Source organism: Orussus abietinus, unplaced genomic scaffold (assembly GCF_000612105.2).
Source record: "Orussus abietinus isolate OABI.00-Male unplaced genomic scaffold, Oabi_2.0 scaffold27, whole genome shotgun sequence".
Classification (NCBI taxonomy): Eukaryota; Metazoa; Arthropoda; class Insecta; order Hymenoptera; family Orussidae; genus Orussus; species Orussus abietinus.
This window is the reverse complement of record NW_019394254.1, coordinates 583229-724019: the sequence shown is the minus strand read 5'-3', so window position 1 is coordinate 724019 and position 140791 is coordinate 583229. Positions and strand designations below refer to the sequence as shown.

At 48.7% G+C, this 140791-nt stretch overlaps 8 protein-coding genes and 3 long non-coding RNA genes across 33 annotated transcripts; 5 read left to right on the top strand and 6 right to left on the bottom strand.

The window, feature by feature from the left end:
- Positions 1-11640: 11640 nt before the first annotated feature.
- On the bottom strand, positions 11641-13084 carry LOC105694758 (zinc finger protein 239-like). Its single transcript, XM_012415705.1, has 4 exons — positions 13028-13084; positions 12702-12961; positions 12038-12498; positions 11641-11945 (listed from the first exon to the last, which is right to left on the bottom strand). Exons 1-4 carry the CDS (start codon positions 13082-13084, stop codon positions 11641-11643), a joined length of 1083 nt encoding a protein of 360 aa, XP_012271128.1.
- A 31982-nt stretch (positions 13085-45066) lies between these two features.
- Positions 45067-46341, top strand: LOC105694766 (mitochondrial pyruvate carrier 1). Of its 3 annotated transcripts, none has more exons than XM_012415714.2 (4): positions 45067-45224; positions 45309-45612; positions 45940-46040; positions 46144-46341. In XM_012415714.2, the coding sequence occupies exons 2-4, from the start codon at positions 45551-45553 to the stop codon at positions 46320-46322; spliced, it is 342 nt and encodes a 113-aa protein (XP_012271137.1). In that variant the 5' UTR covers positions 45067-45224; positions 45309-45550; the 3' UTR covers positions 46323-46341. The 3 variants fall into 3 exon arrangements, with proteins under 3 accessions (XP_012271137.1, XP_012271138.1, XP_012271136.1); XM_012415715.2 differs by having other exon boundaries at positions 45067-45246; positions 45413-45612; XM_012415713.2 differs by having other exon boundaries at positions 45067-45612.
- Positions 46342-54109: 7768 nt separating this feature from the next.
- LOC105694776 lies at positions 54110-56905 on the bottom strand. 3 transcript variants are annotated; one of them, XR_001103543.1, is made up of 5 exons: positions 56774-56905; positions 56606-56715; positions 55677-55858; positions 54517-54940; positions 54110-54320 (listed from the first exon to the last, which is right to left on the bottom strand). It is a non-coding gene; the product is annotated as an uncharacterized LOC105694776 (long non-coding RNA). The 3 variants fall into 3 exon arrangements; XR_001103544.1 differs by having other exon boundaries at positions 54770-54940; XR_001103545.1 differs by lacking the exon at positions 54110-54320 and having other exon boundaries at positions 54520-54940; positions 56811-56902.
- A 255-nt stretch (positions 56906-57160) lies between these two features.
- Positions 57161-63250, top strand: LOC105694901 (probable ATP-dependent RNA helicase pitchoune). Its single transcript, XM_012416042.2, has 8 exons — positions 57161-57572; positions 57677-57931; positions 58020-58334; positions 58418-58719; positions 58804-58956; positions 59029-59199; positions 61991-62168; positions 62756-63250. Exons 2-8 carry the CDS (start codon positions 57697-57699, stop codon positions 62920-62922), a joined length of 1521 nt encoding a protein of 506 aa, XP_012271465.1. The 5' UTR covers positions 57161-57572; positions 57677-57696; the 3' UTR covers positions 62923-63250.
- LOC105694904 lies at positions 59005-60972 on the bottom strand. Its single transcript, XR_001103562.1, has 3 exons — positions 60797-60972; positions 59759-60447; positions 59005-59127 (listed from the first exon to the last, which is right to left on the bottom strand). It is a non-coding gene; the product is annotated as an uncharacterized LOC105694904 (long non-coding RNA).
- A 4293-nt stretch (positions 63251-67543) lies between the features above and the next one.
- LOC105694785 (protein held out wings) lies at positions 67544-110032 on the top strand. Of its 6 annotated transcripts, XM_023434221.1 has the most exons (8): positions 67544-68162; positions 91812-91945; positions 95338-95454; positions 97001-97141; positions 97324-97426; positions 98010-98327; positions 102231-102357; positions 106240-110032. In XM_023434221.1, exons 1-7 carry the CDS (start codon positions 68036-68038, stop codon positions 102311-102313), a joined length of 1023 nt encoding a protein of 340 aa, XP_023289989.1. In that variant the 5' UTR covers positions 67544-68035; the 3' UTR covers positions 102314-102357; positions 106240-110032. The 6 variants fall into 6 exon arrangements, with proteins under 6 accessions (XP_023289989.1, XP_012271195.1, XP_012271196.1 ...); XM_012415772.1 differs by having other exon boundaries at positions 97327-97426; positions 99882-110032; XM_012415773.1 differs by having other exon boundaries at positions 98025-98327; positions 102231-110032.
- A 1037-nt stretch (positions 110033-111069) lies between these two features.
- LOC105694783 (phosphatidylcholine:ceramide cholinephosphotransferase 2) lies at positions 111070-124695 on the top strand. Of its 14 annotated transcripts, XM_012415765.2 has the most exons (10): positions 112460-113049; positions 113252-113342; positions 113675-114137; positions 115762-115983; positions 117742-117925; positions 119458-119843; positions 119953-120163; positions 120404-120678; positions 120823-120998; positions 121121-124695. In XM_012415765.2, the coding sequence occupies exons 6-10, from the start codon at positions 119459-119461 to the stop codon at positions 121274-121276; spliced, it is 1203 nt and encodes a 400-aa protein (XP_012271188.1). In that variant the 5' UTR covers positions 112460-113049; positions 113252-113342; positions 113675-114137; positions 115762-115983; positions 117742-117925; position 119458; the 3' UTR covers positions 121277-124695. The 14 variants fall into 14 exon arrangements, with proteins under 14 accessions (XP_012271181.1, XP_023289974.1, XP_012271186.1 ...); XM_012415768.2 differs by lacking the exon at positions 113675-114137; XM_012415766.2 differs by lacking the exon at positions 117742-117925.
- On the bottom strand, positions 111446-112215 carry LOC105694789. The gene is made up of 3 exons (XR_002762369.1): positions 111945-112215; positions 111617-111881; positions 111446-111539 (listed from the first exon to the last, which is right to left on the bottom strand). It is a non-coding gene; the product is annotated as an uncharacterized LOC105694789 (long non-coding RNA).
- A 241-nt stretch (positions 124696-124936) lies between the features above and the next one.
- Positions 124937-131361, top strand: LOC105694788. Its single transcript, XM_012415778.2, has 2 exons — positions 124937-128860; positions 128927-131361. The coding sequence occupies exons 1-2, from the start codon at positions 125878-125880 to the stop codon at positions 131326-131328; spliced, it is 5385 nt and encodes a 1794-aa protein (XP_012271201.1). The 5' UTR covers positions 124937-125877; the 3' UTR covers positions 131329-131361.
- Positions 131362-131365: 4 nt separating this feature from the next.
- LOC105694787 (cysteine-rich protein 1) lies at positions 131366-137332 on the bottom strand. The gene is made up of 3 exons (XM_012415777.2): positions 137175-137332; positions 131977-132129; positions 131366-131673 (listed from the first exon to the last, which is right to left on the bottom strand). Exons 1-3 carry the CDS (start codon positions 137212-137214, stop codon positions 131630-131632), a joined length of 237 nt encoding a protein of 78 aa, XP_012271200.1. The 5' UTR covers positions 137215-137332; the 3' UTR covers positions 131366-131629.
- Positions 137275-139067, bottom strand: LOC105694786. Its single transcript, XM_012415776.2, has 4 exons — positions 138978-139067; positions 137715-137878; positions 137527-137641; positions 137275-137443 (listed from the first exon to the last, which is right to left on the bottom strand). Exons 2-4 carry the CDS (start codon positions 137809-137811, stop codon positions 137275-137277), a joined length of 381 nt encoding a protein of 126 aa, XP_012271199.1. The 5' UTR covers positions 137812-137878; positions 138978-139067.
- Between the last annotated feature and the right edge of the window lie 1724 nt (positions 139068-140791).

Sequence of the window (140791 nt, the reverse complement as noted above, 5' to 3'; positions counted from 1 at the left end):
CCTTTAATAATTAGATGTAGATAAGTGAATCGGCTGGAAATCATAGAATGGGCGTCGGAGAGATCCCAGGACCTCTCTAAAGGATCCATAAATCGTTACGTCACGTTCCAAGAATCAGGCGCGATCGACCGATCGATCGAGAATCGATCGGCCCCGCGGATGAATAAACATTGCGACCGGCGTGCATAAAGTCGTAATTGGTGGCACTATAAATCCGCGGTAAGCGGATCCTTGCCACAAAGGCAAAGGACTTGACAATGGGACCGCGTCGAAGGAGCAACGCACCCGTCCACCCCCTGCCCCCCGCCCCCAAAGAAATTACCCTAATGGGGCAAGTATGGGACCGAGTGCATAAAGAATGCAATTAAGTCAATCGCGCACCGTAATTAACGAGCCCCCCTGTGCTCCCTGGGATCGCAGGATCCTGACGATCCTGTCTTGGACTCAAGGATCTCGCAGAGACGAGAGTCCTTTTCCGAGGCTTCCATTTTAACGAGGACATTTTTATAATCCACTGAGAATTTTTCCATTTCTCCTAATTCTTCAGGATCTTGCGAATTAAGGATCGCCAGGATCCCTAGATCGATTTTATAATTAATGACAAATTTAATTCTTTTCCCCTTTGTCTTTTAGGATTTCCAGATCTAACAATCGCAGGGTCCAAGGATCCCGACTGTCCTTATTTTGCAATTTTACAATTCAACCTTTTTTTTTTTATTTTTTTTTTGGCAACATCTTCCAAGACTCCAGGACGAAAATCCTCGTTCTATCGGCAAACAGTTTTTTTCCTCGGCGTATTATTTCTTGGTTATTAAATTTAAATATTTATATAGTTTTTGGGAAACTCCGGGGGCGAATTTCGAGGGATTTTCTCATCCTGGGGACATCCTGAATGGTGATGCACCTGCATCGTGTCTTAAAGAAAATTGACAAGGGAGCGTTCCTCCCACGTGGGGAGGACCATTCATCATCGCGAGAACGATTGGAGTCCAATCGAGACGATCCGATACAGGCAGCCCGACAGAGGAGGGAAATTCAATTAAAAGTTGGGTTTATTAAGTCGGACAATGAGTCCCTAGAGTCCAGAGGAGTCCCGGGAACTTCCTGGTCGGACTGATTGCGAGTAATACTAATTCAGGACTACCGAGTCCATTCCTGCTACCACTTCCCATTAACTATACCCATACCCCGTTAACTCGTAATTTATTAAGAATTATGGTGCAACATATTAATAAGAAAACATTGCAAAAGTCATCGATGGCCGTTCCAAGATCTTCAGGGAATTTCTTCTCCTACTTTCAAGGAACCCATAGGTAATCATTTTATTTTCGGGTGTCTTTGGTATATTTTTTGTTTTTTTTTTTTTTTTTCATTTCGATACCGATAATTGAAACATCCGTTCATGTTAATCGCGTCGAATCGACTCGAGAACCTCGATGAGGTCGTAAGTTTCTTGCAGTTTCTCTGGCGGATAGGTTCCCGAATTGGCGGTCCCGGGTCCCGGGCAATCTCGAGTCGGGAGCCGGGATTAAGGGAATAAATTTCCCCTGACCGATAATTGTATTGGTAGTTTCGGTAACTAATGATCTAAAAGTCGTTAACAAGACTTGCCGCCTGTTCGGGGCTGTTTACGAGCCTACTTCCTGCAGGACAGCCAGACGAGAAAGGAGCCGAAGGAAACGGGACCGGGACTCCAGGACGCACCCCAGGATCCCTTGGATCCTTACAAGGATCGAGTGCTCCAAGAAATAATTACTTCTCACCCCTGGAAGAAGAAATTCCCCTTAGAGTCTCTCCTCGCCATAAAAGGAGACTCTTCCTAAAAACTAATTCCCAACCACACCCTTCCTCTCTCTTTGCATAAAAATTCAAAAAATCCAGGATTACCTAAAAAATAAAAATATAACAACTTCCGCATCTCCCTGACGAATAAAATCACTTCCCGAAAACTATTCCCCACTTAGTTGTTTAAGAAAAATAGTTAAAAAAAAATCTTGAAAAGTGGAGTTTTATAGCCAGGTGATTTAAAAATATTGTTTTCCGAGATTTTCTTTCACTTCCTGTCTGAGATAGAAGAGGCTGCCAGTTGAAGGATATATCGATCCTCCCAGCGTTTTATATGCACGGTATCCACGATATATGCGTATTACATCGCAGAAGGTACGACCTGCTGAACCCTGAGCAAGAACAACTCGATTCTTGTCGGAGGCTGAATAAGACTCTACAGGGAGTGCATAGAATATGCACTTGCAATCGATGCAGTTCCTAAGATCGGACAATGCCCCACCTCGGAGGTGGAAACACCGATTTCCTTAAGACACCCGGTAGGAAGGATCGCCCTGGAAACGAGGATAATAAATAAAGCCAGGTATGCATACGTATGACGGGCTTTATGCAGTGCGCAGTCAAAACTGGATGCACGTATGGCGAATAATGGGAATGCCAGGAGCGGTGGCTTCCTTTTGCTCGGTGGAATGCCCGCTAAAGGACCGGCTTAACACCGACTTCGGTTTGCCGTTTACACCTCGAGGTGCCTCCAGAATTGATCATTTTCGGTGCCCAAGGGAAGCGGAAGAAGATCCTCCTTCGCCGTCTTAAGGGTGCTTCTTAGAACTTGCACGGATGCAATTTGTTAATTTATTTAATATCAAGGCGGGGACATGGGATCTAAAGGGACCGCCCTTAACGCATACATTGTTATTTCTCGTCAAGTGCAGGACTCGATAGAGGTGCAATTTGTATATTTATTTAATTTCAGGAGGTGAGATGGGGTTGAAAAAAATCGCCCTTACCGCCGAGCAGGACTCGATAGAGATGCAATTTGTATATTTATTTAATTTCAGGTGAGATGAGGTTGAAAAAAATCGCCCTTAACGCCGAGCAGGACTTGATAGAGATGCAATTTGTATATTTATTTAATTTCAAGGAGGTGAGATGAGGTTGAAAAAAAATCGCCCTTAACGCCGAGCAGGACTCGATAGAGATGCAATTTGTATATTTATTTAATTTCAGGAGGTGAGATGAGGTTGGAAAAAATTGCCCTTAACGCCGAGCAGGACTCGATAGAGATGCAATTTGTATATTTATTTAATTTCAGGAGGTGAGATGGGGTTGAAAAAGATCGCCCTTAACGCCTCGCCGACTCGCGCATAGATCACTCCTGTAGGTAGTCGCCGAGCGGACAGTTCGGCGCACGTCCGACAGATTTGATGCATTGGCGGATAAGTAGCCGCGAGTTCTCACTTCATTTATCAAGAAACTAGCCCACCTGTCGACATTTCCCTCTCTCTTTGCCCGGCGCCCTTGCCGCGCCTTCGGGCCTTCCAGCCTTCGCGCCGCCATTGACTGGGACGCGGTGGAGGGACTCCAGATCGGGAAATAATCAAGGAATAATTATTAACGTCAACTAGAAGTCGGTACCATCAACGATACACCTAAAAAAATTCCCTCAATCATTTGGCCCAGCCCCAGGATCGAGCCAATCTTTCCCAGCAAAAGCATCCAACTCCGCGCGGAAAAGGAAGGACTCGGCAGGATAAGCATCTCGACATTTTTCCAGGACTCTCAGGCAATTAATCTGTCGCGCCGCCACTTGTCGCAGTCCGGGCGCGAGATCGCTCGATCTCCGTCGATCGGATCGATCGATCTCTCGGTCGGTTTCGCCTTAGCCGGTTTCTAAACCGGACTTTCGCGCATATCCGTGATTAATCGGTAGCGCCACGGCCGGGGACAAGTGCGCGAGTGGTAGCGAGCCTTCGATCCCGATCTAGGGGCTGGGGATCTCGATCCGAGGGCTGGCGATCGCGAATCGAGTCTTTCGTCGACGTGGCCCAACTAACCCCGTCAACGGCTCGGCGGCTGCGTAAATTATCTCCCCCGGTGTGTATTTACTCGATGATTTACGGCCGGGCCTCGCGCCTTTGATTTACGCACCCAGGCGCGCACCGCGCCGCCGAGTGCAAGGGCTCGGGGTGAAATATGCAACAGGATGCATCGCGATCGCCAATCCCGAAGCCGCACTCATAGTCGAGATTCGAGCAGCTGCACCTGCGCTTACGTGGGACCGGAGATCGATCCCTATCGGCGATCGCCGGATAGAGCGGCGGATACCAGCCTATCGACAACGATAGGCTGGCTGGTATCAGATTTTCCTAATTTTCTACCGTCCCCATCCAGCCATTCAGAAGTTTGCTGGAACCAGGAACAAAGGACCTGGCGACCTGGAAAGATAGACCCCAGGCTGGCAGAACAGCTACGCCGGAGAGACCGGTACCAGGACTAGAAACCCCCCAGCAGTGTTGGGTGTTGGGGTCCGGCCGACTGCATTTCGGCTTGTCCTGGTCAATGGGGAGAATTATCCTTCCCAAGACTGATTTTCCTGGATTTTTTAGAGGTACTCGACCTACGGGAACTGGAAAGATAGACCCCAGGCTGGCAGAACAGCTACGCCGGAGAGACCGGTACCAGGACTAAAAACCCCCCAGCAGTGTTGGGTGTTGGGGTCCGGCCGACTGCATTTCGGCTTGTCCTGGTCAATGGGGAGAATTATCCTTCCCAAGACTGATTTTCCTGGATTTTCTAGAGGTACTCGACCTACGGGAACCCTAGGGCACGGGGTTCGGGAGCTGGACCCCGAGAAACGACCAACACCTAGGATTGGGGACCGAGTCCTGGTCAGCTTGAATCCTGGTACCCTGGACTGTCTGGCGATATTTGGCTGCGGTTCCTTCTCTGAGCCTCGATTCCTGGGGGATCCTGATGCATCGGATCCTTTCTGGGTCCTAGGATCGTCGGTGGAGGGCTGGAACAGGGATAGGACCTTCCTAGGAAGTCGCATGCTGGAAGCTGCGCGTTCCAGGGCGCATCGTGAGAAGATCCTCGTCGTTGGGGAACCTTCTGGGAGGTGCGGGGGAGGAACCTGCAGAGGCCGGTAAACCGCGGTCGTTCATATATCGCCGGGCGTATGAATCGTCGGAGCGTGAGATCGTAAAGTCGAGCTTATCATCGGCCACATCTTAATGTGGGCTACGTACGCGGTTCTGCGGCCGCGTACGTTACGCGTACGATCCTCGTGCGATCGCGTACGAGGCTGCTGCAGGCGGCTCAGCCTGCTGCAGACTGCACAGGGGGAGGAAAGGACCAGGTATGCACTTGGACCTGCACAGGTGTCCGACGCCTCGGACAACGTCTTCATGTTGGTCCTGCAACCCCGGACTATGGTTGCAGTTCCGGATCACCCTGTCGATGCTGGCTTCATCAGTGAATGGTGATTGGCCAGGATGGTGGAGGAGTGGATGCACAATGCAGCTTCCTGGGATCATGGGCCTACCAAAGTTGGAGGTTTTCGTCATTTCATAGAAGGGGAGGACAACTAAATTCTGCATGACCCAGCCTCGAGGTTAGGACCTCGGAATACAGCTTCCGCAGCCTCCAGGACCCCTTGGACCCCCAAAACTGGGACTTTTTCGCCTCCACCTTCAAAACTAGGACGATCCCAGGACACCGATCGGTCCGGCATCATTTCCAGCGCCAAAGTCGGAAGATCGGAATGAAGCCGAGTCGGGTCCTGGCGACGAGGGCCGACGCTACCCCTCGCGTTTGATCTTCGCCGCCGTTGTCGGCATCTGATTAGCATCCCCGCGGCTTCCCTCTTGTCTTCTCCGTCGCTCCGGACTTGGCGAGCGTGGAGGTGCGAGAGAGAGAGAGCCGGACAGAGCGAGAAACGATGGAGAAGGGAGAGGAGGCAGAGCCGCGATGTCACCGTCCGTCGTCCGTCCATCCGTCCGTCCAGCTCCCCTCCGGCCCCCCGCGCCCTCTCTCTTCTTCCCCTCTTCGACCCCTTCGCTCCCTCTCTCTTCCTCCCCTCTCTCTCCCTTTTCCTCCTGCCTCTCCCGGCTGCTGAGTTATTCTTGCCGGCCGGCTCGACGACGAGTCGGCGACGTCATTTAAATGTCCCTTTGCGGAGCTCCGGTTTTTAGCCCTCATCTCCGAGAAGCCAACGGCCCTGGGAGCCAGGCTAAGCCAGGGCAGCTCCGTGGTATGCACCGTCTGCTGGAACTGGCCTCCTGGACAACGGGACCCACCTGAACCGATAACACCCAACGGGACCGATCAACGAATGTCGGGATCCTCCTGATGAGTCCTCATCGATCCTAACCCTGAAACCAAATTTCATGCTGCGTGAAACGTCACATGGGATCAATCGTGCACATCAGATTTCCAGGATCGATGGGTGACTAATTGATCCCCATCAGCACCGTGGATCCTACCTCTAAACGAAAACTGGACGTCATGGGGTGTACAGGGCTAAATCAGAAATATGGAGAGATTGGAGTAAACCAAGACCATCTTCAAACCCGGGGGACCAAACTTAGCTCTTGATCAACCAATCTCGGGAGTGATATTTTGTCTGCAATTAACCGCGCTGCTGATGATGGACCCGGGATTGGAGATGAATGCACCTCGATGCCCTTTCTTCTTCCGTGGCTATCGGAAGAAAAAATGGCCACGGAGGTCCTTCAGCACACGTCGATCGGCCCTTGCGTTCCTGGCGTGCGTGCTGGTTTCGGAACCTCCGTAATTGTCGTCCCGGCTGGACATACCGGGGTATGTCGGACCGACTAATAATATGCCGGGCGGCTGCGACAAGGGGATGGACCGAGGAAGAGCCAATAAAACGATCGCCGATTATCGTGCAATTATGCCGTCTCATTAATCCGCCGGCAATTATGCCTCGGCGGCCCTCTCGTTTCATAAGTTATGAGCGCTGACGCGCGCATGCAGCTATGTCGGGGAGGAACACAAACGAGTCGGCAATACGACGGCATAGCGCCGGCAAAGTCCTGCGGGAATCACCGCCGGCAATTATGTCCTACGGGGAACTTAAAGCCGGTGTCGCGATGCGGCGACTCCATCGAAACGAATCGGTGGTTTGCCCCGCGAAACACCCGATTCGAGGGACGACGAACGCCCTAAACTTCGATTAAATCCTGGTTATTAATAACTAAAGTCAGGATAATGCTTTACGTATCCCATAATTCGAAGTACGGGACCGAAACGTCTATAACTTTGAGTTTAACGAACGACGCGGACTGGAGATAGAATCCAATATGGCGGCCGCCGAAGAAGAAGAGCGTCGCTGCTGTGGGGGCTGAATTTACCGAAGTTACTCATCTCGCGGGGTTATTTCGTTATGTTTCTGGGTATATCTGACTAGATTGTGGAAATTTAGAGATGGTAGGGGCTAGAAGGGCCCGAAACACGGTTTGAAATCGAAATTTAGGAGCGATGTGGCCGGGGCGACCTGCGACGCGGGAACCAAAATGGCGGCGCCGGACGCGGAGGAACGGCCGACTGCTGATTATTCCCGGCATTTCGGAGCCGCGGATCCTACGTAACCATTCCCTGGCATTCCGGGCGAGCCGTCGTCGGATTTTCGGCAGCGTCGTTTCTCAGTTGCGGCTCGGTACGGCCGTCTCGACGGCGGCGAAGGCTGCGGCCCCCGGCCATCGCGGCGTCGGCCCGTTCGTAGGAAGCAAACGACGCAAAAACTGGCGAGCATTGTCCCTGGACCGGAGTCGAGTCGGGAGAGAGAAGGCCTGCGAACCCGTGCATACCGACCGCTTCGCGAGCGGCAGTGCTCGATTTGATTTTTAAATGCAAACAAATCTACATCCCGGCAAAAGCGCCGCCGAGCCGTCAGCGACGCTGCCGATTTTTTCAATCATCGAGCCACGGCTTTTGTTTCCGCCGCCTTGTCGACCATAAAACCGCCATTACGGAGGCCCGATGACTTCGTCTCGAGGGGCTATTCACTCAGAAATCAGTGAAAACGATTTCCTTCTTTACAACCTATTGCCTGAAATCTCGCATGATAATGCGATTCGGTAACGAGATAAAAATTGTGTTCCCATGACTTCCAGCGTTAAAATCCATGATTTCCTGAGTGAACACCCCCTCGCTTCGTGCGAGAGAAGGAATATCAAGAAATATTAAGAAATAGGAGGAAATTTCGGAGAAAACCTCCGCATTTCGCATAACTTCGCCAAGCTACTTCGAAAACCGCTGTCGGACGTTCAGCCTCCTCGGTCGCGGGTTCGAATCCATCGGGGGAATTCTGGTTTTTTTTTTTTTCGTTTTCTTTGTCATTTCTCCTTCCCAGCTCTCGACCTCGTTGATATTTATTTTAATGCCTCCCGCGGTGCTTCGTTTTTGAGAAAAAGAGGTAATGCCCGTCGCGATTAACCGCGGACGGGAACTGGCCGGAGGGGTTGTACATCACCGCGCGAGACGTGCGTACAAGTGCGTCGACTCGGATAGACGGGAATACTCATCGAACGCCGCATTATGCCGTTATACCCGCTCGCCGGCTGAAAAAGATGACGGGGAGGAAATATAAATTTCTAATTCGGCGCGACCGGCCCCGATTTTTCCTGAATTTCGTTGACTTAATGGCGCATCTAGTTGACTCTGCAAAAATGAGACCCCGCGACAGGTGGATGGACTCCTGCTCTTCCCAGCAGGATAACGCGTCCTCCGATATCGAAAGATCCTCTCCGAGGTCTACCAAGATCCCCCCCTAACCTCAAAAACAAGAAACCAAACCTAATCCGACTCGTACCCACTTTGGTCACCACCGAAGTCTAGACTGGAAAATTCTAAAAAAAAAATCCTTAAAATGCCTTGGCAATTATTTTTCAAATTTCTGGTTACACAGTTTCTGTGTACCATGTCCTACGTATCCCACCCGGGACTGTCCATAACTTCCAAAAATTAAAAAACCCGTCCTAATCCATCCTAACCTAGGTTATCATCTTCTCACCCCCTCTTCCATGGCTATCGCCAAACAGTCTGAAAAATTCGAGGAAATTCTTGCGGGTTCTCTAAAAATTTTTCTAAATTCTAGTTAAAGTGGAATTCCCCTAATTTTAATTTTTTTCAGGGGGGAGTCAGGGGGAGGTCGATCGGTACCGAGTTTAGCTGTAATTGCAAGAGCCGAAGTAATCGATGAGGCTAAGAGGGCCGATTTCGGCGTCTCGCTCGATGATCGGGCATTGGTGGAGGTTCGATTAAGGACGCGATGAAAGAGTTCGATGAAATAATGACGGGCAAGGACCAATAAATAGTACGCCTCTGCGCATGTCAGGGGCGTAGAGGGCGAAGGAGCCCCCGAGGGGCCGCTAATGCCAGCCGAAGGAAGACAGCTATTAAAAGCCGCTATTTAAATATTATCAATGAAATTACAGTGCCCACCGAGCTCGGCCATTATCGGCTGGATATTCGTGCTCTTTAATCGCCGTTGTCAATACTAATCGACATCCCGGTGATTTAATTCCTTTGGCCCCTCTCGGTGGTTACGCGCTCGGATTTCTGACTCGTCAAACTTATTTATTTATCCCTCCACCTACAACTATATTTTTTCCCTATTAATTACAATTACTCTCTCATACTTTTCATTCGCACCAATTTCTAATTTCGATTTAACCCCCTTAATCCATCGTCATAATTCCAAAGAGACATTGCATGCAATTAATTCCAATTTATCCGAGTGAAATAATTATTTCTTGAATCAGAGGAATATTTCTTCGTTTCAATGAGATCTTCTCCTGAGTGCGCTATTATAATTCTTCTAAATACAAATCCAGGAGTTTCCTAATTTTCTTTAGTCCGGGGGGGAGGAATAGGCGGGATAAGAAATGGGAAACGCGTGGGAGAAATCCCGGATATTTCCATAATTCCATTAATTAGGTTAATTAAAAGGAGGGGGGAAAGGAGGAAATTAAGCGGCGAAGTAAGTCCTTGGATTTTTTGCCCACTTCCTTGACGGGCTGTCGTTACTCTGCGACTTTGTCAATTGACTTGGTCGATTGACATGGGCTTGGAACGGGGTTCGCATTAGCATACATCCCGGGAGAAATGGTGGAAAAGTAATTAAACCGCAAAGATCGTTGTCTGGGTAACGAGTTGGCGTGACCGTGCATAAACCCGGGCCCGGCGTAACACATTGTGAGATAATAGATTTCAAGAGTCGGCAAGTAATTAGGTGAGAGAGAGAGATTAGCAGCTGCGAATGGCCACGAGCAATTTAACCGTGCAACTCGGCTTTTGTAAGAATCACCGCGACGCGGCGAACACTCGATCGGTATAGAATATGGCAATTTATAGCCCGCGAAACGATCATGCTAATTGTTCCCGTCGAAAAGCGCATTGTTGCGAGCAATTAGCCTAATTACTTTTTAGGAAGACCGGGAGCCGCCGAGGTAATTACGGTGATTACGCCAAGGGAGCGCTGATACTCGCCCGAGGACTGCTAATCTCGCAGGGAAATCGAGAACGATAAAGAAACCCAGATTCCGAGTCCATCTAGACCTGCCATTAAATCCTGCAATTAAATTCCTCTCCCGGTAATTTTTCCTCTTCTTTTTATCTCTCTCGAATTTTCAAGTGCAACACGCCACGTGTAACTTTGCATACTATGGAAAAACGATTTTTTTTTTGTCCGGTTCAATATTCACAAAATGAGAGAATTTTACTCTTAATGGAATTTAAAGTGGAAATGATCACGCCCGAGATGACACACTTTGTGGTGGGGTACTTAAGGGTAATTAATAATATTGGGAATGTCAATCGTTGCAAAAATTCATGAATTAGAGGTATGGTCATTTTATACCTCCTTGCAGTGGTTTGCATCAGGTGGACCCGGAGAAAGCAGGGGAAAAGTGCATCAGGATCCTGCACCTCCCCTTCCGGGGGAGGGGGAAGCGCGTCGGCATTGTCAAAGGACTCGGCCAGGAGGAGTCGGGATCAGAGATGCGATCTGATACACCAGGCCCTCTCAGATTACGGTATACGAGCCCCTGCTGGGCCCTTGCACCTTAAAAACCTCATTCTCACGTGCAACCTTGTAAACGCGCGGGTGAACAACACCCGATGCGTCGTTACGATCTGCCAGGTGGATTTGCATCCGCGTCCCAAGGAGATGTTAACCTCGGCGTACCCTGGACGGGGATCTTAAGACGATACGAAAGTGCAGTCCAAGGGGTCGATCGTTTGTCGGTAACTTTTCTCCGATCTGGGTGCACCGAGTCGGTTGCAACTTCACCAAGTGGACATGGAAACTGCAAGGAAGGTCCATGCACCCACGAGATTTCATGTTTTTATAAAAATGGTTGGATCGAAGAGATTTTTTTTAAATTGAAATTTCATCGGTATCGGGACCCTGCATGCAGTTTTCGTATTCAATTGGCAAAATTGCAGGTGATTCGATGCAGTCGGGTCGGAGAAAAATTGTATATAAGACTGACCCCTTGGATGCCACTTTTTTATCGCCTTCACGTCCAGGTGGAGGAGTCGCTCGACCTGGTGTTCCCCAGACAGGGACCTTAAATCCAGCCGCCCTGCATTTGCGGAAGAGGTCACGGCTCGATGCATCGACGCTTTCGCTGCAAGTCGACCTGCTGCGCCGGTGCATCCTTGGCGGAAGAAGTGCATTTACGGCGGTCCAGCGGATGCTGCGAGAGGGATCGTTACGACCCTCCGGATGGATCTGCATCCGCGAGGTGGAGAACGGATCTGTTTATGTGCATCGCTGCACATGCACCTGCTTACTCAGGTGCATATACGCGCATTCGTTCCCCGGGATCACTCCTTTTGCAGAGTCCTGCAGTGTTGCACCTGACCTTCGGTGCAGGTGAGATGCGCGATGCACCTGTGACTCTTCAGCAAGTACCTCTCGCTGTACTGCCGACCACAGATCTTGCACTTGTACGGTTTTTCCCCCAAATGTGCATAGATGTGCATCGCCAATTTCGACTTGACGCTAAAACGCGATTTACATATGTCGCACTCGAACCTGGTGACCCCGGTGTGCCCGAACATGTGCACTTTAAGACCCCACGACCTGCGGTAACTCTTGTTGCACTCGGAACATTTATAAGGCCTGACACCTGGAATGCAATAATTAAAAATATTACCAAAGCCCTTGGCGAGAGAGGTGAAGAAAAATCCAACCGAGGAAATTTGCGAAACTGCATCCTACCAAAGTGCGACAGAATGTGGTGTTTCAGGGCGCCCTTCAGGTGGAACCGATTTTTGCAGATCTCGCACTCGAATCTCCTCACATTCGAGTGGGTTAATTTATGGGTTTTCAAGACGGAGGCTCTTTTAAATCGCGAATGGCAAATCTCGCACTGAAATGGTGCATCCGCAGTGTGCACTATGGCGTGGGCTCTCAAACTGCTGGGTCTTAAAAATCGCTTTTTACAGACCGAACACTCGAAGGGCCTTGCATTCGAGTGCATCAACACGTGTTCTCTGAGGGACTGCCGATGCACCAGGCGTTTCTTGCAAATCGAACACTCGAATGGACTCTCTGACGAATGCATCGCCACTATGTGGCTCTTCAGGATCTCTTTATCCCGGAAACGAGAACTGCAGTGCCTGCACATGTAGGGCTCGACGCCCGAGTGCATCAGCAGGTGATCCTTCAACGTGGAGTACCTGGACAAAAAAAGGAAATCCTGGGTGAAAGGGTTATCAATTTCCGAGATTAATGCACTTTCGCGCGGGTCTCGTCTTCCGGATTTGACGAGATGCTTGGATGTGAGAAAAATGTGGAATTATAAAATGGAGCCTGGGAAGATGGAGAAGGGTGATGAGATTTCTCCGCCATTTTGGATTTTGCTAAATTAACCCATTGGTACCTTGAAAAATCCCTTTTGCAGAGGACACATTGAAAGCCCTTCGGATTATTATTTAATTCGGGTTTTTCGGATTTTCTGTTATCGCTTGTCGGCAGTACTTGGATCTCATTAATTAATGGCCTAGTTTTGCGGAATAGCTTGTTAAGGTACACCTCAAAGTCGATAAATTCCGGGGCTTCGTTTTCTGCGCCGATGTCGGGGATGTCGTCGTCCATCGAAAAATTCTCGATCTCGTCGAGAATTTCGGTTTTAATTTTCACCTGGAGGGATTGTTGACTTTGAAAATCATAACCTATACTTGGGAGAATTTTAGAAGGAATACCTACGTCTTCACCTCTGCTACCGAATCCAGTTTTGTGCAGAATGAGCTCGACCTCGTACATTTCACTGGGAGGTGAGTGAAATTCAGTGATAAAGTGAATATGCGAGAATAATGGCAAACCTTTTACAATAAACTATCGACGTGACTGGGCGTCAATCTCGGAGATCATCTCACGACGAAACAATTGAACCTAGCGACGGATTCAATTTCTCAAAAAGAGAATCGTTGAACTCCCAATAAAACCACGATCTGCATTCTGTGTAATTTAATAAAATATGTACTTTCTTGATGTATTGTCATACATTTATATTTGTTTTCCTTTCTATGCAAGAGGTTGTTCCCCTCTGAAAAAATCCTTTAACATCTCGCAAGCTCGCACTTTCGTTGATTTTTCAAGTAAAAGGCCGACGACACTCGGCCTAAAAATGAATAAGTTAATGAAAAATAAATTTTCTTCTAAATTATTATATCTTCCTCGGAATAAATTACTGGTATTACTTTACAACACCAGAAGCTAAGTTCCCCTCGGGATAAAATTGAAAATATCTCCCACTTTCTGTCATCTTTTAAATAAAAGACCGACCGAGGCCGACGACGCTCGGCCTAAGCAGAGTCCGGCTCGGCCGCGCACATCAGGCCGGTGTAAAAAAGAGTTTATCCAGTTTCTTTCGAAGCATAGAGAAAGAGAGAGGGCCATCCGGGAAAAGACGAGGCCAGAACGGCCACTAGAAGCAAGCAGATAAATCCGCAGAGGACTCCGCCATAACATCCTCGCGGCGATGCACCGTGATGCACCGTGATGCATGATTTCATGGAACTGGCTCGGGGAGCGCGTGTGGGAAACTCGCCGGATGCATTATGTATTTATTGCTTTTAACGTAGTTGGGAATTACTTTGCCACCGTAATGACTTTCAGGAGAGCGCTATCTTAGGAATGCCATACTCCTGATTTATCGTTCGATACTCGTTCCCAACTATTCGCTATTTTGTGATCGGCCTCGCGAGCGAGGTGGCGCAACTTCGGTGCATTACCGATGCACCAGTAATGCACTCCAGAGATTTGCGCAAAAATTCACAATGAAGTACAATAATAAATTCTGGAATTTTTTTCAACCAATTTCCAAATCATTTTCCCCGGTTCGTCGGTATTTCTTCGGCCAATACGAGGGAAGGCAACTGAACGATACGCAGAATATGCGCTCTTAATGAACTAATTACCAGATAGCGAGTGCTCGCTCCCGGTTTCAACGAAACGCCGGAACGCGATCTGATTTTTCTTTTTTTTTTCTTCTTCTTCTTTTCTGCGATCATCATTTCGCTAATTGCACGCCGAGTTGCACGAGACCGCGCAATGTGTATCAACGATTCATTACGAGGACGAGATATGCGACTAGGGCCACTTCTGACCATTGTTGATGGACGTCGGTTTTGCACGTTACCGGAAATGCCATGAAAAATTAGATTATTATTCGTTTTATGTATTATTTCGGGGACTAGGGAATTTAACTATTACCGGGGAGTTTAAATAGTCACACCCTCTCGTGCCTCGAAGGTACGGACTTGTCTCCGAAACCCCTTAAATCACCTTTGTTGCAGGTTTATGCAACCGGCCGGGCAATTATGGCACTTTTCGCAAGGCAGCCCGCGGGAGTAGGAAAGTGCGGCATCATGGCGTAACGGATCTAGTTTGCCCCCGACAATGAGTGGTACGGAAGAAGAAAAACAATTACGAGGCATCCTCTGTGGCAGCCGGATCATTAAATGATCATGCTTTGTGCAGTCGGATGTGCCGGAACAAAGCCGGCGTTTGGGTTATCGGCGTATCTTGCCCAGGACGCGACATGAAATGGCGGAAAAAATTGCGTTAATACCGAGAAAAAAAAAATGTCAAGGAAAATAATAGAATTTTTCATTAAAATAGTGGCAGATAGGTAAATGATCTCCTATAGTCGAATATACTGGAATATCGGCGTTTTGGTTATCGACGTACTTTTGGCGCGACCCAAAATGGCGGACGTTGCGTTAATACCGAGAAAAAAAAATTTCAAGGTAAATACTAGAATTTTTCATTAAAATAGTGGTAGATGGGTAAATGATCTCCTGTAGTAGAATATACTGGAATATCGGCGTTTTGGTTATCGACGTACTTTTGGCGCGACCCAAAATGGCGGACGTTGCGTTAATACCGAGAAAAAAAAAATTTTCAAGGTAAATACTAGAATTTTTCATTAAAATAGTGGCAGATAGGTAAATGATCTCCCTGTAGTCGAATATACTGGAATATCAGCGTTTTGGTTATCGACGTACCTTTAGCGTGACCCAAAATGGCGGACGAATGTCTGGTCTTAAAAATGGACAAAGAATATAATATAGGAAAATGAGGTTGGGATCTTTCGATTAGAATTGAACCTGGATAACCCTGCCACAGTTGTGCAGGTTTTACATACACATCCGAGGCATTCGTGACACTCTTTCTTGCGCGGAGACGTCCTCCTCCTCTCCAAGAGTTATCGATACTTATCGAGGAACGTCGCGCGGTCGCCGATGGGCAAACAAGAGCGGTAGCAAAAATCGGCCGTCGGGCTCGCGTGGCGGTTTTATCGGCACTCGCCGGCGGAATTTACGGCCGACTAATGGATATTGATTTGTTTATTCGATTCCGCGCCGCGTCGGATAAGACGCGCCGATAACGGTGCGCTTTTTCCACCCGGTGGACTCGATAACCGCAGAAAACCATTCAGGACGTACGACTGTATTCCAGGGGATTAATTAACGTCGCCGAAGTTGGCCGCGAGTGGGTTTTCTCGAATATTCATCACTCGGACTGGGCCCGTTACGCCGCCATCTTGGACGCGGTGGAGACTTCGATGCCCGCGGCGAGGCTTCGACCGCGGGATTTTCTAAAAGAAAGATCAACGAATCGGTTTAAATATCGGATAGATGTAAGTTAAACTTCCTTGTCTAGGGATGGACAAGTTTTCAGAGAGATCTTAGTGATTCGACGGGGATTCGGAGCGGAAAAACCGCGAAAGAAGTGGTCGGGACGACCGGGCGATGCGCCGGGAAATATGGCGGCGCAAGATGGCGCCCGCTTGCGAAAGAAATATTTCCCCGGGTTCGATCGACATTCAGCGTGCATGTTAATGGCCGATTAAGCAGCGGTGCACGCTCTCGAACCTGCGTATATATCCTTGCCGTTTGCTGCCGGTGCTCAACCGCTCCGCGTTCCGCTGAGGTCGCTTTTTCATGCGGTTTCGCAATCGGCCACCTTCATTCGTATGCCGGCCGCGCGCCCGCGAAGGAAGCTTTATAAGTAACACAGTAATGACACAGCCTGTCATGGCGAACGGTTTTCTCGGCTCATTGTCATTAGGTGCGGATTGATTTATCGACGCCGAGAGGGGAAACTCCGGAGGACGCCCGGTCGCCATCTTGGATCTGCAGGGCGAGCCCTGAAAATCAGTCCCCACCAGAAATTAGGAATTTCCCCACGAAACCATTCGATCCAACCCTCGGTAATCATTATTAATCAATAATTTCGATATTAACCCTGAAAAATTATCCGGGTCACGAAAAGTCCCGGAAATAAGACACAAATCGCGAACGTGCAGACTTCCACAAGATGGCTTAAGACACCCTGGATGAAAACCGAATACGCCTTATGGCACCTGAATTTTATACGGTAAATTCAGTAACTGAAATACTCATTTTTATCATTCCTAGGGATTTATCCACCCTGGAAGGCTCCCGTTGCCAAAAACCGTTCCAATCGCGATCCCGCGAGTTAGGGGCGCGTCCTTATCGGCGGCTGACAAACACATCATTTCCCGATAGAAAAGTAAGTGCTGCGCTGACAATCCCATCGGTAATGCCCGAGTTAGGTGGGGGGATGGGTGGAGGCGTCGAGGTTCTTCGGCTTTCAGCCCGAGTGGGTGGCGGGAGGCCGGTGGGTGGCGTCGGGAGGCGGTGGGTGGCGGTGGGTGGGATCCTCCGAGCAACGGGTTAAACGGGATATCGGGCCGATGTTTCCGCCGTCAAACATCCCCGTCCTCGTTGAACATCCCCGACACCCCACAAAGGGGGCGCCCAAGGGAAACACAACGACTTTGGAAATTATGAGCCCACCCCCTCACCCCCGCCATTCGCAATAACTGCGCTTGATATATATTCCGCACCCACGCCGGGACCGAATTTATTGCTGGCTTTTGACGGCCACTATTGGCCGAACTATCAGACGTTTGATCCCCTTTTCGACATTGATAAGATGTTAAGGGGCGATCATTTTACCCGTCTTTCTTTTTTCTATTTTTTTTTTCTTCTTCTTTTCTGCAGTAATTGCGTCCTAACTTTTGCATTTATGCGAGCTCGTATGCGTAATTCCTCTGATTTATGCATAGATCCGAGGTACATAACGCGTACATGCCCGGCTGGGCATGTAGCTCGATCGTCGGCCAGTTGCACTCTTGATGAATGACCGGGCAGGGTATGAGAGATTTCTCGGCGATGATTTCCTTTTTCCATGACGCACTGATATCGCATCTCGCCGAGGAAAATGATTTCCGCGTCTCGCATGAAGAAATCCCCGGCAGGCATCCGGAATCGGAAATTGCGGAGCAAGAGAATCGGAGCGCGTTGTGCACTCTTTCAGGAAACTCTTTGAATCCAAGATGGCGGCCCGGACGCGTTCATTGAATATAAAAATCGACAATTTTCAGCACTTTCTTTCGGATGTCGAATCAATTAACGGCGTGAAATTATTCATTCATGGTAGAATAATTAATGTCGAGCGTTGATTTTGGACAATTAAGGGTCGGGATCATCGTTCATCGGGAAAGTAAAATCTACTCGGATAGTCTTTTCGGCGAATCCTGGCAGAAACGGTTCCCCGAGAAAAGGATGAAGGGTTTATCTTAATCCACGGTTCGCCGAGCAGACGAGCTCTCGGATCCGCCCTAAGTTTACCGGCGCTGCCATAAACGATCACACTTCGATAGGTTCGAGGGAATGATTTTCTTTTTTTTCCTCCATCTTTCCTGCCCGCTCCAGTGCCAACCCGAGAGCGGAAATCGCCGGCGGAAAGATGCGGAAATTAATTGCATTCCTTCCCCCTTCGCCCACGGTTTTCCGCTTCCCGAGTCGAAAAACATTCTCCCCCAAATTGCGGAATTGGAAAATTCATTGCATGGTAAAAGATCCCGTAAAAAATATTTCTCACTCTCATACAAGTTCCCCAAGATGTATTGAAAGTACAAATATCATAAAAAAAAAATTAATTACCGATTAAATCACCCTGTAACAATGATGAAAATTGGAAAATTGTCAATTTAAAAATTAATTCTCCTTGGATTAATTCGGCAAAAATTCGAGACTATTCGAGCCCTAGCAAAAGACAAGGTGGCAGCGTTCCTGCCACCGTTGGCAGCATTAGCATCGCCCAGGGGCCCGACTGGCCTCATGGGGCCCCGTGGTAATCGCTAACAGGTGTCGGGCCACCTAAAGGGCTGCCAACCTTGCAGCAACACCTCCTACTCCCGCCTCATTTCCCCTTGAATCTACTCGCATGAATCTCGCGGGACCATGACCAATTTCGGGAGCGACGAGGCGATTACGGTGACCGCCATCGCTGGTCCTTAACCCTTTCGCTCCTGCACACCAAGAGGATTAAATCTTTCAGGAAAAGAGAAAGAACCGCGAGCCTCTCCTCTCCGTTTTTTACCCCGGCAGCGCAAGAACCCGACGAAAAGTCGAAAGGTCCGAAGTCAACTCCCAATATCGCCTTCCCGGTCGCAAACAAGTTCTTCATCGACTTCTTCCTTGCAAATCCGAAAGGAAGCCATTCCAAAAGGGCCACCGAGGTGGCAATCGTCCCCGAAAACGCGATTCGGAAGTCTTGGCAAGAAGATCAAGCCCGGGGACAGCGTTACACCGTGGACGATGAGAATTCCCGGTGGAGGGCGAAGGTCGAAGAAAATCCAAGCTTCAGGAAAATGAATCTAAGAACGAGGAGATATCGTTACAGATAAAGGATATTGGATATATCCGGAGCTAACTTGACCACTTCAAAGTAACATTAACCGGTATTCACCGTTTGGAACAATTTTTAAGCATTACGGCAGACGCTGACCCGAGTAACCATTTTTCCAAGATGGCGGCGCGTCGGTCGGAGACTCCGCCGCCACTTTAGAGGGGGAAGAAAATGTTTTGGGTATTTTTATCGATCGGAAACGCCTTAGAGTCGTCGGTAATTCCTCACGTGGCCGGGCGTGGCCGTGACCAAATTGATTGGCCGGTTTTGCAGATCGGCCGAAGAAAAGGCCGGCAAGAAGCCCGGAAAAAGGATCCCGGACTGCGGCCGAAAAACGTGGAAGATCCGCTGCAGTTCGTGCGACGATCGTGACGGAGGAGGTGTTAAACCGCAAATCCGTCAACGGTCTAACGGCGACCGAGCCTGGGATCGATCGGCCATCGGCGATCGGCGGACCTTGAAGTCGGGCAGATTTTACGCGACCGGGCCCTCGATACGCTCTGAGACGCGTGCCGGCCCTGTTCAGTTTTGCCCGACATAGAGCGGAAGATCGATTCGCGACCGGAAAATAAATCGATCATGGTTGGCCTTCTTGCCCGCCTCTTGGAAGCGAAGCTCCAACGACGCGCGCGCCGCCATCTTGGTCCCGCCAACGCGCGTCATCTCCCGAAGAATTCTCTCTCTAAAATATAATCACCAAATAAATTCAATTACTTCGAATGAAAGTGAACAATGATCTACAGGGGAATTATAATCCCTTTCCAAATTTTTTTTTTTTATCTGTAACTCGCGCCTGTCATTTTTAATAATTTTCTGGAAATTAAGATTTTCCACAATTTTTCTTGGTTTTCGGATGATGGAGATTAAGCATTTTTAGGACCCTTTGGAGTGGTGCGTTGCTTTTCCTTTTACCGAAAGTTATGCTGCCTGATATTAGATATTAGCATGAGGCGGTCGGTGATGAATCAATCGATCGGTGATTATTCAATCGATCGGCAATAAATGGCCCCGGGCCCGGCATTATTAAAAAGAACGCGTTGCCTTAGGGGGCAGCCCTTAAGTGTTTCGTCGCACGTTATAGAGCCATTTCGTTGCGGGCCGCCCTTAAATTATCGATTCATTACCCCGCGCGCTATTCAAACTCGTTAAACGCAGCTGCGCGTCCGACCCGCCGCCATTTTCCCCGATAAACTCGAATTTCGGGATCTCTCCTCGAATTTATCGCTTTCAATTACCGCGACGATGTTCTAACGACTCGACAGCTGACGGTGATCGGTTAACGGGAGTCGAAAATTAAAATTTACCCGGAACTGCAATTTTCTAACAACGATCTGCCTCGGAGATTTCAATGCCCGAAACAGACGCGTCCATTTAAGCTCTTGGAATTTCCTAGGGATTTTATTCCACATTTTGCCAAGACTTTAATCCGGATTTTTCGGAACTACGACTTCTTGAATATTCTCCCCAATTTTCTCGCTTAACGAAGAAACGGTTCAACGGTACTATAAACTTAATATACTCGGAAGTGCTCTTGGGTTCCTCTTAAATCGTATCGTCATTATCCCGCCGTTAACTTCCGCGAAGTTGAAATCAGCCCAAGCACTTTTGCCCGTCATTTTCGACGATAAACTCGAAATTCCGTAATTTGCCGCTTTTAATTATTATTATAGCAGCACCGTTTTCTGAATCCTCCGAAAGAATTCACGGTCGAAAAGTCGAAATGCCGACGTTTTGATTTATAGAATCGAATCGTTTCACGATAAGACGATCATCGCAGGTGGTAAAGGGTCGGAAATCCTCAAATCATGCTGACGTTTTGAAAAGTTCTATCGGCGAAAATTTTTCCTATGAATCTTATCGTTAATATTTTTCAACAGATCCGAATGTTAAATAAATTCCATTAAATAAATCCTCCAATCATGCTGACGCTTCGAGAAGTTCCTTCGGCGAAAATTTTTCCTATGAATCTTATCGTTAATATTTTTCAACAGATCCGAATGTTAAATAAATTCCATTAAATAAATCCTCCAATCATGCTGACGCTTCGAAAAGTTCCTTCAGCGAAAATATTTCCTATGAATCTTATCGTTAATATTTTTCAACAGATCCGAATGTTAAATAAATTCCATTAAATAAATCCTCCAATCATGCTGACGCTTCGAAAAGTTCCTTCAGCGAAAATTTTTCCTATGAATCTTATCGTTAATATTTTTTAACAGATCCGAATGTTAAATAAATTCCAGACCAGGAATTAATAATAAATTTCGAGAGCGACGAGAGAACTCGAAGCAGGAGTACTTCGCAGCCGCGCTTCAAGGTTCGGGGCACTTCATCAACTTCGCAGACATTTATTACAGGCGTTAATTAATAGCGATCCTTGAGCAACTTAGCTGATTACCCGCTTTCTAAGTAAATCCCGGGCGAGCCGGAATAAATCCATACCCCGGAGAATGATTTCCCGAAGGTTTCCCCGGTTCCTCGATTTATTTTACAAAAGGCGCGAGGAGGGGAGGCAAGATGAAAGGGAGAAACCTGCAAAAGTGGCTCGTAAAAGCAGATTCGCGGGACTAATGGAAATTAGGGTAACGATCGGCAAAGGCGGACCGACCGTAAATAAAAACGATTTACGGCGCCCCTGAGGAATCGTCCTCCACATCGCTGCAAAACGAAAACGCCTGTCAAATTGAATATAAGAATTCTGGAGAGATTCCTAAAAAATCGGCATATTTTTAGAGGATTTTTTAAACATTTCGGCGAAGCCTCTGCGGAACCAAAATGGCGGACAGCGAACATCGGCGGAAGAACTTTGAACTGAACTTTTTGCCCATCGATGATCGACTTCCGGATCTAGTCCAGATCGCGAATACGAAGCATTGATCGAATATCGTCGGGGATAATAGATCGCAACTCGTGCCGATCGCGACATCGATTTGCGTCGGCCATGTCGACGCGATCGTTACGACCGTTTCCCTCGACTTTTTCGCTGCCCCGTTTCTGGAGGGGCGTCTTCTTTCCGCGGGCCTGGCCGCCCGCGTTCCGTAACGAATCCGCAAATAATGCACCGATGCGCTTTTGCCGATCCCTGCGGCGATCAGAGCCCCGACGAGGCTCAATCTGTGCAAATTGCTGGCGAGAAGCGAACAGCGGATTCGTCACGTCTCGTATGCAAAATGGCTCGTTTCGTCTTCCCCGAGCTAGCGAGGTGGCGAGACGGGGTGCCCCGAAAACCCCGAGTTCCACATTGCGCTTTAACCAATTTTCGCCTTTGAACCATAAAAAGTGACAAAATAAATTCCTGGAAGATTTCCCGAGCATTGAATCCGTTGCTTTGGGACGTGGGACAGCTCCACAATTTCTTAAAATAATTATATCAATTTTTATAGCGGTGCACATGGTGAACTCACCTGATTCGAGGCTGAGTTCTCTTCACTTACTAGATGTTCGTTTACTGGACTCTTCCTTGGTCGGCTGAAACTTAATATTCCGAGGGAAAGAGGGAAAAGGGGATTCGTTCTTTATTGAAACGCCGAGGTAACACTTAGGTCTCGAATTACAGAAAAGACTTCCGGGACGGTCGGCAACCTCGAAACCCAAAGCGACCACGGCGACCTGGGCCTGGGCTGATAAAAATGAGACTCCTCGAAGTATTTTAATCGCCGATACCCGATCGATTGGTCACGACCGACTTGTCTAGAGGTCGGGCGACAGCCCACACAGAGAGTCGGAGAGATTCGACTTCTCGATCGGTCGATCGTGCCCGATCACGATTGACCGATCCGAGAAAATCCCCCAACAAACGATAGAAAAATAATCCTAAACTCTTAAATCCACTCCCAACATCCCAAGTGATCCAAATGGGTCTCAACGCGTTACCATAAATCCATTAAAAAAAAAAACATCCTCGATATCGCAGAATTAATTGATGAAAATGGCGGCAAAAAGTCCAGGTAAGGTATTTAAAAGCGCGAGGAGTGAGTTTCGGAACTCCAGTCGAAAATGGATACTAATTTAGCGGCAGTGGAGTAACGGGCAATTTCAGGGACGAATCTGCACCGGCGATGTCTTCACGGTCCGGCAGCTTCTGCCCCTCCCTGAGATCCTCCTCCTCTTCTCTGGAATCTTGAAACGACGCGAAATGGGATCGTTCGGAAGGAACGAGTAATGCAATTAAAGCGAGAAGTCACCAGACGAGGTTTTCCACCCGGCCGATTGGTCATCGCTGATGCACCGTGATCCTTCGGGGCCATCTTGAGCGAGGATCGGTTTTAGTCCAGACGTTGGATGCAGATGAAGAGGCTGCTGAAGACCGAAATCAGGAATTGAATTTTTTTTTTTTAACCCAGGGCCACGTACCTGGTCCTCCTGATTTTCTTACGACAGGAAAAGGTTTTCCTCCCGCGAATACGAAGAATGGGATTTTTTGGTATTGTAGAAAATTCTTGACTAATTAAAGTCCAGACGTTGGGACGAATGGGATTTTTTGGTATTGTAGAAAATTCCTGACTAACTAAAATCTAGACGTTGGATGCAGATGAAGAGGCTGCTGAAGACCGAAATCAGGAATTGAATTTTTTTTTTAACCCAGGGCCACGTACCTGGTCCTCCCGATTTTCTGACGATGGGAAAAGGTTTTCCCCTCGCGAATACGAAGAATGGGATTTTTTTGTATTGTAGAAAATTCCTAGCTAACTAAAGTTCAGACGTTGGATGCAGATGAAGAGACTGCTGAAGACCGAAATCGGGAATTTAATTTTTTTTTTAATACAGGGCCACGTACCTGATCCTCCTGATTTTCTGACGACAGGAAAAGGTTTTCCTCCCGCGAATACGAAGAATGGGATTTTTTTGTATTGTTGAAAATTCCTGGCTAACTAAAGTCCAGAAGTTGGATGCAGATGAAGAGGCTGCTGAAGACCGAAATCGGGAATTGAATTTTTTTTTTAACCCAGGGCCACGTACCTGGTCCTCCTGATTTTCTAACGACAGGAAAAGATTTTCCCCGCGCGAATACGAAGGATAGTGTTTTTTTGGTATTGAAGAAAATTCCTGACTAACTAAAACGTGGCTTCCTTCGGACCCGATACCGTCCTTCTCCCTGAGCCTCCTCCCCAAATCGAGGGAATTAATAGCCGTCTAAGTTCGATCTCCGTCCCGGGATAGAATAGCAGCGGGCGGAGTCCTTTCAGCCATCTTTTTACGGAGTGGGTGCCGAGGCTAATCCTGAACGATGGCCCAGGCTATTTTTCAAGGGTCCTCCCGGCACAATATCGGACGAGCCGCGACTCCAAGGTGTGACCGTCGGATTTCCTATCGCTTCCGAACCGACTCGGAGAATGGCGAGGCGAATTCCGTTAAAGGGAAGTTTAACAGGTTTTCTTTATGTCCTGCTGAGCCTCTGCCAAGAGAGCCTCCCTCCTCCTTGGAACATGATTTCCCTCCCGCTCTTCGATCCCCTGATAACAAACCAATCGAACCCAAAATCATCCCACAAAGCATACAAAGCCATGATTAAAATGACAAGGACCTTAAAAATGTGCCTCACCTCCCCATCAAAATTTCTTCCGATCGACATGAAACATGTAATAAACGTGATCACGATACAAAGAAATTCTAATTTCCCCGTTCTCTTTTTCCGATAGATTTGATAAAAAGCGTATAACGTCTGTTACTAGAAACTGAGGAAATGTTTAAAAGAAACTTTTTCTAGCGTTCGAGGCGGCCTCGTTAGGGGCTCCTGGGGCGGCGCCCTAACCTAAAAAAGTCGGCAAATCGCGGGCGATTGGCAGGGGCGAAACGAGATTACGGGGTCCGAATCGAACCGGTGGTCGCGCGACGGGAATAAAACCTGAAACTGTAAATTGTGCGTGGGAAGAATCGGTCCCTGGGCGGCCATGGGGGGTCGGCCCCGAATACATCCCCCTTATATTCCGGGATTTAAATGCGCAGCCGAGCGAACGAGGGTCGGCGTACGCCTCCGCTAGAAATTTGTTGGGTTATGTCGGACTATCACTCCCCAGCGAGTATAAAGAAAGAATTCGAGGAGCTTTCGAGGTTAGGGCGGTCTCCGGAGGCCCGGGGAGGTGACGCCGGGAATATGGAATGACAAGGCATCCCTAACGCCATTTTTGCCGTCCTCCCTGCAAAAATAAAAATTGGAATGTATTTTAATAAGTATTTACAAGAATGCATACCAATGACGATGATGTCGAGTGATGACCCTGAAGTCATATTAAAATCAAGAGAGAAATATAGTGCGTATTTCTTGGCTTGAAAAAAAAAATTAGAACCAGGGGCCGACGTTTAGATTTTAGGATTAGAGTAACCTATGGTGGTTAACTTATTGTAAATAAAGGTGATGACAACCTTGGACCTTGAAAAGGGGTAAGTCCGGCAGGATTTTTCGGATTTCCGCTGCAAATCGCCGGATGAAGGATACATCTAGGTGCAGCATCCTTCGGAAGAAGAGGATCCCGAAGACCTCTGGCGAGGATAGCCATCTGGGAGGACCACAAAAATTTGAACGAGTGGAATTCGGCTTTTATAGCAAGCCATCTCGGAGAAGGAAAGGCATTCGTGTATCGATAGTTGGATAAAAAAAGGACTCGAATGGGATCATCGTGTAAAGGGATCCAAGAGTCGGTCGCCATGGCAACGGGCACGCGTCCCGGGCTTTATCCAGAGGTATCATCGGATGCTGAAGAGCCGCTTGCGGGCATTCTTAGGACGGACAGGAAAGATCGAGCGAGAAGGAGGTGCTGTCCATGCATGGCACGGCCGTGGACCAATAAATAATCTCCTCCCTCTTCTGCAGCTTCCCCTTTTCCGACGTCGCTCCGCTCTTCGCGCCCCATCGAGGCCGCCCTCCTCCGGGAGGGATTCCTCTTCAAGGTGTCAGACGGAAACCGCAATTTTGAGTTGCAGACCCTTGGGACGTCCCTAAAAAAATTCCGAATGGAAGGAAAACCTCGCGCACCAAATTTAAAAACAGGCACCTAACCTCAATCCTTCGTGATCACGGATAAACTCAAAGAGGGTAACAGAAAATGGATTAAGAAATCGGGTTCACCCTAGTTTACCTTCCCGTTCCCTTTTCCTCCGAGAATTATCGGTCGTTTAGTCGTCAACGGTCACCTGTCAGCCGGAGAAATCGATGGCGACGCGAATGGCGTCTCCATCGGCCTCTGGGATGTGACTCGAACGAGAGAAATGGCCGGGGAGAAGAAAGTTTGACAAGAAGCGGTATTACGGAGGACACATCTATATGCCGGAGAAGTAAAAATGACGGCCCCTAAAAAAGGAAAATCTGAGGTACGAAGTTCCTTACCCTCGGACTCCAGGGACGCCTAAACATGACAGCCATCTTGAAGAAGCCCGTTTTCCCTGTAACATCGAAAAATACCATATAATCACGTGAAAACTTATGAAATTCTGTACCAAGGGCCAAATACAATTATTAGTACGTGTCTACATTTTTAGTTATTTTCCAATTTCTTTATAAGACGGAATCCTGTTTCCAGGAATTTCGTCTTCTTCCAAGGATTTTCCCGCCCTCCGCGGGTCTCCGTCCCGGGGGATCTTGTACGTTGTATTTTATCGGGAATACATATTGATACGGGGGTGGAATATAATGGAGGTCCTCGGAAAAAGCCTGAGAACGTTTGACAGGGCGTCGTTTTTGGGGGCCAGGACGTCCCGCGACGCTGCGGGGGTTTCTGGTGTAGCTAAACGTCGAGCCACCCCCGGGTCCTTCCGTTTCCTCCAGGACGAAAAATCCCTCGCGGCGCTCACTCAATCATACGCTATGTTTGTCGCGGCACGACCACCCTCCGAGGCGTCGCGACGCACCGACAGGGGATGACGCCCTGGCCGCCATTTTCCCCAGGCGAGCCTTCTAATCGCTCGGTAAACGCCGTTTCACTGCCGGAGAAAGGGTTTCGTCATCCCCGTATTAGTTTCACCCCGGAAAACAAATCGACAGCGCCCTAAAAATACCCCAATACTACCCCATCGCGATTCGGTAATTCTTAAACATTTTAATACATTAATAAATATTGTACGGGTGGTGCAGTATTTTTTCCATAATTCAATGTCACGAAATAATTCTTAAATATATTTCAATCGATTCTAGAGGGTGAAGGAATCTTTAATATTTTGATATTTAATTTTCTTTCGCGTCCTGGAAGGAGTAAAGCCTTGAATAAACGTTTCTCTTGGAAGCCGGCCTTTCTTTCTCCGTGCTTTTCCATTCGGGGTAAACGAAATCATCGATAATCGTCGATATAAGGGTGGGTCGAGTGAGCGCGACCCCTGACCCCTCAGCCCGCAACTCCCAGGGGGTGGAGGTCGAGTTTATCCGACTGGCGTTTCCGGCGGCATATCGCGACGTCCTATCGATATGTACGCCCGAGGGTGGCTCCGAGTAAAATCATTAGTAATGCGATCGAGGGATGCCTCCCTCGCCCCTTACAGTCCAACCCGCGAGCAAACCCCCCGCAGAGCCGCTTATCGCGCGTGCAACGACGCGACCGCGACTCGTTATCCTCCGACAAGAAAAACGAGACCGATAAGCCCCCCCCCAACCACCCCCCGAAAAGTAAGCCCGGAATCCTGCGAGGCGAATTTCTAATCTGGGAGATAGCCCAGCTTTCCTCGGGCCTCGTCCCCGTCTCCTCGAAAATCCAAGTCTCTTATCACCACCAAAATAATTGCAACCTGTTTACATCTCCGTAGAAAAAATCCCACCCTGCTCCATATTTCTTCCCTATTTTTTTTTTTTTTTTCTGAAATATGGATGGCACTTCCTGTACAGAGATACAAATAATTAATTGATGTCTTACAAGCTCGCCTGATAAGGTGAGATAAAATCGATAAAAATCATATCTTTGTACCCCAGAGATATTCGATGTTTAGTAAGGGGTTGTAACCCTGGAGACATATGATACCCAAGATCTGCGAGTATCCAAGTACAGGGTCCTCCACGAGGAACATACCCCAGTGCTCTGTACTTGGAATTATCGAGGAAAATCATTCTTTTAAGAAAAGGACGACCTGATAACAGAGGAAGATCCAGAACTCGCCGGGAGCGCCTTGGAAAGATTTTCCTGGAAAGTTATTTCGAAAATCTACAGTCACCGGGTGGAGTGCGACCCTGAAGGAGGGGGTGGAAACGACGATCAATGGGTCCTAGTCGAAGGCCCCTGGCGGATTCCTTCAATCAAATTACGGACATCAAAGTGCCCGGCAGGCCGAAGGAAGTGGGAACAGGACTCTGCGGGGGTGGCCGAGGGGGGCAGGACCTCCATCCGGAATTCCTGCAGGACCCAAGACAGGAATTAGCCTCTATCTCCAGAATCCTGGCTCCCTTCGAGACAAAGAAACGACCCTCTTCTCCCCACCCCTCGCTTCATCCCCTGTGACGGTCGCTCGTCTTCTCCCGACTTCCGGGACACTGGAATTTTTCTACGCGCTGATAACAAATGATTTCCCTTAATTTCCACCTGGCAAAAATAAAGACGTTAGGCAGACAATCGAGATAGGCCGATAAGCGATGCGAGTTCCGATGAACGCCCGCAAAGGAGGAATTACTTTATTCGGAATTAAATTAACAGGATGATCGATGCGAAACTGGAAATTCGAGGTTAGGGCGCGATATGGGGATTTCTTGTTTCCGCGTTATCGGTACATATCTGGGGAGGAAAAATCCTGTTCTTTTTTCTCCAGGTCGGCTCTCTATGGCACTGCACGGCGTGTACGGTGTATAAATTTCACGCAACAAATGGAAAGGGGTCGGTAACAAATGTTCTCCATTTGCAAGTTCCGGCGGTTCTTACCGGCAATTCACCCCTTATTTGCAAATAACGCACAATTCAATGATTAATTAATCACTTACGACGATAAATCGCGTCCTCTTCTAGTAAAAACCCGACGTTAAATTTTCCTTCATTCCTCAGTGACAATTAAAATTAATTCCTCCTTTCCGAAAATTCCGAGTCCGAGGGGTGCGTCTAATCGAAACGAAAAGGGAAACCTACCTCCTGATCTTCTGCGATCTCCTCGCGTTGTAAAAACCGAGGAACCTTCCCGCAAGCCCTCGCGTGAATTATATGGCGCGTGAAGTCGTAATTTATTTATCAATTATCTGCACACACGCCGGGAACCTTGGCTCGCACTTCGCGTGCCCCGACAACCGAGACGCGTCTTCAGGCCGGTGATAATTTCATCCTCTGCAAACAGTCGACCAATTAGAGAGATCATTAGAAAATGCAAGTAAGAAAAAAACATAAAAACATCGAGCTCTTATTGCCAAAAAAAATCATGACTTAAACAATACGCCAGTAATTTATAACTCGAAAAGATTAATTTGATAAGAGCCGAGTGTGGAAAAAAAATCGGCATTACCTGCGAAAATGTCGTCATTTATACGATCCGATTTGTAATCGATAATTCGAGGCGATGAAGAAAAAAAAAGGAAAATTGGGGAGGAATTAGGGGGAAAAATGGGAAAAATGATAAGGACGCCATATTTGATAAGGGAGCGCCAGTCGCGTAAGCAAAGAGCGGGGTAAGGCAGAGGGTGCTGGAGGGGGGAAGGGGGTCGAGATTTGACGCGCAGACAATGGCCGTTGGCTCCTTGGAGGTTGAAGTCGCGAAGAAGCCGCGGGGGGTGCGCACGCGCCCCCGGGACGCGCCTTGGCATAAGCATCATAGGAGAGCGGAAACCCTTGGGGAGGGTCGTCGGAGTGGGGGATGTAAATACCCCCGTGATGTATCGGATCGATGCGGCAGCATCCAGACACCCCCGCTTAATACTACGCGGCCCAAAAACGTTTTCCTGCCGGGGGATGAATGGCCGTTTCTCCTTGTTTGGACCTCGCCAAGAGAATGACACCCCTTCCGATTCCCTTCCAACTCTTGGACTCGTGGTAAATTTGGAAACTATGAGCAGTTACCTAATCATCGTTACCGCTAGACGAAACATGAAAAAAAATATCCATGCAATTTTAATTTTAATGCCGAAATTTGAATTCCGGCGCAAGAGTTTGAATTCTGCACCACCTCGAGACTTGGTCCCTACTTTCCGGGAAAACCGTGGGTCGTACGGAAAATTGTTCGGGAGAAAAAAGTTGCAGGAGAGGGTGCACGACGGGTTTTGTAGGAAGCACTTTTTTATGGGAGGCACGAGTTAGGAGGAAAGGACGAGGCCTCTGGAACCAAAATGGCGGCGCATCGTAGAGGCCGCTTTTCGGTGCCAACTGGGCGGCAACGTCACGGCCCTACTAGCGCCGAGGAACTTTTTAGATAGATACATTTTGGCCACCACCACCCCTGTGTTGGTACCATTACCACCACCGGCGGTTTCGCCACCGCGAAGGCGGAAAAGTTACCCCGGATTGCGGCCGAAGGGGTTGCAGGGGGCTGCGGGGGCGGCGAGTGCGAGTTCGCCAAGTAAGTTTTCTCAAACCGAAAAGATGGCTCAGGGGGGCTGCGGGGGAACAAGGGGGCTCGAATAGGAGGAAAGCCACCATGTTCTATTAATGTACACGTGCGAATTCTCTTCCCGCCATCTTGCTCTTCTGCGCCGTTCCCACCCCCTTCTAGAACTGTACGCGAAAAATTCCATTTCGAGGAGAAAAAAAATCCTGGACCGAAAGTACTGGACCCATTATGCAGCCAAAATTCTCAAGACTTCAAAAGTTTCAAATAATGAAGTTAAAAAATTGAAAATTTCAGTAAACCGCGAAATGACGTCGTGTGCGATTTTCAATCGCAATGGCGGCTTTTTCAAACGGCAGGAACGCTGATTTTTTACGAGGACGTACGTCACGAACGAGAAGCTATTCCTCGGCAAACAGATCCGTATTTATTGATAACGTCGACGTTAAGTGCAATAAACTAGCGTAATTGCACCTGTAATGGCGCCTCCGCCGCCCTCGTTAGTACACCGAAGTGCCTCCTTTTAATTAGTAAGCCAAAACCACCGGGAAGGAGAAGCCTAATAGATGTGTCGGCAAGCGCGATAGCGTTTAGGATATGAAATTTTCATATCGTCGGCGGGTGTAACGTCTTCCACCGCGAAGGAAAGTCCGAAAGCCGGACATGACCCCCGGACGAGGTTTCCATGAGAGGAACAAAGAGAGAGCGATGCTGGGCTGCATTGGATAGACAAGGACAGAAAGAGTCAAAAAGTGAACCAGAGGCGACACGCGACGATCGCTGAGAAATTCCTTTGAATTGCAACCCGTGCCCCAACAATCAGCCTTAACCTGAAATTTCTAACATTTCCTTCCAATTACTCGTACCAAATTTCCCGTAATTAAATAAAAATTGATTGTAAGTCTAATCTTTTAGTTTCGGATGTGGTCAAGTTTGGGTATAAGAATCTGTTCGTATACTTTGGACGGCTTCGGAGATTCTGGATCTATTTTTTAGGGTCGAGGAACTGTCGGCCACGATCTGCGTCATGAATCGCCCTGTAGAGCGGAAAAGAAGAGAGACAGGCAGAAATCGCGAGTCGCCTCCCGAGTAGCTCCAGTTTATGCAAGGGATTCATGGCTATTCATGAGAACGGCCCCGGGGATATTTTATACGAAGCTCACTTTATTACTGTCGGTCTTGTTCAGCAAACCCGGCGAAATATTACTGCTTCGCGGTTAAACTAGACCGACCAACCCCGACATCTTCAGCGAGATCCGGCCGCGATTTTACGGAGGAAAAATGGCCGACCGACTAACGAACGAATGCGGAATTCATTTCGAGGCGAATTAACGCGAACGCAGTCCTCGAATATATCGGCCTGTCTGCAAGAACCGCGAAAGAAAACCGAGAGAAAAAGAAAATAAAGCTAAAGAGCCCCCGAACTAAATTTAGATTACATTTAAACTCCCTAGATTTAATTAATTTACCATGGAAAATTTGTATATCGTAATCGCACGTATAATACATTTCCTGTGTTTAGTATATTTCCTACGGAAAATTCATCGTTCGAGAAGTGTCATTTATTACACTTTGAATTTTTGGATATCGGGGAATACAAAATGGCGAGTGTAGAGGCGGTAGGAAAATTCCTGAAAAAATGGGAAATGCTCCCGCGACATTTATCAGGAGTAAGAGGTTTTTTTTTTCCTCGCAGGGGGAGCACCGGGTGCCTTTGTGCTTTCCCTGGGTAATCCGGGATTCTAGGTACGTATGAGGCACGTGCAGTGCCGAAAAGAGCTACGGTCCCGGCGCGTGATTACGAGCCGTGCCATTACCATTAAAAACACGCGCGGCCAAATCAACCGGCGAATTGCGCTCGCCTTCGAGTTCGGAACTTTTTCCATCGGCGAACTTCACCTCGAAAATGTGCTACGAGTCCGAAGGGAGGAGCAGGGCTAAGGAAATAGAGGAAGAATAATAAAATTCAGGCGAAAAGTTAGGCCGTTCTCGACGAACAACGAAAATCCCGGAGATAAAATCCCAAAATGGCCGTTGCAAGAAAATAGCCACTTTTTCCAGTGCATATATCTCCCCCACGTATTTCCGTGAAAACCAAATCCCGCCCCACATAAATCTTCGATTTGCATATTCTCCATCCTAATTTTTCGAGCTGATCAACATTATCGTCCTGCCAAAGAATTCCAGGAAAAAGAAAAATTTCCAGAAAACTTGAGATTTTCAGCTCGATGTGGATTTAGTAAATTTTCCCCTCTTAGGATTCTATCGATTACTTTTGTTAAATGGGGGTGGATAATGTCCCGAATAAACGTTTCCTCGAGAGATTACTCGGGGGATTGTCGATGCAAACCAACTAACGAACCTTCGGCGAGGTCCTTCCCAAGGCATTCATCGTAAACGGATTTGGCTTCATTAACCACCCCTGCAGTCACCCACGGTTACCAACCCCCTCTGGTTTCTGCGCCGTAGACGTGCCCTCCGTTTCCTTTATTTCTCTCTCTATTCCTCTCGCATGGTAACTATGGCAACTACGGTAAAGGCAATCAGCCGGACGTGGAATTAACGCGAGCCTACGCTGCAGCTACGTATCGGAAATATCCAGCTACCCCTTCGCAGGAAAAATCAATAATTCCCACCCCAACCCCCGTCGACACTCGTCATACCGACGGACGTGCGACGCCCTCGACGAGTTCATTACAATATTTTTTTTTCCGAATTTTTTGCGCCCCGGAAGGATTAAATTAAAAATGAAGGGTAGTTTCAAGGGGTGAGGCTAGAAAAAGGGGTTGGATGTAGAAGTCAAAATTATTTATGACTTTTACATTCAAGGGATGAGAAGGGATGAATATACGACATAGTCTACAAATCAGCCACCCCTTTGAGGATTTTCTACGAGGTGAGTTCCGATTGGGGGTTGAACCGACGAGCCACACCCCTTTACATTTTTACCTCGTCATGCAGGGTGGAGGGGTTGAATTTCCCTAAGTGAAGCATCCCCCTTCTAGAATGCAAATCGGGGTGGGCTCGACCAATCGGCGGTCTTCTCAGGGGTTTTTTTTAGAGAGGAAGGGGTGAAAGGGAAGACATTCGAGGAGGGCTGAAGGGCTGAAAACTCGGGGTTGGTTATTTTAGAGGGAGAATGGCACATGCGCGAAGCCTATGCAAAGCGAAGAATCGCCGACCAATCCCGGAACTTTAAACTCCTCTCAAGGGCCACCCCTAAAAACAGCCCTAAGATGGTCCTGAGGAGGAGGGTAGTCCCGCCCTTATCACCCCCCAACAGCCCTCTGGCTTACTAGAACTCAACGAAATCCCTGGTCACGTCGAAAAGAAATTCTCAAAAAAATCATCCCCTAATAAATCCTGAAAAAAAAAGACACATCTCTGAAAAAAATTCCCACGCCCCCGAAACAACCCCCAAAGACATCCGCACCCCTTTTCTTCGCGTATCAGTCGACGAGCATAACCTCCAATAAATCGATGGCTGTCAGAAAAAAATTATTAAAAATTAACAAGGGCGAGGTATGAAGATAAATAACACAGACCCAAGGTGGGGCTGTAGTTTTAAAGTATCGGGGGTGGCTAGCCACCCCCTCGTGGGCATGTATACCGAGACTTGCCTAAGCAGAGGAAAGGGTAGTAGCGAGCGAGAGAGAGAGCACGATGGGGTGGCCGCGGGCACGACAGAGAGGGAGCGTGAGACCGGGAGGGGCGGCCTCCAGGGGTGGCTCGGAGATCGGGGGTGATTGTACCCCCCCGAGCATGTTGCCGCGAGGTAGTTGGCGTCCATTTCTTCCTTCTTTTAATCTTACTTTCCCGCAAACGGGCAGCCAGGCGTTAATTCAACGGCATTGATTGCCGCGCGAGCCCCCACCAACCCCTAAGCGACCCCTTCCGAGCCACCCCTGCGGTCCCAGTCCGCGCCCGAGTCCAGCCTTTTTCCCGGGATACATTCCTCGCCACTTCTCGACGCCCCCGAGACTCCGCGATTGCACCCTTAAGACTGAATCTCGAGAAACCACCCCTAAGATGATGGAATTTTTCAACATTTTATTCTTCATTTTTTTTTTTTCTATATAAGTCTGAAAGTGAATTTTTTTAAACACTGCTATAAGAAATGCGGGGTTTTAATCCGGGCTTTATTATCGAAGTCATAAAAAAATACGGCGTCAGGTAGGGGATGAAAATGTATAAAAATATGTATAAGCAAGTGAATGTATCCGTCTATGGTGCAAAATATAAAAGGACAACTCGGGACAGAATAGAGTCGAGGGGAATCGGCTTTGCGGAAATTCGAGAAACCCTCCCTTGCGGAAGGCTAGGTCGGGGGAGGGTGTCGGGGGTGACTTTACGACGAGCCGGGGGTCCGACCGATGCAAACGATCGAGATAAATGACTCGGGGGTGCGCGAGAGAAGAGGCCGGGAGGATAGCCGAAAGAGGGGTTGCCGGTCAGGGGTGGGTCCGAGAGGGTAGGTCGAGTGGCGGGGTCAATCTATAATAAAGCCCGGCACTATCTGCAAAGACTGGCGCGAATGGACGGCGAGGCGTCGTAAAAAAACGAGGACGGCGCTTAAGAACGGATTACGGGGGTGCAATCGTTCGACAACCCCCGTCGGATTTTTCTCCGGCGATTCCGCGCTTAGTCAGATCACCCACCCCTAACTCCAAAGACGAACTCGGCTTAACAATCGTACAAAAAAGAAATATCCACGACCCACCCCCGTTTTAGAATTTTCCCGAAATATTTCCACCCCCCCAAAAACGTGTAATTCCGGAAAAATAATACGGGGGGTGTCTTCGAGAAGCGCACCCCCTCCTGTGGACCTCCAGAAAACCCGTCTCGATTTCGCCGCGGAAAGTTCCTCTTCGGGGGAGGTTGTAACCTCGTGCCGTAATTTCGGTTATTGTACCCTCGCCCGTTTTCCACCCCCCGATCTCGTTGTTTGCCCGGAATCCGTAATGGCGGCCGGCCGCTGCGGGCAAACAATACAAAAATTATGTTCACGAGAGTTCGCCCTAGAGTTTCGCAATCTTTCCGTGCACTTTTCCAAGAGTGGCCCAGGGGGTGAGTCCGCCGTTTATTCGGGGCGCATGATGAGCGCACCCCCATAAACCGGTGTTCAGTTTGGAGGTTAGTTTCCCACTTACCGGAACGAAGATCCATTCTCCACGCGTCCGAAATTTTAGAAGGGTGTCCTCTTCTCGGGGGTGGAGTGCCCCCTCGGAGAAGCAATTTCGGAGATCTCGGCGATACCGGGAGTCGACTTAATGGAGACGAGCTTTTAGGCCTATCTCGCGGACGCAGATGTCCTCGCGGGTGGCATGGGGTTGACCCGTCATAAAAGCCACCCCATGGTCCACGAGCCCCGGACTCTGCCCGCCCACATCGCCCCTCTCTCTCTCTCTTTCCCTCCAAATGCGGTTTCTTTTAATTAAACCCTCCTCTCTCACTTCCACCCCCTCAATGGGGGCATCTCAACCCCGGACGCAACACGAGAGAGACGGCCACGCGTTATCGGCGTTCACCAGGAGGCCGCCCTCTATTGGTCGAACCTCTGATCCCAACCCTCCGGACTTGATATCGGCATTGCGACCTCCGACCAGACCGATTCCTTTGTCGCTTTTAAGAGGATCGCAAATTGGACCTGCTGGATCTGCCGCGAATAAAAATGTCCAGGGCACCCGTCTGGTTGTCCCCAATTTTTTCGAGCCACCCCATCTTCTCTGGGGCAATTTAAAAACGTACCCAGTAACGAATGAAAAATCATTCCGCAAAGCGGTTTTACACCCCACGATGAAATGCCGGTCGAAGATGTTTCGCGAAAAAGATCCTATGGTTATGAGTCCGGTGTCACACCTGAGCACCTGCTGATCTGTCGCTAATAAAAATGTCGAGGGCACCGGTCTGGTTGTCCCCAATTTTTTCGAGCCACCCCATCTTCTCCCGGGCAATTTAAAAACGTATCCAGTAACGAATGAAAAATCATTCCGCAAAGCGGTTTTACACCCCACGATGAAATGCCGGTCGAAGATGTTTCGCGAAAAAGGTCCTATGGTTACGAGTCCGGTGTCACACCTGAGCACCTGCTGATCTGTCGCGAATAAAAATGTCGAGGGCACCGGTCTGGTTGTCCCCAATTTTTTCGAGCCACCCCATCTTCACTGGGGCAATTTAAAAAAGTACCCAGTAACGAATGAAAAATCATTCTGCAAAGCGGTTATACACCTCACGATGAAATGTCGGTCGAAGATGTTTCGCGAAAAAGGTCCTATGGTTACGAGTCCGGTGTCACACCGCGCGCTCGTAATGTCGGCCAAGAGCCGTCACCTCCGGCGAAATTACTTATCCGCCGGCAAGGAAGAGACACGCCCGTTGGTGCGGCCATCGTTGCAATCCCGTAGAGAAATGTCCTCTTTATTATCTATCAGAACCAATCTACCGCCACCCAACTCTGCCCCACCCACCGACCGGAAGTGGCCTCGCGATTAATCATCCCGAAAATCAATGAAATATCTAAAATGAACATCCGTTTCAAAAATGAACGTAAAGAGCCCGCGTGTAAAATTGAAACATTGAAAATGTACAGGCATTAAGAATTGATGTAAAAAATCGCTGGTTCCATTACGGAGCGAGGGGAATTTAAAATGGCATAGAAAGAGCTCGCGCATTAATCGTACGGATATCTGGACCCTCTAATTGAAGGTAATTGGGTATCTTTAATTGAACTGGTTTAATCGCAGAGTCAGGGGGTGGTGGAGGGGTGCAGGTCTCGAAAGGGGTGTCGAGCTCGATAGAAATGCCCGATACGTCCTATATAAGCGGCTCGGCTAATTTAGACCGACTGTTCCGTGAAATTACGGGGGTTAACCGGATAATGAGGGGGTGAATGGGGGTAACCCAGGAATCCATCCCAGGGCACAGAGGATCGGCTAATCGCGGCTCCTCGTTAGCGAATTGAATGCCACCCCCGCTGGAATCTCCGCAAGAACTAAAACTCCATTCTACCCTGAAAGGATCACGTATCCTGCCGCTCCCGCGAGTCCTGACGAAACCCGTGAATTTAGATTCACGGCCTCCCCCGTCGCGGGTAAAAAACGAGACCCTTTGCAACCGTGAAAAAAAAAAATAATGAAATTCTCTTTCGGCGCGAGAAAAAAATTCCTGAAAAATCGGAGAAAATCGGGAAAAAAATACCAGAATCGACAGGAAGCTGGAAAGGAGAACAGAGCCGAGAAAACGACGGCCAGTGGCATTGTTAGTCACTTAATGGGCACCGTATATTTGCTCATTAACGAACCCCTCCGTCGCCCTCCGAGTTGGGCTGGGGGGAGGGAGAAACCAGGGGGCGACTCCCCCTTCTCGTTATATCGGTTAAAAGAACAATTCGGGGGACTCAAAGCGACGCGAAATTACGTTTCGAGCTGAAATCTCGATTTTCGGGGGACAACTCGACGGGAAAATGAATGGAAAAAGATACTTGAATTTTCTCCAAAAATATTTCAAATGTTTCGGAGGAATTCTTAAAGGGATGATTTTTTTGTGGTTATCCACGAGATGATTTTTGTCAGAAATTATTAATCTTTTTAGTGGGGCTGGGTAGAGTTGCACTTTTTCCCCCTTGAATTGCGAAATATTAAATAGGATAATTTCTGGTTTTTCACGAGGGCCGTTTTCGCCGAAACGAAGATCCGCTCGTATCGACTCGATCCCGAGGAACGGCGAGAATTCCGCCTAAGAAGCTCCGCACATTTTTCCTCGTACGACTGGCGGGATTCCTCCGATTCTCAAATTAAAATTTACATTCCTCCCGATGGGTCTCGAGTCGCTAATTGCACCCCCGACGGAGTACGTGGTCGGATTTGCGATGTTGGAGGCGCAAAATGAAATATCAATATCGCAAACTGATTAAAAAAAGTGACGTTAAAACTCCTTAATTTGAGAAGGTCACCCGAACATTTAATTACTAATAAAATAATATCCTAAGTAAGGAGAAATTTCAATTGTCCAAAAATTATAGAACATAAAGAATCCTCCGTTTGAAAAGAACGCAGAAATATCTAAAACAGCTGCATGAAAATATTGCGCGAAATATTCAAAAAACAAAGTCGAGAAATTTTATGTCCAAAAATGTCACTAAAGGGTTGCGATGAGATTTAAATCCCATTATTGTTTATTCGGGAGCAATGAGGGAAATTGCAGAAGGGGGACATGTAACGAGCAGGGGGAAGAAATCAAAGAATAGGGATTTCTTCCCGAGGGATGCCACGGTCGATCTCGGTCGCCATGAATATTCATAAGCGCGTTATGCAGAACAATTCCGGACAAGTGAGAGAGGGTCCGGGAAAAAGGGGAGAAATAAAGAAAACGAAGGAAGGGAGAGGAAGAGATCGGTCCCGATCGGCACGCAGGGAGCGCGTTCCCGTCTTTCTTGCGTAGGAGACGATCCAGGACGGGTTCCTGGTATCCCCTTCCTCGAGGTGTGCCCTCCCGGGGGAGGCGAGTCCCTCCTTTAATTAACGAGGAATCAATCAGTGCCGGACGATGAGAATTCCGAAGGAAAGTCCCGGCAACGAGAGTTCAAACCGCACACGACGTCGAGAAAAGCCTCGAGACCCGAATTTCGGGGATTCTGGGCATCGAGGATGAAGAGGGAGGACATCAGGGAGGACAACGAGACGTCAGAGAGAGCTTCTCCACCCCAACCCGAGGTCCTCAAAAAAATTCGGGAGCCTTTACCAAGGCTTATCGGATCCTCCGAGAGGACTCCTCAGGGTCCTCGTTAAGTGTATAAAAGTATTTTTTAAATTACCCAAGATTTCTTAGCAGGAGAAGCAAGTGTCGTTCCCGGGCCGGACCCTCGTCGACCGATTTCCCCCGAAAGCTTTTCCCGAACGAGCGCGCGTCCACCCTTGAGCGAAATTCCACGACGGAAGGTTTCCCGGGATTGCCGTGCAATTCTCAAAAATGCGAGGAAAGCCCCGAGGAAAAGTTGCAGTCGGGAAAAGGGAACGGCACAAAGGAGTTCGCAGTCACCCCCGGGGGGTGGTGGCAGGGGGCAGGTGGAGGGAACATCGAGCACTTCCCTGCTGCAGGGACGAATTCACAAGTTTGTGCATGCAACACATGCAACCCCCTGGACGAACGATAAACATTATAAAAAAAAAATCACCTCACTCTCCAGATCCGTAATTGATGAAAATAAAATAAATTTTCATGGAAACTTCCCCTCTTGGTTCACAAGAAACCTCGGTTTCCCTCGTTTCCCAAAATCGCGGAGAAAGCCAGCGGGGAAAGTTGTATCCATCCACAGGGGGTAAGAAGAAGAGGCGATACAAAGGAACGTAAGCCTCGAGGGGGTGGCCACCCCCCATGGGTGGGGGGTCGTTTAAAGTACTGGGTGGTCCCCCACCGCCCCCGTGGGAGAGTCCGCGAGGACCTCGCCAAATATTTGGTTAGTCTTTGATGGGTTCCGTGGCCGTCGAGGAGAAGGAGGACGAAAACGAGGGGGGCAAGAGGGGGCGGGGGCGAAGGATGCTGGACAAGAAGTTTGAGGTCCTGGGGGTGGGGGCGGACAAACGGATGAGCCGTTAGACTCGGGGAATGTCGGGCATTTTTATTGGTTCCGAGCTCTCTCGATCCTCTCCGGGGGTGGGGGATGGGGGGTAGGGGGAGCTGATCCCGTATGTACCTATTCTCTCCGATCGAAACGGGGGGCTGGGGGGCGGAGGTCCTCCCAGGACGTGGACCGACCTCGGCTCTTTCTCTCTTGGGACGAGACTCCGATTTTTTATTTATTTTAGTTTATTTCTCCCCTCCCTTTTATTCTTAGTCCTTTTAAGTGAAAAGGAAAATAAGGGAGTCGGTCCTCCCTTTCGGAAAATCCCCTCTTCGTCGGCGTGTCCTGTTGGCTCGGGTCCTCGAGTAAACTCCGACTTCGAATCTCGATTTAAGGGAGTCCTGGATTTTTAAGGTCGGCTGGACGCGCGTGGAGGAGGAAATTGAGAGACTCCTGATTAGTCCTGGAAGATGCCAGGGTGAGGGAAGGCTCTGGAGAGGGGAGGTCCTGGATTAAGTCGGAAAGGACGAGGCGATGGCGAATAAGTCGGGAAGTGGCTGCAGGATGAGAGAATGGAGAGCTCTCGTTATCCTGCAGGACCTCCTCGGAGGAGGTGGGGGGCCAGCACTCCCGACGCAAATTATTAGACAGGACCTTCGCAGGACTTCCTGCGGATTATTCTCGGGGACCTCTTTTGTTTTTCTTGGTTTCAGATTTTTGGAAAGAGATTCCTTGTCGAGGAATTAATCCTACGGAATCCCTTTTTATCACCTGGTGAAGGAGGTCCTTCGGGGGGGTTGCCGGAAATATGCCAAGAGTCCTCGTCATTCTGCCGTAAAGAGAAGAGGGTCTCTTCGGCTCTTCGGCATCCTGGCCGAGATTCCCCAGTCAAATTACCACTCGTGTCCTTCCAAAGACTCTTCGATTCCGCTATATTGGATTCCTGAACGCCGATGTGCTTTCTCCTCGTCCGAAATTAGGCCTTTCTTTCCCTCCACCCTCTTCGTCCCTTCAAACTTCAAGGTGTAATCCCCTCTCCAATCAGGATCCAGAAAATACGAATTTTACACAAGATGCAGGTAACAATAATTAAATTACGGTTAATCACGTTCGAAGAAATAATTCATCATCGGTAATTCCGGGGTGTAATACTTTTCATGCGTAATTCTTTCCCCGGGACTCCAACGTCGAGGACAAGACGAGAAGAGGGCAGGGCGCAGGGCGGAATAAAGCCAGGATCCTATTCCGGATCGCAGAATCCACCCCGGAGAATCGATCCCAGGGAATCGTTCTCTCCTGCAGATAGGAAAAATACCTATCTTTACGGGCGTCCCATTCACATCGACGCGCTGTAAAAATACCAGGTTGGAACCTCCGTCCGGGTATATCCGCCCGGACTGATCTCCACTGCACTCCGCAGCCTCCCTTACAATAACATCCCCCGGAGGCGCGCTTTGTATTTTGTGAGTCAATTCGAAACATGAATCGTATAATAATTCAGTAACCGAGGGAAAATACGCAGGATATTATTCGTACCACCTACACCTCCATATTTATAAACCTCCCCTAAACATTCGGGATCTCGGCTCCACCCTCCTCCCGCTGCACCAAGATGCATAATGCACCTCCCACCCCTCGGCACTTCCCCTCATTTTGGAATCATTAACGTGCCCAGATCCTTAATAAATAATTTTTACCGGGACATATACGCGTGTTTTGAATTTTTTTTCTTCACGTTCTAGGGGGTGGACAAAATTATATTCGCCTAGACTTTCGTCCTGGAACCTGAAGATGCGGATCCTGGGAATTTTCTCGGATATATCCGGGTCCTAAAAGTTTCGCCAGGACACCCCTCGAGGTCGCACCCCTCGATAAGGGCTGATGCTAAATAGGAGGGACATAATTTCGTGAGTGCGCCCGAATCGGTTTATCGAGCGGAATAATGGCCGGCGTTCACTCGTAATTCTCTCGGTGCATTCGGCTTTTTCGAAATTGCACTTACGAGGTGAACGAAGAGAGGCTTTTTTCCGCTTCTCAGAGATCGACGGTCGGGATTTATTCCCCTAATGATCCTTCCCGGTCTCGGATTCAGCCTCCCGATTTTTTCGATCACCAAATCGAAACGTCAGAAATGTTTATTTAAAATCATCCAAGCTTTTCCTTGGTACCCCGAAGAGCAGGAAAAATACGAAACGATTTGTCTCCGCGGACAGAGCCGAGGGAGCTCAAGTTATATCGAATCCTCGTTTCGGGCATCGTATATTTCTGGCTGGGGGGGAGAAAAAGCGAAAAGCTCCGAGAAAGGGGAGGGGGCGAAACGCTCTCGAGGTGTTATTTTATTTTACGTATTTTGAAAGGGCGGACACGGAAAGTGCTCGGGAATTGAGTGCGCCTCTGGAAAGACGAATAAAAATTCCGGGAGACCGCTAAATTTCCCTGTCACTGTAGCACCGATCATTTTACACGGAAATATCGAGGCCGAAATCAAAAAACATTACATATTTTTTGTTTATACAATATTTTTTATTTATACAATATTTTTTCTTTATACAATATTTTTCATTTATACGCCAAATGGCGACGTTCATTTTTTCACGAATTCTCCGGGTGGGGTTACTTCGGCATTACGGAACTCGTGGTCTGATTTGGCAGGTGTCAAAATGACAGATCGGGTGACAAGGATGGCCCAACCGGCGGCACATCAAGGGCTGCAACTGCAACGTTATCTGCATCCTCCTGCACCCGACTTGACGAGGACACTTACTCCCCGACAAGTGCATAAATAAGCCTAACAATGCATCGGAGAAGCCGCAGTCCGCGGGTGATTTGCATTTCAGAGAGGCAGGAATGAAAAAGAAAAGGCGAGTATACGGAAGGAGGAGAGAAACTGAAAGAGGAAGAAAAAGAAGCGTCGGCTCGAGACGGTGCGAATCAGGAAGAAATCAGCGGTGTCCTTTCGACTCCTCCTCGAGATCTGATTTTCACAACCGCGCCATTTCCAATTAAATCGCAAAAAAAAAGTGCATCCGGAAAATTAGGAAAATAGCCGAAAGTACTAGAAATGCTAGGGAAAGAAAAAAAAAATTCCGGAAATTGAATATGCCATTTATGGAATCATGGAATAATTCGAGAGGGATGCCTCTATTCCCTGGAAACCCTCTTTCTCCCCCAAAATTGACTTCGCCATACAGGCGCAATTTTTACCCCCCACGAAGTGATCCATCAGCGTTTGTCGGCATCCATATTGCTTGGCCCTGATTTGCATGGTAATTACTATCAAGTATCGAGTAATTGCTCCGCCGTCGTCGGCGCCTCCCCCACACGAGTCGGCCCTTTTTTCATAACAAATGCACGAGTTATTATTTCACGCGTAAAATATTGATGGCGGTATGAATGTTGCATGGGGGTAGGTGGCGTTCTCTCTCGGCTCTTCTCCCGAGGTTGGACCTCGAAGAGGAGGGGACAAGGGGGCAGAAAAGAGCATGCGCCCGAACGGAGGTGGTATTATTGATCGGAAGGGTGAGAACAACCCCTCGAGGTCCAGCGGCGTGCCAATGGCCGCTGGAGCCCTGGACCCGAAAATTCCTCATCGTCACATATTCCCAAAATTCGCCAGTTCTAAATCTCAAAAATTCGCCCACTCACTAAGAAAAAAAATTCCTCGTCGCATCCGGTAAATCCGTCCTTTATAACCTACCCTCAAAATTATCTACTCCACCTTCCGCCCTTATTTCCAATGATCTCAAAAATTCCCCCATACAATTATTTCATATTAATTCCCTAGTCTCCACTCGAGCTCATCCTGCTTGATGGCTCCTGGAAATCAATCTAAAAAATGATGGATTAAATTATTAAAGTATTGTATTGTCATTATTTAGAGACGATAAAGTGTACGGATTTTATCGTTGGTGGTTTTTCTCGGTTTCTCTCGATTTATAGGACATCTTTAATTTATGCAAGCTGGTGAATGTCTGGTGTCTGGGGTACGGGATTTTCCGAGCGCCCGAAAATTTCCGCGACTGCGAGAGCGACCCCCTGAATATGCATTCACGCTTGTACTACCTTCCAGGGTCGTTCCCTGCCGAAAGCAAATCCTTATCCCTGGGGTTTCCAGGACCCCAGCCACCATTCGAGCCACTCTAGGGTATTGCCGCTATTTTCAACCTTCCCATTTCCAACCCCGTCCGGGTCGCCGGGAATGTCGTTTACATGCGCGTTCCCTCTTGACGCGACAATATTTATGCCGGGTCCCGAGGAGTCCTGCAGGAATAATTCCCGCGAAACTCGACACTTGATCGACTAGGTCCAACCGAAAAAATTATACATTCGCGATGAAACAAGGCCGAATAAATATAAGGAATTAATTCAAAAAATAAATCATACCCCCCAAGAAAATTGCACGTTAGTCTAAAATTCTGGAATTTTTTATTGGATCAATTAACGCGCCTCCGAACGATGTTAATGTAATGTTGCCACCATTCGAGGAATTTTCACGTTTAATATCCCGTGCGTAATTCCGAAATGTCGTTTACATGCGCGTTCCCTCTTGACTCGACAATATTTATGCCGGGTCCCGAGGAGTCCTGCAGGAATAATTCCCGCGAAACTCGACACTTGATCGACTAGGCCCAATGGAAAAAATTATACATTCGCGATGAAACAAGGCCAAATAAATATGAGGAATTAATTCAAAGAATAAATTATACCCCCAAGAAAATTGCACGTTAATGTCTAAAATTCTGGAATTTTTTATTGGATCAATTAACGCGCCTCCGAACGATGTTAATATAATGTTGCCACCATTCGAGGAATTTTCACGTTTAATATCCCCTGCGTAATTCCGAAATATCCGATATCGAATTTCTCGAGCGCACTCGCGAGGAAAATAACCTTCCCGGCGACACCAAGTGCGTAATCGCGATTATGCAAACAAGCTCGTAGATTATGCGAGCGGCTCGAGGTCGATTCCCCCCACGACGAATTTCCAGCGAGAATCGATTGCGAAACGCTCGAACGTTTCTTGCCGTTCCGGTTCTTTTTTCGGGACTTCCAGTGTGAATCGAGAATCCTCGGAAAGCGAACCGAAATCATATCAGAAGAAATGTCAAACGGTGACAAAGACGCGTGAAAGACTATTAAAAGTAAAAAAAAAAATAAAGAAAAGATCCTGAATGGAAATTCCAGGTCATAAGTTTATCCGTATTAGGTAATGATCGTTATTATTTATTACACGTGTCTATATGTATTATTGTATGTGTGCCATATTAGATACTGTGTGAGAGGTACTCGAAAAAGAGGCAGGAGGAATAGTGAAAAGTGAGATAACGGCTGATAAGGGAATCGGCCCTCAACGTCGTCAACGCATGTTGCAGCTGCAACTGCAACTGCTGCACTTCCGCGTGCAGACGACGTACGAGGACCAGGATCCCGAGGTGGATGTCGTCACGATACGTGACGAGGAGAGGAACAATTTCACTCTGCTGACTTGAAGAGTCGGCGATCCGGCGATCATGATACCCAGAAACGTGAAAAAGGCATTGCGCGACAAGGAGATGAGAGATTACTTCATGAGGTACTTGGGGTTTATTAAAAATCCCCAAATACTTTCGATGTCAAACATGTATTAACATGTATTTTATGTCGAACAAAATTAACCGTGACGTTTGGGGAAAACATTTAAATTCAGCTTTTAATGTAATTGGCAAAACTCGTTGATTCGTATGAACTAATTATGGAGCAAAAGCAATTCCGACTACTATTGCAATTAATTGAAGAGTTAAATGCGCCTGGCAATGATTTTCCTCACCGAGGGTGATTCACATCGAGTTGGTTAGGGATAAGAAAATTGATAATTTCTCTTGCTATTGTTTATTAATAATTCTTTATCTAATCTTTCCAGCACCCACTTCTGGGGCCCAGTTTTTAACTGGATGATCCCGATCGCCGCGATCGCTGACACCCAGAAACACCCGAAATTCATCAGTGGGAAAATGACTTTGGGTGGGTATATTTAAATTATCAAATGGCAAGAATATTCATGAAATGTTTATCGGCGCAATGATAATGCGTCCAATGCATATTATCACATTTTTCACATTTCCAGCACTGACGTTGTACTCTCTGGTGTTCATGAGGTTCGCGATAAAAGTTAACCCAAGGAATCTTCTGCTTTTCGCGTGCCACGTGGTTAACGTTGGTGCCCAGACAACGCAAGGATGCAGATACATCATATATCGGTATACCCTCCGACCCGAGGAAACTGGAGAAACAACGGAAAAATAAAAAATGAGTCCCTCGTGGAGGCTTTTTTTTTAAAAAAATCCCCGAAGGAAAAATTTCCGATAATTTTCGGTAAAAATGAGGGGATGAGAAAAAAGCTCGACGCGGATGGAAAAGTCTTTCCCTAATTTCTTCTCCGATTTTTTCCCTATATTTCGAATCATGGAGAGTACTGAATTATTCGACCCAGCCGACCCGCTGGACGAATGTATAAGGAGAGCAATAATTTTCTTGCTCGGTGGAAATGGGGTAGTTCGCCGAGAGGGTGAGGACGAGGGGAGATTCCTGAGCGGCTGGGGTCAGTTTATGGGTTCTCTCACGGATCTGGGCAGGAATCTATCTCGCTTTCGGCGTATTCCGCTTTTCCGAAAATCGAGCCGGGTTCGTCGGCCTCCTCCCCCTTGGCAGCCATCTATAAAACCCACCCCACCCGTTGAATAAATATATATGACCTCATTAGGTTCGCTACGCTCGTGAGTCGAGGATCCTTCCCCTCCTTTACATACTCGTCGCATCCCTGGACCAGAAATATAATAAACAAAATCCACGAGCCAAAACCCCCTAGGATCACTATTAGCAGTTTCGGGAGATGCCCTGAGATTTTTCAAACATTTTAAACCCAAACTTGGATCCGAGATTTCCGCAGCATCCCTTAAGGTGTCACCCCATTAAGTCTTCTCTGTACCAGGAGACCGAAACGTCTGAAATTTTGACCCACATAATATACCCCATAATATCCTCTCTTTATCATTTTCTTGCAAACGGGATATCAATTTCAGTAAAATCTCATCAATTCCACCAACACACCGTAATTTACGAGAAAGCGTCGGAAAACGTAATTTTGGGTGGTCCCACTCCTTAAACTCGAATGAAAATAAAAGGATAAAAAATAACACGTCCCTCGTATTTTTTGCAAGTATTGTCATGTTGAAATCAACAAAAATTGAGGACGCTTTCTTTGTTAGATTGAATTTTCCTTCATTTATCTGAAGAATAAAAATGATACCGCGAGTGGTGCAGATGCCGCCCTTTGAGGGGCCGCGTCCGAAAGACGAGTCCTGCGGGACTGATTTCGCAAGCAAATGCCGGCGATTGAATCCTGGCAAGTCGCAAGATGGATCGGTCTCTTTGAATCACAGATCGCCGCCTCCCCTGCACCCCATCCTGCCCCCATGGCCCACCTTGGACCCCATATAAACGGAGGCCGGCAATTTGCCACGCGTCCACCCTGTCCCTCTGCGATACCCATCGATGCTATCGGCAAGGATCGATCCCAGGTCCCGGTAATCGAATCTCGAGCCAGTACGAACTTAAAACCGAAATCGAAATGGGAAAATTGATATGGGTAGGCGGACTTTTCCTCCCATTTTTTGGCCCACATCTGGCGAGTCGGGTGGTACACCCCCATGGCGTTGAAAAGAATATCGAATTCCCCGGGAATTCAATTTCCACCTCGACATGGACAACTTTCTCCGGATTTCTTTAAGCATGGGGTTGGAAATGGCGCAAACCACCGCCAGGCAAATGAACTGTGAACCGGAATGGTGGGATTATAAAAGCCACCCCATTGGCGGCCCCGTACCGAGGGGAGGCTCGTAAACCACCCCTAGGAGCCTCGACGATCTTTAAATGAAGTGAACCGGCTTATAACGCCCGTGTAAAGTCTTCCCGTAGATTTCACCCCCTAGTTCAAGGGGCGTCATGTAAAACGTCGTGAAACGCGTGGCGAATCGGGACCATGGGGGTTGGAGGGATGCAATGGGGAACGCCCTCGCGACGAGAAATGCGCATTAATGGGACTCGTGCTGAGATTTCCTGCAATTTTTTCCCGATTTTTCCACCCCGGAATTCGTCGAGTTAAATGAGTTTTTCACATTTTTTCTGATTTTTCTTTTCTATGAAATTTTGAGAATTATTGGAATATGATGTTACACCGTAACCTCTTCATGGTGTTAGGAAAATATGGGACGAGGGACGGCACTGGGGGTAGCTAAATTATGGCTGTTCGAAAAAAAAAAAATGGATCCATTCGGAAAGCAACCGTCCCATGGGACTTGGGCCATTTATCGCTTTTATGGAAAACGTCATGCCGGTCAAGTCGTGTACTTTTATGAATCACATCCCCCACCTCGGCAGCGAAAACAAAAGTCAGGGGGTGCGTGTCCCTCGGAAATAAATTCTCCATCTCGAAAAACCAATTATCCCTAGTGGACGTCCATCCCCTAACGAGGAGAAATTCTGTATAACGACGCCTCGAGAACTAACGACGTCCGAGAAACTTTTAATACAATATCGAGTATCCCTTATTGGGACAGGGAAAATTATCTCGCGAGGAGAAAAGAGCATTTTCGGACCAGCCCATTACCAGGAGGGCAACTTGTAACACCCCCAGAGTCATCCCCTAACCGACGTTGCGCTTACTCCTGGTGGATTCATAAAAAAGTTCTCGAGTCACCCCTCTAAAATAACACGGCACAGGGCAGGGTGGGCCATAAGGCCGTGAAAGCGAGTCGCGTTAAAAAATCATAAGGGTGCCATCTTGCGCGTCATCCCCCTAACCACCACCGCCAGTATTTTTAAGGGTTGTCCCGGCCGGGTAACGACGTCGCCGGGGGTGAAATACTCCGGGAAGAAAATCTCTATCCCCTGCGAGACAATCGTTAATCATCCCACTTAGATATTTCCCGTCACCCTGGGAAAGAAAGTCGCGACGTCGTCGGGAATTTTTCCACCCCTGACGGAAGGGCGCAAAGGGGTGCGACGTCCCATTTCCACCGCGACTGAGATCAAAGGGAAAATGAATTCTGCCTACGAGGGAGGCATATCAATATCATAAATATCTAAATAGATAAATAATATCGGCGAGGAATTTTTTCACCCCTTTCGGAAGGACGCGGGGGGGTGCGACGTCTCTTTTTTAGCGCGCCCCCGGGATCAAGGGCTGGATCGAGTTTGCCTACGGCGGAGGATAAACATATAAATACATAAATATATAAATAAATAATCTCGAGGGTGCGTCCTTTGGAGGAAGGATACGGGGGGTGGAATATTCCAAGTCGACGTTTTCACCAGGGGGTGCGTCTCCGTGGACGGCAACATAATCCCCGATCGAGGGCTCGGGGGATGCGAGAGACATCTTATCTCCGTGGCACACACCCCCCAGTGGTTCTCAAATTCGGATACAAGGATAAAAAATATACAAAAGTAAGAAGTACGCAAGGGACGTTTCGCAGCCACCCCGAGGAGGGTGGACAAAGGATTTCGGAGCGAAGGTTTTGCATTTTTAAAAGGGTGACATCCTCCGAGACAATAATCTAAGGGATGCACCCGACCAATACGCACCCCCCACGTATTTCCCATAAGGGCGAAAGTCGCAGCGACTCAGAATGGTTTATGACCCGTAACGTTGCGCAGTCACCCCCGCCCAGTTCCACCCCCCGCAAACTGGATCCAATATATTAGGGTTAGCTCCAGGAAATCGCCGGAGATGTCGCTCCAGGATCCGCCGAATTCTCCCTCCGGAATATCGATTTGAATCAACAAATATGGTCAAGATCGATCATCCAAGGGGAGGATGAAAAAGTGCATCGGAATAAAATTATCCAAAAATTGACATTTTTCACTAAATACCAAAAAGGGCACAGAACTCCTCATTTCAAAGGGTAAGAATAATTGAGGCGAGCTGGACCGAAGGGGATGACAAAGATTAATACCCAATAACTAATTTCGTTTCCGACAAAAGTGGAGAAATAAAATCCACCGCTAAAGGGGATCTGAGACTTTTAATTTCTAAGAGGTTTCCCCTTGCCCTTTAACCCCCCATTTTATTCGCCACGCCATGCCGAAACGTCCGTGATGGGATTATCGGGGAACCATGGGAAAATGGCGTCGCCCCGTAATTTTTACGTCCGAGGGATCAGAGGGACTTCCACGGGGGTCATATTCCTGTTTCCAGGACTCGCGGGGGTGGATAAAGTCGAAGGGTCGTCCTGGCGCGACCGTAGACGCTGGGGTTGGCAACTTTGAAGGATATTTTTTATTCATGCGACGTGCTCGAGGGGGTGGAAAAAACACATTCTCCCGATCGGCGCCCCTTCGATCCCACCCCTCGGGGGTGGAGGTCCGTCTCGCAGGGTCGCCAATTTTAAAATGACTTCCACCCCAGGACCGGACATTCCCACCGCCCCGAATAATACATAAACCCAAGCCACCCTGAATTCGTCAACCCCCTTGCAACCTCATTTCCCGAGAAGCCTTAAGAACCTAGATTCCCCATACAAAAAAAATCTCTCCCTCTCGTATAAAATAATAATATCGCCATGAAGTCGTAATAACTGGATAATAGCACTTTGTCAATTAATTCGAAGAAAATTCAGGCCTCCCAGGATCAACAAGGAGAGGCAGGGATTCCCATGGGATTCCCAGGATATCAACTTGACTCTTTCAAATATTTAATCGCGGCATCCAATTTCCCCCTATCGACCGCTTTTCCACCCTTCGATCGAGTGGAACTTTATAATCGTTGATAACGATTAAAGAAGGTAAATTTTCGATTTTTATTTCCCGTCGCATTAATGGACGCGGATTAATTAATGTAAGATATTCCCTCACGGGGTGACTAATCAGGGGGGGTGAGAAAAGACGAGGGGGTTGGTAAGAGAGTTGCAGATCGATATTGTCGTAGGTATTTGTAGATTGCGAAGCGGTGGAGGGGAATTTCGAGGGGGGGGCAAATATCGATGTGTGCGTACCGATACAATTCGAGAAACTCCATATCCGGGTGAAACGACAGGCGGGGGTGAAATCGATAACACGGCGACAATCCTCGACGAAATAGTTCCAAATCTTCCTAGGAATTATGCAAGATGGACTTATCGAGTAACTTAACGATTCCCTAATTGGGGTGAAAGAGGGAAAAAGTTCGGAGACACGTCGATGGCACCGCATGACTCGTCCATCTGGGGTTGACAGATTCGAATGGGGTGGCAAATGGAACTTCTAAATGGATAAGATGGAGTTAACGATCGGCCGAGGCGAAGGAGGAATTAGGTGTCTGATGTATGAGAGAATGTCACCACTCATCCGAGGAAAGTGGAACGAGTGGACGCGAAAGGAGGCGATCCATTACCCTGGCGTTAATTTCACTTGAAAAGCGCCCCTAAAATTCTGCAGATCGCGTAATTAACAATAATCCCGAAAAATCGAAATCGACGAGTCCTCTGAAAGGGTACATTTAACGCGAAAAAAAAATCGAAACCGAACGCAAGGGGTATATCATTTAGCGTAAGGAGTACATCACCAGGATTGAGATGAAAGACGACAGGAAAAAATTGCAAATGAAGACGGTGCATGTCCGCAGGTTGCAGGGGAGTATTTCACGTCATAGAGACGTCGCGAGCGAGAAGGGGTTGTCGGGGTTGACGGGGGTTGATGCATGTCCTGCGTTCCAGGGAGCGGCACGGGAGCCTGATCCTGTGACTGATTCGGGAAAAGCGTGAAAGGGTTTTCACCCCCCAACCCCCTTTATCCACTCCGGGCGCACCGGGGGTGTCGAGTAGGGACGATCAATCACCCCGCCTTGCTCCTGACCCGTGAAAGATCCTCCGCCATCGCGGCATTCGCATAAAGGGTTCCTGCCGACATCGCTAAACGAACCCTTCCACCTCCTCAAGAAAAAAAAATTTCTTATCATACAAACTTCCTACACAAATTAATGAAATATACAGGTTCGGCTACATGGCACCGATGTTCGTCGCCAAGCGAACAGGGGTAGGTTTAACCCCTAGGGGTAGGAGAGAGCAGAAGATCATGGCGAAAGTCGAGCGAAGATCGCAGCAGGATCGACCGGTCTTTCGGGAGGCTTTTACGATGCGCTACTAAAACTAATCTATTCATGAGATAATTATTTCCCGCATCCATTACGGGGCTGTAAAGTTCTTATTGGCCTGGCGGCATCGTTTCGGCTCGGGTGGAGGTTACAAAGTTTCCCGTGCGCTCCCCCGTAACTTTACGAGGTCGCGGGTTACAAGATTTGACGGGACGACCGTCTAAAAGGAAAAGAGGCCCCAACCTGGCTCAAAATCGGAAATATCCCTTGACGAGAAATCGCAATATATTCCCGATCAGAAAATCAATCCGCGGAGGGAAATCACGAGTCGGGGAATAGAAACGAGGCAGCTTGGTCGATTTCTTCGGACGCCTTAGAAATTCCAAGATGGCGGCGGCCGCGAAGAGCGCAAGGGCGCGTCTCCTCCGATAACGAATCACGTATTCGCTTTCCGGGGTGTATGCAAGGGTGGTAGGGGGTTCCGAGGGGTGGTCGGGATTGCCAGGGGTGCAAGAGCAAAGCCTCGGAAGGCGAGGAAGCCACGACGGAATACCAATGGCGAGACGCCGCCCGGGAACAAAGGGCGCCACGGCAAACACCGGGCAGAGGGCGCGCGCGATATATACGCGGGAGATATATCAACTGCTGTGTCATATAAAAATGTGTTTATGCGCCCGTCCCGACGCCCAGGGAATGGAAACATCGCCGGCGACGACGTACCTTGTCGCCGGGGAGACAAACGACCCCCCGCGGGCTCCGAATTTTCCTGGGAACCCCCGCGTACCTCGGAAGAAAGAAGAAGAGTTACGACGCCATCTTGCGGCGATCCGCGCCCGATTTTGCACATTCGAGGGAGGAAAACCTGGATGAAAGAAACGCGCTCCTTCTTCGAGAGGGTGGAACGGAGAAATTCTCCAGCTCTTCAGGACGGCGATCCCCCGATCCGGAGTTTCTGCAAGGACGTCACGACGCGGTATAACGATGAGCTTCGTTTCCGGTTCCGGTCTTCATGATTTTCGCCCCGTCGACTCCATTCTTCCAGCCCCTGGCCTCCCCTTTCACCCTCGACGACGTTCCGGCTCCCCTTTGTCCTCCCCTGCGATCTCGGTGCGTATTCCTCACGTTTTCAATCCGATGCTTTCTCTATTTCGATTACAGGGATCACCGGAATCTCTCAAGACGCCGGGAACTCGCGCGGACCTCCTTCGGAAGTGACCTCTTTGAAAAATCTTCTGTAATTGTTCTGCAACGATCCCAAATTGTATAAATGTCTGTACGTATTGATGGGTATATTTGAAAATAAATTATTACCGCGTATTATAGAAATTATCACTGTGTACGTTTGAAAATAAAAGAAGGGAAAACCTACATTTTGGGGGAACCTTCTCCTTGTTGGAGTCGATAATTCGGAGCCTCTGTCGCGTTTTTTCGACGTCTTTTCCCCCTTAGTCAGCTCTCGAGTAAGCTCCGTTGGAACGTTCCTCGATTTGGGGTGGAATTGAAATCGGCTTTTCGAAATTGCACCCAGATCTGCGTCCCTCGGGAAGAGGAATGCAAACACCCCGTTATCGGGGTCCGGGGGTGGACGCAAGGTAAGGCGCAGAGGGTGCGGAATAAAGCTCCTAAGGGCAGAAGGGGAGCGAGGGGGAGAGTCCGCCGATATATCGTTTCTTTGAGGATTTCCTTCAGAGTCCCGACGCTAAGCAAACGCGATTCCACCGGACGTGGAAACGCCAACAAACGCTTTTTCTCGTCCACAGAGAATCCGGAATCGCGAGGGGTCCCCTTAAGCCATTCAGACGCTTAATTCGAAGCGATCGATTTTAATTCTAATGCAGATATATACTCATACTTCAAGATTCTACAATATGAATTTATCGAATATTGATCGGCACCTAATGTCCTCGTGTAGAATTCTTAAATGGCTAATAGTCTAAAATAATTAATACAGCTAATGGTAGAATTTAATTCTTCTAAATCATCTATTCTAATTGGCCACATTATAAAGTACCAAATGTGGACGATGATTTTCCAGAGTCATGGAAATTTCTATCTTGTGTAATAATTACTATCATGTTACATTCGTGTCGCCATCTAGCGATCGCTCCTTCTGTTCACTGAAGCAGCTCAGGGCGACGTTATGACAGAAACTCAGTTGGTAACATCCATTTCTACTGCAAGTATAAAGAAATCAAATTGTATAAAATACGGAAAATAAAATATATATGAAAGTGCATAAAAATATGAAGGAGTTGTATAATTATATAAAATTAATAGGAAGCCTAAAAAATAATAATATAACTCACTACGAATTAAACCAAGTTGGCTACGCAACTGTTACTTTTTCTGTATACAGAAATGTTATCGTACCTGTATCAAAGATGCAATCCTTGTAATTTCAGTTGAACAACAATTTCACACACACGTCGATTATGTTATTCTTCAAATTAGAATTTAAAAACTTAGGAATTAAGAACACCCGGATTAGAATAAAATTTAGAGTACAAATAAGATGTGTGATATTAACAGATTAAAAATTAGGAACTGTTAATAATTTTCATTCGCAATGTTTCATAGGAGTTAGGATTCCCTTTCCTTCAGCTGTTGCCGAAGGACTGCCTACCCTTTGCCTTCTTAACCAGTGGATGCAAAGTGGTAGGGAACGGAGGCTCCACCCAGTCTCGAAATCCTTTCGAAGCTCAGAAGGGGATTGGGGAAGCATAAGCCAGCACCATATTTTTTCCCTTTACACCAACATATGGGGGGAACGAATCTTGTCCAATTCTACTGAGATCTGTAAAATTATCAAGCAATAAACTTTATCGAGAGATTTTCCTTCTCGGTCGAACAATTTAAAATCTCCTAGCATGCTCCTACCTATTTTAATTACACATTTCAAGCAAACGTTTTCACTACGGAAGGCAAATATTTTATGTTGTATGGGTTTCTACCCCTTTTAAAAGGGGTGAAGTCACCCTAGCGAAGGGATAAAAAAGGGGTGAAAAAGGGGCTGTCCTAGCAAGGGGGACTCAAAATCTTTTTAAAAAAGGGTGGTCCTGCACATATGCAGGACAATATATCTTCTCGGTCGACATAGTTTATGATATAAAATTATGAAAGCAAAGGAATAAAAAATAAACAGAACGCGTCTCTTTCAATCTCTGTACAAATAACAATGTTGTGCCTCTTTAATTTTTTTCAGAGCTAATAAGTTATTTTGTAGCGTTAAGGAAAAAATCATAACGTAATTATAACAAATATTTGTATAACTTGGAAAATATGAAGATATTTAATAATTTTCCATAGGTGGAAAAACGTTTTCTGCTGAACTTCATTATTAAAATGTTATTATTAATTCACTACTTATTTGCATATGGATAGATTTAAATAAATCTACTTTATGCCACTTGCTTAAGTTACACCTTAAGATAAACTCTTTTATAGATACCTGTTTAGAGGAATTATTAAAAAACATGTTTAAAAATACGGATATGGTTTATAATTAAGATTAGAACTGTATAATAACGTACGGTATTGGCACTTGTCACCCACGTTCTCTAACAAAGACTACCCACGAAGCAGAGACGACGGAGAACCCTGCGTGACTGAACCACCCTCCTGACGCAGAACAGAACGGAGATTCCCACAACTCCTCCGACCAATCATGATCGACCATCCACCAATCCCAGGAAGGGTGGCCTCCGTTGGGAATCTAAAGAGAGACGAAGAGTTACAGAGACGTATTCCAGTTGGCTGGGAGACGGAACACTCCCTAGCTAAATATTCTAAACCCAATAGCCAAAGGGTCACAATCGATAGGAGTCAACCAAACAGAAGGAAATGTTTTGACTCCCTTCTTTTTAAATCTAAAGTACAGAATACGGTTTAAACCATAATTTTTAATATCATAAAAATACTTAAATAATTTTCAATCACCTTTAAAATACAAAAATTAAATCATATCATAACTGAACTTAACGATTAAAGCTAAACAAATCAACGGAAGTAACATGGACAATAATTGTTCCATAGCTTTTCTACCCTTTTTTGAAGGGTTACCCTTTTTTATGGGTAAAGGGGTGATGTACCCTTTCTAAAGGGTTTAAGCATAGGGTGGAACCCTCCAATAGAATTACAATACCTCTCTCTCCCTTTTTCCTCCCTTCTACAGATGTTACTGCAATTTAGACAACTGCTCACTCTTAATAAAAAGACTACAGAATTTTTAAACAAATCGTTTGCAACACAGAATGCACAAAAGCTGCTATCAATTTGAGGAATGCGCTTTATGAATCTAGTACCTATAATCATTGAACTGTTGAAGAGTGTATAATGTTACAGTAAATGTTTCTTTAAAAAATATTAATCATTGCAGCTGAGAAATCGACTGACAAAGCTTGGTCCAACATAACCTAACTAGGTCTATACACTTATAATAAAAAAAAAAACAAAACTATACCTCGTAAAATCAATTAACGTAGTTTGAAGAAATAATCATCGTGAATCCCTCCACTTAAAAGCGCTTGAGAAAAGATGAAAAACTTCTGGTTCACAGCTTCCTTACATAACCTAAAATGATAACAATTAATGAATAACTGCATGTTAAGCTCGAAAACAGAAGTTATACCATTAAACAAATGATGCAATTGATATCACAACAATACCATTCATTATGTAACAGAATTTAATTTCAAAATCTCATAATCGGTATAATACCGGTCGCCATTAAATAAAAACAATATGTAATAGCCAACAAAACGTGCAAAACACTCACCATTCTATTAGTGGGCACTAACGGAAACGACCAATCACAGCGTGTGAACCAATCCAAAATGGCGTCGAAACAAGCTCATCCTGTGCTGCCATCTCGGGAAAGTGATTTCTACCAGAGATGAGTTGGGATTGGGAGATAGCTCACGAACTGAGTGGCGCGATCGTATTCTGTGCTGCCCTCTTTGGAGATTGCCCAATTCAGGAATCCTCTTTATCTCTGCTCCCAACTCGTCCGTGTTAATAAGTTTATATCACATTAATAAAGAGCGTTCCCAAGTTAAGTAATAGAATACGTGTTTATACAATACTAAAAGACGTTTATATCCTGTTGAATACCGTTTGTCGCTCCTGGTGAGAATTAGTCCTAAAAATATCACGTCTCCTGTTTCTCGAAAATGAGACGTCTCTCTTTCATTCGTTATTCGGTGGACGTGGTTGTACACGCACGCGGTCGCACGTGTCGGTTTATAAAATTATCAAAGTTTGAACTTCTACATTTAGTGTAAATGTTTGTTTACACGCTTACATTTTATAATCGTGTATAACGTGACATTGTTACTTGGGAATGTTGTAGAGTGATTTTCAATAAATACTTCCACGGTATGGATTTCTAACCTTTCTCGATCTAACCTCTAGAATCATCAATAACTCAAGTATGTATTTATTTATTTAGCTGAGTTTATTTATTGTTTTCAATAGTTTACTTGTTATATTACGTAATAATGGAAGATTTAATTTAGAGACACGTATTTTACAGGTAGTACCGAGCATTTCAGGATGATGGACGATACAGCGTTTTCCTCGTTGGAGGATAAAATTTGCGAAAACACATTGAAGGCAGTGAATGATATGGGTTTCACTGATATGACTGAAATACAGGCACGTGCTATTCCTCCATTACTCGAAGGAAGAGATCTCGTTGGTGCAGCGAAGACAGGTTCTGGAAAAACACTGGCGTTTCTGATCCCAGCTGTAGAATTGATCTACAAGCTAAAATTTATGCCACGTAATGGTAAGTTGTTTGGCGAATAATTTTAATCTGATTAAAATTAGGAAAAGAATTTATTACGTTGAATATAATATTTTTATGATCCTGTCAGGAACTGGTTGTATAATAATATCGCCAACTCGTGAATTGTCTATGCAAACGTTTGGAGTATTAAAAGAATTGATGAAGTATCATCACCATACGTATGGCTTGGTAATGGGTGGTGCTAGTAGACAGGCGGAAGCTCAAAAGCTGTCTAAGGGAATTAATATATTGGTTGCTACCCCTGGAAGATTATTGGATCACCTGCAAAACACCCCGGACTTTCTTTATAAAAATCTTCAATGCCTTGTCATCGACGAGGCTGATAGAATTTTGGATATTGGATTTGAGGAAGAACTAAAACAAATCATCAATATCTTACCAAGTTTGTAAAATACTAAATTTTCAAGCGGTATACAAATTAAAAAATTTCTAGTTTTATATCCAAATTTATATTTTAAATTACAGAAAGAAGGCAAACGATGCTTTTCAGTGCCACGCAGACGAAAAAGACTGAGACTATAACTACACTTGCTTTAAAAAAGGAACCAGTATACGTTGGTGTTGACGACGAGAAGGAGCAAGCAACTGTAGACGGCCTAGAACAAGGTTATGTCGTATGCCCGACAGAAAAACGTTTCCTCCTACTTTTTACATTTTTAAAGAAAAACCGTAAGAAAAAGCTCATGGTGTTCTTTAGTTCCTGTATGTCGGTCAAATATCATCACGAGTTGTTGAATTATATCGACCTGCCAGTTATGTGCATACACGTAAGTGTGAAAGTATTTATTAGAGATAGTTTAATGTTTTTCAAAGTATTGTATTAATTACATCCATGCATGGTAATATAACAGGGGAAACAAAAACAAGTGAAACGAACGACAACATTTTTCCAATTTTGCAACGCCGACTCTGGAATTCTGCTCTGTACCGACGTAGCTGCCAGAGGTCTTGACATTCCCCGTGTCGACTGGATAGTGCAGTACGATCCTCCGGATGATCCAAAGGTACGTACACATAAAGATTAAAATCAATATTCAGAGTGAATCCTAACCCGAAACGTACTTCCTGAATTTTAGGAATACATTCATCGAGTCGGTAGAACAGCTCGAGGTCAAGGAGGTAGTGGCCACGCACTGTTAATTTTGCAGCCAGGGGAATTAGGCTTTCTTCGTTACCTGAAACAAGCCAAAGTACCCGTCAACGAATTTGATTTTTCCTGGAACAAGATCGCAGACATTCAGCTACAGGTACGTGTCTCGTGTACAAGAAAATCCACATGTCGCACATTATTATCAAAAAGAATTATCTTCGGAAGACCCGTTGCAGACTCAGTGGTGTAAACCGTAGTTAAGTAGCGACAGGCCAGCAGTTAGGTTGTTTTTACTGCGCTAACGAGATTATTTTTCTCCGCGTATTCTACGGCTGCGTAACAAAGAGCACTAAAGAATTCCTCCGCACGGAGCTCAATTGCATTTGTCTTGCGCTATAAAGAGGGACAAGTGCCGTTTGGCTCGGAACTTAGATTATGGTCGGCGAGAAGGAAAGTGCGCAGGCGGTAACTCTCCGCGTATAAATTCCGTTTATCGCCACAATGTCACCTGAGTTATACGATTTTGCAAGCCGGCGGAGTCAGACGAGCGCTTTTTAGCGCGCTGTAACGTTTCCCCTTCCGCGCGAGCCGCGATATATTTCCCTACGTCAACCGTTCACCGACCACGCGCGTTACCGAGCCCGGCATTTCGGGGCCATTTTGCGCAGCGTTGAGAGGACCCGGATTTAAAGGGGCGTCACTTGAGCTCTAGCTACCATTATTTTCCTAAGAATGTAGAGATGTCATCTCCACGTTGGGCTTCATCTAAATACCCATCCGAACGAAGGATGTGCTTCCGTGAAGGGTCGTAAACTCTGCCGACAGCCGGTCGATGCATACAAAGTCGGCCGATCATTAGCAGGTTGTTGCCGCAATTGACCCGATTTTCTGAGTAGACCGTAAAACCCATCGCCGAGGAGAACCTTGAGGAGTAGCTTTGTCGGTCAGAAGTTGGCCAATTCCGCCGAGATTGTAATGCATTGTACTAAAATTAAATGCTTACGTGCGCGCGGGTAGTAACGTCGCGTTTGCATCTTAGTAACATTATTTCAACTAAAATTAGCGCCCGGAGATGGTCGAGTTTCGGAGAAAGTCCTCCACTCTCTACGGGACGTCTCGTGCTCGGATCATCGCCGGGGAAAAAAGTTCAGTACTTTTCTTTACTTCTTTCTTACTTTTTCCCTTGATAAAGGAAAGTCATCTCGATCGAGGGTACCCGGTGGTTCGGAGACCTTTGACGAGTATTTTCTACCGAGACTCGCGAGTCATTAGTCGCGGCTGTCTAATTGACAGAAAGCCCTTTATAGGTCTGTCAATTGTGCGGGGGTTTAATGGTAATTGGTGAATCGATCTCCTCATTGGATAAAAGCGTTAAGAGGCCGCGCGTTACGTGGGTCGGCCGCTCCTAAAAAGGCACGGCGCTCGGTAAAGAGTTCGAGGGGGGGAAGAGGGGAAAAAAAAAGAAGAAGAAGCTACGGTCGCCGCGATCGTCCAATTCGTTTTTGTACTCGTAGAATCGTTATAACGGGAACGCACGAGGAGAGGATGCGGGGGAAAAACAAGGAATCGAATCGTCCAGAGGCGCGCGAAGGGGAAATAAGAGGACGCCGGCGACGACGCCGAGAGACGCCGAAATCGGGCTCGCGCGAACTGGGCGACTCGCAAAAACCGATTCCTCGTTCTCGAGTGCGTTACGAGACGAGAGGCTTCTTTTTTCTTTTTTTACTCTATGGAAGAAACTACTCTATGTCTACCCTCTATCGTTGACGTAATACTTCCTGTATTCGTGAGTTCCTCGTTGCCCAGTTTTCTTCCCCCGGGTCCCGAAATACACCCCTGATGCGATCGCGTCGACCGGCGTCGAGCGAATGCGCTGTTTACGTTCTAAGAGCTCGAAAGGATGCCGGAGAGAGAAAGAGATGACGCGAGGACCGAGCAAAGCCGCGGACAGAAGAGCCGCCGCGCTGCGGGAACCGGAGACCGGCCGAGAGAGACCGACGCATCGGAGGGACCGCGGCCCAGAGAGAGACCAAAACACCCGAGGGGTGGCGCCCACGCGAGTGATTCACGCACCACTCCCTTTTCGCGCAGACTCAATCCGATCCAGAATCCCGCGGCTTTGGGTGGATTATATTATAAAAGTACCCACGCGGACCTCGGGTACGCAGGTCGCGGCTCGCCGACTACCGGTTTCTCTTCCCTTTTCTCATTGCGATTTACGAATCGCGGGTATAGTCGGTCGGGCGAAGCTTCGGGATAGGGACAAGAACGGGATCCTTCGGAGCCCTTGGTCCTCGATCGGGTGCGCGCGCAGCTACTCGCCGCCATCTTGGGTCCTGCGCGCGCAACTCGCGGGGACCGAGGTCACCGAGCCTCGATCGAGGAAACGACAATGGGTCATGTGGCCGTGGAATAACAACGATCGGTTTTCGGATGAGACTTCCAGGGGCGTCGAAATCACGGACGCGCGTCCACGGCTTTCAAGGTTAATGCCCAGAATGCTTGAATAAATTAGCGGCCGCCTTCCGAACGCAATGACGGCGGGACCAGCGAAGAGAGGAAGTGCTCGTCGTTTGGACTTGATTTTCGGTCTCGAGGAGTGTCCTCTTCTTCGTTCGGTATCCTTTAACTTAATATTCTACTTATGAGGCATTCTTTGTCACCATTCCTTCATTTGAATTTTTTAAGCTGCTATGACGAGCTAGACTCGTCGTGAGGTTTTAATCGCCAACTGCGCCATTGTGTTATGCAGGTGCTAACCCAAATTAAATGGTGATTTGTTGCAAGATCTGTCAGAATGAAATCCAAGCGCAAGGGGTATCTAATCTAATAGAGACTTGGAGTGAAAATCCATGCGGAAGGATCGCGACGTCCCGAATGATCCGCACGACGCGGTCGAGCTCTCCAGAGCTTTGTACGGGGTATAAAACTGGATCCTCCTGTTTCAGCTGGAGAAGTTGATCTCGAAGAACTACTTTTTGAACATCTCGGCGAAGGAGGCGTTCAAGGCCTACGTGAGAGCCTACGATTCGCACCACCTCAAGAACATCTTCGACGTGGAGAGTCTGGACCTCGCGAAGGTGGCCAAGTCCTTCGGGTTCACCGTACCTCCGGCTGTTGATCTGAGTATCCTTTTTAACGGCGATCGATTCTCATCCAGATGGGATATATCCACAGGCAGGCCAGGAATTGATTTATGCATCCCTCTCGATAGCGGTATCGGACACGCCGAGTTGAAGTACAATATTGTGAGACCGTATCTCATATTCAGGATATTCGTAGTATATTTACCCTCGGTAGCCGGATGAGACGAAACGGCTTCCATATAGCTCTCATTCTCGTATTCAGATGTCTGGAAATTATGGCACGGGCATATTTATCATCCGGGCTTGAAATGAATCTGCGCACTTCGCTTTCGGTATACTTGGCTGCGGTTCAGGACGATCGATGCTTCATCCGGGATTCTCTTTTTATTCGACGAATATTCTTGACGGTCACGTCGGCGCTTTTCGCCAAACGGGGATATAGCCTTATCAATTTCTCATTGATTTCTTTTTTTTTTTTTTTTTTTTTTTTTTTGCCTGTCCTTTCCCACGCGGCTTGGCGGACTCGTTTTGGCCGGGAATAAAGTCGGAGGTGGGTTGGCCGATAAAACGACGCCGGCTCGGTTGGTTCCTTTTTCTATCTTCCTTAACGAGGTTATGAACGCGCAGAAGTGGGAGTCAGCAAGAAGTCACGGCCGAGAAAGAGGCTGGGCGGAGGTGGCTATGGCTACTTCAAGAACATGAACAATACCAACGCCGAGAGGGAGATCAAGCGCAGCAAGACCTACCGTCAGGTGGGCAAGTCCTCCGATGATAAGAGACAATTTAGCAGGTAATCTTTGGACGAGCTGCCCTGATCTGCCCACCTGCTCCGGAGATGGGATGCACTTCCAGAAGAGGACCGTGGAATCGTTTAAAATCAGCTGGACGAGGAGTTCTCTGAAACGGATCGTTAGCGACATTTAAGAACATTTCAAACATCGGAGGATAACTTAATGAATTTCGGCTAGATTAAGTTTAAGCGAAACTAGCATCTAGTTAGGTAATTTCAACGACCCAAGAGGAGTCATCTAGGTAGCGAATGTCCTAGGTAATGCGTTATCGTGATTATATATATATTATGATATATAATTCGGCGTTTCTTGTAAAAAATAAAATTCGAAGTGGGAAAATGGAGTCGGTCCGATGACGTTCTCGGGATTGGGTTCACTCCTGTATCCGAGACGCAGGAACGGATCGGAAATTCCTTGGAAAAGGTGTCTCCGGTAAAAGGCGATAAAGGGAAGAAAAAGTCGATTCGAAGGAGAGACGGGGAAGGGGGGGAAATGATTTCTACGGCTGTTTATTCCGGGTTGACCGAGCGTGGGCCGAGATTGCGAGTCAATTTTACACCGGGGAGTCCATTTACAGAGGCCGACAGTACCGACACTCGTGTCCATCTATGAAAGTAGAAAGTGCGTTGGCGGCCCAACACCGGGAGATTAATATTCCCTCCCGAGAGGAGTACACGGGGCATCCAGGCTGCCTCTCGGGGGACGAGAAAAAGAAAGAGGTATCGAGACACGAAGGTCATAAAAATAACGTTTTACGCCATCCATCGTGCACTCCGGCGCGGTACGCGAGTCGCACGTAAAGACTCATCCTGGCTCCATCGACGGACGACCAGGAGTCAGGATCGGTCTCGGGACTTTTTCCAAGGGACCTGGAACTTGCGTCGAGGAGATTCTAAAAGCGAAATCGAAAGTTTCGGAGCAAACTGCCCGCGGGACTCTGGAGGCGCAAATTGCGGTGCACCGCCTCGAGATGCAACGGATCGGAGGACGAAATGATAAATGGCTTTACGGATAGCCCGCGACAAAGGGCCTCGGCCAGGATAAGAAACCATCGGATTTCCACTCGTAGGCTGACTAGATCCCGAGATGCACCTACGTGCGCCGATTGCTCGGGATCTATTTAGAAATTGGAAGGTCCTTCGCGGCTCGCCGGGGCAGAATAGAATGTCGCTTGTAAAAAAAGGCGCTCGACTCCCACTTGATTCCTCGGCCGGCCATGTATGGACAAGTGACGTCAGTGGTACTTTACATTAACCAATATACGTGTAGGCGCACAACGGCATAGAAGGTAACGCCCGTGGGAGCTCACCAAGGCGGTTCTACGATCGACGTCTTAACCGACTCGCTGCGTTTCGACGGAAAGAAAAATACAAATCCCGCGGGCAACCTTGCGCGGATTCCTCCGTACTTTCGGAAGATCTAAGATAATACCCCGTGGCGATTTTCACGTAGGAAAGGCGACGTGGAAATTCCGAAATTCTCGATTTCCTTCGACATAGCTCGCAGACCCGTTGGGAGTCACCTGCGGGGACTCTGAGTGCAGTCGCGATGCGCCGATGCAACCTGCGGTTCCCTATGCATTTCTTAAGTATTTCTCGAGGTTCCGTTAAGTGCGACTTATTGTCGGCTCTCCATTTTTCCGCTCGGACGGGCTGGGTAGGGAAAATCCGGAATTTTCACGGGGATCTCCTTTAGAAGTAGCTCGCGGATCCATTAGGCGATCCGATGTGCACTACCGTTGTCGCCGGTGCAACCTGCAGTTTCCCCTTTATGGAGCGCCAGTCAAGAGTCGGAGTCGCAGTTGCATGGCGCGTCGCCGTTGCGTTGACTCGACATCATTGGGAAACGACTTTCGCAGAAGTACTTCCCAATGGTGGACTGCTATAAATGGGGGAAACTGCTTTTCACTTGTTCGGCCCACCGATACTCCCGATTTAATTGCCCGTTGGCCAACCCGCTCGCTAGGAATATCGCCTCCCCGGGAATGCCACGAAACATGTAACTTCGATAATTCCAATTCAAATCGCCATTCCCGAATTTGGCTCGGCTTCTTTATCGAGCGACCTACCCGCGTCTCGCGCCAAATGCATTTTTCCCCGTGAGACTAAGTTTCCGCCATAAGCCACGGCCGCTCCTCGGTACTCTTGAATTAAATTTCTTTTGCGCGTAGAACTTGAGATCACGTAACGATTCGGTTTCTTGAATGATTAATTATTAATTATTAATGCCTTGAATTATTAATTATTAATTATTAATGCCTTGAATTATTAATTATTAATTATTAATGCCTTGAATTATTAATTATTAATTATTAATGCCTTGCATTATTAATTATTAATGCCGCGCGCAGAAAATACGCCCACGCGGCGGAAAGCTACCGAAGCCCGCTCCTGGGGATCTATTAAAGGCAAAATTCGACTCCGGCCAGAGCTGGTTGATTCATCTTTCGTAAATCCTCCGGAAAGAAGACAAAGAGGCGGCCCAACTCCGTCTCCGTTAAACGGGACGGTTTTGCGCCATCGCCCTCCCCTTGAATCTTTCTTACCGGGGGAGGCGGCAAACTGCAAAGGTGCGCTCTTACTTGCTTCCTTGCACAACGGTTTATTACGAATGATTTATTCAATGCGTGCGCATGCGCGCGGGTTGCCCAACCACGAGTACCCTCGTAGCTTCCTACTTTACACCTGATCGGCTCGTTATCGAGGTTCGACCACGTAATTGCCGGTCCCCGGGACGTGCATCGATTAACGCAATCGCCAAGCCGACGAGCCCCATTACGCAAAACGGCTGGAAGGAAAAAAAAAAAGTCGAAACAAAGGAACACTGAAAGACACTCGAAACGTTACAATTCGTCCTATGCATTACCGTTAACGATTTCCCTATCGAAGTGGACAAGCGAGTCGCAGCGGCGGTCGTGGGTTTCGTCGAATACGTTGCGAAACGTTGCTTAATGAGATTTTTATTTCTCCCCCCCCCGGGTCCATTATTATGTGCGCACTAAAACTGTCGCCTTGTTCTCTCTTTCTCTCTCGGCCGCCTCCCGGCATTTTCCGTCACGCCTCGCGATGCAATGCGCAGGACGGATTGGAATCGAGTAGGCAGGGTTATTAATTATGCATTCCGAGGCACACCACTTTGCGAGATCGTAACGGACTCGAGCACTGATGTAACGCCCGAGTTACTTAGTACCATGGGCCTAAGGTATGCCCAAGAGGAATTATATTTATTCGTTGTATACTCTGAGCCGTCTCGGAAGGATCATCCGCCATTACGGTCGAATTTCCCGACGTGGACGTAGTTTTCGAGAACCCTGGAAAGGTGAAAGAGGCGATCGGCTGGTTCTCGGGGAGAAATCCCCGAAACTCGGGCTTTCTCCGGCAGTTATGCCCCGTTTCCTAAAAGCGTTTCCGGTGTAAACGTCGTTTCCTTAAATCAAGCAACCGCGTAAGGCCGTCCGGCGTGACCGGAAGCGGGCACCGAGCACGACGTGGGTGCCCGGTCCCCGGGTGGAATAACTTATGAGGCACGTCGTAACCCCGAGGAGGGGGAAAAGGAAAACAAGAGAGAGAGAGAAAAGGGAGAGACGAGAACGGGCCGCAGCTTCCAGGGCGCTTTCTCCTCCGGGCGTTTACGAGGTGACGGGTTGTAACCGATCGGTAACGATCGGGAGGGAACGCGATACCAGATACGAAATTCCCGGCAGCACCCAGGACGGCGCGCCTCCCGCGTCGCGGTCGGAGAGGGCCGAGCGCGGCCGAAGGCGCCCGAAGACGCCCGACCGCGCTCGGCCCCGCTCGTTTTCACGCCACTCGGAGCGCGACGGACCGTTTAACCGAGTCTCGCCTCCCGGCCGCGGACCAACCGAGTCGCTGTCGCCGGACCGAGCTGCGCGCGCAGCCAGATTCGAATCGCGAGGGCGCGGCGACTCGAGAAAGCGGTCCGATTCGGGTCACTCTCGGCGGAAGCTTCGGAGGAGCGGGAGAGAGAGAGCCACCCGAGCAAGGACGGGAGAGATGAGGAAAACTTACGTAAGGGATGCGCGTTTGTATATCTCCCGCTACGCGGACGCCATGCATTATGCAGGACGGGCCATTGGTTCAGGCCCCCCGCTGCGCCGTGGACAGCCCCTTTCGAGCAGGGGAAACGTCCCCTCGTCTTCGCTCCTCCATTCTGGGGTGCGGGGCTTGGCTGCGATTCGCGGAGGACGGGTCCATCCCCGAGGAAAGGGTGGCTCTCTTCCCTCGCGCATGCCCCGTGCACCCTGTCGTTAGGAAGACGAGGGATCGAGCTCATTTTTTATTCCACTCGACGGAGGGTTGTAAAACCCCACGAGGGCCACGGAGCGGTCGGGCGGGTCCGATGACGAGTTCCTCGGCGACGGTGGCTTACGGTCAGGGCGGCAGGCCACGGTTGGCCGCGATCCCTCGGCAGGCAAGACCGTGCAAGTCCGCGGAGTCCGTATATGGTAGTGGGCGGGCGAGCGTGCGTCGTCGCGAGCGGCGCGCGCCGCCGAGGCCGCGCAGGCGCAGGGCCGCGGCGGCGGGGAGCGCATGCGCGCCGCCGCCGCCCGGGCTCGGGGCCGGAGCACGCAGCGCGCGGCGCAGTACGCGGCCAGTAGAGCCGAGAGTCCCGTAGCGCGCGTACTTACACCCCGTTGGCAGTCCGCAGGCCCGTAACCTTAACCCGAGTATATCCACGCGAGAGAGGGGCCGCGCTCTCATCGCTCTCTCGCTCTCTCTCGTCTCTTTCTCTCTTTCTCTCTATCTCTCTCTCGACCACCCTTCCGCTGCCGAATCCTCCGGCCGCGGTCTCGCCCGGCAGGTCAGCTGTGCGCGCGCGCGCCCTCGCAGGTACTCGAGCAGTGACAGGTCGAGCCGAGAGCAGAGCCGCCTAAGCGCCAGTGACGGACGAGCAGCCGTGGACGGCACGTCGCATCCGGCGCTCTCTTCCTCCGAGCCCTACTCGACGCGCCCGCCGCTTCGCCACGCGGCCTCGCCTCCTCCTTCTCGCTCCCTTCCGCGGACCCGCGCCTACTCTCGTCTTCGTCGCCTCGCCGAACGTATCGCGCGACTCCGCGCTCGACTTCGCGGTAGGACCGTCATACCCATCAGCTGCGATGTGCGATAATACCAACACGACGACCCAGAGTATCGCGGACTACCTGTCACAGCTGCTCAAGGACAGGAAGCAGCTCGCCGCCTTCCCCAATGTATTCATACACGTGGAGCGACTACTCGACGAAGGTAAGCTATGCTTTGAGATATTCGTCTCGGGGGGCCGCGAGTGCGAGGATTTCTGGGATAGATGGCGACCGCGGCGACGCGATGACGCTGCGGAGCCGACGCGCGCTAATCGGTCCCTATGTGCGCGCCGCCGACGCGACGCGACGCGCGACCCTGCCGCGGACCTGACCTCGCGGCGCGGCGCGGCGAGCCCGCATCCTATCGCCAGTGGCGCGCGTCGGTACTCCGGAAAATCAACGGGGGGGAAAAAGCACGGCTTCCTCCGGCTTCTCGGTCTCACCCTTCTTTACCGATGATTTAGAAAAAAAAAAAAAAATGAGATGCCGAAAGCGATGTTTATCCGACTGATCGTAGGTTGTAAAGGGTTGGGTCGGGCCTCGCGGAAAGGCGGGGGTTGAGGCACAAGGTAGAGTGACGACTGAATGGAGAGAGAGAGACTGCGCGATTAATCCGACGCTTACGTATATTCTCTCCGGGGAAATAACAGTCCAGGGTAAACGACCTTGCTCGCCGGTAATTACGTTTCGCGCGATGAGTCGGCCTTGACAGAGTTTGCGGCGTTTTGCGCCGGCTTGGGAATAGGACGACTCGCGGATGTGTTTACAGTTTACCATTCGCGGAGAGCTTTCGAGCTTTCGACCGCTGCCGAGACTGGCCTTGCGATATTTTAGATAACAATCGAAATAACTTCCTCGGGTCGGGGACGGTGATAACCTTGCGGGCTTAACGCGACGCTCTTACCGTGGAGTGGACGGGCAACCGACGCGACGCGTCCTCGAGACGAGGGCGGAACGCTGCGAGGGAGGTTAGGCCCCGTGGATAAATCCCGCAGGGAAGAATATATGCACTCGTGATCGGGATTTACGCGGAAAATTAAGGGGTCATCTCGGAGACGACAATTGTGCAGGGACAATGACGAAGGTCTTGGACGTTCCATACCTTACAAGCCGGGATTTATTGCAAAACTGACCGTAAATCGACCCTGGCACGGCTTGCGTCGAGGAGAAAAATCCAAAGGGTCGAGGATATCGGGATTTGAAAAAAAGAAAAATTCGCTCTTAGGGTGGAGTATATAAAAAAAATGACTTCCGAGAGATGAACCTTCGCGTTCTTCCTTGGAGCCTCCATAATGAAATTTGAAATTACTTCGGGTATCCGGATTGGAGAAAAGTTGTATAAGTATTTTGACGTTTCATGTGCACGAAATGATCCTTTTTAAGCACCTTGAGGACCTTTTGACCGATCTCCGGGTGGACGGAGTCGCCGCGACTCGTGGTGACTGGATGGATTAGATTACTGGAGTTCGCCGGATCCGGTCGAGTTCGGGTCGATTCGGGAGCGTCCAAGAGCCCATCTCGAATCGGGGTGGCAAGTTTTCGCGGTGACCTAGTGGCGCGAATAGAATCGCCTCTCTCGCCGCCCGCCCTTTCGAAACTCCTCGGGACCCGGAGAGGGAGAACGACCGTCTCCTCTCTTCCCTTTTTAAAGGGGTTTTGGCACGGCCTAATGAATAGCGAGAGCCATTCAGCCGTGTTCGAGACCTGGACGGGATTTAAACCCCCCGAGCCTGCCCTCTGCCCCCCGGGGGGCATTTAAATCCCCCGCGGGGGTGGAAATATCATAACGAGAGAAAAAGAATTTCCAGGATTTTATCTGGCGGTCGCTCGATTCCCGGAAAACTTTTTATCGTGATGACGTCGTGATGACGATCGATGGCGTTGTTTAGGAATGTTTACTTTTACCGAAATCGGGGTTTTCGACGGTTCTCGATGGCCGCGGTTGTAATCGTAAACACGGCGAGCAGTCCTCGAGGAAGGCGTTTCCATCCGTGGATGAGCTCACCTGGGAATGTCGGCACTCGAGGTGTCCGCCTTTTCGAGGAAAATCGACGAGCGCTACGTCGAAGCCATTTTGCGGCCCTCGTCAGCGAGACTGGGAAAATGTCTCCGGAAAGTCTGCGCCGACTCTCGTCAGATTTTTATATCAGTTTGTGGACCAGGGCTCGTAGAAAAAACAGTGCCGAACAACGCAATAGCACTGTCTTAATTGAGGGCGAAGGGAGCCAAGTGGCGCGATAGCGCTCGCTATTTCAATAGACTCTAAGTATACCGTGAAATGCCGTTCGTACCGTTCAAATGCAATGGTCTTTTTCGACGTGGAATGTAAACCGAGAGTTTGATTTAAGATTTGTAGTATTTATAATATTTATTATATTTATATATCCTCGCGAAAGGAAACCTAATATCGACCGTTATATTACATTCGGAAGGGCATGAGAACGAACGTCGAAGAGAACGTATGGCGTTTCCCTTTTAGGTTATGTCGCCCTCTCTACCTAACCTCTTGGAACGTCCGTTTACATCGGGCCCGTTATACCGGGAAGGAGAGTCGAGGAGAGAAAAAGAAAGAGAGAGCTCTCTCTCTCAATGAAATCGGGCGGCACCTCTTCCCTCCTTAAGAGGACTCTCTGTCTCTCTCTCTCTCTCTTCATTGGAAAGCGGTTTTTCTTCTTTATTATTTTTTTCCCCTCCTCTTTATTTCCTTTCTTTGGGCACCGTTCGGCGCGTCGTGGGTCGGTAATTGTCGTCGCGAACGGATTTTCGAGAAGATTGGACGTTTTCTTTTCCTTTTTTTTTTTTGTTTGTTGGTTATGTTTCCACCTTTTGGAGCGGGGGACGGGGTTGGGGCAGGTCGGGCCTCGGGGAGTTCCTCGGAGGGACGAGATGGGCTTTCGAAAGAATCCCAGAAATCGGCCTCGTAGAGGGCGAGGCCCTAAACCGGAATATAGGTGTCAATAAAAAATGGCCGCCCCGGTCGGGACCCTCTCGAATGATTTTTGGGCCCTCCGAAAATCCCGGACATTCCGGGCCCTCCCCGATGAGGGAAATCCGAGATGTCTAATCTTAACCCCCCATCGGCCATCGTTCGAGAAACGAGAAAAATCGAGTCGCCGGGCCGGAATTTTCTGAGGGCCTTCGAACGATCGGTCAATTAACGGTAATTGCAGTCGTCGTTAGTCACGGCGTTATATCTCGAGTCGAAAATTTCGAACGGTCCCCTGGAAATAACTCGAGTTTCTAATTGCCCGGAGTGACGCGATACGGATTTCTTGCTCGAACTTGGCGATTCGAAACCGACAATTTCGAGCGGTCCCTTATAAACCGTTTTGAGGCATTTTAAAGGACCCCCGAAATTCCCGATGTCTTGTTCGTGCTCGGCGACGGTTCGTACCCCTCGGTCGTTTCGAGGTCTAAAACTTCCCGCCGCTGTTTTAAAAGGGGCGGAGAAAATCCTCGGGTATCCTCCTTAAGTTTCCGGGCGGTACGGGGTCACTTCTTACGCGGAGTCCTTGTTCGGACTCGCGGGTCGGTCGAAGCCCTCGCTACGCGGCAGGAGTCGGTCCTCGACCCCCCACCCCGGGCCGCCCCTCCCGCGCCGTCCTTGCGCCCCCTAACGCGGCCGCATTCCTTCTCGTGAACGGTGAGCCTCTCTACCTCGGAGCCTCGAGAGTTCGGCCGGCGAGCTCTCTCGCTCGCTTTTGCCGAGGCCGAGCAAGAGGCTACCCGGCTTGCCGAGCTTCGAGTTAATGCCGCGATCGAAATCCGAGCGCCGCCGCGATGGGGATCGATCGCGGATCGAGCCGCCTCGATACGTCCCGAAGGGCCACGTGACCCGCGGGTCACGTGGTCCCTCGAGCTCCGACCACGTGACACGACTGGATGCGGGTAGCACCGACGGGAGGAAAAGATTACATCGAACCGAAGAAATGTTTCGTTCATCCAAGGGTTACTCGAATAAATAGGACGCAACGTTTTTCGAATTCACGGCAATTGAGAGTTCGTTACAATTAAGTTGTATTCTTTTAATTAAACGGATATTCTGTAACGATGAATTCTTTCGTGGTGCGCCATCTTGCCGACGGGATGAAAATCGTGGAATGATCTTTTGTCCCCCTTTCGTTTAGCCGGTAATTCAAATCGAAATAACGTGGAAATGAAGAAAAATATACGTATTAATACTCAGGTTTTTGCTTGAGGGTAACATTTGCGGGGATTTTCCGTTAATTCGCATAAGGGACCCGGGGAGTACCTCGCCCTGCCCCCGTAACCGGGTACCCTGTCCTGGCATCTCGGCTCGACTTTGCCCCCGGGAACTCGATCGAGCGTTACCGCGCGGACTGGCCGCGACACCGTTTTAACGTTTCGCGGCTCCGTGACGTGGCTTGCTCCCTTTCTTTCTCTCTCTCTCTTTTTCTTTTTTCTTTCCCGGGTCTCGTCGAGGGGGCGGCCATCTTGCGCCCGACGACAGGTTCTCCTCGCGGCGCCGAGGGAGATTTCGGGGGACGCGGTTTTTTATCCCCGTCGCGTCCGAGCCGCGTTCTCGAAACCGCGACGCGACGCGGCGCGGCGCGGCGCGACCTCGCCGAACGCGCCCGGCCGGTCGGCCGTTGCGGCCATTTTTTAGCTTTCCATTCCGCGCGCTCGCCACTATATTCGCCGTGCTGAAGACATCGGGCGTCCGGCCCAGGGCTGCCCGTTGCACCGGGGATACCCCGTGCAACGACCCCGGGAAGCGGCGCGCCGAATTTCTTCCCCGGATTCTCCCGATATAGAAGTCCGAGGCAATCCAGTGGATCATCCGCAAAGTTCGTGCCGATTGTCGATAGGTTAGGTTAGGACTTAAAAATCGGCAATCCTATAAGGAGCCCAGGAAAAGAAAAATTTTGAGAATTTCGAAGATTCAGTCGTCCCCGATTCCATCCTCGCATCGAAGGATATCATCAGGTTGTCCCATAAGTTTCTTCCTTTTTTTTTCATAGGACATGAATACACGATGCGGAAGGAACTTATGGGACACCCTATTATTTCTCCCGAGGGACGCGCGCGCCTATCGGACCACCGGCGTTCATAATTTAATATCTTAAGCCTTCTCCCCGAGAGCCGATGCGAGATCGTTGCTCGCCGATTACTCGCCGCGGGAGGATCGAAGGGTTGCGATTAAAGGCAGGCTCGGGAGCGGGAATTTCGGAAGCGCGTCTCGATGGGCGAGTTTCGCACGGTCATTACGGCCCTGCCTTATGTACCGCGGGTGTACATGACTCGTGACCGTCGGTGCTCGCGCCGCAGCCGGGACTGGAGGCTGCCCTAAAAGGTTATACACGGGGAGAACACGAGTCGACTTCTCGGCGTCTCTCTTTCTCTCTCTCTCTCTCTCGCCTCTCAGGTATTGGGTTTCATCCGCGGGATTTCCTCGGCGATCGGCGGCCCGGCCCGGCCCGGCGTGCGCGCGCACCTTCTCGCTCGGCGCGCGCACACACCCCCCTGGCGCGCCGCGCCGGCAACACAGACGTGAATGGGCGCCCGCACTTTCTACCGGCACGTTCCGCGGTCCCGAGAGGCTCCCCGTCAGGGTCACGTGTTACCGACCGCCCATCCGCGGAGGACCCCCTCCCCCTCCCTCCCGAGAAGGGAACCGATGCAGATGCAACGTTCCACGTTGAGCCGCCCGCGGGACCCTGGATCGGGTGTCCGAGACGGCCCGCGTGGCAGAGAGGTTAGGTTTGCCAGGATTTTCACCGAATATGCCTTTTCCGCGATATCAACCCCTTGATGGTAAACAGGAAGGGTCCAAGAGAGGGTTTTATTTATTTATTAATTTTTTTCCCTCGGGGTGGGATTTAATTATCATCGAAACGGAGGGTAGGTTCGACTTAGAGAGGTTTCCCGGCGAGGTCTCGATAGATGCAACCTTCTTTTCTTTCGCGGTAAAGACGTGCGGATTATCCGCTAATTACCCGTATAGTACAGCTGGCGGGAGAGGTCACTCTGCCAATTGGCAGCAACGTCCTTGGCGGACTCGATTTTGGCAACTGCCTCCTTTTGGCGCAGGGAGCGCGTTTTACTACTATACTATACTATAGGTTACCTTTCCTTTTTTTTTTTTTTTCATTAGACCGAAGTGATTTAAAAATCGACCGTGTCCGCCTAACGGTCTCGCCAACGGAACCGCGTTCCCAGGGAGAACGCCCCGGACGAGGATGCCTAGGTATATATCTATGCTGGAAATCGTGTACCGTGCGCGAAGGGTATCCGGGTGTGTCCGGCGAACATTGGATATATCCCTTTCTAAGTAACCTTATCGCCATGGCCGCGAGATCTGACAAGCCGCGAGCGGAGTCGACCGATCGGCGGTCGTTTTCAAGCGAAACTTCTTTTTAGCCACGGTAGGGTAAATTCGACTCGGACCAAAACAATGAAACGCACCTAGGAGGGTACTCGATACCCCACTCGGCAAGGTAGACCTTGAAACGCTAGAACCTGGTCTCGGTTACCCCGCGAGGATTTTCTTCGATTTTTCATCCGCGATATGACGTGAAATGTATACCCGCTTAAAAAAAAAAAGTACTAATCGTAATAAAACAAAAAAAATACGCGAAACTACGGCGAGGTTGAAGTCGAAACCTCGTTTTGGATGAAAGGGACGGTTCCCTGTAATTGGAATTTTCCCTTGGGAATGAAGATGTTTCAACTCCACCGCGCGGTCTCTTTTCTTTTCCTGTTTTTTATATCTATTTTACTTTTAATCAGGTAATCGAGCAATTACCCGAGACTATCTCGATGGGTTTTCATGCGGTTTCGGTGATATCGGGATCGGGTCGAGTTTCTCGAGGGTTTTATCTGTTATCACGGAGATCGGAGATTCCGGGGATTCATCCTCGGGGTAGGGAAAGATCGACTTCGCCGGCTCGATTTTTCGGTTAACAGTTAACCGCAACCCGTTCCGCCCTGATCCCGCGAGCGAAAGGCCGCAGTTTAACGAGGCTTTCCCGCGGCGCTCGGACGGAGTGTCCGTTTTCATCCGTAATTCCCTAACCGGAAATGAATCCTCGGGTATTTTGCCGAAGGAATGGCGGCACGCTAGAGGAACTCGGTTAATCGGCTGCGCCCGTAGAACCGATATCCCCCTGGAGAGTCGATTAGCGCCGACCTTCTTCCGAGGCGTGCCTTTCCAATTAACGCCGCCATTTCGCCGGCAATTAAAGGTTTTCTCGTTGTCAATACCGTAGACGGGGCCGTTCTTTATCTCTCCTTGCACGGTTGTCGCGACGCCACCACTCGCTGACGACTCCTCATCGGGATATTTTTCTTCCCTTTTTCCTTGGTCTCGGGTCTCACGGAGCGTCACCTAAAAATGAAGAGAAATGCTTAGAAAGATAAATGATATGTACTCTTGAAAAAAAATAAATAAATAAATAAAAAGTAATACCGGTCCAAAAGTAGGCTTCGACTGATCGCCAAGTACGTATGAAGTGAACGGCAGAGGTTGCACCTCTTATCTGTACATTTCTTATCGGCGCTGATAAGTGCATAATCCGTACGGTAGTCGCGCACCGCGCAATGAGACGCATCTGGGACACCCATTTTTATACTTATCGTACAGAGCTCTTCCTTATGGATAATACTCGACGGCAGTTAATTCCGCGGTTAACGAGGACCGAGAGGAGGGGGCACTTTTCGGCCTGACGTATTACGCCTAACTGGCCGTCGTACATCCTCGGCCGATAGTTTTTACCGCTTGTTAAATGAAATTGTCGAATTACCGGGCCTCCGGCCGTCCATTAACCCGACGGTTGTTGATACAACATGGGTGGAAATTATACGTCTCGACGGTCCTTACTTTTATGTCGGATCGAAGTGGCATGTCGGCGCATGACACGACGTCGCCGTTCGAGATGAATTGATTTTACACCCTCCCCACGGTCGAGCCGTCCAGAAATAGAATTACAAGGCGGTTACAGCTTGAATTTCTCAATTGCCATCAAGAAATTCCCCCGTACATCCTGATTTTTTTTTTTTTCTGGCAATTTTTTACTCCGCGCCTCCAACGGGCACTCGGGAAGCCCTCGACCCGCGCTCGTGAAACGTTTAATTCCTTCCCACTCGTCGAAGGAACTAGTCGTCCTTGTTTTCGAGAGTCCGAGAGGGTCCGAACGCGAGGTCCGAGTCTTGCTCCAAGTACAGGATGTGTGCGGCAACGGTTGCCGATGCACCGATCCGCCCACGACGTGCAAGAGTTCCACTCGAGGGCCGCTCGTCAATCGCCATACTGTGCCTCGGGTCCTGCCGGCTCTTGGAATCGCATCTGTCCGCGCGATGCGGAATACCAGCGGGATGAAAAAAAATTCCGCGGCAACCTGAAAAGAGTTTCGCCCTTCCTGTCACACTTGGCACGGAACTCCGCCGTTTCCTACGTGTAAGATAAAAGGACTCGTCGCCGCGTCTTTCTTTTACCTCATAAATGGGTCCCTCCCGATCCCGACAAATAAGTCCCCGAGGTTTCCCGAGGGGTCGGTGGAGGTGCATCCTCCCGTCGAGAGCTCCACTTGGGTGGCATCGGACGGCTCGAAGGCTGCTTCTTTTACGTGGCTTGGAAACGCGGATGACTTCGTTCCGATGGCTTCCTGGAAGCGGATCGTCAGCGTTTATTTAAATGCGAATGGCTACACCAGCGAATTAGTTGCTTACGTAATCGGTCGCACTCGACGCCGACAATATATGCGCCTTAGTGCCAGGCAGCCGGCTCTCTCTCTAGGTGCGACGGAAATCCCGTGTCCGGCCTTCGCCCGTGAGAAAAGGCTCCTCTCGTCTTCTCCTCTCCTCGGGACGAGCCGTCTCCTCTTCTCGGGCCGAAAGGCCCGCCGAAAAAGCCCGAAGGCGCGGCGAGAGATCCGCTCGAGCAAGCGGCGACGCGTTTCTCCGCTTCTAAATAAGGAAGTGCCTATACGCGCCTCCGCTCACGGACGTTTTTTCTCGGCCGGCGAGAGAGAGAGAAAGAGAGAAAAAAATGAAAGAGGCCTCACCCGAAAATACTGGCCCAGAGTCCTCGAGCGATCCCGCGCCTTTTTTCCGCTTTCTCCGGGCCTCGCCTCCAATTTCCATCCGCATGGCGGGGGGAACCTCGAGCCATGGCCACCCTCGCGCAATTACTCTCCTCCCTTTTTTTTCTTCCGCCCCTTTCCTTTTCCCCGCTTCGTTCCTCGGGGGAGCGTTTCCCGGAACCGCCGCACGGTCTCGGTTTCTCGCTTGGAGTTTCCATTGCGACGACCCGGTCACGTGGCTCGGGGGGACCGGGAGCGAGCTCGATATCTGTGAGATATATCCTGGACTAGAAACGCGGATTTTGAGGTTATGTGTTATGAGAGTATGCCCGTACCACTTGTTGCTACACCCGTCGTGGAATGGCGTCGTAGCGGTTCGTCGCTTAGGTCGGCGCCCGGGGCGGGAAATTCGAAAAGGCATGGCGCGCCGCCCGGGGTCCGTTTGTAAACACGGCGGCCCGGCCCTTGGAGGGCCTTGCGGGGGCCGATGACCGGCTGACCCGGCGTCGCGCGCGCCACCGAGTGGCGGCCCGTGGTACTCACCTCGGCATCCACCGGCGGCCGCCGCGCATCCTCGGCCGCGCACCCCGCCGCCACGCGTTGCCCCGACCCGTCCGCGCCAGCGTCCCACGCGCGACTGGTGGGGGGCGAATGGAATCCTCGCTCCGTCCTCGTCTCGCGCGCCGCCCCTATACTCGCTCCGTCTTGCTCCTAGAGCGAGCCTTCTCATGGTCGTGCGCGCGCCGCTCGCGAATCCAGGCGAGGAGAAATGGTGAGCCTCGCCAAGGAGACGCACCTCGCGCCCTCGGAAAGGGTTTCTCTCCCCAGGGCGGTTTACCGTCCACGTAATGCCGCCGGAGTCGTAATCTGTGGCTCGTATCGATACCTGGTACGCTCGTGCCCTCTCGGGCGGAACGTTTCCCGGACACGAGGGCGGGCACGAGCGATATCTAATAACGAGTCGCGGATCGCATGGCCCGAGGCGCTCGCCTGGAATCCCGGAGGATCGGCTCCGACCACGCCGCGGCGCGGGGGGAATTTCCCGGCTCCCGGTACTCCCGACATGCCGATAGGAGTTATCTCCCGGTCGGAGCCTCGGAATCCTCCCGCCATGCGGCGCGACCGGAGACTCGAGCCCTATTTACGAAAAACTATTTACGAAATTTCAAACGATCGTTTCATCATCCCGGGACATCCGGGATTTTAATAATCCCGGCACATAGGGCCCTCCGGTTCCTTAACCTCTCGATGTCCCGTTACTTTTAATTCTTTATTTCATGGGAATGTTGTCCTCGAAACTTTTGGACCCGCTAATTCTCACCGGAATGGCTGTAATGACCTCCTGATAAGGGCTAACGCCGATAACGACGAGCGTTCGTTGACGGTTTTTCGCGTCCTGCTATCCTTGGCGGTATCGAGTACCCGTAAATCATGGGACTACCCGGCATAAATTGCCGCATCGGCGAAATTACAGGTTCCATTAATTTCATCGGTAATGCGATGGCGATAACGACGCCGATACGCGTCCCTCTCGCGGCGCCACGCGCGCGGTCGTTCCGCACGTCGCGCCGATTTCCGGCGTTTTTTATTGTTTATCGGGTCAAAGAGCCTCCCTCTAAGTCCGCGAGATTGAAAATTAAAACCGACCAATTTTCCCGCCTTCCATTATCTTTTTTTCACATTTTTTTTTTTTTTTAGGTTATCTCCCGTAAAAGCCGCAAAAAGCGGAGCTCTCCGTCGGAAATTTTTGCTCGTGGATTTCGGACGGTATGGTGGAGGGGTCTCGACCTTTCGTTTAGGTATTATATTAGCGCGATATATTTTCCGCGATGCTATCCGCGCTGTTACGGCTCCCGAGAGATGTCGAACTCCTTCCGGCAGGAAGAATTGAAAAGTATCCCGGCGTAAATCGCTAGGGGTTTACCTCTCATATCCGTAAATTACGCTGTCCCGTAAATAACCCGGCTCGATTTCGAGTAACGAGGTATCCCGGAGGAGAGCAGGGACTCCCTCGGAGATGTGCGCAGCGGGCAGATCCGGAGGCTGGACGATATTTTGTCCGGGGAAATTCTACCGACTTCTCGTAAATTAGCCCTCGTCCGCGGGCCTCGGTTCGTTAATTTATCGTCGAGAGGAGGCGGCTCGGCGAACCTTTAATTTCCACGACGAGGTCGACCGGCCGTGGGGGGAAAAAGCCGAGGTCTCCGTCGACGGTCCTTCTCCTCGCCGACAATTAGTCGGTAACGATCGACGTATCGCGGGATACCGTCGTATCGTGATTTTTATTATTTTTATTTTTTTATTTATTTTTTTTCTCGTCACGGCCCCTTATGGCGAAAATATCCGATAACGACGAAACCGCGCAAGAATTCATCCTCGAGGACATCCGATTTAACGATCGGTGTATATGACGGAATACCGCTATTCGTTCGTTTTTTTTTTTTTAATTTTCTTTTATGAGCAGTGGTTGACGTTTTAAAGTCGTATAAGAGACTGTCAATTTCGCGGGCGAATATCGATCTTTGTGAACTCTTATAAGAGGCGAAGGATCGGGAAGGAAGTCCCGGTTTTAGGGCGCCCTGCGACGAGGTAAACACCACGTGGGCCACGTGGGGCCTCGGGAAGAGGAGGGACGCGTCCCGGTTTCCAATTTCTCCGGTGGCCCGAAAATAGGCGCAGATAATGACGTCCCACTTTGCCCGGGATATCTCTAGAGAGGCGCGGAAGAGACTACGGAAAATGACCCGTCGATTACAATACTTAATAAAAATATGTCCTAATAAAAAAGACGCTCCGGTAAAATAACCTAATAAAAAATATCTCAACGAAGAACGTCCCAATAAAAAGAAATATCTCCCTGAAATCGCACGCTCGGTCATCGGCACTTAGAATGGACGTTTAAAAAAAAAAATTATCCGCTTTTTCCGGTTCGCAATTAGGAGTAATACCCCTTTCTAGCATGAAAAAAAAAAGGGTCGTCGTGAGGTTTTACTCGACACGATTTTTCTCTCGAGTATACTAATGGCTAAAGTTTCCGCGACTTCGCAACTCTCTCTATCTCTCTCTTGACGTTGGTGCAACGTGCAGCGGGATGGCGAAGCAACGTCAAGGAGTGGTTTCTGTCGCGGGAGGGAAGCGTCTCGGCCGATCTGGAATCCAGACCTTTGACTCATTTAATTCGGTCCAATTGAGGGATACCACCAGGGGGATAGGAGACGATCCTCGAGGTCGGATCCGAGAGAGCTCGTCAGGTGGACTCGGGAGTTTCGGCCCTCTCGAGCCCTCTCGGATAATTGTCGGAATCCGTGATCCGGTCGTACCGGTTCGCCGGCGATCGTTAAGGGAACGATAAATAATAAACCGGAGAAAAAAGGGCCGGGGAAAGGAAAAGAGCGGCCAGAAACCAGAAAATCGGCCGCGGGGAGCAGTCGAGACCGGTGATAAAATCCCTCGCGCGAGTACTCGGTGCGGCGAGTTCGGAAGTGCACTTCAATCCGTACGTATTAATAATATCTCGGAGAATTTAAAAGCCCGGATGAGTATCATACGTCGAATCGTTAACTCGAAGATATTAGCGTTTTTAAAAATTATTTTCGCCAACTCTCGAGCGCCGTTGCGATTTTTTTTATATTTTTTTTCACCACTTTCTTTTTAGCGGGACGCTTTTTCGCTACGGTCGGATGTCTCGAGTCCGCGTAGAAAATTGTCATCGATTTAATGGGCGGGTTGAATTTAACGCCGCTTTTTTTTTTTTTTTTTTTTTCCGGTTGTCCCGTAATGGACAAGGAGAGCGGAGGAGAGAGAGGGAATTCGAGAGGCCCATTCAAGAGACACTCGACAGTACTCGCTGGGAATAATCCCGATCGAATCGCCTTTCTAATCGGCTCATTAAGCCACTCGACTGTAATCCTCTCGGGCTGTGCCCGATAGCGCTCTTATCGAGACACAATGCTCGCGCCGCGCGAATTATGTTATCGAGGGCATACTCCTCGAGTGCACCTGTGAATCATCGACAGGGGGTGCACTCTACGTGTCGTCTAGGGTAAACCGGGATTTTTTAAGATTCTTTCACCTTCGGATAAAATCCATCTGGAGTTCGCATATTAATTATCAATGCGACATATGCATCTTGCGAGTCACCTACGTTGCATCTGGATGTATGAAAAATTTTTCATCTCATCGAATCGATCCGGAGGGCGCTTAAAAATGATCAATGCGACATATGCATCTTGCGAGTCACCTACGATACACCGGATTAAAAAAAAAAAAATAAATAAATAAATGTCTTATTACGTCGAATCGATCTGGAGTGCACTTAAGTCATCAAGATTAAGTGCATATGTTATATGTCGCCCGGGTTTGTATTTTTGAGAAAATTGTTTTATCTCGTGGAAATACCGTTCGGGAAATCCAGATCGATCTAACGGGGCGCCTCGATCTCGATCCGCGTTTCTCGATCTCGCCAGCGTGGGAATGCGTCGTCCCGAGGATACTCGCCGGGTATTTATACAGGCAGTGCCTCTTCCCTTCGTCCTTTTTTCCTCGCCTTTTTGCGCCGAGGGTCGAGGGGGATAATCGACGTTCGGTGGGATCGAGATGTCGTGCACCGACCGAGGGACGCCCGCGCGTCCTCACATGAGTACGCGTGCGTGCACACACCGATGCGTCGCCCTGGGGGAAAAATGAATGGAACCTGTTGGGCTGGACAATAACACCTGAAAGGTGGGCGATGCGTGCCGAGGCCCTGCTTCGGCCTAATCCCTCGACTCGGCTGACTTTTCCCTCCCCTGGCTGCGTCAAGGAATTCCTTTCCTCCTGTAAAATTGAACACCCCGATAAAATGAATCCGGTAATTGAACCCAATACGCAAGCTAATCAATCGGATATATACCGTATAGTAATATCCTGCGGCACCGTAACGGGATTATTAATTACCCTTTCTCCTGGACCGGGTGCACCGAGTTGTCCGAATGTTGCGCGTGAATTTATATCCCGAATGATTTTTTCTTTTTTTTTTTAATTTCTTTGTAAAGATTTTCTCGAACTTCACGGGTAATGGGGCCACGCATGGAATGACAGCCTCCACGTTCCACGCGGTATGACGTCGGATGGTCCATCCGGGTTGGAGAAATTTCAAAAAGGATCGCATGCCACTTTCGTGTCGCCTTAACTTTTTACGAAAGGCTGTTGACGACCGAACGACGCGGTGCCGCGTTATATGGGGATTTCGAGCAATCGCGATTAATCCCGGCAAAGTGTGCCCGGTTTTGCGGGGATTCAATGCCGATAAGGAGATAAAGCCTCTTCTGCCCGATGTTAGAAAAAGCTCGAGGTCGTAGAAAGTCGACTCGGGATGTAAATCGACGTCTCCGCGAACCCGGAAACCCGGGACTTTCCACTCGTAAAACTCATTTCCCGATAGGAGCGATTACCTCGAGGCTGGGGAATTGTCGGGTCCTCGGAGACCCTTCCTTTCGAAATCCTGTCGTTCCCTCCCGAGACGAGGCGTTTCACTTCGACGAAACGTTTTATACCTCGAGCCGAGGTTTCATATTTTTCTTGGGGTTTACTCTTCCTTAAAAAAATTTTTTTTTTTTTTTTTAAATTTCTTGTCGCACCGACTCGCGGAAATGACGGCTTCCTTTTATTGCGGCCGATTCGTCCGCGGAGGCGACCCTAAACGAGGGGACGTTAAATTCGACGTCTAGGAGATATATAATCCCTCTCCATCTTCCGCAATCCGGAAATTCGAGTTTCGAAGGAATTACGCCAAAGCCGCACCGCGCGCGTTCTGACATACCTAACTGTACCTCGACATTACCTGTCGTGCAATTGGCTGCGCCTCTTTGCGTGCATTCTTTCGAGCCGGCGTTGCATCCTTGAGCGCCTTTTTTCGCCAGGGTCGAGCTATGTCCGAGGTAAAAAATTCCGTCGGCCCAGATTCCGCGTTTTACTCTCAAACGGAGACACCGAAATCCCGGAAATACTTGACGGCAGAGTCTCGCGCCAAGTCGGCGATCGACTTTCCGCAATTGTCGCGAAATATCGGGAAAAAAAAAAAAAAGAAACGAAAATTTTCCACCCAGAAATTAACCCAGCAATTCGGGCTCCGATTATCAGAGTTTCTTTATCATCCCAGCCTCTCGTTAATGCTTGAACATTTTTTTAACCAGGCCCATCGGGTGATATCAACCGTAAGTGACTATTTTTTAATGCAGAGTCTCTCGCCAAGTCGGCGGTTTCCGCGATCCCAACGAAACTCCTTCGTTCCCTTCCCTGGGTCGGCCGCGAAATTATAAATACCCTCGTCGAGTCATAGAGCGAAAATAAATCGGAATTGCCTAAGCGACTCTAAGTGCAGGCCGCGCACCTGCGCGGTCGCCTCCACCTACACCCAGTCGGCCAAGTCCATCCGGGCCACCTAATTTCCGCGACAAGGACACGGAATCTCTCCCTGGGGGAAGTTTCCTCGGGCGAGGTGTCGGACAAGCCGCGTTGGTCCGGATCGAGCGGGAGCTCCGTGCAGGAATTTCTTTTTTAAGCCCGCGACCGTTTTAGAACCGCGGTCCTATGCCGACGTCCGTCGAACCTCCCCGTCTGGTTCACCTCCTAGGTGCCTTCGTATTTCTAGGTTGTGTCGTTGCACCGCCACGAACGACTTTACTCCGAGGAGCGATCGACTATACCGCGGCGAGGAGTCCGAGATGTATATCCTCTGTTCGCTCTCGACTAAAAAAGTAACGCGATAACGCACGCGCAATCGACTGCGCGACGAGGTCGATCGCTCCTATCGGCACGGAAAAACGCGAGCCTTGTTTACACGTCCCCCTGAATTCTTGCGGAATAATTCATACGCCAACCGGTTGCGCGTCTTGCTGTTACCTGTGTACAGTGTCGGACATGAACGCCTTCCCTGCGGGCGGGACTGCTAAGGGAAGCGCCAAAGCCATTCATGTCCGTCAGGGTACATACCTTCTAGAGGAGCGCGGATCCGCGAAACGTCTCGCGCTAAAATAAAAAATGGAAATAATAACGTTACCAGATATATCCGCTTGGTTAAAAGATTTCCCGATTGGTGGATCGGATGATTAGAAAATTCCGATTGGCAATGCCTGGTCGAATTGACCAATTTAAGGTGAAGTGAAACACGCCGAGGAACTTGATCGACGTCGATAAAGAAAATTTTTCTAAATGCCTACGTTGGCAACGTTCGTTTTTCTATTGACAGCTGGGTCGAATTATATTGGGTATTGTACCAAATGGCATATTCTACCTGTCGTTTTCCTACAATTATTATAAAGAAATCGAAGTAAAACTCCAGAAATCCTCTGGATTCATACTTTCTGGGGCCCTAATCGACTGAAGAGGGACCCCCTGCGCCATCTGTCATTTCCAGGGCAATTAAATTTTCACTCCGAGACCTCGTATTACCATCTTTTTAGCGTAGAAGCGCATACAACACTTTTTTTGCCTTTATCCCGTTCAAATGCGAGCTTATCGATTACCAGAGTGTTCGAAATTGTCGTAAAATTGTCCTGACCCTTTCGATTCTCATATCAGAGCCTTCGATAATTGTACATCGAATATGAGAGCTCGACGCCATTTTGGTTCTGGTCTGGGTTGAGTTAAAAAATTGTTTAAAAAAATCCAAATCTTGAACGTGTCGGGACAATTCTTAGATGATCAGGAGCGACGTGTCAAAGTTTCGGACAGTTTGGTCTAATACCCTTAAAAAAAGTGTTGTATTAGAATCGACTGATTTGATTGGGGGTTTCACTTCACCTTAATATCACTTTATATTTCACGTTTTATTTTACTCCCGCACTTTCGGCGTGCAGTCTAGGGAGTCTCTCGTAATTGGCGCCGACTTTAATGGGGGACGAATCGGGGTCGAAGGAGACACAAATGCCGATCGGCGTAAACTCGTTGAATCATCGTGTGCCTCGTTTATTACTCGGCCATTTTTCTCTCCCTCTCGCCGTCAAGATCCGAGGACTGCGTGCTCCTTTGTGCGTAACATTGACGCAACGTTTCGCTCCATTTATGGCCGCGGCCGGTGACGGAATTTTCGCGGGGACGAGAAGTGCAGCTTTTTTCGGCGTGTCTCGTGGACGTTAACAGGATATTACGATAAATCGTGCTAAGGGACGCCTCGCCGGGGAATAATTATCGATAAGCGATTACTCCGGGATCGTAATTCCGACGTTGCGTCACGGCGTGCATGCATGACCTATTATGCGCCAGGGGGTTAATGGGTACTCGGGTAATCTCCGATGCATGCGCGAGGTAACTGACATTTTCGCGAAAAAAAAAAAAATCACCGGGTTTGATTACGATATCCTACGTACGCGTTACGTGGAGCCCGCTATTAATTATCCCGTACTTAGGCTCAGAAATTGGCAAAAAAATCCAGGATGCACCGATGCACTTCATCGCGAGAGGGGTTTGTTTAGATCTTTAATAATTATAGAAAATTCTGGAAATTAATCCAACACCTCCACAAGCATATTTCCGACGTTTGGAGGTGGTGCAACGTGGTAGGGAGCAATTTTTAATTATTAGTGTCCTTAAGTACGAAGGAGCCCCGAAGTGGCTCTTCCAGCATCCGGTGAGATCTTACGACGTTGACACTTTTTTCCATCGGCATGCCAAGTCGGCCGTGACGATTGTTTATCGCGAGTTATCGCCTCCAGGAACCCGATCTCGTCTAACCTGTTAACCCATAATTCTAGAAAGAAATGAGGAAAAAAGCCCCTTATCAGCTGGCCGCCGCGTTTCGCCGGGAAACTCGGGGGGAAGTTTTACAGTTTGTCCATTTCAATTCCGCGTTTAAAATCCTCGGTTGGAATGAAAAGCCATACCTTTCCGTAATTTTTGCGTAATTTTTGCGCACCTCCTCATTGTCCAGATGCACGCGATAGCGCCAATGTAACGCTCGATTGCAATGGCGTCGCTGCATCTGCGGCTCTTATCACGGGAAGTGCCCTCTGTAAAAAAAAAAAAAAATATATTGATCGATAGCGGGGAATTGGCAAGGTTGGTAAACTATGCATATATAATTCCTCCTTACCTCTCGCTCTCTGCAGGCGTGCGGATCGATACATGCAAAACGATCGATGGATCATCTCGATCCTCTGTCACGGTCCGCGAGCTGCATTCGTTGCAGCGGTGATCTCATTGATGTATGCGCCAGGTAAAGGAGATCGATTGGAAATAATCCTATTATGCGAACGACAAAGTGGATGAATACCAAGTAGGTGTAATACGCGTGTATATATATACATACACGCGCACCTTAATTCCGCGTTATCGCGAGAACTCGCCCGTCGCGTTTAATATCTGAGAATAATTTCTCTTCCTTTTTTCGGATTAAATGTTGATGCATTTATATGTGGAGATATTTTCATCTCGGGGAATTGGCGCGTCAAATAATTTGCCCTCTCCTGGAATTCCTTGGACCGATCCCTCGTGCCTTCGATAGTATGCATCTGATAAGAGACAACGAGAGATCAACTCGATTCGTGTCACGGGCCGCGCTTACAACATTGGTGATCTCATTGATGCGTCGGTTGCATTGACACCCACACACCTTCGCCGGGATTTTCAGAGCCGGTTCTGCCGACGTAAACCGCGAGTTTAGCTCGACTCGTCATCTCGGGATTTTTTCCCTTTTCCTTATCCCTCCGTGAAAAAAAAAAAAAAATGAAAAAGAAAAGCGGAGAGAACTCGTGGGAGAAATTTCCAGCCAGCACTTGATAAGCGTCGATTACCCAGCGCGACGCTTACGAGGAAATAAACGAGGAGCGTCGATACGAAAAGTGAATCTTCATTCCCCCGATATTAATTCCCAGATATTAATATCTCTAGCCGCGTTTACAACCACCGAACGGTTTTTACAAGATGGCCGAGGCCGTAAGAACTTCCATCGCCGTTTCGACGAAATCATTCAACGGCATCGGGTGCATCAGGTGCATCAGGTGCATCGGATGCAATGGCGTAAACTCGACGAGTCCCTTTGCTTGTCGCTTAACGGCGGAATTTTCACTCCGCAGGGGTCGAAAATGGGATTGAAAGAAATCCAGGGATTAAGAAAGCAAGCGTATAGGAACGTGGAAATTCCACCCTCGACTAGGGATGACTTTTTTCTTTTTCGCTCGCCAGTGAATCAGCCTCACGTGAGTTGGCCGTCGATTATGGCATAGCAACGTCCTACTTCGCACGTTTCCGAATATGTCACCAGAGAGCGGCGATAACGCCGACGGTGCGCAAAATGGCGCCATTCCCGTCGCCTCCACTCGTTGGTATTCACGGGCGGAATCGGATTTTTTGACCGATCGTCTCTCGGCCGACAATGCTCCAATTTTTGTATGTTTCTTTTTTCTCTTCCATTCTTTTTGTCTTTCTTTTTTCCGACACGGGAGACCGGTCGAGCCCCTCCAGCAATTGCGCCGCGACAAAAATACGTACCACTTGGCCGCGCTATTTTAGGAATGTGAAATTGTCGGGGCCAGTTTTTCGAGGTCTCCATCGGGAAAGCGGAGACGTTGTTAGAGCGAGCCACATTCTTCTTTGGTTCTCGTACCAAAGAAAAAATTAATCCACGGTAGATCCTCCCCAAACTGCAGGTGAACGGAGATGCACCCTGGGTCACTTGTGAATTATCCGAATGACACCCACCGACGTGACTCGGTTATAATCTCTACCCTCCAGACACGATGTCCACGAAACCGGCGCCAGCGTAGAGCGATTCAATTTAATTCGTTGCAAACATTGATTACCAATTTCTTGGCATTTCCTTGCGCAAGGGAGAAGAAAAGATATATATATCTGTCCAGGGGGAAGGATTTTTCCGCGAGTCGCGGCTGCGTAGGAAATCAGGCCAGGGTGTTGCTATCGATCAGCTGATCGACCGCAGGAAACGGAGACAGCCGGGTCGGATCGGCTTACGCCGAGAACAATAAACCATACACCAGCCGTAATGCATTAACGTGCAATGGGAAAAGAGTGGACCCGACCGCAGGAGTACACGTCTCATCAGCGGGAGCGCACGCGATCCTGACTCCGCGGGATAACTAATTATTTAATTAACGATTAATATTCCCATCTCGTGAATTCTCAACTCTGGAGAATTATCTGCGCAAATTGGTAAATGTTGATATGGGATATCTCGGAAGACGAGGCTGGCCTTTTCTAGGCAGCCCTGAAAACGTTGAATTTTTCGACGCCAAGCCCTTTTGCGAATTATTTCGGAAATTTCTTGAAGGGTGATAAGCGATACCGGAGACGATAAATCGTCCCGGCCCCTTTCTTCCGCGCTAAAGAAAGCCCGCAGGGGTTCGCGTATCCGAGCCGCACTAAAAATGGCTCCCGATTGCGCCACCTTCGATCCGGCTTGGTGCCGATAGAGGAACGAGCCGCCCACGGGCGCTCCAGCAGCTATTTCTGGAGGTTGAAATCAATCCCCCGACCGAAGCCCCAGTCAGCGATTTTCGCCGGCGTGCTCTCTTTGTCGGGAGTTCCCTCCCGCCCCCTCGGCGCGTTTGAATTTCGCGCGCCCCCCGCGGTCACGTGACCCCGCCCGAGGTCGTGCCCAGTTCTCGCTTATTTCTGGCGACTGGCGCGCCTAGGTGCGCGCGCGCACACCTTCGCTTCTCTAAACTCTTTATTGCAGATAAACGCCGACACTTACTTTCCGTCATATAAATCCCAAGATAACTCGGACTATTTATAACCGCGTATATCTGGTAAACAAATTCTCGGTCGCGCCGAGCCAACCGAATCGGATCTCGGGAGAAACGCGCCGAATTCCCGCTGCGATTTTTTAGCCTCGCCCCCTCCCCCCCTTGAGTTGCGTCAAGCTCTAGTCTCGTTTTGACGAGTTTCACACTTTTTGGTCCGATCTGGGCCGCTTGCGAGGGCGGGATAATTTCCCCGGCGCAAAAAGATAGGCCGACCGAGCGAGACGCGGGATTCCGCGGCGGCGCGTCCGCCCAACGCGCGACGCGGTGACGTAAGACGCGACGGCGATCCGAGGTCCAGCCGTTATTTCTGGATGCTGGAGCGAACCTCGAGAGGGCTGGGATTTCGCGAGAGAAATGACGAAGGGGACTGGCGCGACTGAAAGTCGTAACCCTTTGAAACCTAATTTTTTTTATATATTTTTTTGCAGAAACAAAAAGTTATGATCCCCGATATTAGCGATTAATTCACGATTTATTAACGATTTTACCCAACGTCATGTCTTGTTAATATTATTTAGGATTTATTTCCAACGGTGAGGCGCCATGTTGAGTCTCTCTGGAAAATCAAGATTTGAGAAATATAGATCGATACGTGATATCGATATCGCGTGGCTTTATCGAGAATCAAGAGTGTTAGGACCATTTGCGAGGGGGGAGAAAATCCTGCTCCGATATTTAGCGGTGCTAGAGACGTGGAAATCGAGGCGCGCCGCGGCGGAGCCAAGAGCGCGACGCCGGCGTCGGTCAGCTGATGTCACGCGGGGTGCAGCCGCGAGAAGAGTTCTGCCGCGCCGAAAGCGGTTCTTCTTCCTGACCGAGTCGAGTCGCCGCGGCCACACCCGCGACCGCCTATGTCACGCTACGCCACGCCACGCCACGCCACGCGAGACGGTACCACCCATTGAACGGATTCCATTCTGCGACCGCGGAAAGCCGACTCGGCCTCTCTTCCTCTTTCTCTCTCTCCATCCGTAAATAGACGTTAACCGACAATTACTTCGCGAGTTTGTTAAACTTGGCCCGAGTCGATACGTTCGAGAGGTCGATCGCGCGAGGAGGATTCCTTCGGCGCTTGCCAATAAGAGGCGAGGAGACGAGGGGCGATATTCGCGTGGCTAGTGCACGGGAAAGTGGGCCGTAAGCGGGATTCTTGACCTCCGGGCGGGATTTCACGGGTCTTACTCCGGTTTTTTTTTTCTCTTGGGGTTTAGCATATTCTTCGGTGGCGGATCGAGGGGCTTTTTTCGCGAATGGTTTCGCTGGAACTGCTGAAAATTCGGGGATCGATCGTTACCCGAGGTCATGGTCGCCAGAGGAAGATCTTGGCGACGGCTGGGTGGATCGTCTCGGGAGAGGAGATCTCGTCGACCCAGTCCCCACCCAGAACTTCTGATCACTTTGATGGTCACCTCGATGGTTACGGTTAGGTGGTACCCGCCACGCCTCGGCATTGGATCGCCATTACCGCACGTACACCTCTTCGGCACCGATGCGTCGCGCGTGCACTCTCTTAACCTCTTTTTCATCCTCGGTGCACGTACGTGCGTAGAAACGGAGTCCACCTCGAGGACGAGGCCCCGAGGAGGCCGTCTCTCGTCTCGACTCGTTGACCACGCTGAAATTGACCGGCACTGGGTTGGGCTCCTCTTCCCGTGGTGCCTTCGTCACATCCTCTGTAAAAATAAATAAAATGGACCGATGATATAAAATTCATATCTCCGACGGTGATACATAAAAAAATATATATATTACGGGAATTTCAGAGGTTGGGGGAGGATCCTTCGATATCGTCTAAGTGTCTTTTATAAGCGGGGGAATTGTACGAAAGGCTCGTTTATAATTTTGCGAAAAAAATTCAGGGGACTGGGGGGACTTTGAAAGGCCGTCCTCCAGGATTTGGCCGAGCCTCCATCCGGCTCGGCGGCGAAATCGAGGCTACGAAGCCGCGGAGGAATCTCGACGTGTCTCCGGTCGCGAGTTTACGCGTAGTGGCCATTTGTCTCCCGAGACCCGTTCCCGAGTGGATCGGGTCTCGCGACGAGGTTTCTCCGTTTACCTAGCACCGGCCGTTGACGCAACGGCGGACGGGTCGCGATATCGCGGCAGATCGGCGATTTCCGCGCGCGGTCCGACGATTTCCTCGGGCCACTCGCCGCCTAGAGAGAACGCGACGGCGACTCGCAAAAGAAGTTCCCAGATAACAACGCCAATAAAGGGTTAACCCAATACCGATAGAGGCACCCCGAAAAAAAAAAAAAAAATTTTCATTGAACCAAAAAAATATCTCATTCATTCAAAGTGTCAAAAGAATAATCATTTCATTCGAATAAACTGGAATTAATTCGACGTTCCTTCGGAATTACAATTTTCTTGAATTTCAATAAAATTCCTTGGATTGACAAAATACTTCTTTGGTTCGTTGCATTTTTTTTTCCTCGCTGCGAAGGTACCTCGAGCTGGATTAATATTGGAAAAAATCATGCGTTAAGGATAACCGTATCAAGTATCATAGGCATAGTCGCGGAGGTAATCTCGGAAAGAGGGGAAACTCGACGGGAAATAAAGGCGCACGCGCCCTCGATTTTTTCCAGCCATCGAGGGCCGAGCATAGACGCGAGCATTGAGACCTCCTCGCGTTTTAGCGCTCCTTAATGAGCGGCATTGATCGCAGGATCGGCTATCTCCCGATCGGTCTTTAGCGGGATTTACGCGCGACTCGGTACGAGGCCCGGTTGCGCAATTAGGGCAACGGCGCTGTAATAAAGGTACAGATGCCGAGATAAGTGTGTGGCTCGGGGGGTTTCGATCTCCGAGAGTAATCTGTCGATTTTTGCGCCGCTTGCAAAACGACTCGCCGACGTACGTACGTACCCCGATGGACATGAACGCCTTTCGCGAAGATAAGGCGCCAATGAGCGATGGGAGGGCATTCATGTCCGCCACTGTACCTGCACCGATCGCCTCGAAATAAGAAAAACCCGATGCAAACAAGTTTTCGTCTTACCGAGGAATTGATTTTCTGTTTTTCAGAAATCGCCAAAGTCCGGGCGAGTCTCTTCCAGATCAGCGGGGTGAAAAAGGAGCCCCTGATCCTGCCGGAGCCCGAGGGCGATATCACCACGCTCACGGAAAAAGTTTACGTTCCGGTGAAGGAACACCCAGATGTAAGTAATCAACTCGCATTTTCGCATTTTTGCATTTTCGATTTTCGCATTTTCACATTTTCGCATTTTCGCATTTTCGTATTTTCACATTTTCACATTTTCACATTTTTACATTTTCACATTTTCGCATTTTCACATTTTTACATTTTCGCATTTTCGCATTTTCGCATTTTCGCATTTTCACATTTTCACATTTTCGCATTTCCGAACAATCACGAGCGCGTTCTCAGGGCGTGGAAACGGGGAATTTCGGTGATTCAGAATCGACACTCGTTTTTCAGCCGAATGTGTCATCGTTGGCCGACGAACACAGTTCTTCGAGACGTGACGCGATTGCGAGAGGAGAACAAAAAATGAGCAAAGATCGTGTCCCCGCGGAGAGATGGAAAAATGGATGGCTTACATTACACGGTCTTTTCTTTTATTTATTTTTTTTTAACGTCGATTCGACGACGTCCATTATCGCCAGTCCGTGTCGCGGAGAAGAAACGTCGATATCGCCCGTCTCCCTCGACCTTCGAAAATGTTCAATAGTATTTGTTTCTCCTCGAGCTCTCTTAATCCACTTTCGGCCGATTCGGCGTTCAGCGAAAAACGATCGCTTCCAGGAGAAGAGACCGGATGGAGGAGGCAGGCATCTGCTCGCGTGGATTATAAACGAACTTCTTTTTGTTTGTTTGTTTTTTCTTTTTTTTTTTTTACAACGAACCGTAAACCGCGGTCGTTTTCTCTCGAATTCCTGGACGTTCGCGAGGACGGAGAACGCGATCCGTGATCGATTAAATCGAGTGAATCGATGAATCGATCGCAGCCCAAACCGGCGGGGAACGGACCGCCGCAGGAATGGCCGGAACGCTCGGCACTCCGGAAATTTCCCGATCCACCTGAGGATCTTAAATGCGTAATTGCACCGATTACCCACCCAGCGTCCCGTTTCGCGGTTTTCTCACGCAGAGCGGCCGCAGGTCCGACGCGGAGGTTTCGCAATCCCGTCCATTGGCCTGCATTCGGGCCGCGCTCGACCTGCATTCGGGCTGCATTCGGCCGGGCATAACCGCTCCCGGTGTCGTCACGGCTCCAGATTTGGAAATCCTCCCGTCGAGATGCCCATAAAACGAAACCGCGTTTGCGAGACCGAGAGAAAGGGCCCGAGGAGGAGAATTTCCCGGGAGCGTTCGGTAGAAATTTCTCGAGATTTCCGGCGAGATCATCTCCTTCCGCAGTAACGATGCGCGGCATGGGTCCTTGCCAGGGTGGAGGGTTTTTAATAAAAATCACAGAATTTTCCCCGGACTCCCGAATTCCGTGGTTTTCCTCGAAAACGGGGAAGGCGCTCCCGTTCTCCCTCTCCGTCTCGGTCTTCCTCTCTGCACCGGGTCCAAATGGCCGAGGCCCGAGATGTGTGTACAGTCGGCGTTATTTCTGGCCACGCCGGGAATAGAATCCCTGCCGAAGAGCACGCTCTCGACGACGTTGGCCCTATAGCCGAGTTAGACCGTTCGGCTCGGTAATAACGGGGCCGAAGGCTACGTTTTTGGCAGGATGTTTAACGCCTCTGTCCTCGAAAGAGGGGTTCAAGGAAGAGGCTCCAGAATTTATCCCTTTCCGGGCTTTTATTATCTACCTGCCCAGGGGGTACCGCATCGTGCCCGGCCCCACAAGGTGAGGTGAGATGGGAGAAAATCAGGAAGGCTGGATTTTTTATTCAGCCTTCCGGCTCGCAATTAGCCCTATCTCGTGATTAGCCCCCACCGGCTCGGCTCGATATTTCCGAATCACCCGTGGCCCCCGATGACCTCCTGAATTTTTCCCACTTTATCTCACGATCGGCAGCCTCGGCCCTTTTAGGCCTAGCCGGGAACACGTCACGTTTTCCCCGTGGCCCGGAGTCACGGAGATCGTGACCACCGTTAATAATAACTCTCGTTATTCCGTCGTCGTCGGCGTCGTCGGCGTCGTAGCCGTCCTTAATGGCGCGGCTCGAGAGAGGAGGGCGATATCCTCCGCTGGACCAGTCGGGGCGAAAGCGTGAGAGAGCCGCACAATGAGGCCCTCCTCCTCCCACCTGACGATCCCTGCATCCTTGCACCCGGGCTCCTTTTGCACGAGGATAAACAAATTTTTCTGTCCAGGTCATTCCGAGACGGCGGATGCGCATCTCGATGGGATGACACCTGCGATAAAAAATGATTTTTCTTATTAATTTCCAGCCCACCCCTTCATATTGAGATAATTGCTACCTGCCCCGCGCAAACACCTATGACAATAGATATTCCCTTTTTTAATTCCAGGCTTTCTCTTCTCTCTTAACAAACCGAGGACTCTTTTGGAACGAGGTAACGGGCACTCGCTAAAACCCCGAGCCCTCGCTTCCAGCTACAAGACCCGGTGCTTGCACTTAGTGCACTTCTGCATCCGCGCTTCTCGAAACGGAAGTGACTCGACCCCGGTACTTAGAGCGGCCTGCGTGTTCGGGGACACTCACGTCCCGCCGACCCTCGTACGCGCCTACATTTGATTTATACCGCCTCGAGATTTCTCCTGCGGCACCTATTATAATGACGGGGCGCGCCTTCGAGTCGGCCTCGCATAAAAGAGGAGCCTTACTTCATATCCTGAACTACGCGTCTCCCCGTCTCTTTTTTTCCTCTCTACGGACACCCGCATTAACGATTCCCCAGGAACTCGTGGACCGTTGAGATTGATTTTTCGGTGGCGACGACAGCGTCGCTCTTAATCGAATCTCTTGTCACTCGGGTCCTATCCGATTGGATCTGCGATGACGTCTAGGATTTCGCTTTTTATCTTTTATTTTTTTCAACCGATCCCACCGCGCCGAAATACTCGATCGATGAATCAATGAATTGGTTTCCAACGAGTCTCAAAATGGCGAAAAATCCCGACTTAATAACGCAGCCATTTTTTTTTATTTTTTTTTTTTTAATTATCATAATCGGTCCTCGATATATCCGACGCGGTAAATCCCTTGCTTCCATTTAGCTGCCGTAACGTCGGCCTCTCTATGAAATGCCATTCGCGGTACCTTCGCGAAATCACCATATCGAGCCGATCTGGCCAATAAACGTCCCGACTGTTTTTCGCGCATAACTAAGTGCCTCGGTATCGGCCAATAAATTCGCCCACTCTAGTGCCAGTAAATGCCCACCGCTGGCCACAAATGTCCGCCATTGGCCGCGGCGATAGCGTTTATCTCAGGGAAAGAGACGCCGAGTGTCCATTGATATTGACTCCTAATTGGTGGGATTTAACCGATCGCTCATAAAACGATCTCCTCGGTTATTAAATAATCCGCGGTTAAATTAGCTACCGTAAAATGCCTTTTCTTTCCCTTCTTTTTCCCTTACTCATGGGAATCCTTTACTCCGTTTCAGTTCAACTTCGTGGGGAGGATTTTGGGCCCTCGTGGAATGACGGCCAAGCAGCTTGAACAGGAGACAGGATGCAAAATTATGGTGCGAGGAAAGGGCTCCATGAGGGACAAAAAGAAGGTACCGTTTCTCGCTTCTCTTTTCTCCGTTTTATATATTTTTTTTCAGATTTTTCACGCCGCGGAAAAATGCGAGAAAGGTGTACCCAGGGGTATAGGTGCGGGACAAGTTTTTCGGCGTATCTTCGATAACGGTGTAGGGGAACCTCGATGGGGTTTCACTTTTACGTTTCTTGGAGAGGTGGGAATAATAATCGGAGAGCAATCGCGTTAAACGCTCCTCGCAGCTGGTGCTCGAGGTCTTGACGTCCTGCCAAGTTCTACTTTACTTAAGGGTGACATTCGGCCACGAGCGGACCTCTTCGTCTTCTTGCTCATTCCGAGGTGAATCGATGGAAGTTTTGCCAGCTCCCAGCTGCTGCTTTGTCGGCCTAAATTATCCGATATACTGGAGATAAATTGCCGCGGATATTTGTGCAACTCGATCGTGAGTTATCGGGCCATTCGATACCTTAGCTTGGAATTTCACTGACTTTTAATTCTTAACAGAAAATGTTTAACTCTTACCTTGAAGCGGAATTCACGTTAGCGGATTACCGATAGGCGATGTCGAAGTTTCGACTATTTTCGAGGAGACGTCGAGGTGACCTATCGATTCCTAGCTCGAGCTGGAGGACCCTCGAGTCCTGTCGAGCCATTAGTCCTCGTTTCCATTATGAACAGTACAACGTTCCTGGCAAGGGTCCTGGTGCTTCTTCAACCCCCAAACCTCGACCAAAATCACGGAATCACATTGTACGAAGAGTATCCCGGGTCCTTCCCGGTAGTTCCCCAGGGAGAGGACCTTGGATTTAATCCTCGGATTTTTAGGAACGTCCTCGGCGGAACGAACCGCCGCATTAGGTTCTAAATCAATCCTTGAGCCTTATTCTCGGATTCATTGCTTATTTATGAAACGCTCTCATGGCCGAAACTCGATCTCGGCACTCAATGGCCCCAAGGAGTCGTAGCCTGGAAAGGGATCAAGGAAATTAAGGACAGCACCTCCCAAAGGATCTCTCTCGCCGTGAAATTGTCCGGGCTCTTGGTTTTACCGGGAAATGAAAATGAATCCGGAAGCCCGACCGACCGTCCCCTGGGTACGCCTTTTCTCGAAAAGTTGTCGCTCCACTTCATTCGATTCCTGCAAAATGAGAAAATGAGATTTATGCCGCGCTAAAAGAGCCGCTTTCTACGTTATGAAACGTCCCTCGCGCATTTACGACCAGTTACACTTCATGACTTTATTCGGAGATGCATAAATGTACAAACAAGCCGTGATTGTTTCAAGCAGCTCTTGGTCCGAAGTCGGGCGCTCTCGTAAGTATGACCCGTGGATGTGTATAGGTGTTGTCGATGTAGAACGTAATGAGGCATGCTCGTACGGATCTGTACGAATTTCGGTATCACGTTGGACGTCTTCGTCGTTAATCGGCGCTCGTTTTGCCAAGTCGCGGTTTCGTAACGGCGCAAAAGGAGACGTCGACGGGAACGAAGGACTCGCCGTTTCTCGCGAGCGATTACTCACGCACGCGTTTTCTATGACCAATTGCGCTTCGATTTGCCAGGAGGAGCTGAATCGAGGTAAACCAAATTGGGAGCACTTGACGGACGAGTTGCACGTGCTGCTCACGGTGGAAGACACGGAGAACAGAGCCACCTTGAAGCTCGCCCGAGCCGTCGAAGAAGTCAAGAAGCTGCTCGTACCCGTGGTGAGACAGTTCCGATTCCACTAGCTTTCCTTGACAAATCGCTCGACTATAATAAAGCCTTAACTACGCTAGTCAGAAAGTAGAGTCCCGCGCCAAGTACGCGTTTCGCGGAAGGGAACGTTAAGACGTTCCAAATCGACCGTCTCGTGATACGTTCTGACGGTGATGTCGATTGTTAGCAGGCTGATGGAGAGGATGAGTTGAAGAAGAGGCAACTCATGGAGCTGGCGATCATCAACGGCACGTATCGGGATTCGAACACGAAGGTCGCTGCCGCAGCAGGTACTTGTCCCACGCCGACGTCTTAAGGGGATGTGAAACTGGCAGCTGGAAATTGGATATGCCGAATCGTTTCAAAAATTTACAACGTAAACCCGGAGGCTACAAGGGAGGTCCTGACATCCATGAAATTCCAATTTTTTTTATTTTTAACATCTATAAAAAAATTTTTAGAATCTGGGCATTTCATGGGTATCGGAACCTTCCCTACGACCACCACATTCACGTCATAAAATTTCAAACGATTCGGTACACCCAGTTGGAAGAAGTGTCATAAACGAGACCTCCGACGCCACTTTCACGTCGCCTTAATGTCAAGACCAACGCGAGGGTCCCTTCCTAAAAAGAAAAGAAAAAATCAGACAAACCAAGGAATAACATTCCGACGACAAACCTTTTTCCAAAAAAATCACGTTCATGGTCAGCTTGGATCGGCAATCGGCCTTGCGTTCGCTGGGTGCGCCGCCATCTTGATGATCTTTCGGCCGGATCTGTGTAAAAGAAAAAGATGGAAAGAGAGAAGGGACCCAGTGTTCGTTGTAACGCAAATATCCGCTAGCGAGTGCAGTTTAGTGAGTGAGCGTAGCCTTCGATATTGCAGCCTGCGACGAGGAGTGGAGGCGCGTGGCGGCGGCGGCCGCGGAAACGCAGCGCCTTCTGCCGGGCCTGGCCACGCCAATGCGGACTCCGAGCGCCCCCCTGGGCGCGCCACTGATCCTGTCGCCGAGGATCTCCGTGCCGACGACCGCCGCCTCCCTGCTGAACGGGTCCGGGCCCCCGGGGTCTCTGCTCTCCGCGGGCGACCCGCACGGCCTTATATACACGCCCTACGCCGACTACGCCAATTACGCCGCCCTGGCGGCGTCCCCGCTACTCACCGAGTACGCCACTGCTGACCATTCTGGTGGGTTGTTTGCTCGCTGACGCTAGGCCGGGGCCTACTCTATTGCTTAATGGTTAATAGATCGTTAGCTCGGTTGTTAAACGTTACGCCGATTGATTAGGTCGAATTATGAATATATATATAATATATATACACACGCATATATAAGTATATGGAGTTGACCGTAGGTTTGAAAAATTGTATATATATTATATATATGTATATATCCACGCGCGTTTTATCATGTCTGAGTATTCTCCGGAACGCACGCCGGCATATGTATGCGTATATATGTGTATTTATGCCGGTGTTATATATGTATATTTTTTTTTTTATCGTAGGGTAGATACTTAGGATGAAAATAGCTGAATCAGTCACTTACTAGTCGCGTCAGTTCTGATACAATATATATATATTATTATTACATTGTCGTCTAGCGGCTGCACGGCCGCTCGTGCACTTTCGGCTGACGATGTAGCAGCAACATGACATTGAGTCGCGGCTTTTTAATAGAGGTCTTAGCGATCTAGGATAGAGAATGCGTGGAGAGATTCGGAGGAGAGAGGGAGAGAGAGAGAGAGACAATTTTATGCGCTGCCGGATCGAGATGTAGATATACTAGTCCAAAATATATTCTGCGCTCCGAGGGAGAGCGCCTCTGGCGGCGCTCTCGCGTACTATTCGACTGCGGAGATGTATGGAACAGACTCGACAATGCCATAACGCCGACTGCAATTATTGCACGGCCACAAAGATTTAGGAATCTATCTCTGTTCTCTGTCGGGAGTCTCTGTCGACCCGTTGTATCTCGTTTCGCGAGGAATTGTATTTTATATTTACGTATAACGTGCGTTCAGCAAGAACGAAAACGGTTTCAAGTTTTTTTTATTCCATTCGAGCATGTACTCCGAGTCGACGTCGATTGGCAATGTAAGATTAGTCAAAGTCGGATGCTTGGAAGGAATGAAATGCATTTCTTGAGGGACTAAACCGGCCAGAAACGGTACAACGAGCGACATTAGACGGAATAACCTCAAAGGGTGAATCTTCTCTCCGGGCTAGTATAGGACGTAAAAATCTATCGTACACAGTATTGAAGCTAAGCAGGTCAGCTCTAAGAGCTCTTTTAACAGGGCGTAGCGCATCGATTCGATCGGCACCTTAAGGAAGGATAATAAAAACCGTTCCTGTGCCCTTCAGTTACCCCGCGGCGGAAAAAAGAGGAAAAGAAAAGTAGGCACGCGTGTGTTCGTTTACACCCTCGGTTGAACGCGTTCTCGCGCAACCAATTGTTCGGGCTACGTGCGCACGCCTTTTTTAATTTCTTTTTAATATTTTGTTCGTGAACACCGCACATACTCTCTAGTGGATCCTCGCGCTTTACAGGCGGAGGACCCCCTCTTTCGCGTGGCACACGTCGTGCTCTACTCAATGCAATAATCAAAGGCCATTCATGTTGTAGTTAATACAAAGATAAAATATTTATTTAATAGTAGCCTGCGTTAGGTAGTATTAGCGTAATAGCTTTCTCCTCGGATATATCGAATATATACATATATATATATATTTTTTTAGGAACTCCCTTCCAAGGGGTGACACTTGCTCCGCAAATGCATCCTGCACTTGTGTGCAGTTTGTCCCAAGATTTGCCCCGGATTAGGGTCAGGTGAATCGATCAGCTGATTTCAGGGGAGGGAAAATCATCGAAACCGACAAATCAGGGCTTATCGTGCGACGTTGTTCACTGGGGGCCCAACTGGCGATTTGTGGAGCTTTGTCCACCTCGTGAAATCGGAATTACACGCATATATATATATCTTTATCTACTTATATACGATCCTTACTAAAAAGTCTTTAACGTCTTTATCGATCGTTTTAATGTGGTGATGGTTTAGTAATCGGATTTTGGTACTCTTTTGCATTTTTCTTTTTATTCGTACGTTTCAAACGTAAGCGCTTCGTGCAGACGATCACCAGTAACACTACCAAGTACCACTAGAATCTCGAGTGAATCCCTAGGGTTGGTCTAACACGCAAACTAAAAACGACACTAACTCGATCGGTCCGCCTTTCCTACGAATACTTACTCACCCCGTGATTTCACTTAAGTAACAGCCAATTGTGCCCTGATCCCGTTCATTCAATTTCGGGTGACGTAAAAAGTCTCTCTTCAAGTTCTCCCCGGTGAGGAATGCCAGTACACTTGGTCCTAAATTCTTAAAATCATCCGGAGATATTCATAATCGGTGCGTAACATTTGGAGGAATTTCAAAAAGTGCAGTAACGAGTGAAATGAAATTTTTACCGTGTTCCTCGAAGTACTCCACTTAGAAGCAACGGTTAACAAGTGTTAATAATGACTTACTAGAGCCTACTTATTTTTGTTTTCTAAACTCACAGTCAGAGATACTTCGATTGCAGTAGCGATTGGGTACATCGGACACCGTAGACTGATTGTTACGTACATCGTGGAGCGTTGCGCAACTTGTCGAAAATTTGCAACTCAATGTAGATATGTAAAATCGCATCGACGTACCCAGGATATTACGCGGCAAGTGGAGCAAGTCGGTTTTGAAAATTCCTTTGTAAATTTATGCAAACCTTCGGGAAGTTGCATCGCGCATCCTGTGGCCGTGTACGCGAACAATCGTTTACAGGGTGCAAATACAATTTTTCCAACTAATAACCGGTGATAGGTAGGTTAAATGCGTAGGGTTTTAGGCAGACAATAGGTGTAGGGGAAGTACCCAGGGACCAAACAAACGTGTTTCGAGGACTGATGGTTCTAGCGTATACTTGTAGCTGTTTATCCGAATTGACGGCTGTCCCTTCAAAAGGACCCTAGCACATTGCAATTGTACCAAAAAATTCACATCTTACGTCCAACAACGCGACGACACATTTCTCGGGCCTACGCGGTTGACTTTCCACCTTAACGAATCGGCAATAATTTTTCATCAACTCTAATTAACATTCGGGGGTCTCGCTGTACATATGTCGGTGTACTTGATATACAAAAATAAATACTCATGACAACTTCTCGTCACATCGCGAGAGTCGCCCTTTTAATCGGACAGCCCTCGAGAAACATTATATACGCTACTACGAGAATCGTGTACATTATTTTATATTATTTTATATGATTATTTAATTTTATTTTTTATAAAGATTTAGCCACTATATTTATACGAAGGTCGGAGCGAAGAATAGGGTGTATTCTTTAATACTCATCGTTGCTACGAACACGTGAGTTAGGCTGGACACATTATAGAATAACGTAAACCGTCTTACCTGATTTCCTTGGAGAATCAAAAATGATTTGTAGCCATATACGTGTAAGAGGCGTGTCCGGTTTCAGTTGTCTCTTTTGGACGTGCGGACTACGTATTATTGCGTACATTATGTTAATTTTATTATTATTAATTATTACTATCACAATTGTATTACTTGTAAAGAAAGAGAAATCTTATCTCGGCCGCCCTGCACCGCGGATGCCGGCGAACGTTTAGATCATTCTCATACATCGTCCTCATTGTTTGACACCCTATCTTTGCAGTATTAAAAATCGAGGACGAACGCGTGCAAGATAACGTATCCGAAATATTTAACCCGTTCGCCGGATTCGCCGTGCATGCGCTCGAAAGGTGGAGGGCCTGCGAATTGCAAGGAATTTAACGAGAAAGTCGCGTTGACAAAAATTCCTTCGGGTGTTCGGCTCTTTTGACATCGTTATCAGACTCGCTGTCGGCGTCGTTATCGCTCGACTTTGAATTCTTGCAGCACGCGAGGCCACCTCCTTAAAATGAATGGTAATCTGGTGAGGATTGATTTCTAGTGGCAGCGCTCGTTTCGTAGAGTTGCCAGGAAGAATGGAAACCCGTTTACCTGTAAACGGGATGATTACTGACATTTGTATGATGACAGGTGCAGCGGCCGCTGCCAAGCAGCGTAGGCACTTGGGTCAAATTCGAGAGCACCCTTATCAAAGGGCCGGCGCTCTCTCGTGAATACCGAGTACACTGAGAGAGAAAGAGAGAGAGTACGCGGAAAGGTTAGTTTTGCACAAATGTTCATTACGTTTAATTCATATTTAACTTGTACAGCTACCAATGTATGCGAGAGCTTTCACACGGCACTCGGTTGGATTTGACAGCAGCAGTGATGTGTGTACGCTCGTCCTGTGTACCTGATGCCGCATCGATCATTTCGATTTTCTTTTTTATCCGAATATCTATCTATATATCTATATATATATACGTATTTATACATGAAAGAGAGAACAGCGATCGTCGTATATTTTACAGTCGGTTATGCACGAACGGCATATTTATCCCGGTTCGAATCACAGACGAGCGGAGACCTCCTCGGGTTGCTCGTTCTATCATTATTTTTTTTTCTATTAGTTTCTCTTTTGAAATTCTACTTGTTAAAAGTATATCGGGGTGTTGGATATCTGGAGCTTTAGAAGTACCTAAATTTCGAGTGCAATACCAGAGTAGGAGGGTTTGTTACGATTTTTTCAGAGTATACGAATTTATTGGATCTGAGATCTCGTCGACAAGATTCGATGGAGTCTTGTCTTTTTACCGTGCAAGTTTCTCGTGATTCTGTGTTCTACGAGGAGGTCTTGCTTTCGGGGGTTTTAATTGTTTCTTGTTTTATGTGCACTTTTGAGGGGGCCGACCGTGATCGTGTGAAAAATGTTATATAAGGTTGATCGGATTTTTTCATTCTGGACGGTTCGTGATCGACGAACGGCCCCGAATCATTGAGAGAAAAAAAGCTATATTGGCAAGGCAGTAGTATCGGCTAGTACAGGAAAGATTTGCCTCTTGGATAGCTGACTTTTTTGACATAACGTTGACGCAAGATCCTTTTGGCGTAACTCCCCGCTCTTAGGCATAAGCAACAAGTACAGATGGTACTTATGTACCGGAAGGGTACGCTCGTTTCTTTTAAGTGCGTAGACAAGTTTGCTATATATTATTTATACACATATATCGTGGCAAACGAATGCGCGATGCGGATTTTTAATGGAATTATTGCAATTCGGTTGCGAACACTGCCCGATTCTTTCGATTTCTACCTCGATACCTTCCCTGCTGACGATTTTCTATAAGAACCTTTGAAAATTCAGCGAAGCCGCTCGGGGAAACTTTTTCGATATCGATTGGACATTTACTTCAAAAAATTCGACCCCACGAAAAAGGCTGATCAGGCTTTTAATGGGCGAAATTGATATTTCGTGGTTTTTCCCTAAATTTTCATCATTTTCTAGAATTCATTTTATACAGTCTACTTTTTGGATATCCCTTCCATTTTTTTTTTAATCGGTTTTCGTAGAATATTTTCAGCGGGTATCGACCAGTCATTGGCCCCGTGCTAGTCCTTTAATTTCTATAGTTACATTTGGAAATTACCATTGAAAGAGGTTGACCATTCGATCGATTCGACAAGTAGAACACAGGGGCAGTGTGGTGTTTGTGTTCGGAAGGACAATAAACTAAGAATTCGGTGCTTGTATCGATAAATAAGATTCTAAGATTTCAAATCGTCGTCTTATACGAATGCTTTCCAGGACATATATATTTTGCATTTCGTTAATTTGTTTGGCAACTTGTGCCTGTGGAACACTTATAGACCTTCCATTTGATCTGTATATATAAATTGATTTACATATATTATTATATTATACGATTTAAATAAATATTTATATGAAAAACAAAGTTATTCTTCTTGGTGTAAGTCAAAAAATCGCAGGGGTGGTTACGTGATGCGGCGCGAAGGTCTTTGATTTACCGGTTGGCATCGTTTAATCCTGCGATCGCAGATCAGCTCGAATTAAATACAATGACAACAGACGTCTGGGTAAATGGAAGGTGAAGCACGTTATCGATCGATCAATTAGAGTTCGCATTCGACGACGATCCGAAAAGCTGATCGCTTATTCTGGGTTTAAGTCACGACTCAATGAAAATGTTCACTCAATTGCTCATCCAGGAGCACTGCTGCCTACTCTTCATCTTCTATTGACCCACACCTGATAGAAAAAAAAAAAAGAATCACTCGTATCTATTTCCACTGATCTCTTTTCCACGGTTAATCGATGCCCCATGACTTCGATCGATACGAGCAAATCAATGTCCCAAGGTGAAAAATCAAGGTGACGTTTACTTACTACTACAAAAAGCTGCCCGAGACGACGTCCCACCCTTTTACGTATTACCACTAACAACGTGACATTTATAATTTATTTATTGACACCCTTATCATTAGGCGCAATTATCATCCATCACATAGACCGCACAACAGCACCATCTTTTATTGAACTAACAAAAAATGCTCCACATGGCCAAGTTGACACTAACTATTTATATACATATCTAGAGATTTTTTAATACCGTACAACAATAATATATGCTTTTGATATGCCTGGAACTGTACTATAGATCTGTCCTACGATGGCACGCGCGTAACTCACGAGCCTCTGACACCTGCTTGCTGATGGGACATTATTAATCGCAACAATTTATTAATACGTTTTTTACGACTTTTTTTTTTTTTTTTTTTTTTTTTTTTTTCTTAATATCTCTCTACGCATCGGTATACCTTCGAAGTCGACTACTCTATTCCGATGACCGACCACGACCGCGATTGCCAAATTATTGAAATCCTCTTATCGATGTCACATTGCCTGATAAGTCCACGTGCCACGACGGGCGCAGTAACTCGCATCGCATTGTTCCGAATTATCGAATATCTCTCTCTCTCTCTGTAAAATTAAACAATTAATAATGATCTATCGGCAATTCGATCTTGGAGCGTCTCGATGGCACGATACAGTGAACGCTACAACGTGCCAACGAGATCGACGTAGAGTTAACGCGCGTGCTATGATTGTGCACCGAAAATGAAATTAAATAAGAGATTGAAAAAGAAACCGAGACCTGTCCTCGAGGATGGTGTCTCGATTTTCATTTAAACGGATCTTCTCTTCGAGTCGATTCGATTGCGATGCATCGCGACATTGTCCTCCGTCGAGGAGAGTAATTGTGCCCATAATTATGAAAGTGGTCTAAGTCAAAATAAAAAAAAAATGATTATCAGTTATTTCTCGCCATATTATTTCAAAGGAAATTAATTCAATGTAATTTCGAAACAAAAAATATATAACTTAGACCACTTTCATAATTATGGGCGCAATTAGTCTCGACAGAGGGGAGGTTTTTTCTCGGTGTATGTTCAGCTGGTATCTCACCGATCGCTGGCAACGCAGCATTACTGATTAGGTATCGCGTTGTCAGTAGGTCTTGACAGTCCGTCGGTCGCAAGTCGAATTGTAAATTACCGAATAATTCACTCGATACGTTCTTCGAATGCCTGTATTAATCCTTAGTCTCTTTTGCCTGTCCTATGTGCGGGGAGGGTACACGAGCCACATAAGAAATGCAGCTCAAATTAATAACTCTATGAATAAAGTAGCCTACTAGTCGTATACCAGGTACAGGGCGACTAATGACTCTTGGCCAAGTCAAGGGTCGTTACTTAGCCGATATGGTCACGTCTCATTGTATACGCACGAGTCAAATGCTTCATACTAATAATTTTTAATTGACGCAGTGTAAAGCAATGCTACCTTTTATTCGCCTGCACAGCTTTGGTCAAGATCGATCTCAATATCGGACCCTCCAAGAATAATCGAGGTGTCCCGTGGTCTTGTTTATTTAAAATTGAATTTAGTTGTACATTATATCCTCGGTTCTTTAGTATCTTGATTATCGCTGAGAGCATTGCTTTTCATTAACCATATCTCTCTCGACTGACCGAACGCTGTTAGATTAATGTTAACGTCGGTCGTTCATGATCAGAAAGAAGTACTAACAAACTGTTTTTCTTTTCTTTCTTGTTAACCCTGGTTGCCCATGGCCTGTAGGCTTGGAGTGCTAACAATGGAATCCACTCGCCCCGTGCTAACACCTGGACTCTGGAACAGCATCCGCGTTCGATCGGTTCGCCGAGCAGCTGACCACCTTCGCCGTCCGCGTCACCAGCCCTGTTCGTCAAGCTTATCCATCCCTTATCCTGAAAATAAGAAGAGAAATCCGAGAAATCCCAAAGTTTGTACGACCACGCAAGTCGTTAAGCCGGGCGAGAGATCCCCTCGAGGCGCTCGTTGTTCAGTGCCTCTGAGATGCACTTGGCGCAAGACTCTACCGAATTTCCCGCTAGCCACCCGATAGCGACCCAACCAAACTGCCCGATAAAAAAGTTTCCAGGGTGTCTATCAAAAACAAAAAAAAAAAGAAATAGGAAAAAAGAATGCAAAATCTTGAGGAACTCGCGATAACGACGTGCGCTTGGCGCGAAGCTCTGTCGAGTTTTCCGGCGATAAGGTAACTAAATACGGTACCTAATGAATGAAAAGTGCGTCGAAAGCCCTGCGTTTAAGGTTGTCGTTCCGCATAATGGAACGTTATCTTGAGAAATTCTTAATTATGTTTATCAGGGACTTCGTTCGTTCATTGGGTACTTTAGTTTTCATCGGCAACGAGAAGTTCGACGGGGGATCGAGTTATGAAAGATGTACGATATTGCGAGAACGTCTCTCTGTAGATACATGTTTCGGAAATTGTTGATTGCGTCTCGTGCAAGATATTCTCGGTAGAGGTCTGCTCTGTACTTATTCGCGTTACGGTTTTCGAAATCGGGGTAAAAGGTATAGGCTTGCTTCGGAGATGTGCAAACTAGGGGACACCTCCTAAGCTCCCAACTTCCGCCCAAGTTGGGAGGATATATTCTGCGAGTACGAATTCGGATAATTAAAAAAAGAGCGCGGAGAATCGTTCGTAGGATAGGAAACGGACGGTCTGAAGTGGTCGCACCTTTCGTTAGATTGCCATTTATCGTTATCTCCCGAATGGTAAAAGATGAGGGACGTGAACGATCGAAAAGCCATTACGCCATATTGCCAGATTATCCCAGTCACCGGGTTTCATTGTAATAAATTGCCATGTAATTAATAAGGCCGCTACCGTGGTACTAATATCTTAGTAACGATTGTTGATCATTCTTTCATGCGCCACCGAATATGTCGCCTAACTTCGAAATTTCTCCTTGTTCACGTTACTCGTTGTTCATCATTCGTGATATAGCAGGAGGTAACGAATCCAGCAACCACGCCAGATTTCTTTTCGAGAACGAGACTAGGCAGTAGACAAGTTGGTTCTGGTCTAGAAGTTAAACGTACTTTCGTGCAACATTTATTTAGCGTAATCCAGGCGACACTCTTAAAGCGTACCGTATTTACGCAGACTCGACTTAATGTTCGATGGAACGATTCGTGCTCGAATATCATCGGTAATGTCGACGGTACGTGCCGTTGAGATTTACCCGAAATTGGTAACTTAACGAGGACGAGTTTCGTGATGACGAAAGTCGCCAATCATTAACGAGGGATAATATCACCTATCAAAGTGAGACAACGAAGATCTGAGAAATATCCGGAATTACCGAGCAGCGATACGAGTCTTCTTGAAAGGTAAGGCAACTCCTTTGGCTGTTCTGCGGGATAGAAGTCGAGTAAGTTGCGATCAAGAGACTCGGCTGAGTCCCGCGCCAAGTACACTTAGAGTGTCGGTGGCGTCGGATTCGGTATATCCTACAGATCAGGCAAAGGGTTCGTTTAGTCTATGTGTACTATTGAAATATATATATATAGTATGTATAATAGGACGCAAACCAATCTCGAGCGGTAAAAACAAACAGATCTGGTGTTTCCACCCCTTACGAAATTATTACCCCTTAAGTTATATAAATATATGTACGTATAATTTGTTCATAAGTGCAGGTGAGATTGCGTGAGAAATTGATTTACTTAATGTTGATTAACATTACATATTAATTATATCTTGTTAACGTTTAGGTCTGCCATAAATATGACTATAAGAGTTTTAGTTATATGTACGTTAAATATCTGTACAATTAGTATTTTGGAAATCTTGTGCCCGTTGTTCATTGAGTTGCAGGGGTCTTGTGTTACGAAGGATCCTCGATTTATCGTTAACTCGTCCATTATTTTATGTATGTACATACATGCTTAAAGCATAGATACACTACGAGTGATCTGCAATCTACTTAAGTTGATATCAATCGTTCGGAAATACTTTATCACCATAAATAGATATTATGGGCGTATACCAGAAGAATCTCTTCGTGCCTGATTCACGTACGCGTTATCACAGCGCCTTGATAACGAAAATCGTGAGCGATTACATGTTAGGTGCACCGCACCGTTTTATATATATACATGTATATATATAATTCGGGTAGGGTAACGAGGGCTTGTCTTAATTTACTTCTGAATTTCACAGGTCATAGAATCTGTTAAATCGTAATTGAGAAAATTCCTATGATATTGTTTTTTAATTCGAGTCAAATCATTAGCACATTGCTTTATTAATAGTAACAGAATCATGTGTTAGAATGAAGCAATACGAAATTTATCCACACGGAACAATCAGATTTCAGTACGACATTTTGGTATGAAAAAAAAGTTTCGCGATACCAATAAGGATTTCCTACAAATACGATATTAAATGCGCATGGTTTATTTGATCGGCAACGTGCAAAACCGTTGTTTCCTGATTTTTCTATTTCTCGGGAGTGGCGAAGTTAAGAAGTAAATGTTGACGAATTTATCTAGACCTCGTTGGTCGTGTTATTCTTTATAATATTAAATATATGCATATAATTATTCGTTCGCATACGATATATATAAGAAATGATATATATTAAACGGGCAAGCAATTTTCGTTAGAATACATAATACTTGAGTTTAAATTTATTATAGTAGTTATATAATGTCGAAATTTATTCATATTTTATTGTACTGTTGGCTTGTACCTTAGTGTCGTGCGCGATGTCTACCGTGGCAATATTTAACAAAGCAGAGTAAATTCGATTTAAAACCGAAATGCCTATACAGACCTAGATACGAAGTATAGTACTTTCTTTTATTTACCAGAGTTTATGGATTGCAATAAAGCAAGGAATAAAGCAAGATATTAAGTTGACGGGCAGGAGAAAAAAAAAACAATTTATATCGAATCTAGTAGTTAATTCGAGTAGGAGGAAATAATCTCAATTAATGTAGGCACGTTGGTATTTAATTCTATGTACAAAGGGCAAGTGCCGATAGTGACAAGGCTACCTTGTTCGATGGCATATTTATAGACTTTAGAATAATACCTCTTTTCTGTGCAAAATTCGAAGAGATAAGCGTAGTAAATATTTAGTAGCTTTATTTTGACCAAAAAAAAATAAGAAGAAGAATGAATCTTTTTTAACAGTAGTCGCCCAGGAGAGACCTCTTTAAATCGTTTAGAATCTTGCAGGTGCAATAGCTTCAGACTTTTATATACCCGAGTAGACATTTTATTGCTTACAGTCAGTCTACTTGTCAGATCAGTCACAAAGTTCTTATTTATCGCTGGTAAACTCTACGAGTATTATCCGATGTACATTGGTCTGTCTCGTTCTACAGCCCACGTACAATAATTATGAAATTTATTCGTTACAAACCCGTTCAAGTCGGCGCAATACGGAAAGCCTTAACTCGCGTCATTCACTACGAGAAATATCCACAGAGACATATTTTTATTACTACTGTTAAAACTGTAAATGTTTACCCATTTAACATTAATTAAAGAAAGTAACAATCAAATTGAGCTACCCTTCACTTTATTCGTCTCGCCGTAACCCCATTAAAAACTACCAGAATATTAACATTAACTCGCAGCGATAAAGAAGGTACGTATAATTGTGCGTGACCTCGATATCACAGATAAGTAGAAGAACGCGAATAATTGCCTGAGGTTGCTATCTTCAAGTATGGTAATAGGCAGATTAAAATTACCTAACATGTAAAATTCCTTTAGACGTTCCGAGTAAGTACCGCCATCTTGCGGTGTAATCACTGAACCTTGCAATCCATACACCGCTTATAGATGGTTACATACCTACAGTTGCTTTCACGGCTTGAACCGGCGAAATTTCATAAACCTCTATTAAAACATTTTAATTAATCTACCGAGATTAATTTAATTAACGAATTCACTTCCATAGCCATTTTCGCCTGAGTTCGCCGCAATAGCAATCCTTAAAAATAATCGAATAAAAATATATCCGCGATCAGGGTACCCTGGGCATCTTGGATATCTTGGACATCTAGATCTTATTTACCAAATTCTGTTTTTTCACTCTGCATCGTAGAGTTCTGAATTAATGATGGCAGCGGTCGCCCTCTATCGTGCCTCTTTCGGTTTAATCGGACCTCGGGTCGCCCTCAATTCGGACCCGAAACGTTCTCGTTCCTTTTGAGGTCGCCCTAGAGAGTGAGAAAAAAGGCATCCCTCAATTTCCGCGATGTCAAGATCGCGTGGGCGTCGAACGTTCCTGAATGAAAGCCCGAATGACGTCACGGGGGTATCGAGGTTCGCGTTTCCGCGCGATCTATGAGCGGGCGCTTGCGCTCTGTCCCTGCGACTGCTTAACCCCTCGAAGCTGCAAGAATCCGTGATCCTCCGAAGCTGCATCTTTCACTGCCCGAACCGCGACCGAAGCGGCTGCAATGGGGAGAGACGTTCGCTGAAGTTCGAAGGCCAGGAGACGAACTGCAATCCGCCGTCGTGCCGGTCCGCGTTCTGAAATTTAAAAGGCCAAGATTAATCGCGTCACCCGTGACTGCGCAATTATGCGGTCTCGCGAGCTATGATTACTCGCCTCGTGCAGCCACCTCGTCATTTGTAAACAAAGACGCGTAACGGATAGGGGGTAGATAACGTCGGTGGTAGGAAGAGGATTGCCAAACCGTGTCGTGTGCCTGTCGAGGGAACCCAAGTTGAAGGGGCTCATCTGAATTGTCGAGTCGTTACGTGCACCCCAAGAGATAACCCTTCAGGATTTGCATGTCTTCTTCGTGGTCCAAGTCGGCGTATATGATGAAACTGCAGCTGCTCGTCATCGAGACCGGCTACTGCTGGAGGAAAGCATTGCTGAGGTAAGTGACCCGGATCGAGAGAGAGGCTTAACGTTCTAATTAATTTTAGAATCTATGTCAGAGGTGAAATACTTGCCAGGTAGTGTCCCTTGTCGGTGTTAACGGTGGTCGATAAAACGGGTAGGATTTGTTTCAACGGAGTGCTGAATGGGCAATGCTTTTTTTAACGATTAATCCTGTAGGTTAACATCTGCGGGTGAGGGTGGAGTGGGAGGAATATTCGACCTTGATAAGAGCATGACGATATACATACGGACTAATGGCTTCGCCGAAATGGGCTCGCAAGTATTTGTACAAAGCCGGGGATTATTTTGGCAGCCTTCCAGTCTCGAAAGAGAGCACGGAACAGTGTCACGCTTTTCTTTGTCCGACTGCAGGGACCCGGTGAAATATAGTTCTTCCTGAATTAATGGCCTGGACGAGAGTAACCGATAAGTCAAAAGTCAAGGGGAGAAATTCCACCTTGACCTCCCTTTCCGTATCCATCGGCACGAGTTCGAGACTCTTGATCGAGCTTCCTGTATATATAATTCCAGTAGTTTTTAAATCTGTCGCTTATTAATAAACTTAACACGTTTTACCTTATAAATCTGACCACGAGCGAAGCCCATGTGCCCATTTTCTGCAGGAAATTATGCTAGTTATAAACAATCCTTGTTTAAATTCAAATATGGCGGCGCCACAAACTTGCCCGCGGAGTCGCCAGATGGCCACAGTGAGGCGCTTTCGGCAAGGCTTCTGGCAAAGCACGGGTTAGCTCGGTCTTACGGTTCTTTCGTAAGAAATATTTAGAAAACCAGTTCCGGGATCTCCGGAGAAAACATCAAGGCGGAAATTTAAACCTTCCGAGACGTTTACGCCGCCCACCCAACGTTATATTTATTTACTTCAATCGGAATCCACTCGCTCCTCCTGGACGCGTTTCTGAACATACCGATCCCCCTTCTCTTTCTCTCTCTCTCCCTCCCGTTTTTCCGTCCTTCTCTCTCTCGCGGTCGAGCGTTGCCCTCTCTCTCGGCGATTCGCCGTGAGCGGCCATATTTATTTTCCCGACGTACGCATGTCTTTCTTCGCACACTTGCACACATCGCTGCATTCATGACTGTGCGCGCTGGCAGCTCGGTGCACGAGCATCGGATCGAGGGTCCGAAGTACGCGCGCTTCTGTGTGTCGCCTCACACGCAAAGTCGGCTGCGAAGAAGGTTTAACGACCACGGCCGCGGCTACGATCGACGATCTACGTGAACGAAGCAATCCATCGGGATGTCAGTGTGTGATGCGCCGCGATACAAACGATATAAGCTTGCGTCACTGATCGCGGCCCGACCCAGCCTTTGGAGTGCGCGAGCTTCGGGGAAACAATCGCGTTGGCCGCCGTCCATGTAAACCAATCCGTTTCTTCCGAAAAGTTGGTTAGTCCTGCCCTGGTCTGGCGTTTTTCTTGTAAAAGTGCTGTCCACTTCCTTCCCGCTGTCGGCAGAGACGCTCTCGAGTCGTCGTCATATCGCTCGGAACCTCCCCTCTGTCCTTGTATACTTTCCTCGCGATTTCCAGAACGTTAACGAATAGTGAGACAGTGTCACGTGCTCGTGCGTGGACGTGTGAGTAAAATGCATAAATTAAGGCTACCTGTCAAGGTCGAATTGCCCACTGCGTTAACAAGGTATGGGGAAGCCTAGTTAACAGGTATCGATATAATACTATATTCTTATATTTATTACGTACCCGAAGAGTGGATTTCTGCATTCGACTTGTCGATGCGAATTCACCTCCGAAAGTCCTGCGAGATAATGCTAGGGAGTCGGGTACTAGTCGTACGTGACGTTCCTAGGTGAAACGGTACTTGTCTTACGAATCGAGATTAATATGTCTTCATTTGTTCTGTGAGGTTGCAGGGAACTACTGGAGCGGTTCGATCGAATAATACCCCGAATAGGAGAATGTGTACGGGACTGCGTTAAGTTCGTATGAAAAATTTGGTACGTCGTTTAATTTATCGGTCGTAACCCAAAGGGGTCACTCGCCGTGCATGCCATCCACTGGCACCACCTATGATAAATTCCTTCCCAATCGTGCGATTAGAGAGCGGCGGGGCAGAGTTCATCCTCTCTAAAAGATAAGTCGGAAGGAAAATATTGCCTCGATATCAAGATACTATCAGCGATGACCATACATTCCGTTCCTCTGAGTATCCGCTAATCTTCTTCGTACTCCTGACATGCAGCTCCGTCCCACTCCTTTGCTTCGAAAGACCCTCCTTCCTGCTTTTGAGAAATAACCTTCGCAAGTGCTTTATGTTTGTACACCGCAGGCAAAAGTTGACGTCCGTGACCCTGCTGTTTGCAATCGAGTCGGAGCTTCGAAGGAGCCTTGCCATCGGTTTTGATGTAACCGATGCTTCGATAGGATTGGATTGGATGGCCGTGAAATTTGTGCACTTCCTCGGTGGTTGCTTTCGCAGAGGGGATCCATCGTCTGGCTGTCCGGTGGTCCAGCGTTATTTTTGGGATGCGTATTGCGCGGGACCTTGCCGCGAGGCTAGAGCCAATTTGGCCTTTCACTTGATCTTGACAAATTGAATCTAGCGCGCAGTACGCCAGTATCGGTACGTAAGCCGTGCTACAGGTTGCCGCGGATCAGTCGCCAAGATGACGCCAGTGCGAGTGCGGCTCCGCCGTCTTTACCCGGTTCTCTAGTACGCAATCGTCACACTTTTCGCCCGTTTACCTCGGAATCATGCAACCGGCACGTAACATCTTCGTCCTGGACGGCGTGTGAGTAAACCATGACGCGAGATATCCTTTCATGGCGAACTAAATTTATCTTCCTTCTGCGTAAATATTTGACACCCTCCAACGCTCATCTCTAAAACCGACACGATACATTCCTATGGAGACAACGATCATTTTAATGATTTCTTCACCGTGACTCGTGAACGTCTCGGGTTGTTTCTCGGTCTTCGGCCTCCATGCAAATATAATATTTGCACATTTGAACATTATCACCCGACTTGCACGTGTACTTGATTTTTCATCATTTTTTTCTCGTCATTTTTCTTCGACCGGTTGCAGGAAAGTGTGATGTGATTCGTCTTTTTTCCTGCCCTACTCGATGCTAATATTTCCGATTTCAGTGGTTTACAAGTCTGTAGACATTGAGAGCCAATTTGGCGTATTACGTGGTCTTGACAAATCGACTCTAGCCCTCGGCGTAAGCGCGCTACAGGTTGTTGCAGAATTGTCATCGCGATGACGTAACGCCATTCTGCCGTACTCTAGTTATTACGTCACGATGACGAATATGGAGACCTACGCGATATACGTTTCTTCTGAAATCCCTGCCCGATTTTGAACGTCAGAATGCTCGGATAAAAACGAGATTAAAAGGGGCACTCGCGATTTCATTCCGAGCTCGGTTTACGGACCCTCGAGGTTTTCTTGCGCGTTCATTTAATCATACTTTGTTACTCTTCCATTTTCTTTTTTTTTTCCCCCTTTCCGATTACTACATCGGCGATAACGGGTTATTTCGAGGACGCACCGCGGTGGGCCTTATTTACTGTGTCCTAGAATCCGTCGATTAAATATTATTTAATCCGAAGATTCGGAACTTACGAGAGCTTTCGATAATAAATTCGCTCTCGTGAGCATAACTTGTGTTGCACTTAAAATACCGAGCCAAGTTCACCGGGAAGTGTAACATCCGGACCTTATCGCGAAATGGAACGAGCGTGGCTCTTGAAAAACCCCGTTTGTGAGTAGATACGTTAGCTCTACTTGGCGCGTAATTATTTCATTAATTATCTCGACTCGAGTTAACCCAGTTAAGAGGTGAATCGTCGTAAGTAGCCGTTCAGGGACTTTTTCCTCGTGCATCTTCCGTCTTCTTCCTCTTTTCTCCTTTTCTCTCATTTCTTTCCTCCCGCAGGCACCTCGAGCCAGGATTTAACGGCGATTATTTTCGTCTGGTCTTTTTACATCGCTCCTTTATTTATGAAAAATTTACCCGCTTCCCGGAACCCCCTGCGTGACACGTGTTCTTAAAATACCTGGAGACCATCGGGGGGGGGGGGGATATTTTATTTCTCGTTACACTTCGCTTCGGGAGATTTCGATTCCATTCCCGAGTTCTTCCCTATATACATGATTTTATAAACGCGGTCTTTCTTCTCGGGACTTCGTGGTTTCCTTTTTTTTTTTTTCACACGATTTCTCGGGCTTTCGCGTTGATCGACCTCTTGTCAATCACATGACTTATCACGAGCGACACTCGTGTCGGCCGACCGTGCATATTCTCTCCGGTCGTTGCGCAAATCGACCTATTGTTCGTCAACGAAAGCGTTGACTAATGCGAGAATTTTTGGTATAAAAGAGAACTAACGCCGAGGGAAACTTTCAGGGACCGCCGGGTGGAGTAAATATCGTCAGCGGGGAATCGAAGTAGGGTTTAGCCCGAACAATTCGGATTTTTCTCGGTCTGGACACCCATAATGTATGCAGACGTAAGCAACGTACCATTGACGAACGCCAGAGCGTGGCTCTCGCGAATAGTCAGTGAATCAGTCCCGAGGAAGTGAGTCAGAGAACCAGGAAAGCCCGATTCGCCTTAGCAAGATCAAAGGTATCAGCTTCGGAATGAAACATCGAGTCGTCCCAGATCTCCATATCCACGGTTGCGTAAATCAGACCCCTCGTCCTCATGCGGGGACACTTGGCGCGAGACGCTACCTCAATATCTCGATGGGATGAAAAATTCCAAAAGCGGCCCCCCAGGTGTCAAATAAATGTTATAATATTTCTGAGGAACCGGTCGCGCCGAATTTTATGACGTGGCTAATCCGAGAAAGATTGCACTTTTCCCCGGGGAAAAAAAAAAGAAAAAAAATTCCTTCTCGACTGAAATCTATTATTCGATGTTTTACCCCGTTTCAAAGGTGTCGGCACCGGAAACGTCACTCGGGTGACGGTGAGAATTTTTCTTTCCATCAACCGGCGTCGATCGATTCCGCCTTTTGCGTCCCCTTAAGCCCGGAGTAGGCGCGAGTCCAGCCTAAATTCCACGCCCGTGACGGGGACCTTTAATTGTCTTTACCTCCGGCTCTTTTTCCCTCCATTTCGTGATCGATAGGCAGTGACAGTGGGTGCGTCACGAGTTCACCGGCGAGCACATGCGCGGCCACCCACACAGCCGAGACCTTAAAAAGCTGCTCAAACAGACCGACCGTCGACGGAACGTTCCTCGATGTAGTCGTCTCGCACCTTCCACCTCGAGTATCGTGGGACCTACAGTTGCCAGGATTTTCGTTGCGTTACTTTGTGCCATTTTGAGCCGTTTTGCGCCACTCTGTGCCATTTTTCGCCATTTTTCGCCACGTCGCATCGCGTCCGGCGCTCCCGTTCGCACGCGCGCGATAATTGGCGAGCTCGGCAGAAACGAGCACTCGATGGTCAGTAACCGATGCGAAAGGAAAGTAAGCCTCGTTCTCAGCTGTCGGGGCAGCGTGCTAAAAGGTTTCTCTTTGAAGGAGGCGCCCGCCATCGGGTGCCAGTTTCGCGTGCCCGGACGGCTCTAATTACTCGGCTTGCATTACCAGGCCGCGTAATTGCACCCGCGAGGCGATCAAGGTCTTAGATGCAGACTCGATGGCGAGGAGCTCGCGATTTTCCGGGGAGGGAACGTTCGAGAACGCGAATTACTCGACTCGCGAGTCGCCTTCCTCAAGTCGCCAATATCTGCGATTTTAACTCCTTCCCATTTTCTTGTTTTTTTTTTTCGCCGTTACGCGAGGCGACAACATTACCTCGTCCTCGTGGAATTACGGCGGTTCTCGTCGTAAACTCCCCCGGTATGAAGCTGTTAGGGTAATTAACTGGCGTCGGTAAAAAAAAAAAAGAATAGGGAAAAAACAGAAATATCGGAAGTCGCGCCGATTTCTCGTCGCCCTTGGCAACGGACGACGCGGAATCAGCTGATCTCTCGCGGCGCCTCCAGTGGGGGCGATTGTTAAATCACGGGGATGATTATGGATTCCCTGAGGGGGGATATTGTAAACGTTTGCCGGAGAAAAAAATGCCATTATCGACGATATTCTCCCCGGGACTCGACTGGCTTGTTTGCGCGAGATTATCGGACTCGCTGCGAGGTTAAAAAATTCATACAGTCGCGAAAAACGCGCGGATGCGCTCGCAAGGATCTTCCGTAGCGAGGTTTCGCCTTTCCTCGGGGATTTATTTCCATTGGGTGATTCTCTGTGAAATTTCGGGACTGTGATTAATATTCGACCTCGGTATGTGAGTTTGTGATTTTCGAGGATTTCACTTTTTTTTTCGGAGTCATGCGGGGTTTAAGTTGGATCGTGACTTGGCGTTGTCGTTTCAGGGCCATCGGAGGGAGAGGAAAACAATGAGGTAGACCGACCGGTCCGTAATCGAAGGTTACTCGGCTAGGTACAATTGTTCGACATTCGGGCGAGATGTCCGCCGAATGCGGTGGGCTTATAATTCCGACTATCTGCGAGGGCCTTTGACCAGAAAGAGAATCAGGCCAATGTTGTCCGACCTTGGTGAGCCAATTATTTTTATTTTTATTTTTTTTTTTCTTCACCCGACCCGAGGGTTCAATCGGGGCGAAAAAAGACGAGTTCGAGTAACAGCCGACCTACTGAGGAAATCAGGCCTCGAGAGCGCCGAGGGCGGTTCGAGCCTTCCTGGTCTTGGGATATATTTCTCTCTGGAAAGTGAATTTGATAATCGTTTAAAAATGATTTAATCACTCAATATTGATTTAAAAAATCATTTAATCATTATTTGATATAAGGAGGCGCAACCAGGACTCTTCTAAAAATTTGCCGATGGACCTTCGCCGTCTATTTATCGGACTCTTTATCTTGGCCGGTGACATCTCTTTATCGGTTTTAATACATTCGAGTAGGCGCTAGATCGATCGCATCGGCCACGATCGGGCTTCTTTTATATGCGGTCAAGTGAACGTCATCGCGTAACGAACGCGGAACTCGATGGTCAACGACGGGTCAACAAAGCTTTCGCCCTGGCTCCAATCGTGTTTGCACCATCGCTAAATCGGACGACGTTTCCGTCAATTGTTAGCTCGTCACCTCGGGTCATTAACAATGCACATCGGCGAGATTTCTCGAATTTCCCGGACTCGATCGACTCAAGCGATTTTTCATCAGCATGGTGTCGTTCACGAAATGAAATCATGAAAATATTGAAATTTTCACTGAGCGAGGAAAATCGTGAAAATTATGAAATTTCGGCTGGGCGCAAAAATTGTAAAAGTAATTAAAATCAATCTGCACGCGACACGGCGAAATTGGTCTCTCTGTCTCTCTCTGTATCCAATGTACACCTGTGTCGGCATTGCCTTCTCTTGATTTTTTTCTTCCCATCGGATCACACCTGATTGGACCGTGGTACAGGATTACCCCGCGGTGAAATTTATCGGTACGCCGAGACAACGTCTACAAAGAACGCGCATGTTCTCTCTCTCTCGAGTGCACGTGCTCACCCGACAAAATGAAATTAAAAAAAAAAAAGAAAAAAAGTAACTCGCGTCACTTTACCTCGTACACTTAATTCGGGTATCCGGCAAACCGAGACCGCTTCCTCCGTGGGACTCGTTAAAGATATAAACTCCCTCCTCGTCTCCTGAATCCGAAGTCATGGCCGCGCGTCGTGTAGGTTGCGAGAAGTGCCTCCTCTGAAAACTGGACAATCCAAGGAAATAATGTCCTCGGTCCAGAGGACGCTCTAAATTGGCGCAATTCTCGCGAGGATTTAAAAATGGCCCGAAAATTCCAACGAACCACGATTTTAAAAATCGGGTCGAATTTGTGGTTTCCTGCCGGAGTGTCTCATGTCCGTTACGTAATGTCTCGTGTTTGTCGCCTCGCGAGGTCGGATTTCCAGGCTAGAGAGACCGCGAGCTCGTTTGCCGTTAATGTCGAAAGACGAATGAAATTATTTTCGAGAGGGACCTACGGGGGTGGAGTCGCAGAGAACGCAGGCGTCCGCTCCGCGTCCGACGCGCGTCCTGGAGGAGCCAGGATTAATGTATGGCATTCCGATTTCGCAGGATGGTATTGGACCCCAAGGCCACGAGTCTGCACAGCGATTACGGCAGCTTCGATCGACCACTGGCCGGGGCGGAGGGGCACGAGAGGGACGTCGAGGCGGCAGCGGTGGACGGGAGCAGCGCCGGGATGGCACAGTCCAGCGACGTGTACCAACGCCAGCCACTGCTCCCAGGGGCGCCGGCCAAGGGAAAGGACAAGTGGACCGGGGTCGGCTCCGCGACGGACTACTTCGAGGACGACGTGGACGAGAAGATCGACTCCCTCGGCCATGCCAGGCATCAGGGCATGCCCAACGGGGTCGGCAGCGGCATCATCAAGCTCGATATCCCGGCACCTCTCAGGGAGGAGCCTCGGTTCCCTAAGGAGAAGTGGAAAACCTTCCTTGGTAGGTCCCACGATGACGAACGCGGCCGATGAACACGTTGGATGATCAATATCCTGGTGGATGACCGCGTAGGATGACAACGCCATTGACTAATTTTTACCGTTCACAGCGTTCCTGTTCATGGTCGTCAACTTCATACTCACGACCGCCTCCCTCGCCATGGTGCACGAGCGTGTCCCGGATCGCTCCACCTATGGACCCATTCCCGACATCATCCTCGACAACGTAGAGGCCCAGGACTGGGCTCTGAACGTGTCCGAGGTCCTCATTATGATCGCCTCCAACTCGGCGACGCTCTTCATCATCTTCCACAAGCACAGGTGACCGCCCATGCGGCAGCCATGAGTCGAGGAATGGCACCTTTGAGCCAGTGCCGGGAAAGGATCGCTGGAGCCTCGCAAGAGGCGCACGTTCGCTTTGAATTATCCCTATTATGCGATTAATCGCGGAGGCACTTAATTGCCGGCACTTGTCCTCCCGTTCAGTGATGTCGGGTGCTTGGAAATAGCGGATGTGATCGTCGGAATCGGTATTGATGGTCGTTTGCTTGGCTTTTCCAGGTTCATCGTCGTTAGACGGGTGTTCCTGCTTATGGGGCTGCTTTATATGATGCGCAGCGTCACGATGTATGTCACGGTGCTGCCCATTGCCAGCAAATCCTACTTCTGCAGCCCCAAGGCCAACGCCACGACCCCTCTCATCGTCACGAAGAGGGTACTGCAATTAATCTCCGGCTTCGGCTTGTCCATTAACGGCAAGCACACTTACTGCGGGGATTACATCTACAGCGGTCACACGGTCGTTCTTGTACTTAGTTACCTGATTGTCAAGGAATGTAAGTCCCTGGAGGGCAGGTCGTTGGCTTGCTTTCCCGTCGTCTAATTGTTCTCGACTGGAGACGAGCTCCCGCGACCGCGTCTCTTACTTAATTCTTCGGATTACGTTTGTGGACGCGCTTTGATCTCGATGGAACTTTCAGACTCCCCGAGAAAGTTTCAACCTATCCACTGGCTCCATGGTCTCATGGCTTTCACTGGCGTCGTCATGGTCCTTCTAGCGCATGGTCATTACACCGTGGACGTCCTCATAGCGTACTACGTTACCACGCGTCTATGGTACATCTATCACACCCTAGCGAATAATTCTCATCTAAAGGTAAGCCAGTTACGTCTACGTAGGAGCGTAAATTAAAAGAAATAATTCACGGACTGCCATTTAATGGTGCCGGAAAAGAATCTCATTTTCGTGCTTTAGCCTTAATCCGCATTTGTTTTCAGCAATACGGACCAAACAATTTTTTGGCCCGGCTGTGGTGGTTCCCCTTATTCCGGTACTTCGAGAAGAACGTCGGAGGTACCGTTCCACAACATTACGACTGGCCCTTGCCGTGGCCGCGACGATTTCTTGCCAAGCACCCCAACAGGGATAGTTAATATCCGTCCAGGTCTCCCGTTGGATCGTGGATTTGCGGGGATGCTGTTCGCTGTACATACATCTACGATTATCACATAAAGTGTCCCTTTCTTGGTCGAGAGGCTAGCCCAAGAGGCGTGTGAAACTTGGCGCGGAGGCGTATGACTCGAGTGTACCGAGTCTCGAGGAAATGTACAGACCTTACTTTTCTCCATCGCGCCTGAAGCACCGATGACAAGAGGCTAACCTTCTCCCCGTTCATGGGTTTGCTGTTAACTTTTTCCGCTGACTTCGGCACGCAAATCTAGACGCCCTAACGGGTGTGGAACTATTAGAACAACGATGCATAATAGTTTTTTTTTTTTTTTTTTTCGTACGATGAGCGAAGGATGCACACTAGGTGAGGAGGAATAATCGTCACAGTCGTTACATGGACATTGGATAAACGTTAGAACGGTAATGCCAAGATTCAGTGATTGTACCGGTAACTGATCTCCGATCGGTCGAAACGCATGATCGGCGAACCGGAGCTAATTACCGCTACGGCAATTGCGATCGCGTAAGAGGTGGAAACGCGGCGACTGTTGCGATTATCCTTTCTTCCTGTATTCTCCCGTACGGAAGTCATACGAGTAAGATCGCGTAGATCCGAGGCTACAATGTATCTCACTTTGTCATAGCCTGGAGTTAGTTCTCCTGTTAGCTCCCGATTTAATGGTAACGTGATCTTGTACTCGGTTGCTCCCAGGGTATGTCGGGTTCAATTAGATCGATTGGCCAATCGAAGACAGTGATTTTATCCTGCCAGTCTTGGCACGAGTCGGCGGGGTAACTTCCTGCTTCCCTGAAATTGTCAACGTCACGGGACGGGGAAAGTAACGCTACCTTCGTTTCCCTACTATTTCTCTTCTTCTTCTTTTTTTTTTTTAGTGTTTACCTAAGAGTACAAAAATTACTTATAAGCGTTTGTGCACACAATTCGTTTACGCATTTGAAGCATCGTACATTGTTTTGATATCGGAATCGGGCGTAGCGATCGGAGATTAACGTGTACACACATTGAACGTTAAATCGAAAACTGATTTATACCCACGTAGAGTGGAATCGGAGGGTCGAGAGATTTGACTTTTTTGATCGATTTTTTACGTACCCTGGTCGTTACTTCGTCCAGCACTTAGACACATCCTGTGTTCTGGTGAAAGCGAGGCCGGCCGGCATTTTGAACGCTGGTTGGCTCTCTCAAATGAATCTAGCCTTCTGCCTTGCGGACTATGCGAGAGCCGACTTTTTCTGCAAGACTATTGGATTAACGCGGTCTGTCTACGGGAAAGCTTAAACAGCCAGTAGAGAGTTAGTTAAGCAGAATATAAGTGGGACCAAATACGGTGGAAACAGAAATGGCGCGACCTGGTGCGATGCGAGCGGTTTAAAGACTCTAATTAACGCGCTATTTAAACCGTTCGGATCTCTTTGCTCGATGGACACGTTCGGTCCCGAACAAAATCGACTCCGTTTGCGAAAGGAAGAGCTCGTAGGAACTCAGAAACGAGACTGAAGCGCCCCTCGAGAAAAGAGATTCCTCGATGGCTGAAGTCGCAGACATTGTACTCGGAGACTTGAGAGAAAACTTCTAGCTGTCCTTGAAGCAGCTTATGAGGAAGAGGAAAAAATCTTCAGGAAGTCTATGAGGGATGCCGAAAAACTGCATTAGCCCCTAGTTGCGATTCTTGTCTTTGGTCAGACTCTATAATCGGTTTCTTCTTCAATGTCTCGCCTTCCTGGGGGGGAAAAGAAAGACAATAGAAAATACGGTAACGAACGCGTTTAACGTCCACCCGACGAATCCGACATTCGGACGACTTCTTTGAGGATTTAACCATACGGTTTTACGGATGATCGGTGAAAAGTAGCTCGACTGACTCTTTCCGCTTCTCCGCGCGCCATTTTCTTTCGCCTGGGTGGTTGACTTTGGATGAGTTTCGCGACAGGCAGGGGAAACTGGGCCTCGAGGAAATTAATATAAGTGCGTTCTCCGGGCATCTTGATATTCCTTTATCTTAAATATATATGCGTTTAGTAAGAATTTCTGTCAAGGCGCGACAAATAATCATGGTTTATGTCGTCACCATAGAGCGGCTCCCACGTCGCGAGGTAGCCCTAGTCGGAGGGGACGTCAAACTGTGTAGCCTTTTAGGCGAAAAAGTGCTTTTCCGTATCATGTAAGAGCACCGACATTCCCGTTACATAACGATGAACACTTTTTCCAATCTACTTCGCGCCTGGTGCAAACACGGGCTCTCTCGCGGGTTTGTACATATATTTCGTTGCAAACGATACCAGACGACCATCTCGTGCGGTGCTCTCAGGCGACGAGCACACCACCCGAAGAAACGCCTGTTCCTCGAACATTTTCACGCGTATAGATATGAAAATGTCGATTAAAACGTTTCACCGCGACCGGCCGATGCGAATCAACATTACAACCAGTCAAATTAATTCGGCCGACTCCGTTCTCCCAGCCCAGTACTCGCGTAATGGCGCGGTGCATTCTTTCCAATGCTCAAAATGGCGCATCCCGAGCGCGCTTCGGGTTCCCCTCGAAAACCTCAAATAGAACTGTGTTCTTATTCGACGAAGTGCCCTCGACGCGCACAATGCTAGACTGCTTGCGGGGCTGCTTCAAGTCGAAGTCGTCGAATGCACCGGATTAATGTACACGATGCAATTATGCGCGTATTGGGACCGCAAACGGTCATGAAGAATCGAACGCGTGTAGGCGCGCCGCTAGGAAATCGGAATATACGGGATAACCACGGGCGAGAGTGCGAATTGTACGTAATCTCTAAGGGCTAGGATATTATATTACGGTTCCTTCCATTTACGGAGGGGCTACTCGTTGATGTTTATAAGAGGATTATAAAGATTTATAATACGCTTGAGTACGGAGCGCCGGAGGGCGCCCGGGCGCGGCCACCTCCGCGTACTCTCCTATATTTTTACGTGTAGATATTTTTTGGTAAAACGTTAAGGAATCATGATCTGATTAAGATAGCGAGAATAAGGGACTCGTTTGTACATATGATACCGATAGATATCTAGGTGGGCTTTTGATGCGCGACGCGGATCGTCCGCTGGCGTTGCCGAATCTCGCAGCCTTATCATTGTCCTTTGTATTTCCAACGTTTCTCGCTGAAACCGATTTATGCTGCTCCGTTGATTAATACTATACAATTTGGAAACGTACGTGCCGTTGCGCGGACATATACATACATACACACACGCGCGGATGCAAGTTTAATTCCCGTTCCCGTTACCGTATCTGTATATATAATTTTATATAGTTATTTATATATATATACTCTATGCCATTATTCTTATGATTACTATTATTAATATTATCATTACACCGTTACAATAAAGGCACGAGATGAAGCTGTAATCGGGGGTTTACTTTATACACTTCTGTATTTATAGAACATTGCGATATTTATTACGTTTTGTCATACGTTGATGTAATAAAACTCTAGGCGTACATTGACACGTGGTCTTTGCTCATGTCTCTCCGTTTTACTGATTGACCGGGGTTCATTAGGAAGTGTCGGGGGGGAATCGTAATTCGCGCGCATATTTTTTCGATAACGTTGTATCGGTGTTTCCCGTGTATAGTTGCGAAGCGGTAGTGCAAATAGTTCGGATAGTTTTACTCAGTGTCGGCGTTAATGCGAGAGAACGCTCCTCCCAAAGATTGAGCATGAGTTTGAATATTAGCAGTCAGCGATCTCGGTACCGAGATTCAATGCGGTAAAGAGCCTTTTGAAGTCGTACGCGAGATTAAGACCGGGTGCGACGATAATCAAATTTGTATGTTTCCCTTTTTTCTTTTTTTCTTTTTTTTTCTTCGAGGTGTAAAGCGAGGTACACGTGGACATGTAGCATGTAGGATGATCTGCAGAGTGTCGATACTAGTTTATCCAATTGTTACGAAACGGCTCGTTGAACCGAAATAACTGTCCTAATTATATCTTAATGTTACATGTCGTGTTTATACCGAGCATTATGGAAATGTGTTAACCCGTAATAAATATATTATGGTTTACGATGAAACAAGTGTCTCTGTAATCTCGATGTGACGTCTTCGCCAGCAATAACCGAGGTTCGGATCCGAGAGCCGAGACTTTATCCATTTTATAGGAATAAAAGGAAAAAAAAAAGGATAAACGATTGAACTAAGAAGTCGACCCGCTTTCATTTGTTCTCTTCTAGTTGCACGTACCCTGCAATGGCTCGCGTTAACCAATAAATTATTTCGACCCATGGATCATGGAAATTGACAAGTCCAATTAGAGCAACACCCAAGAAACCTGAAAACAGTAACTCGGTGCGGCAGATAATTATCCCATTAAAAATGTACAATCAACAGCGAACATTATTTGTAACGAAAGTAAACTCGATCTCGCTCCGAAATTAACGTTGATCGCACAAGATGACAGAGTAAGTACTGATAAATAAATAAGCAAGATATTTAGAAAATAGAGACGAGGTATCTGCGGTAATCAGTTTTTTTTTTTTTTTTTTTAACGAGTCCATCAATCGTCCTTCCAGGGAGAAAACGAAGAGGAAGATGCAAATGGACGCGATGCAGGACCCGAAGAAAAAATCCCACCCAGCTTTGCGCAGAAACCTCGGAAAGCTCTGGCACCACTTCCGAGTGCTGACCCCGAGGTCATCGATCCTACAAGGGTCATACGCAATGACCGACCCACGATTCAAGCCCAGAAGTCGAGGTCACCAGGGAACGTCTTGCTCGGTGGTGGCCATAGTGTTCGGTCGCCTCTTCGAGCCAAAAGACTGGACGAGCAACTACGTCGACCAGACCCTACGAGTCGGCGACAACCTCTTCAGGGTGAGCCAGTACCGGAATCGAGTTCCTCCAGGCACGTACCTAACGACGAACCTGGTGCACCCGGAGTTCTTCGTGGGCGACTACAAGTGCTCGATCTGCGTGGAAGCCAGCAAGGTCTACGGGAACCTCTTCAGCGAGACCACGGGATGTCCAGGACTCTCGGAGGGCCTGCAGAGATTTTTCCGAACCTCGGACGCAGGGGTGGTAACGGCCCAGGGGACGTCGATAGCCATTTGGAGGCACAAGGACGAAGGCTTCCTATATTACGACTCCTCAGGGTGCGACGAGGAGGGGTCTCGATGTCGCGAAGGAACGGCATGTCTCATTCGCTTCGAATCCCTGGACGACCTGGTGGAATCGTTCCTGAGGAACATGGACAGGAAGTTCGACTCGAGGTACTGCATCGACAAGGTCAGCGTCCTGAGGGTGGTGCCCATGAGTCAGTTGATGAAGAGATTTACGTCGGAATATCCGCAGAAGGGTCAAGGCTCGGAACTGGTTGTCGATAAAAAGGTGCTGAGAGCCATCAACCCGGTGGACCTGGAAGAGAGGAAGCTGGATTGTACTCATCCAGCTCCTAAAATGGAAAAGGGAACCCCGAAGGAATCGTCAGGTTTCGCGGGGACGAAGGTCCTGGAGGAGCCCCTCGACATCTCGATCTCGAATTTCAGCATCGACGCGAAATTCGCGGTGAGGCCTCTCGTCGATCAGGACTCCTTCGACACGGGTTACCCTTACGACGACATGCTCGTCAACATCCCGGATACGTTTCGAGAGCTGCCAGGAGACGTGGCCATTCTTCACGGGTGGACTCACGAAGGCAGCGACGCGTATAAAGGGAAGGGTGCCCAGAACGTGGTGAACTGCGCCATGTCGGTAGCCATGAAGAAGGTCCACCCAGTGCGGACCTGGCTGAGACCGAAATTGGACGAGATCCTGACCCTAGGAGACGCCTTGTACGCAGAGGTCAAGTCTGAAAAACCAGGACTCAAGTCCATCACTGCGACGGACCTTAACGAGGCGAGGTTCCAGATAGAGGGAACGAAGTTGATCCTGGAAGTGGACCTGATCACCGTCTCCGGGACGATCAGCTCGAAGGTGCCCAATGTCCTGAACCTGAAGAGAGCCCTCGAAGAGTTCTTCCTGGGGAACACCGACGGGGTGATCGAGTGCTCGGCGATGGCCACGGCGGTGTGGACCCAGGACGACGTCTTCTACATGTTCGATCCCAGACAATGTGGACCAACCGGGATAAGGATCCTTGAAGAGAAGGGAAAGGGTGGGAAAGGTGGGAAGAAGGACGCCAAACAAGGCGCAGGGACCGAGAAGAAGATCAAGGGGAAGTGTTGCGTGATGCGGTTCCCAAATGTCGAGGAGCTGGTGTCGCTCTTCAGGGTCAACCTCGACCCCGCGAAGAGGAACGACCGGTTCACCGTGAGGAGGGTCAAGGTCCTCGAGGACGTGGCCGGTAGTAGACCTTGGAACGATTTCGGGCCCAGTCAGGCTGGGAGGTGGGTTCTTCGAGGTGGGATCACCAGCGAAGACGCGGATTTCGAGGACGAGAGCAGAGGTCTTCAGGGTCTGGCCATTCCCGTAACCGGATTAGTGTTCGCCAAAGAGACTCCACCTTCCAAGTGGACGAAGGAGACGGTCGACGACGCTATCAAGGAAGGCGACGCATACTTCAACTGGTGCATCCCTCCCGAAGAGGAGGGCGATCGGAAGCTTCTCCCTGGAACCTTGAAGAGAACCTTGTACGTGAAGGGCAGGAAGGTAAAGATCGGCCTGGAAGAGTCCTCCGTCGTTGGAGACCTCAAGGCCGGCTCCGGAGGACAGACCCTGGACCTACCTCGAGGCATCGCCCAGTTTCTTCAGGATCGCCAATTCGGCGTTCTCCAGGTCGGCGACTCGTCGGTGGCCGTTTGGAAATTCGAGGAGGAGCTGAAGGATAAGACGAAGGAGACCGCGTATTACCTGTTGCATCCAAACCCACGGATCGACATGAGCCAAAAAGCCGGCGCAGCGGAGGAGGACCTTGCAGGCTGCGTCGTGCGGGTCCTGGACCCCGAGAGCCTCGCCGAGGTCGTCGAGAAGAACCTCCCTGCCACCGAGGAGAGCAAAGAGTTCTCCATCCACGAGGTGAAGATCCTGTCGGTCGGGCAGCCGATGACCGAGGAGGAAATCGAAAAGGATAAAGAGGTCCCCGAGAAACCCGACTTAAACAACTTCGGTGTGGTCGGCGACGACGGCGCCTGCCTCAACGGCAGCATCGACCAGGCCAACGAGGCATTGTTTAAACATCGAACAAGGGACAAGCAACAAGCCGCGAACTCTATAATAGCTTTGGCCATGACCAGACTCTACAATCCGCACTACTGGAACCGAGAAGTCGTCGACGACATCGTCAAGTTAGGGGACAAGATGACCATCGACAACATCGACGCGGTGCCCGAACCTGACGAAGACGACGAAGTACCCAGGGACTATTTACTACCTAGCGAAGTGGCGAAAGAGTTCAACATCGGGGTCAACAAGATGACTCTTGACCTGGAAGAGGAGGCAGCCGAGGGGAAGCTTTCGGATCTGCAGAAACACCTCGAAGAGTTTTTCGAGGGGAACAAGATGGGCATTTTCCGGCAGGGGAAGGTCATGATGCCCGTCTGGAAGGAGGGCGACGTCTTCTTCATGATGGATCCCAGAGGTATACCAGTCTATTAATTCTTGAAGAGTTCAGGACGATTTCTAACCACGTCTTCGTGGTCTCCAGGCAGGGACGCGCAGGGCAATCCCAAGGAGAAGGACGGAGCGGCATCGGTGCTCTGGTTCACTTCTCTCTCCGCCCTGGCCGGAAGTCTTCAGAAATCCGCACGTTCCGACGATGACTTCGTCATCGACTCGGTAACAATGGAGACGGCCCTTGAAAGCCGAGGAGAAGAGCTAGGAAGAACCACCTCGACCGAAGAACTCTGGCACCATTTTCCAAAAATGGAGGATGGAATCTGGGGGTTCGAGGGGAAGGTCTCGATGGCCGACGAAAGGTTCGCCCTGGAGAACAGGAATAAGCAAAGCGCAGCTATGGCGATGATGGGGGTCGTCTTCTCGAAAGCTTATCACCCTCGCCAATTGCGAGGTGACGTCCTCGACGAGGTCGTGATAACCGGGGATAAGTTGCACTCGAAGTGCGTCGAGAGACTAGGTTCCATTCCCAAAGTTAACGACGTTCTCAGGGAGTTCTTCATATCGAGCCGAAGAATAAGCCTGACCCTGAAGGACTGCGTGGAGGCCGGAGACATCAAGGGCCATCCTCCGAAATCGCAGGACCTGAAAACGGGGCTCGACAATTTCTTCAAGAACTCCTCTTCAGGGGTCTTGACGATAGATGGCAAGATCAACATTGCCATTTGGAGGTATAAGGACGTCTACTACTGCCTGGTACCAGGGATACCTGGTGCCGATGACCAGGTGACGCTCCCCAGGGTGGGGCGTTTCGTCGACACCGAGAAGATGATGGGGTTCCTGGGGAAGATATTAGGTGACGAAGGAGATTACGAGATCACGGCAGTGGACGTAGTCGATTGGAACAAGTTACCACCCTGGAAGTTTGACCCCAGCCCTGCCGTACGACCCGCGAACCTGCCACCCTTGAACGCCTTCAGGAGACTTCAGGGCGCCGCCAGAGCGATCCTCCGAGGAGCAACTCATCAGGCCTCCGAGGTATTCCCTGAAGACGTGAGGAATCAGCAGACCGCCTCCAACTGTGTCGTAGCTTTAGCCATGGCCGTCGTGAAGAGCCCCGTGACGTGGACCAGAAGCACGCTGGACGAGATCCTGGTGATCGGGAACAACGTCCACAGGGAGACCATGAAGACCTTGAAGACTCTCCCCTCGGTTCAGAGACCTCGTCCCCAGGATGTGGTCAGGGTCTTCCATCTGGGGGTGAACGTGCTGACAGCCGACGTAGAGCCTGGTGCCGTCACCGGCCAAGTTGCGATTCCTCCCCCGGAGCCTGAGGTGAAAGGGAAGAAAGGTAAGAAGGAGAAGAAGAAGAAGCCCCCGAAGAAGGGGAAAAAAGGGAAAACCAAGCGGGAGAAGCCGCCCCCTCCTCCGCCGATACTTCTCGAAGAGGGCCTCTCAAAGTTCTTCCAGGATAACAAAGCAGGGGTCCTGGTCACTGGGCGCTACATGGCAGCCATTTGGAAGGACTTCGGGGTGTACTTCATGTACGATCCTAGAGCGAGGGGGAAGGAAGGCACGGAAGACCAGAACGGAGCATCTTGCCTCGCGTGGTTCGCCTGCATGGAGCCATTTTACGACCTGGTCTTCCGGAACATCGACCAAGCCGAAAAATATGGCTCATACGAGATCTGCAGGGTCATCATCAGGACCATTGTCATCGACCCCCTCCCTTGCCCCGCCGGGTTCAGGCCGATTCAGGAGTGCACCGTGCCTTCCATCCCCGTCTCGTCCCTGAAGAGAACCACCACGTTGAACGTCGAGACCTTGACCGAGTTCAATCGCGTCGATGCGGGGACCAGCGTTCTTCGGGGCACTCTTCATCTTCAACACCCGAGCTTTCGCGTTTCTAGCAGAGGGCTTCAGGCCACTTCAATGGCCGCCGTGGCCATCGTGGTCGGACTTTTGCACGTCCCCTCCACTTGGACCCCGGAGCTGATAGACGCGATCTTGAAGTACGGGGACGTCTTGCACGTCGACTCCGCCAGGATTGCTCGACCCGGGGCCAGAAACCTCTCCCCTGGAGAACTGCTCACCGTCTTCGTCGTCGGCGACTGCAAGGCCAGCATCCACGTCCACAGACACACCGCCGCAGGGATTCTGCATCCCTTCGACCTGGCCGAGGCTCTCGTCCTGTTCTTCAGAAACAACTGCTCCGGGATCCTGCACACCAACAACGTCGCGACGGCCGTCATGCAGCATTACGGGATGTTCTACTTGTTCGACCCTTGCTCGAGGAACGAGGCAGGTCGACCCTGCTTAGACGGCGCAGCCTGTGTGATCAAGTGCGACAGCGTCGAAAGGATGGCCAGGATCTTCGTGAACAACTGCAACTTCGGCAAGCCTAACGTGTACACTCTGAATGCCGTCAACGTCCTCAGCCTGCACTTCTTCTCCGGCGCGAAAAGCGAGTGTCCTCCACCCTGTCGGAAGTGACGAACAAAAAGCGCATCGCCATCCCTATCAACGATTCTTACAAACAAACCCATTTATTCGCGATCCATAGCAGGATAGCGAGTGTCGCGCTTGAAACAATACTCCGTGATATCAAAATCAATGAGCGTCCGAGTACCCCGGAGCCTAGTCCTCGACAAAGGCACGGTAGAAAAGTCTAACTTAAACGATACTCTTAAATAATTTAAGCCCCAGGGGCATCGTTATTGGAATAATTCAGGCAGCCGCAGGAACGGTTTGCGTCACTCTTGTCATGAATACTCGACGGCGTCCTTGTCCCTCCTCACTTCTTGTACACGTAGCTCTCCGCCCCGCCGCGTCCGAATCCTAAAAAAAGAAATGCATCATCAATTGTCGTGCATCCCTGCACCTTGAACATCGACGGCAACACCGTTACGTTAAATAAAACCCGAGTCGAAAAAAAAATATATATATAATAATGAAACTATATGAAACGTCCAATCTGAGTAGACGATTCGATCAACGGAGGCTCGTTTTCAGGGAAGTCCTTGCAGGCAACGCTGCTTTTTATGCGCTGTTTTTTAACGCTGATCTTTTATCTACCTCCCGCTGCCTTTAATCGGATCATCCTCCAGGATCGGGGGAACAATCGGAGACTAAGCAAATTACCTCCTGGGCCAAAAAGAGCTGCATAACAGGGGTGGTTGCAGTACGGTTTGCCGTCGTGTTCCGCATGGCTGCCGGGCGTCAAGGTCTTGTTGCACTTTTCGCACCGTAGACAAGCGCCGTGCCAGTCCTTCCCCAGCGACGTTTTCCTCTCGGCTGAAAAGGGTTAAAAAATCGTAAGGTATTCCGAAATGCCCAGGTATTTCATTTAAATCCCCGCTCGACTTTAGGGGGATGCACCATGCACCCCCTGATCGATCTGGATTACAAAGAGCGGCCTCGATTCAATCTTTTAAGCCCTCCACGGACGCGTGCTTAATAACGAAGCCCTCTTACGGATCGAGGAAGGGTTCGCGTCCGTCAGGAAACTCGGTAGAGTTTCGCGCCAAATACATTAAAGAGCGTGCAAGAACGGCACCGAGTACTAAAGATGCTGAAACTCGCGAAATGTCATTTTGCATGAAAAATGTTGAAAATCTCTGTAAAGAAATTTAAAAAAAATTGAAATTTCGTGAGTTTCAGGACCTTTCTCATATCCTCCATATTTATGTTGTAAAGTTGCAATCTATTCTGCGTACTCGGTTTGGAGAAAAGTTTCACGAACGAGAACTCTTTGACGCCATTTTCACATCACACCGCCAAATTTCGGGTTTCACCAGCGATCGGAAATATGTCGAATTCGATTCCGCGGTTTCCTCGACTTCGATCCTGCCCCCAGACGTCGTGACAAAGGACAGGCGAGGATAATCGAGGCTGCTGCACCGGAGTGCACCGGTGCAGCGGAGGAGCAGACCGAAAGTTCCTCGGCGGGCCCCCCCGAGTGGGTACCGTCACAACGCGGGGCTAACGAGGGGTTTCCATTAGCAATTTCATAATTATAAATCTGAATGACGATCCCCCAAGGATTGGCGCATTCATCGAAGGCGTCAAGTCGGCGGAGCCGCGCAGCGCCCTTTAGAAAGTTCCCCGGTAATTCCTGCGGTTAATTTCCAGAGATCGCGGGAACGAGGCGTCCTGGGACCGCGGATGCGTCCTGGAAAGAGGGACAGGGAAGGCAGAAAACCGGGGAAAACGACTCCGTCCCCCGTTTGGCGGGGACATCTCATCGAATTTAAAATCCTCGAGCGATCCGCGCTCCGCGAGACAAATCCAACGCCTTCGGGGACGGGAAAGGGTTGTCTCGATTATCCCGAATCGAAGTGCACCCCACTTTGAAATATGGATATTTCAGAGATATACACCGACCTGCTTACAGAAAACTATACACGCGGAAATTAATAACATTTGACCATCCCGGATAAATAAAATTTATTTCCGACAACATCCATCTCCGGCCATTTTCCGGTCCTCCTGGCATCGCGGTATAGCATCGCCGTTTTATTAAGAATTCCCATTCGCGACCTTCCCTTACGTCGGGACCAAAGCCCTTTTGCTCGCGGAGGAATCGTTTGCTGTGTCCGTGGGGTGAAGCCCCCCGGTTGATCGGCATCGACCCGCGGGAGTCGTGGAAAGTGAATTTTCTTTTTTTTTTTTTCTTATGAAAAAGTTTAGGGATTTTTTTTAAACTCTACTAATCGGACGAGAAGGGAGAGAAGGGTCTCCAGCGTTAATGGCCGGGGCAGGGAAAGTGGGGGCGGGCTTTCCTCGAGCCGAAATTCCCTTGGCCTCTTTGCGAAGCTCTCCTCGCTCGCATTTGACCGATGAAACGCGAGGTCGGCTAATTAAGTCGGTCGTCGGCGCACCCGCGAGTCATATCGGAAGAATGCCGGGCGAAGGGGTGCCCTTTCACGGAGGGACAGAGCCGACGCACAATGGGCGAGCACGCGCCGTCGAGTCCGACATCGAGAGCAACGGTTTAATAATAAAAAAAAAAATAGAGGAAAAAGAAAAAGAAAGCTCGAATATACATCGTCGGTCCCGCCTCGGAGTCGGACCGGCGGCCTAATTGAGTCGCTGCCCGGCCGCCATCTTGGAAGACGCTTCCGCGCGTCTCGTTTAAAAAACGGCCGGACAGAGGAAGGGGGTGAACCGCTGACAATGGGCCGAGTTCGCGTGGTTCCCGGAGCGCATCGAAAGCGGAAGCGTGCAGCTAAGAAGAGGAAGCGGAAGGGGACCGAAAGGGAGTCGGCGGAGGAGCGCACAAAACGGGGCGCGCCGGAGACGCGGCCTACTGTGCGCACAGAGGTGAAAGGTGACGAGTGGGAGGGCGAGGGTGTGCATAAAGGGCCATTAGTTAATTAACTCCTAATTATCTGGGCACCGGGAGCGGGGGCATAATCGCGAGCATCGTCGCTCGCGCCCGCCAAACCGACAGCGCTCCGAAGCGCACGGGTCGCTGCTCCCGGCGCGAAACAATCGGCGGCGGCTCCGCGCGGCTTTATATACCTGGGCCCCCCCTCCACCTCTCCCTCGCTCCCGAGTGCACCACCCTCCTCCTCCCGCGTCAACCTGCGTCCCGCCGCTGCCATTCTTCCGCAAACCTGTTTCATCTCCGTTCTTCTTATTATTACCTACCGGGAGCTGGCCGCCTTTGTTGTTATCCTCGCGAGCGGATACTTTATTGTTGTTCCGAGCTACGCAACGCGCCGTTTCCTCCGGGGAGGGCCTCACCCGAGGGATCCCCTCCCGGGTTCTTCCGCTCTGACGCAGAGCGGAGATGCGCCCTTTCGGGGACCGGGATGCACATCTCGAGGACTTTGGCGTTTCGGACCGACTTAGCCCCCTGTCGGAAAATTCCCTCCCTCCCTATCCGAATATCAACTCTCGCGTCGTTCTCGCGTCTATACGGGAAGGACCTCTTGGCGAGCGATAACGTTGCATCGGTGCTTCCCTCTCTCCGACTTGTAAGTCGCTCAGTTTCCCAGGCGGCATTCAACCCTTAAATCTTTTCAGGGCGGTGCGGGTAGATTCGGCCATGCGGCAGCGGGCCTCTTTATGCGCAGATTTATCTCACTTTTCCCATTGTACGGCCCGCGAGGGCGCCATCTCGTCGTTTACTCTTTTCCTTTACGATTCCTCGAATCCCCGGGGGAAATATTTTCCACCGAATGCGAAGTTTCGGGTACCGCTCGCGCCCCTCCCCTTTGCCCGGCCGAGAGCGTGAAAAGAGCCTCTTTTGGAAAGCGCCCCGCGCGCTCGAGAAACGAAGAGCTGGTACCGCCCTGTGCCGCCATTCGCAAATTACCGAGCCGAATAAAGCCCACCTATTCAGGGCTTCGGGTTAAAGCCTCGCGGAAGAAGAAAATAAAAGAAGGAAATATACAAAATACACCGTCACCCTCTCTGTCTCCCTCCCGCTAATTATCCCATAGGTAATTTCTTCACCCACTCGGAGTGCGCCGCGCGCCGATTTCACAATTGCCCTCGCGGTAATCTCCCCGGGATGAGCATAAAAGTGAGGTCCAATTTGCGCGCCATCTCCGAATAGACCCTCTCGCGACGAGATTCGATATTTACGGTGTAGAAAATTTGTCGACTAGGCGGAAACGATTTCTTATAAACTGACCGCGGGATTTCTTCCTCGCGACTATCCGCGTCCCAAATTCTGCGAGGAGTTTCACCGTTGATAACGCTATCCCACGGGCTACTTTCTCGTTAGAGTACAGTTTCACTACGAGTACTTCCTCCAGGGAGGCGGCGAAGCGCATGTACCGGTAATACCTTCGATTCGTCCGAGAGATACGCGGTCTACCGCAAAGAGTAACCGCGTCACTCGTCAATACGAGGTACAAGGAAAACCTGTCATCGGGAGTCCTTATCTGCCGCGCTTTTTGGTACCGATAGCGGCGATGTTACTCTAATAGACGTTACTTATCCGCGTTGGTTTGGAATCTTTCTTCGGTTTTTTTTTTTTTATCGACTTGCTCGGTATTTCGCAACTTCCCCTGCCGTGGCCGAAAGAGACTACCGACCCTGTCAACCGTGTACATTCTGGTGACAGTGACGTGTGCCAACGCAAACCGTACGAGGATACAAGAGTGACATAATATTTGCCAAGGCGAGTTTCGAGGTCGGGCGGTATGAGATCATAGCTGGTTGCTCAACTACACCGAACGTGGATTTCTGCTTTCGAATCGATCGCCATCGAGCGATGCATCGAGAGAACGGAAAGAAGGAAACGTGCTCGCTTGCGGGGAAAATTAATCTCCTCGGCAATGGCTGACGGAAATGCTTCCGCGGGCGGAAAAGCATCCCTTGTGGGCGCACAAAAGTCCTCATTCTCCCGGCCGTGGATAAGTCTACTGCACGCATCGTGCGGTACAGTTTACCTCGAGTATGTGCAATCTCGTGGAACAATTACTTCGGGTAATTACCGGGCGATTCCGTGCCCACTTTCACGCACTCCCGACGACGGGGAAATGCTAAGCGGCGTTAAAGGGGCGCCATGCGACTGTGTCATAATCGGAACCATTAAATTCATAATAAGAAAGTGGCTGCAAAGGACGTAACAACGAGCTCCGGGGAAAGAGGCCCTGATGGATAACTTTAATTCCCGCAATTGCACGGCCAGACCGTCGACTATGGTAAATGTTATTCGAACGGCCTTCCGTGCTGAACATCGGCATGGAAATTAATTTCCCTGATAACTCGTGGAAACCTCGCTCGAAATCGCCTACCGGAAATATGAAACATTACTAAGTATAATCTCCCCACGTAGCCCGATTAGTACTATCTCTGGATATTAATTTTTCCCCACCACGTTATCGGGAATTATCTGAAATTATCAACGCAATCATGATTCTTTTCAATTTTCTCCCCTGATTGGCTATCGAATAGGCTACTTCAGAAGTATGAGGAATATTCTACGGTGCTCTAGAGATTAGGAGAGACTTATCCGTAGGCGCCGCAAATGTCAAATGACCCAGTCAAGAATTAAACCCGCGATAATTCCCGGTTCCCCCGAAAAATGTAAACACGAGTCAGCTGGAACTTTCCGCCGCACTACCGTTCACTTAGTAAAATCGAGACGAACGTTCCCTTTTTCAAAATAATCTCCCGTTTTGAGTAGACCCTTGGTAATCGTTCCAACGTCTAACTCCGTAGGCAAGGTCCGACTCTGGGAAGAATTAAATTCAAAATTCAGAACATGGACGATACTCAGCATCCGGCCGTGCAATTTATATTATCCGGTGTCGCGTTATCTATCTATCTTCGAGGATAAATTTAATTTCCTTTTGACGTTAATCTCGGAATTCACTCACCAAAGTACACCGGCTTGTTGCACTTTGGACAATTTGGCATGGCGAGTAGTACCGGTTCCTGCACTAGATGCTTGGTCGTATTAACGATCTGTGTACCTACTTAGGCACTCTTTACCACCGACCAAAGAGAGAAGACCCCAGTTCCCTGCAGCGTGGTCAAGCGAGCACTGGTCGTGGCCCGTGTAGAGTAACGCAATACTCCCCGGCTGATCGACCGTGTGAACGTGTGTCGAGTTTGTCGACTACCAAGAACCTCGGTGATATAATCTCTAGGGTATACAGACCGTATTGTACGCAAGTTCGTGTCGGTATATACAATGGCGAGAGTCGGTGTCGGTCGAGCCGGTATTACCGAGGCATGTATTCGTGTACAATCCGTGTTATATCCATGTAACGCCGGAGCAGCCCCGCAGAATCAACGTACACGTTTATACACTTCCGCGGTTCTCCCACGGTGAACAAAGGCCCTGAAATTTTTTTCAGAAAATTACACGGTCAATAAACTAACGAGCTAATTAGGATAAATATTTTCCAACATACTGCAGCGTACGGATGAAAGAGAAGAGCGGACAAACGTTGCAGGAAGAGGCTGGACTTTCTGCATGTGGCCAAGTCCTTGGCGACGGTTCGCGTCCATTCCTTTCGATACGTCTTCCAAGCCTACTCCCTTTTACTCCGTGGAAACGGAATACTTATTAGTAAATCTGTAACGGAGACAATGGAATTATTGTTTGCCTAACTGTAACGAGCCCGGGTTGCTCGGCGTTTATTCGCATCGCCATTCCGGGTAGGCGATATGATAAGATGGAAGGCAGCCAAAATAACGGGTTCGAAGTCTTGAACGTACAAACCTACGACGGGTGACTACGCGATTAGTGGGTCGTGATACGTAGAATCGGTATGCAAATGCGAGTCATGTGATAACAGAAGCTCGACTTCTGCCCGTGGTATCGCTCCTACTGGGCCATCGATCGTTCCGGAAGACTTAGCATTTTTTCGAAGGTAATAATTCATCCGGTGAATGGTATACGAGTAAGATAATAGGGGAGGAGAGAGATGGCCCTTTCCTCGAAGGAGTCGGCGAACAGCAGATCGAGCATCTCGTCCGAGGGAGAAGGAGAGATAAAAAGCGGGAGAGAAAGCGGCTTTTGGCACACGGCGCGGCCCCCACGACAATGGATATTTATTGTAGCGAAAGGGCCCGAGAAAAGAAATCCCTTTCCGCGGAAGAATCCGCGATCCGTCTCTTGCAGTCCAAAAGAGAAACTAAATCGGACCGCCTCGTCCCCGAACATCATTAGACGGGAAGACGTTCTAAATGTCTCATTGCGGATCCATGCGTCCTCCACAGGGTCCTCCAGTCGCCTCGTACTCCTCGGCGAGGTCCTTTCCTCTCTCCTCCCCTGCCGTCCACCCTTACGTTAATGACGTGCATCCGGGGCTTTTTATTTCCTTTCAGGTGCTCCTTGCATTCATCTGCCTGATTGTTGGATTCGCGTTAAGCTCCTCCGTTTTGTTCCGCGGCAACGACCAGTTTCGCGACTCGCGGAGGGCCGCCCTGAAGACGCTGGTAATGACGATGGTCGGCCGAGGACTGGGATTTGTTCGCCACCGAAATGAAGGATCCTCCTCCGGGGCTGGAATCATCGTCCGCACCTAGATGACTCATTCAATATCGTGTTCGTGAATCACCCTGAATCGGGATACGCGGATGTCCGGAGGCCCTTTCATCCGCGCGGTTGTTGGCATTTCCTTAACGCCCAACGGTACTCTTAGGTGATTATATTTGCTTATTAGACGTACCCGTGGTTACCGCAGCCGTGACTTTATCCGCCATCTTGTATCATGTCTTCTCTTGGCACCTCCAAGAAGACCTTCCTTTCAGCCGATGAATTCACGCGCTCTCGATCAACCTGGGAAGAATGCGCTTTACTTTTCTTTCCCCTTAACTCTTCTTAACGGCTTCCGATGTCGGCTCGGGGCTTTAATAAAAAACGACGTCGTTAGGGGGTACTTACTCCGACTTGAACCGTCGGTACGGAAGGCGCCTGCGAAGAGTAGTTTCGCGCACGTCCACGACTAGGGACAGAGTTCGTTACTTGCTCACCAGATGGAGCCCGAGATCTGCATAGCGTCGCCGGAGTTTGAAAATTTTCGGTTAAATCAAACGCGACGAAGAAAGCGAACCGTTGGCTATTTGTCGAATTTATCGAAAATGAAATTCACGTATGTATTTAATGTACCTTATATTGAGATGTAATTATCAGGCGCTATATAGACTTCCTGGCAATGTAGAACCTCGCACAGTTTTTAATTATTGGAACCCTCGAATTAGAAGAATTTAAGGTTAGAGTTTAACGATCGGCCAATTTCGGTAATTCTCCCGAAGAACCTTCTCGATGGAGCTGGACGTAAAATCCGGCGTCTCGATACCGGAAATCGAGTCGGAAAGGGGAAAATGACGTCTTCCTCGTCACTCTTTGTCGACGAGGGAGTAAAAACCGAAATTGGGGGTACTTTCCACATTTGCGATCAAGATTTATATCGCCTGGGAGAGAAGCGGATCTCTAACCAGGAACGGGATTGCCGGAATCGGAAACCAGTACATTTTGGGCGGCATAAAATTCGGTCTATTTCGAGCCGCTCTAAAGTCGGAACAAATTATGGCGGGTTCGACTCTTCGCTTCCCCGCTGCTAATGGGTAACCGATACACGTATAAAAAAGATCCTCGATACAAATGACCGCAAAATAAATGAACGATGACCTTACATCTTTGTATTACAGACTTTCGATTTTAGCGGGGTCGTTTAACGTCCACCTAGGAACTCTTCTTCCCGAAGTTTCGCCGTTACCCGGGGGCTTCGACGGGCCTTCCTTAAGCGTCCGCGGGATTATTCAACGACAAGTTCCACAGGGGATTTTCCTCGCGAAAGGTAAAACTTTTCCGTCCCGATGGCGGCCGGAAGTGTTCCAGGGGAAAGTTTTACTTGGAAAGCGGCATAAAACCCGAGAAGTAGCTTCTCGCATTGACTTCGGGAAATTCATGGGAAAGGGTCAAGGTTCCCCCGCGATCGAGGAAAGTGGATTCCGTCGACCCTTCTACAACAGCTGATCGGTCACGTGGCCGCGACGCGAGGACCCCCAAGCGGCGAAAAAAAGAAGTTCCCTCTTGTGAGAATTTTCGGGATTTCATAGAGGAAAGAAAAATGGGAAAAATAATATTAAACATAAAAAATATCCGCGTTCACGTTTTGCAAGGCTTACATCATCGCTTAGGAACGATGACTCTTACGTCAGCTCTCCCGATCGTATCGTTAATCCGGGGAAATTTGATCGATCTCGAGGCAGCCCGGGAATTATTTTGACGTGCCGCGGCCAGGCCGGTCGTTTCTCGGCGAGGTATCGGCAAAATCCATCGATTTCCCGATAAACGGCCGAAAACGACCCTCCACGCCGTCTATCCGCTCGAAATGCCAATCCGGCGATAAAGCGGTTGCGCGATCCGAAGGCGGCTCTGCGATTGCTTAATTAAATGGGGGCTTAGACCGTGGGGTTACACCATAGCCGACCTGTCACATAGGAAAGTGCACCATCGAAGTACAGGAGAACGAATCAG

Coding starts and splice junctions, on each gene's coding strand:
- LOC105694758 (XM_012415705.1), bottom strand. CDS start 13,084: ATGTACGAGGTCGAGCTCATTCTGCACAAAACTGGATTCGGTAGCAGA. Junction 12,962..13,027: donor TCGGTAGCAGAGGTGAAGAC/GTAGGTATTCCT, acceptor CAATCCCTCCAG/GTGAAAATTAAAACCGAAAT. Junction 12,499..12,701: donor TGCAAAAGGGATTTTTCAAG/GTACCAATGGGT, acceptor TTTTTTGTCCAG/GTACTCCACGTTGAAGGATC.
- LOC105694766 (XM_012415714.2), top strand. CDS start 45,551: ATGATACCCAGAAACGTGAAAAAGGCATTGCGCGACAAGGAGATGAGA. Junction 45,613..45,939: donor ATGAGAGATTACTTCATGAG/GTACTTGGGGTT, acceptor TAATCTTTCCAG/CACCCACTTCTGGGGCCCAG. Junction 46,041..46,143: donor CAGTGGGAAAATGACTTTGG/GTGGGTATATTT, acceptor TCACATTTCCAG/CACTGACGTTGTACTCTCTG.
- LOC105694901 (XM_012416042.2), top strand. CDS start 57,697: ATGATGGACGATACAGCGTTTTCCTCGTTGGAGGATAAAATTTGCGAA. Junction 58,335..58,417: donor AATCATCAATATCTTACCAA/GTTTGTAAAATA, acceptor TTTAAATTACAG/AAAGAAGGCAAACGATGCTT. Junction 59,200..61,990: donor TCGCAGACATTCAGCTACAG/GTACGTGTCTCG, acceptor CTCCTGTTTCAG/CTGGAGAAGTTGATCTCGAA.
- LOC105694785 (XM_023434219.1), top strand. CDS start 68,036: ATGTGCGATAATACCAACACGACGACCCAGAGTATCGCGGACTACCTG. Junction 97,142..97,323: donor TCAAGAAGCTGCTCGTACCC/GTGGTGAGACAG, acceptor GTCGATTGTTAG/CAGGCTGATGGAGAGGATGA. Junction 98,328..99,881: donor CGCCACTGCTGACCATTCTG/GTGGGTTGTTTG, acceptor ATATTTTTTTAG/GAACTCCCTTCCAAGGGGTG.
- LOC105694783 (XM_012415758.2), top strand. CDS start 111,272: ATGTCTTCTTCGTGGTCCAAGTCGGCGTATATGATGAAACTGCAGCTG. Junction 119,844..119,952: donor GAAGTGGAAAACCTTCCTTG/GTAGGTCCCACG, acceptor TACCGTTCACAG/CGTTCCTGTTCATGGTCGTC. Junction 120,164..120,403: donor ATCATCTTCCACAAGCACAG/GTGACCGCCCAT, acceptor TGGCTTTTCCAG/GTTCATCGTCGTTAGACGGG.
- LOC105694788 (XM_012415778.2), top strand. CDS start 125,878: ATGCAAATGGACGCGATGCAGGACCCGAAGAAAAAATCCCACCCAGCT. Junction 128,861..128,926: donor CTTCATGATGGATCCCAGAG/GTATACCAGTCT, acceptor CGTGGTCTCCAG/GCAGGGACGCGCAGGGCAAT.
- LOC105694787 (XM_012415777.2), bottom strand. CDS start 137,214: ATGCCAAATTGTCCAAAGTGCAACAAGCCGGTGTACTTTG. Junction 132,130..137,174: donor CAACAAGCCGGTGTACTTTG/GTGAGTGAATTC, acceptor AACCCTTTTCAG/CCGAGAGGAAAACGTCGCTG. Junction 131,674..131,976: donor AGCTCTTTTTGGCCCAGGAG/GTAATTTGCTTA, acceptor TTCTTTTTTTAG/GATTCGGACGCGGCGGGGCG.
- LOC105694786 (XM_012415776.2), bottom strand. CDS start 137,811: ATGGACGCGAACCGTCGCCAAGGACTTGGCCACATGCAGAAAGTCCAG. Junction 137,642..137,714: donor TCTTTCATCCGTACGCTGCA/GTATGTTGGAAA, acceptor AAAAAATTTCAG/GGCCTTTGTTCACCGTGGGA. Junction 137,444..137,526: donor GTACACGAATACATGCCTCG/GTAATACCGGCT, acceptor TGTATACCCTAG/AGATTATATCACCGAGGTTC.